This window comes from Vipera berus (genome assembly GCF_964194415.1).
Source record: "Vipera berus genome assembly, chromosome: 3".
Taxonomy (NCBI): domain Eukaryota; kingdom Metazoa; phylum Chordata; class Lepidosauria; order Squamata; family Viperidae; genus Vipera; species Vipera berus.
The window spans coordinates 51828869-51973047 of record NC_138204.1 but is presented as its reverse complement, the minus strand read 5'-3'; the positions used below and the strand labels follow the sequence as shown (position 1 = coordinate 51973047).

The following is a 144179-nucleotide window of genomic DNA, read 5'->3' as shown; positions in this document are numbered from 1 at the left end:
CTTGGGGGTGTGTGTGAAAGCCCTAATAAGCAGGCATATACATAGAATGAAGGCTACTGCTAAGCTTGTAAGCCGCCCTGAGTCTTCGGAGAAGGGCGGGATATAAATGGAATTAAAATAAAAAAAATAAAATAAAAAAAAAATCCATAGCCATATATGATCTTCGGGTCTCACTCTCGTTTTTTAAATATACAAGGCCCCAATATATAGATTCATTAGTTTGACTTTAAGGGTGCCTATCCTCTGGCAGGCAAACTGTGACCAGGGAAGGGAGAGAGTTTGTTCCATTATAATATCCTGGACTCAACCTGGGCAATTCCAAGTACAGCTCTCTGTGCAGGCCTTGGAGGGAAAACAGGTGGAAAGCTCATTTCCGCAAGACAGAATCATGACAGGTGCTGAGTGAAACAGCTCTGAACTCACCTTCCTTGGGCAGATGGCAGTAAAAGAGCCAGAAGAAGAGGAGACAGCCAAGTATAGCAGTTATCCTAGTAGACAGTTCTCTCCAACCGGCCAGCATTCTTATAGCCGTTTTCCCAGATGGGCCACCAGCAGGGGCCAAAGAAGGATGCGCCCCACTACTAAGTTCAGGCTTTTTCTAAATCCAGCTATGAAGGGACGTCTGTCTGGCACAGAGCAGATTCTGCTGTGACTGGAGCACAGCTGCATTCCCTTGCTGGCAGAGCAAAGCCGTAGGTAGCAGCATGAGGCTTTTCAGGAGAGAATGTGCAGGTCCAACTGCAACTTCCTAGACACCCCGGCTGGGTTATTTAGGATCGGGTGCTTTCTCGATCTAGAGTCCAGGGGTACCCGAAGTCTTAATTCTTCACAAGATCCCCGTAGGAAGAGGATCCCTCCCTTTTACATCTTATCCTGAACGTCAAGCTCCGCCCTCGCTGTAGCCGAGAAGGATCTTTTCCGAAATCCCGATTTGCACCAGTTACTTGCTTGAAAAGTAACCGTGGGGGTTGCAGCTTGGCGGAACCCCGCCCCTTTCCCCGGGACCAGCGAAAGTCCCACGGCCGTGCGCAATTCGGTTCTTGACTTAGAGCTTCTCAACAACCGCAGATGCTGTTTCTGCTGCTGCTGCTGCTGCTTTTTCCCTCCGCCGTTTGACGCGGTTTGCCAGGCGCAATCTTCGAGCCCGCGATCTCCCCCACAAGAGCCCACCCGACAGCTCGACTCCCCGCCTGCTGCACTGCCGCCTGCTCGTCCGGCCTTCCTCGGGCGCAGGGGAAAGGTTTCATCCTCGGCTGCGGGGGAAGCCTGGGCAGGAGGGGGAGGGCAGAGGAGCGGAGCCTGCCAGCAACAAGCTCCGACCCGCACCCTTTGGGCCACACCTCGCGCCTCCGACTTCGGCTACCTGTGGCAGGCTCTTCTCCTCTTGGACCCGATCGGCTCCCAGCAACGAAGAACGATCTGGCAGGGTGGCGAGAGGATCTCTTCGATCGACCCCCGTTTATCAGGGAGGAAGGCGACGAAGTATCGGGGGGTGCGCGCGTGCTTAAATAGAGAGGCCGAGAAGTGTCAGAAGCTCAAGACTGGGGGCTCACGGCCCCAATTTCCCAAGAAGCAGAGTCTCGCCCCTCCCTCCGACACTTTCGGGCTCTCCGCAGCGGGAGAAGCTTGGCCGTGCTCTGCGACTGATGAAGCCCCGGTTCCCTCCCCGACCGAAGCCGCTGTTGTGACGGCCGCTCCGTCCGCGATTCCGAACTGTAGGAAAGAGACGGAAGCAGGGAGGAATTCCAGCCGAAGCGTGGCCGGCTTCCTTAGTTTAAGGCTCCCCCTCGGAGACGTCTGGCCGGCTTGGCGCCTCTGCAAGGGGGGCCCGCGGAATCCCTGCTCGAAGCGGCCCCCGCGCTATCGCTGCAGCTTTTCCCCCCGCCCGGCGGGTGCAGGGTTAGCTCCCCTCCGGATCGCGCCGAGGAAAGATCCGGGGAAAGTTTCTCGCTCGCTCGCTCGCTCTCTCTTTGCCCGCGAGCGGCTCTTGCTCCCCAATCGGCGCTCCGAAGCAGCAGCGCCGGCCTCTCTCCCGCTCGCTGCCGGCCGCCTCCCCAGACTGAGACCCCCCAGCTCTGAATTCTCCTTGGCGGAATGTCTCCCTCCGCTTAACCCTTTCCGCGCTGCAGCCTGCCTGCCGGCCGCTCGATCCGCTCCGAGCTGCTGGTCTGCTGCTGCCGCATTCCCTGCCCGCCGTTTTTCTTTTCGCTGGAAGAGTCCTGCTAGGAGTGGGCTTCGCCTCCTCCTCCTCCCCTAGCAAAGGTGAAAGCCGCAGGGCATGGGTGGGCCGAGTAATGCAGCATTCCGGGCTTGTTCGTTCAGCCTGGCAGCAGAAAACCCGGAAGGAGCAGCAGCAAAAGCAGCAGCAGCACGCCTCTTGCCTGGGAGCTTGGCTGGGAGGATTCAGTTTTTCACGCCGGACCTACTTGGTGGCTGAAGGACGGCGTCAACTGCGGGGCGAAAGCGCGGGGGTGTAGGGGGGGGGGTCTCGGCTGGATACGGCGCAAGCCTCCCCTTCCTTTGTTGGGGTGGGGGGTGGGGTGGGTGGGTAGGGTTGTAGAAGCCAAGGCCACTTGCGAGGCGCCCACACCGGGAACGCCGGGGCTTTGCGAAAGCTGGGGGGCGGGCAGGGCAGGGGGTTCCGGACGGAAGGGGTCTGTTCCGGGAGCGCGGACCGTGTTCTTCTTCTGGAGTCTGGGGGGACGAGGTTTTCTGCTGGAGCCGGGGTGCGAACGATAGCTTGTCGCCCAGATTTAGGGACCTCCCCCGAAGGAGGGTGCTTCCCTACGCAAAGGGTTCTCCACATCAATTTCTCAGAATGCCTGTGACGCCCTTTCCGTCTTCCCCAACCTGGTGCCCTCCAGACGCGACCCCTATCGGCCGAGCCAGCCAAGCAGGGACTCTGCGCCGGGACTGGGGGACGATGGGAGCTGCAGTTCAACGCCCCGCTGCTTGTTATCTGAGATCTAAGGATATCTTTCGGCCAACCGTTATTACAGTACAGGTTATACTCTAGCTGTCTGCTTTGCCAAAGAAGGTCCTATTTCCATAGATTGAACAATGGGAACAAGGACGTTTTTAGAGGATTTGCCCTGGGGGGGGTGGGGCGAGGAGCTGGGAAACAATATATTCTAAGAGAAGAAGAAAAGTGATATATTTTTTTACTTAGGACCTCGAAGGAATTCTTGGGTTACAGGTAAACCTCAGATCTGGATTATGCCAGTCCATTCAGTGGATTGAGTGGATCCTTTTTTAAGTATAAGAAATTGGAATCTGCTCCCCATTGAATTGTGCTTCCCCTGAAGTTTCACAGCTGAACTCTACACCTCAGTTTGTCAGTAGGAGATAAGGTGGCGTTAATAACATGGATAACTTTTACCTGCTTTGGATGTCTCATCTGTTCCGCCTTGGATCAGACATTTGGCCATGATGATATGAATCTGTTGCAGTTGGCCTTGACTGCCCCAGTATTTCTATGTGGACTTGTTCCAGTTCCTTTGGAAAGTAAAATCTTCAATGAACAGAATAAACTCATACAACCATTTTCATCATAGCACCCTGTTGCTGGCTGGTAGTAAAGGGCAAACATATTTTGAATTCAAGATGTTTCAGGTTGTAATTTTTGATTTGCATTTGAAACTACCACTGAAATGAGTTTCAAAATGTTTGAACTCAACACAGCTCTGCTTAGAGCTTAAAACACTTTGTTTTGTGTTGGAAATGCTTTCAGAATTTTTAAAACACCCTGTTTTGTATGCAAAGGAAATATTTGGAACTCAAAACAGGGCATTTTGAATTTAAAACAGAGTAGATGGGAAATTAGCATTCCAGTGCTGGTGGATAATTCTTGAAGTTGTCCCAACTTATCTGGAGGGTGTAAAATATTATAAATTTGACTGGATGAGGAGCAGTTTATATATTCCTGAATAAAGAGATAATATGTTATTCAACTGCATACGTAATATACATATAAATACATGTGTGTCCTATAAATTACACAATTAGCATACAACTAGGGTATATGTGTATGATCTAGTTTCATTTGCATCTTTTTCATACCAAGAGAACAACACAAAATATTTTCTCATCCTTTGAAATGCTCCTTAGATCCTGGTGTCTTTTGGAAAACCTGCCTAACTATCCGTAATCTGTCAAATGCTGCATTATTTTCAAACTTACATACAGACTTGTAACAGTTACATTTATATCCCACTTTTCTTCTAAAGGAGAAGAAAGGGATGACGTAGCGGCTCAGTGGTTAAGATGCTTGACTTTTTGGCTGGAAAGCCAACAGGCCACGTTCGAGACCTGAGCGCCATGTGATGGGGTGAGCTCCAGCTCCTGCCTACTTAGCAGTTCGAAAGCATGCAAATGTGAGTAGATAAATAGGTACCACTTCGGTGGGAAGGTAACAGCGTTCCATGATGTCATGCTGGCCCCATGACCGTGGAAATGTCTTTGGACAGTGCTATCTCAATGGCCTTGAAACAAAGATGAGCACCGCTCCCTATAGTCGGCAGTGACTAGCGATGTAAAATCCACAGGGACTCCTTTACCTGAAGACCTGGCTCTTCGAGCTCTCTGGCCCAGGCTGAGGATTAATCTTATTTTAACTGGGGTTTTATTTATGCAGGGACAAATATAATTTTTTTTAAAATTTGTTTTTAACTTTTGTATCTTGGTTTTTTAATCACCCTGTAAACCGCCCTGAGTCCTTCGGGAAAGGGCGGTATATAAATGTAATAAAATAAATAAATAAATAAATTTACCTTCTTACTTTTCTTCTAGGCAGATCTTGATAGTGGCAGAGAATTTTCCCAGTCTCTGTTTGAACTGAATACTAGGATGCATTATGTTGAAGCACAAATTTATTGAAAGCCCTGGAGGAAAAGACATGCTTTTTTATAGATTTATGCAAATTAGAGTATACATGTAATTGAATACCGTAGCAAGGTGTGTGGCTGTAAGTATTTGATTGGTACAGTACATCATGGGCCTATGTAACTATGAGGCAATGAGGCAGGACTACAAAGACAAGAAGGCTTTGAACAAAGAGGCAGAATTCCATTAGCATAGTTTCTTTCAAAGGATTCACTTTTGCTTGGTTTTCCAAAGTTTTGTTTGTTTCCCAGCTTATCAGCATTCCTTGGCCTCCTATATCTTTTATGGCTGAGCTGACAGTTTTAGTTTCTCTGGGAAAGTGTATTGGGTAGGGGTTTTAGCTTGAGCCTCTACTCCAAAATTCTCTTTCAATAATTTATATAAAGCCCCATGCCATATTATCTTTCCAACAGTTCTCTGAAGTAGGTTAGGCTGAGAGGTGGTGTCTAGCTACTCAACTGTATTTGAGTCTAAATTTCTAGAGTCCGAATGAGACATTCCTACTCCTAATTATATTGAGGATGCTGATGAATCCTGAGCTGTTTGTAAATACTGGTATCTGGTGAATTGGTTCAGCAACGTTCACTTATGTGCAGTTCCGTGGCAGAGTTAGAAGGTGCAAAATGGGATATATTACTTCGCCTGCATGGTGATGATAGTCTTTTGGGACCCTGGTCTCTCCTTCTTAGCCTATCTTGCTCCAATATTAAGCTGTCTGCTTTGGGGTTCATGCTCTCTTTGGTTTTGCATCCTTCCTAGTGGAAAGACATTCTTCCAGAGTCTTTTGCAGCAGATTGACTTTCCTTCATTCAAATACAGCAAAAAGAGCCTCTCCTTGTCCATACTTGGCTTCTCCTATAATGACAAGCCCATACCTTCAGCTGACCCTCTTCTTTGATTTGGGGGAAATCAATACCTGTGTACCACTACAGGAGTGCCTGTGACTGGTTTGTTAACTCTGAGAGACCCTGAATGAATAGCACTCAGGTGGGTAATTTACCATCAGATCTGTGGGGATAAAGGGAAACCAATATAAATAGTCAGTAATAAAATTGTTTACTGACACTAGGCGTTCTTTAAAGAAGATTTGTATGCAGAGAAGTCTACCTCTGATAAGCTCTCCGGCTTACAATTATTGACTCTCTTGTCCAGTGGTGCTCTGGCTATTATTAGCATCAGAAAGCTGGGAGTCTCTGTCTTCATAAAGCACCTGATAATACTGTATTAATAAGGCAGGCAACCATATCAGAGTTGAAAAGCAGCCGGAGCAGAAGTCAGCATTATTAGTCCTGCTTAAAGAGTAATTGCTGAATGCTGTCAGGGCCAGCATTTTTTTTCCAAGGGGCAATGCACCAAGATCCATTAGATTTCTATTGATTTTTTCATCAAGTGAGAAGAATGCCAGAACTTCACAGGACTGGCTTAAAATGCAGACGCGGGGGTGTTGCAGTCATTCATGAAACTGGGCAATTGTCTCAGAGTTTCCTCACATAATATCTGATATTACATCATCTGAATAAATTGCATGAGCTTATCACAGATTAATACATTGAAAAAATATTGATTCCCCCACCCCCATTATATTATTTAGCAACATGCTTGCTTTGTTCACAAGTTGGTAGAATATTGTGGTGTATTTTTATGGTAAGGGCCACATTTATTTATACATTAAACTGCTCTGCCTTGGGAACCTTTTCATGTTTGAATGGCTGGTTGCCACTTAACTAGACCAGAGGGAAAACAAGTCTGTAGCAGTCTTTATTTCACTTGGCATATTTTACACCAAATTTAAGAGATTAAGTCTCTTGGAAGTGATACTAGCTAGGCTTGTACAAGACGTAAGATGTGATTGACAAGAACAGATTTAATCTTGCAGCAATAAAATAATACAAAGATCTCTTAAATTCCAAAGATGTTGGCAGTGGTTACTTGGAATTGTTTCTGTTATAATGCATTTTCCAGGGAAATGCAGCTTTTGAGAAAGCAAAATTTTTCAGTATCCTTTACTTCCCCTTCCTTTGTCCCTTTCTGAGGTGTCTGTTGAAAGATACAGAATCTGGGCCTTCCAAAATGGAAAAGTCAATATGCTGGACTCTAAAATATGCTGGACTCTAAAACCACCAAGGGCTGTGGTTTTAAGCTACTTTTATCAGCACTGTCGTAACTTTAGTCACTAAATGAATGGTCATTAAGCAAGGACTACCTGTAGTGAAAAATAGAAGTATTTTTTCCTACATTTTCCTTTATATCTGACCTACATGTATCTAGTATCCTGTTTTAATAAGAAAGTGAATACTCAAGGAATAGGGAACATATATAAATAAAACATCTAAATCAGTTGGCCCAGGTAACTCAGTGCTAGCTGTCCCAGTTGCCCATAAACTACATTTTTCCATTTCTTTTCACCATGTCCCATTAGAATCCTGACTATATTGCCAATAGTCAGAAGTGATAGGAATTATTCCAAACATTTGGAGGTATATCCAAATTTGGAAAGAATGGTCTACATTAACTAGCAGTTTTCCAGAATTTTGGGCAGGAATTTTTCCCAATCTTACATAGAGGTGACAGCTGAGGCTCCATTGGACCATAGCCGATTTCTAGCAAGAGTATGATGTGGGGATGTAGAGAATTCCCATTTTTGTTTGCAGCCTTAATAACAATAAAAAGGAAGACAATACAAAATAGTAAGGAAATAAGATTAAGAACAGATCTCAAAAGATGGAAAAGATAATAAAAAGTAGCCTGCTGATGCATAAATCTAATTTACAACAGTTTTTACAGGTCATCTATTTTAATAAACATTTTTCTAGTTTTTTAAAAATTACAAAATCTTATGGGTTATAATAGAAGTCCATTTATATTGATCTAACTAAGATGAGTAAGATAAGTATTTTGATGTTATCTTTGGTACACTAAATTACACATTCTTGCACTGTTATTTGAAATAGATTATGATTATGTCATATTGACCCATAATGCTGGCTTAATAGTCAGTGTGTTGCCATTGAGTGGTCACATGAGCCATTTGTGGCTTGGTTAGCCAAACTCAGCATGTGAGCTGGAATTGACTTTACCATGGCATCACCCTCTAACCTTTCCCAGGACAACAGCCAGACTCTCACATCTACATGTGAAGCATGTGACTGATGGTGCTCACATCTGCTGCAGTTTGTGGTACATCCAGTAATAAACCAGCTTTATGGCTTAACATAGCATGTACATTGCTTTTCCATTCTTTTATTTTTGCAATTTCCTTGGATTTTCAATTAAGCCACATAATTCCTTTGGAAATTAATGATGTGTGTTGAATCCAAGATACGGTTGTTGAGGTTTTTTTTAAATATATATTCTCCTTTCCAAACTTGTGCAAAGTCACATATAAAGTAAGTACGGTAACCCCAAGTAAGTTTCAATGAAGTATAGGAGACATTTAAATAGCACACGTTTGTCAGATATCTCCTAGTAATTTAGAGTCAAATAACAGTATATTAATAATACAATAAAATGATTAAATAGCACAATACAATGATTAAAAACTAAAAACTACATAATTATTAAACTAATGGGCAATTAGATGGTTAAGAAGGAAAGTCTGGATGAATAGATACTTATTTAATTGATGGTAGAAATAATCCATGTTCAGAGAGATTTTGTCACACAGCAAGGACCAAAATGGAAGACTTCTTTGTATATCCCCATTAACCCAGCATCAGCAGGCTAAGACATAATCAAGATATCTTCTGCAAGAATACAAAGCACAAAGAATCCATAAGCATCTCCTGGGAACTTGATCCCTCTGTAAGGCCTTAGAAATCAGCCTAAAATATTGAATGGGGCTTGATAATTGATAAATGGGTGTAGATTAGCTTTGATCCCATTCAGATTGTTGATTTAGTTCAAATGATTAAATCAAAGGGTTGATTTGGGTCAATCTAATTAGGGAACCAAATCTGTTTCCTAGATAGAATTATCTTGTGAATCTTGTCTCCAAATTTGCTTCACATAGCAATTAAGTTTTCAGCACCATATTAGCAAGAATCTTCTGGCCAAATCTCTGTGTTAGTCAGTACGGTCCTCAAGCGCCTTTCCAGCTCATCCATAATGTAAAATTTAGTTTACTTCATGTCTTGGTATCTCTACACATTTCCTTACTTTCCTTATATTATTTTTTTGCAATTGGCACAGATGATGAAGTGATTATCATAACGAATTTCAAACAATACTGAAAACCTAGCTAAGAAAATGCAAAGAGTAATCCAGATGGTAAGTGGGAATCAAGAGTTGACTTGAAGTCACCAAAAAAAGAAAGTACTATATAAGAACACCGAACTTTGATTTGGGGCTGTTGTATTCAACAAATTGAATCCAAAGTCCATGTAAGTATAATTCACTTTCAGATTCCTTCCTTTCCCCCCTAAACTTAAGGCATCCTGGCAAACATTTGTATATAAATTATACCTGTTTCCTTTAATTATAAACATGTATTGGACCATTAGAGGGACGCGGTGGCTCAGCGGGTTAGGACGCTGAGCTTGTCGATCAGAAGGTCGGCAGTTTGGCGGGTCGAATCCCGAGTGCCGCGTAACAGAGTGAGCGCCTGTTACTCGTCCCAGCTTCTGCCAACCTAGCAGTTCGAAAGCACGTAAAAATGCAAGTAGAAAAATAGGGACCACTACGGTGGGAAGGTAACAGCGTTCCGTGCGCCTTTGGCGTCTAGTCATGCCGGCCACATGACCACGGAGACATCCTCGGACAAGCGCTGGCTCTTCGGCTTTGAAACGGAGATGAGCACCAGCCCCTAGAGTCGGAAACGCCTAGCACACATGTGCGGGGGAACCTTTACCTTTATTTTATTGGACCATATTTAGAAAAGGCTGATTGCCAGCCTTCCACAGTTGAATATATTGAGACCTATAACTCTTAGAAACCTTAGAACTGGCTCAGTCAGAATTCTGGGGATACCAGGTGGAGATTTTTCTCATAAAAGAAGGCAGTTAAGCCGTACTAAGACAAAAAAGGAGATTTAGATACAATTTTGAATAAGAATTTGTAGTTAAACAATATTAAGAAAAGGAAATATATTATGCACATTTGAACTGCGAGCAAATACAAAATAGAAATATTAGCATCTAGTTAATAGAACAAGTGAGCTAAATTTATTAGACTGTATTCAGTGTTTAATATTTTAATACATTTGAGCTTGTATTTGGTACATGTCTGTGTGTATGACATTCAATTGTAGATATCCAATCCCTCTTAAAAGAGAAACTTCAGTTGATAAGATGTAAAATAGCCTTGTGCTGACATCTGAAGAAGTAAAAAATAGAAGAGATAAATTATACAAAGTATCAAGATCCACCTGGGGATGGTTTTGCTGTCCAGCTGACAATAAACATGCTAAAATGACACGAATAACAATTTTGGGGCTATGAAATGGCTTATTAAAGAGCACCTGTGGAGTTTTTTTAACTAGGATTTTATTGCACAGAATAGTAACTGAGCAATCAAATCTCCATCAAACATAGAAGCATGATCTCTGAACACTTGTAGTTATATAATTTTAGACCCCGGGCCTAATTTTATTTTGGTGAAGGAGAACTTGTTAGATGGATATATCTATTATGCTTTTGCTGAACAGGGCCTGAGACTTCTGCTCCTGTCCTAAATGTATTCCTGCCTCTGAAAACTATTGTCCCTAGGAGAATGCTGTTTCAGACTACTATTTATTTAAGTCACAATTGCAAGCTGTCTCCCTCTCCATCAGTATGTATTAAAACCTGAACTGCAATATCCTTTGAGTGATATACTATAGTAGTTAGGAATATGAGCCTTGATTCCATCAATATCTGAGCTCTAAATTCCCTGGCTATTCATTTGTTCTTCATTCAATCATTTGTTCATTCAAAAACATATATCCTGTTTTCCCTCTAAAAAAATAACCGAAAGCCGTTTATTGAGATAAAATATGTATTCCATAAAACTTAACCTGCAGCATGGAAAAACAAAAAGAAAACAACAAACTTCAGAAAGTAAATAAAAAAACCTGAAGATTGCGGTAAACAACAATTCATAGCCCTACTCTAATATATGCAAATGCACAGATCAAGGAAAACGGCTGTAATACACATATACGGTATATTAAGGAGACAAATGTGAATCAGTGGAAGGCATTCTTCACAAGCAGACCTTGGTCATAAGTCTAAACATGAAACTTGATAAGAGTATAGGGCAGGGTATAGTGGGGGGAAGGGCAGTCATAGGTCTAAATTAGATGCAGAAAGTGGGTTCAAGTCCACCATCAACCACGGAATCTCGCTCGGTGTCTTTGGATCAGTTATGCTGTCTCTTAACCTACTACATGAGATTTAGGAATAGGCAAAAATAATACTAGATGTACACTGTTTTGAGATCCCGGAGGAAAAGTAAAAACTAATCTAACAATTTGGCAAACAACTCTTTCCTCAACCTCAGCTGAAATCATAGTTAGGCATGCCTACATGGGTACTAAGGTGGCAGAATGCATAAGATTCTGGGTCATTGCTGCTACTAGTAGACCTCAGATTCACAGCACAGTCCGGTACCCTATAATAGCATCTGCCTACAAGGAATGCTCTGTATATAGAGGCATCTCAGAAAACAAAGATTGTTGTTGTTGCTGCTGTTATGGAAGAGACTAAACGAAGCAGTATATTGTTTTATGTGGCACAGAGAGCAATTTGGAAAAGTAACATTAGAAAGGAGGTAGAGTAAATGTAGCTATATGTCTCAACATGTAGAAACAGCTGGCTGATCTTTGTGGCTGAGCAGAATTGAGCCTGGCTGGTCTTAGCTGAGAGAGTCCCACAAAATGGCTGTAAAATGCATTTCTGTATTGTTGCCAAGAAAAGTTGTAAACATGGCCCTGAGATTATGAAATGCTAAGCTCAACCTGAAAGAGACTTTGCTTTAAATCAGTGTTTTTCAAATTTAACAACTTTAAGATGAGTGGACTTCAACTCCTAGAATTCTCCAACCACACGTCTAAAAGTTGCCAACTTTGAAAAACTCATTTAAATATAATTGGAGCTTCTCTTTGTCTCTCCTAAACCCTGAAAACTACTGCCCATTTATATAAGATTTATTAGAAATTTTGAACTTGGGTGAACAATATTCAAATCCTTGATGTGGTCTCATTTGAAACTTGCCATAGCTCTTTAACTGCAAAATGGCAATATTAAGGAGATGCCTCATAAAATTGTTGTAAAAACCGCCAATGATACATTTTGAATTAAAAATGAATAGCAACTGCAATTCAAAACATGTATATCACTGCCCTCTGCTGCAAAAAAACCAGAACTGCTTTGTTGATCACAGGAAGAGGTCCTTGTCTTTTCAAGCATTTAGGTTTGTCATAATGTGAAGGCAAAAACTGGTAAACTAGGTGGGCAGTAGCAAAACAAAGACCACCAATCTCCCACTTATTCTGTTTGCCTAGAGTGGCAGCTGTTAGCAAGTGCCTAGTTCCCCTGCCAACCTAGCAGTTCGAAAGCATGCAAATGTGAGTAGATAAATAAGTACCACTATGGTGGGAAGGCAACAGAGTTCCGTGGGCCTTAGCCTATAGTCATGCTGGCCACATGACATGGAAGCATCTTCTGACAACGCTAGCTCCCTTGGCTAAGAAACTGAGATGAGCACCATCCCCTAGAGCTGGACATGACTGGAGAGGGGAAACCTTTACCTTTATCTTTAGTTCCCCTACAGAAGGACCCGTGCATGGCAAGTAGAATGGAGAAGAGAACATTTGATGTCAGTTCTATGAAATTTCACTTCCTTGCTGATATGTGGGGTCCAGGTCTTAAGATTTATTAACATAAATCTTAAGCAAGGAACAACTTTGAACACTAGGTTAGCAGAGAAAGAAAGTGACTTGAACCTTTATGACAATCCTGTCTGCAAGGGTTTGACATGTCTTTTTCTGAACCTTTTGGAAGTGTCTAGCTAGCTGTTTCCAGAGGCAAAGTTTATTTTATTTATGAAAGGTTTCCTTCAAGAATGAATAAAAAATTATTGCAAGTGAAAAAGTTACTGGTCTTACTGCACACATGTAAGAGAGGAGTGGAAGGCTTTCCATGCCTATCTTTCAAGCCTTGTTACAGAAATTCCTTTAGGTTTATAAGAGAGAAATAACGTGACACCAGTTCAGGATCTGAGAAGTTGTCTTCTCAGCTGGTGTTCTACTGAGGATGCCTTGCTATCCTCATAGTGGATAGTACAGATAGTCCTCGCTTTTAACAGTTCATTTAGTGACCATTTGAAGTTACAATGACACTGAAAAAAGTGACTTATGACCATTTTTCACTCGACCATTACAGCATCCCCATGGTCATGTGATCAAAATTCAGATCCTTCGCAACTGGTTCATATTTGTGACGGTTGCAATATCCTGTGGTCATGTGATCACCTTTTTTGACCTTCTGACAAGCAAAATCAATGGGGAAGTCAGATTCACTTAACAACTTTGTTACTAATTTAGCAACTGTGGTGAATCACTTAACAACTGTGACAAGAAAGGTCATAAAACGGGGCAAAACTCACTTAACAAATGTCTTGCTTAACAACAGAAATGTTGGGCTCAAGTTGAGGACTGCCTGTTATTTGTATTTGTGTTTTATGAATTTGATTAACTTATTGAATTATTTTTGTATTTCTGACAGTTTTCACTCTAAGGCACTCTGAGATTTTAAACGAAATGCAAAGCAAAGCATACATTTAAAAATAAGTACTTTTTCCCAGAGAAAATGAAAATTCAGAAAACTGGTGTTACAACTTTGCACCACATATCAGGGAAATTATGCTTTAGCACTCAACATTGATTCCACATGAGATGTTGAATTAATTTTTACAGGCTCTGAAAAACATAGCCTGACAGAAAATAAGGGGCATCATCATTATCTCAGTAGAAGAAAGATTATTTTTCCCCATCATCTCACTAAAAGCTACCTTGCTTGGGATCTCTTGTCTGCAACCAGGGAATGGAAAGAGGCTGAGAAAATCAACTTGGAAGTGTTTGATAATAGCTTCCTTACAGCAGAAACAAAATGGTAACCTAAAGGCTACATTTGGGTTTTTTTGTGGCATATAATTTTGTAAACTAGACTAGAGTAAATTCACGGAGTCATGCATGTCCAAAATACAATGGGGTAATTTTTTGACAAACACAAACAAGTAAGAGAGGAAAGACCATGAAATGGTAGCAGTAGCAATCAGAGAGCTTTATTTCCATGCTGAGCCTGAAGGAATAAGTCTGTTGCATTGAAAGCTGTTTTGTAATAGCTTTAACTTACCATTATAATTTCCCCAATTTAATGGACCTGAGTTTAGGAAGCTTTGGATCCAGGGAAATATTTGCATACAGTATGTTTTTGAGCCTGAATGAAACTCCACTTACCATGTTACCTGTGCAAAAAACAAACATAAAATAGCATGCATAAAATTGCATTCCTATCTTTTGTATGCATAAATGCATAAAATGTGCATTATGTGCTGGCATAGAAATATGCAAAATATGGACTTAATGGACATTTTTCTGTAACCGATAGCCCTTGCTTCTGTTTATCTGTTAAATGGATAGTTTACCTTGCCACTGTGAGCTCTGATAGGTATGATTTAAGAACTCTTGTAGCACTTTATTTTTGGCTAGGTAATCTAAAGTGTTAAATGTAGGCTTGGAAGGCCAAATATTTTGGTCGGTGCAGTTCAGTATACATCTCCCGAAGGCAGATGTACTGACAAAGGTAGATGTCCCAAAGCTATATTCATTCTTTCAAATCTGGTGAATACATTAATTGCTTCTTAGGGCTGGCATTCTCCCAGTACAATTAAGATCCTAATAGATCAACAATTACAGCCATGCACTGTGGGGAAGGATTAAATTGATCCCAGTTAACCTCAAGGCTCTGAACTGCATCAAGTTCTAATATCTTAGCTGTTTTGCTATTAACAGCTTGAAAAAGGCTTTGACTGAGGAGGCCTTTTTCTGGCCTTTACTGTGTCAATTGTTCTTATCCATCCTGCAGAGGTCTGAATACACTTATAATGCCAAGCATCATCACTCTTTCTTGCAACCTTCCCCAACCTGTATCCCACCTTCCAGATGTTCGTGGACAGCAGCTTGTAGACTTTCAAGTCATCACAGGTAAAGTGCACGCTGGTTAAGAAGTCTGAAAATTGCCACCAGGAAAGCAGTAAGAGTGAAGTAAGTTGTCTTTTGATCTAGACAGATCTTTCACTTGCTATTGTATTAACCAGTAGCCTTTGGCCAGAATTTGGCAAGGATTGGATTTATTCCTCATAGCATTTGACCCTTGATCATGTTTTCAAAACAAAAAACTGTGCACTCACTCTTGTGCCCCTCAGAAAGGGCAGAAGTTGAGTTTCCCTAATATAGTGGGTGGGTGTATTTTACTCTGCTAGACATAGACATAAAACAACTAGAAAGCTGTAATTGTATCACTTAGCCTTTCCAACTGCTCTCACTGCTGAGTAGGATAAAAGTAGAAGCTTTATTTCAGTTAATGACCAATAAATAACAATATAAAATATAGTAGGGTTCAAAAAAGCTATATTTATGCAACTGTTAAGTACAGTGTTATAACAGAATTATAAGAATTAATATATAAAATCAATATGATTTAATAGCAAAACCTAAAAGGAATATATTAACTTTCCATGTTAAAACTAGTGTTTATAGTAAAATACATGAATACTTTGTTATAGCTCAAGCTAAAATATATAAGGCTCCCCATGATATATAAAAACATGAGCATCCAAAGTTGATTTCTCATTTCACATTTTGTGGGATGACTTCTATACACTTTGTGGCTTCCTGTGGTGGAAAATATCACCCCCATATACTTAAATAATTTGTTCAGTTGCAGGACATGCCCATTTAGTGTCCATCTTTGGATTTTAGGGCACTTTGCAAAAAATATTTTCTTGATTTCCAAAGCACCTGAAAGCAGGACAAGAAGCAATGGATGGAAACTAATCAAGGAGAGAAGCAACCTAGAACTAAGGAGAAACTTCCTGACAATTAGAACAATTAACCAGTGGAACAACCTGCGTCCAGAAGCTGTGAATGCTTCAACACTGGAAGTTTTAAGAAGAGACTGGACAGCCATTTGTTTGAAATGGTATAGGGTTTCCTGCCTGAGCAGAGGGTTGGACTAGATGACCTCCAAGATACCGTCTAACTTTTATTTTATGATAATGATGATGATGATATAATTGATATCAGTAATTACCTCTAAAAAGAAGTCCACAAGGAATCACAGTGCCTACCAGAATACTACACCACCTCTGATACCTATGTGGCATCCCTAGGTAAAGTATGTCCACTTCAACTCATTGAACAGTTAAACATATTGATATCAAGAGTTTAACATAAAGTAGAGCCTGTTCTATTGCTGCATTACCTGTAAATTACTGATGTACCAAATATTCCAAAATCATTAGCTATATTTAAATAATGCATAATTGACAAGCAAAGAAGCATAATATAGCCTTATCAGATGGCTGGTAGGACAATGCTTATTTTCCATCAGCACATTGAACAACAAGCTACTCACACCCACTTTAGCCAAGTGCAGTGTATTTTATAAACCTAGCCTGTGTCAAACAATCATTCTGACCTATATCACTCTTTTGTTCAAAAGCCAATAATGATCCAATATTGTTTCGAGGAAAAGTGAGAAAGATTGACTCATTGATGGCAATCCTATACTGGTATGGTTTGTGTTCCTTGACCAAACTGGTCTTTTTGCTCTCAGTATATATGTGTTTCATATTGTTTAATGAATACATTTTCTCTCTCCTTGTTGGTAAGACTCAGAGGAATGACAAGTGACAATCTGAGGCGGTGTGTTTGCATGTAATTGAGCTATAGCTGCCCACGATACCATGTTTGACTAAAGAACAAGAACATCTCTTTATCATATGGGGTATTTAAGGAAGTAAAATACAAGCTTCAGAAGAAATTAAGGGGAGGTTTATTTTTTTTTTCATCCAATAGCAAATACCCAGAAGAAAAAACAGATCATAGTGGGATCCCAAACTGGCTACCACAGTTCTGTTGTTTTCTGAAATGTAATTAACACTGAGCTGGAAGATGCTGGGATGACTTTCACGTCTGCTTTTCCATAATTGTTCGTTCCCTAAAGAGGACAAGCAACAGTTTGAGGCACCTGATAGTCTGCCGAATCTCATTTACTTCCTCTCCCTGCTGCCTTCCAAATGTGCTTTACTATAATTTCCACCATCCCTCTCAGAATGGTGGGTATATTGACCCTGGAAGTTGGGAACTGTAGATCAATGCATCTGAAGAGCAGGAGATTAGGAAGTCTGTCTGAACTCAATAGGAAGCATAGAAAATACATAAGGGTGAGAAGCAGAAGCTTCAAGTGGTAATATAGTTTTGGTTGGCAGCTGTTGCTTCCAATATTAGTGGAAGCTGTTACAAAGTGAAATGGAGTGTGTGTGTGTGGGGGGGTAATTTTAAAGGGCAGCAGAGGACCCTTTTTGTGTTGCTCTTATTGAGAGCCTAATTCCTTTTATATTGTCCAAGGTCTATTATACAAATCATACTACTTACAGGGCCTTTTTGTCATCAGTGTTTTTAAAAACAAGGAATAAGATAACCATAGTTTATTGAACAAGGTAGGATTAGATGTAAATGAAGTCCTACTTAAAGAAGCCCTACTTAAATCATTGGTACTTTAGAAACCTTTAAGTTAAAGTGATTGATTATGGTAAGTCTGACTCCATCAGAATTCAATCCATTTACATTTGAAATGGTGTTTCTTAAAAATGGGACTGTTTTATGCCAAGTAGGTAATGCATGCATATTCTATAGTGTTTGATCCAAACAGCTGTGCTTTAAATGGCCTCCAAGGACATTTTTATCAAAGAGAAATATGAGACCTGGACTTTTCTCCTTGAGGCGCTGTCTCTCCTCAACTGGCAAGACTAAAGTCATAATTTCTCAGAAGGCAGAATGCCAACGTTTGAACTTCTATAGTATGGATGTGTGTGATGTCATAGCACATATTTTCAATATGTTTTTGCTTCTGAAAATGAGCTTAATGTCTAAAGCCAGACTGCATTTGATCATTTTAGTTGTATTATTACAACTAAATTTTTTCAATATCTTTTGGTGAGAAGCTGCACAATTTGCTTTCTCTATAAATCAGCCAAAACATCTATAATGATATCTTTATGTCTAAACGTACAAGTGTAGCAAAAATGGAGGCAGAGGTACTCCAACTTTTACTGATAATCCAATCTAAAAGATACATTCTCTCTAGACATCAGTCCATATTTATTTTAAAGCACTTCCAGCTTTCTCATTCTTTTCTGCCTCTTTAGAATAACAAAATGCTGTTATTCAGATAACCATGTATATATATTTCAGCAGATGTCAAAGCTCTTCTATATACAGTACATGTTATACCACTGGAATGCCAAGATTGCTGTTATCAGAAAATTATTTCCTAGCCTATTTTGAACTATCAACCAAATATTCTGGATTATTTTTTTTATCTATTCCAAAAAGGAATGGCCTTGTAAAAACATATTTGCTTGATAATATCATGGTTGAATGGCTATAGGCTCAAAAGAACTTAAAGAATTAGCCTCTGTGCACTAACAAATGTTCAAAGATTTTTTTTCCTGGCAGAACAAAACTAACAGCGATGAGCACAGTTTGGCTAAAAATATATTTGATACAGGCTGTAGAAATTTTCCTCTGTGCTCTACTGCTGTAAATAAAAACAGAGGAAATTAAAGATCTGTGCAGGGCACAACAGCTAAGTAGGTACTTCATCACACACACAAAAAAACCTAGATTGCTTTGGGCATCTATTTTTTATCAAACGCTTTTGGTGATGTCTTCTAAAGGTACAGCACCAAAATATAAGCAATTCCAAACCTAATCACATGAGAGCAGTATTTTGGAAAGATTTTTATTACTTAGTCACAAATGTGACAAACACCCACATTTAACATCAGCAAAAAGCATACAGTGCATTTGCAAAGACTTTTCTTTCAAGGAACACTGTTCATAGTATTCCATGGTGCTTTTTAATCAAAGCTGTTTGCAAAAAAAACCACCTTGATTTAAGCTATGTAAGCTAATTTCTGTGAGAACAGTATTCCCTTGTGCCTTAAAAAATTAAATGTATTCTCAGCAATTGCATTAGTTTTGAAAATGTAATGTCAGTTCACATATATTAACACAACTCTGAAAAGAAGATATGGGGAAATGAATAGAAGTTGTGTCCAAGACATGACTGAGTCACCAAAACTTTGTGTTTAATATTCCCCCACAACACACACACTTAAAGGGAAGTAAAAACTAGGACTATTTATATTGGTCATTTCAGAATGTTCAAACTATCAGCTCATTTTTATCAAGTGGGACCTGGCCTTTCATATTATCCCAATAGCATCAATAGCTAAATATTGTGATGTAAATAGAAATATGAACAATTTTGAGTAAAGTTTGTTGACCATCAAAATACAAGTGTGTGTGTATGTGTGTGTGTATGTTTGATGGTAATTATCCTCAAAGATGACAAATACTGAAGACAATGGAAAGAGAATGTATATAAGCTGAGATACATTTATGAGTGATGGGTTGTGCTGGACAGAAGATAATCATTGGTCCTGTATACCAACAAAAATGCTGTACTACTGGTAGTCCTTGTTTAGCAATCACAACTGGGACCCTACTCAATTGTTAAGTGAAGCAATTGGTAAGTGAAACCATAGTTATACTTGTGACTTTAGCTTTCCTTTGCTTTACAGACCTGCAAAAGTTGTAAATCCAAGGATTGGTCATAAAGTAACTTTTTCTTCACTGTTGCAATTGTGAATGGAACTAAATGAGGAAGTCACTAAACAAGGACCATCTGTATGTAATTAGCATTATCAGGTTTCCTGTGTCAGGTTCATACATACAGTATATAATAGTAAGATAATGCTGCACCAAGCTTTAAGAAAACATTTTTAAAAGTGAAACAAATCTTCAAGTGATGTTATTTAATGATCTAAGAAATTCTTGAAATTAGAAATGTAACAATTTCCTCATAGCTGAAACAAAATTAGTAACCCCAAATAAGAAATACTAAATAAGCCATATCCCATTAGGTCATCATTTAAGATACATTTCTTTACCTAAATGGAGAAACAGATTGACCTCTGGTGGAGCAGGAGTGACTTTCAACTTTGTGCTGGCTTTACATTGATTGTGGAAGCTGGCAGGGAAATTGCTCCTCTTCTTCTTGACTCACCTGTAGAGTTGCCTGCCACTTTGCTGAGGGGAGGGGGAGCAAAGAGACCCTGGTTTTTGAGGAAAGCTGCATCCCTGCTTCCCGTCTGCCTGTCACCAAAAGTACCTTCCCTCCAGGGAACAAGAAGGCTCATCTATTGACTGCCGTGTGCCCCAACCAGTCCTACCTCACAAGCTGGCATTCAAGTTGCTCTTTCATCCTTCCCTTGCTGGCCATCACTGTTAAGAGATTTCAAATTTCACTCTCATTTTTAAAAATGCCAATCAATGCTCACCTGTTGCCCCTTGCTGATTGAATGCAGAGATCAGAGGGAAGTGGGAAAGAGGGTGAGGATATGGCCCTCTCATCTTTCCTTGTGCCATGCAACATTTGGGGTTGTGGAAAGGGTAGTTTGAAGGGATAACACTAACACATACAGATGTGTTCTTAATTTGTAGTTATGCAGGAACGTATTTGCAAAGTACATATTGTATATTTGGGGAAATATTTTATCCTGCCATTGATCAATCAGCTGAAATTTTGAATATTCTAATAACTGGAAAACTAGATTTGTTTAAAAGACAGAATGTATGTCATCAGTCATTTTTACAGTATAATCCTGCATATCTCTGAAATCATAAGGAAGTAAGCGTATTTCTTAGTAGAACATATGATTTGCATTAGAATTTTAATATTTTAAGACTCTATGTTTGTGTTTATCTCAGCCATTTTAATATTTGTGAACTTCAACTCCCATGCTGGCTGGGTGATGCTGGGAGTTGAAGTCCATACATCTTAAAATAGCTGAGATGGAGAAACACTTCTCTACATTAACCCCTTCCAACAAAACCTGAGACTCATATCTTGTCTCCTCATCTTGGCACAGCCACTGGATTTTTGCAGCTATCAGCGACCTGTTCATTTCCTACAGATTGTTGCCTTTCTTCATCTTGGGCCTTTGCACAATTTGTCAAAACAAGCTGACAAGGTATTCCCTGTTTTGAGGCTTCTTTTTGTGCACATACACACAAGCACATACCTAGGGCCCACTCCTCCAAGTTCTTCTTTGAGGGCATGGGAATGTAGGAAGAAGAGCTTTTTCTGTCAGTATAAGAAAAGCTGGGACAAGAGCAGAGATGCTGCAAATAATGTATATCTCTCAACTGAAAGAAGTTTGGTTACTGTTAGGAATAAATCACCATAGCTAAGACCTGTTCGGTTTTCATAGATTTTCCTAGTATGATTTGCCCATTGCTATTGCCTAAGAGTCTGTGTTCATGTGGGTGTCTGCGTGTCTGTGTATAAATCACTGCATTACTTCACTCAAACCATGTGACAGGTATTCAGTTTAAATTGATTAAGGCTGATTCAACTTTTTCAGTTATGCTGAGCCACTGTCAGCAAATAGTTGACCATTTAAAACCAGAACAAAGGTAGGAAACCTCTAAATTAATTTTAGCTCACCAACAACATAGCTGCTGGGCTGATATGGAATGTAGAATAGCATGTTGTACAGTTAAAAATTTGGCAAAGAGAGCAAAAGATGGTTGTGCCTCATGGGTAGGGAACTCATTAGGGAGAAAAGGGAATATAAACTTCTTCTAAAGCACAAGAAGACATTTCATTAAATGAGACTGGCACTTTTCTGCAATAGATTCTGAACAACCAACATTATTCTAGAAATTGGTAAATGATAATTTGAGTGAAGAAAATAAGTCTTACAGGCTTGAGTGTCTAAAGAGGAATGGGAGAACCATTACACTAGATTGTTTGCTTGTCATCCCACTCCAGATAATACTCCAATTAATCTAAAACTTTGTGATGCTACACCCTGATCCCCTGACTCATTAAAAGAAATTGAACATTTGATACTGGCACTGCCATCAGGCAAAGCTCCTGGAGAAGACTATATCTTGTTAATTTATTAAAGGTTGATATATTGAGAATTTAAAATTTCATTTTCCTAATTTTTCAGCTTCAGTTAATGCTTTGGGGGAAAAGCAATTCACACCATGGACAGTTAAGATGGGAAACATAACATGATATAGCAAAATATTATAAGGAGTATGCAGATTTTGCAATAGGCAATCTCCTGGTTAGTGCCCGCATTAGCATACAAAATTGGTTATCATGAAGGAGCTGAGAAGTAGGCAGTAAAAACATTGTTTTATGAGATGCACCTTAATCCATTACTGCCAGCAAAAATGAAGTCATATCAATGAACCTCTCAAAAAAATCAATTATAACATTAGGAAAACATTCAATCAGGACAGCAACAATTTTGATACGTAGTTAGGTTTATGTACATGATGCACAGATTTCAGGTATCTCTTTAAGGTCACCTTTGGGGGGGGAATTGTACACCTTAGTAGTTATCTGATCCTGATAAGCACTTTTAAAACATGTTTCTCCCTTATGTTTGTTTTTATTAACACAACAATCTGTGCCTCTAGGTTTGTTGGGGAAATAAATGCCCAGAGGTAACAACCACTGGCTACTGATAGCCAACACAGGACCAAGAAATTACTGAAAAGAAATTACTGCTTAACCATTTTCGTACAGGCTAATATTCTATAGGCACTAATGGGATCAGAATTTTGCACATCCCCTTGATTCTTGTTGGACTTCTCAGCGTTCTGTAAGTTATTTTTTACTATCCTCTTTGAATCTGAGCATTCTTCTCTATTTAAGTAGAGACCATTTATTGAAAGGTAAAATAAGGAGTGGACACCAGCAAACTTTTCTTGTTTAACAAAAAATCCTGCTATTAGAAATCTGTGTCTTGTTTTGATATATCATATATAACTTTGCTTTTGCATGCTGTACAAATTAGTTAAATCATCCTTTAAAATTAAATTTACAGAGATTATAGTGTGCACAAGCTGGACTTTAACCTCCAGCTCCTTATCCCATATGGAAAATGTCTCTCTTATCCCTATTCATTTTGTCTATAATCTCCTAGAACCTGTTGTGACTTCTCAATGTCCTCTCAGATTTTAAATCCACCTTGCCATGCGTGTAACTCAATAGATTATCTTCTCCTGGGCACGTAAACAAAATTAAGTATTTATCCTAGTGCAACTTGATTAATTGCAGAAACCAAGAAAGTCAGTTTGGTTGGTATTTGGATGCATCCTGGCCAGAAATTCCAGGGTGGTTGGCTAGATTGAGGAGTTGAAAAAAAATCTCAGGAAGAAGGCAGTGATGAAGCACTTCCATAATACTGCCAATAATGCCAATTATGCTTGCACATAATCAATGAGAATTGTATTTGGCAGACATCATCTTTTTACAAATATACACAATATTGTTAGGTGCATTCAAATGTTCCAATCAATGAGAATCCCATCATCGCAAGCATATTGACAATTTGATTTTATTTGGAGGATGTCATTGGATGTTGATGGCATTTTCTAATATTTATGTTTAGTTAGAAACATACAGGTTGAGGTAGTTGGAATCTAATTTAATTCCAACTCAACAACAGCCTCAGATTTTGAGGGGACCACTGTGCCATAGAATTCTCATGAAAAACTTCTCTGCTCTTGAGTTCTGTTCTAGTGTGCACAGGCTTGCATGTACATTTGATTTATTTATTCTCTTCATCTAGCAGGGCTGTTGGAGAAGAGGCTCTAAGACAGGGGTGTCAAACTGCCAGCCCGCAGGCCAGTTACATCATACAGAGACCGCACCCACTCCAGCTCTGGCTATGTAAAAAACGTTATGATACGTCATGACACGTCACATGACATGGCAAGTTTGACATCTATGCTCTAAGAGAAAAGGACATTTCAGCCTATTACTTTATGTCATTTGAAAGTGTCTTAGTTTCAGTGAGACTTATCATCTGAATGTCATGAGTGATCAACAATATTTTTTTCAGGACATAATTACTATATTATTAATTTAATTATTATAATAATTGAAATTATAGAATATGAAGGAATTATTTAGACTATCAAGTCCAACTTCCTGCTTACTGGAGGAATCCAAATTAAAGTATCTTCAATAGATGATTCTGACTGAAGGGGGGTGTGTGTCATTATTTCTCTAGTTAAAATTTCAAATTGTTCTATATGTTGGAAAGTTTTCTCTAACATTTAATAAGAATCCATCTTCCTCTGACTTAAATACATTATTTTGTGTCCTGCATTCTAGAATGATGGAGAATAGATTTGGATTTTTTTTCTAAAAGACATTCTTTGAGTTATTTGAAGAGCGCTATTAATCTTTTCTTAGAACACAATAGTCCCAGTTTCTTCAATCTCTTTTCAAAGTGTTGAAAGAAAAATCTTCATCAGGGTCCAGTCCAAGCCAGGAATAAACCAAATGGAGACTGCTTTAGAAAGAAGGTTGTAGTTTATTGAAGAGCAGAACCACAACATGTGGCTCTAGAGCAGCTGACCACATGTACTGTAGCTGGGAGTGGTAGGTTTTTATACCCTTTTGGGCTTTTGTGTTTGGAGTTGTTTTTCCTGTTCCTGTGGCATGAACTTTGACCTGAGCTTTTGAGTATGTTGTTTTTGGTATTCAGATGGTGGTGGGTTAATCCTATTATATCCTAAAGGTCATATCCTGCTTCCCTGGAGCTGTGGCTGATGGCTATGTCCTGTGTTGGATTTTTCTGGGTGAGAGGTTGTTGGTTCTAGGTATCTTTGTCTTTCTAATCCCATCAGCTTTAAGCTTCCTGGCTCCAATCTTTTTGAAAGGATTATCAAATCTGCATTTCTACAGAACTGGTTTCTGATGAGTTTCTGGCTGGGGGGAGGGAGAAGTTTCTGCCTTTTTAAAGATCTCCATTATTCCTTTGGGGAAATATAATATTCTGCCTTTTAAATATCCCCCTCAAAATATTTCCTTCTCTAGGAGGGTGGGTTGGTGCTGACTTCCAACAAAAGGATTTACTTTCTGGTTCCCTGATCATTCTCCTTGCCCTTCTCCAATATTTTCCCATTTGTCTGAATCTTTCCTGAAGTATGGTGTCTAGAAATGAGCGTAATACTTGAGACGAGGTACAACAATAACAGTTTTGCAGACAGAACTTTTTAAAAAACAAACACATGGCTGAAACAACTTCCAAATGAAGCCCATTCAACTTACATCCATTCACTTTAAGGTATTGGCAGATAGGGTTCAGCTGCTCCCAGCCTATCTTTATCTTTAAAAGCTCAACAGATTCGGGCCTGGATTAGCTCAGCAGATTTGGGCCTGGGTTTGGATGGGAGGCTGTGAGAAAATCTCAGGGCCATAAAAGATGGGAAGATCTGAAAAACATGGTCAAAGAAGACAATAGCCAACCATGTTCATATTTCTATCAAGAAAACTGCATGGAGTTTAAACTTCGTTTAAAGGACGGTTTACCTATTGTGAGAAGTTTTATATCCAAATATAGTTTATTTTTATACTGTTCCATCTTCTCTTAAAACACAATGGCCTGAGAATCAACATTTCCACTACATAATTGACTGTCAAACTGAAACTAAATTAATCAAGTAAAAATAGCAAATCAGGAAAATCCTTTACCCAAACTTCCTCAAACTTCCAAATAAGTTACCCAGACCTAATCCACATATCAAAGGATAACGTCTACAAACATAAATAGAGTTAATTAAATTATGTCTCCCAGCGGAACTGCATGTTCACAAGAATACATACCTGCCCACATACACCCCCTCAAGTGTCATCCTAGAATCAGCACATAGCTACTTCCACATATACCCAGGATAAGCTCCCTTATTTAATTGTGTCGCTTTACCCCATTTCTCTGCAGCTGCCCCTAAAGGCAAATTGTTTGCTTTTAGGAATAAATATTTATTCTTTCCTCACAGCTGTCTAGATCACATTTTTATTTATTCTTGTGCGGCCCCTGCTCAAGTTGGAACCCCAAATAATTCTTCTGGCAATATCCAACAAACTGTTTTTGTTTGCTTCTTTAATTTTCCATTTCGTATACATTGGGGTACGCTTAATACAAACCTTATTTTTATTCATAGTTATTAACTCATTTAATCCCTGGATTAACTCTGTAATCCTACCATAAAGGCTGATGTCATATTTTATATATGGTAAATTAAATCTATAATTTTATCTCTGTTAAATCGTTATTGCTACTGTTATTTTAAGGAGTTTGGTTGCCATGATCCTTGAGATGTTTAGGAGTAACAAAATAGTAAATGTTCCTTAATGACTATGAATGGTCCACGGATGAGCAATTCATTTCCATAGTGGTGCTGAGACTAGAGCTTTGCAGAGAAATGGAAAAAAATCTGCAAGCTTGGATTTTGAAAGGGCAGACAGAACACAATGTTTTCAGATGGATTAAGGATGCTAGGCCTGTTTGCCTCCATGGTACCTTGTTTGAACAGTAAATGAATAAATAAACAAGCATTGAAAAGACACTGGAACCCTCCTGTATTCATGTATCCATTACCACCTACTGTGTTGCCAGTTGAGAAGACAGAAAATTTTAATGGAAAAAACAATTTATGCTGGAACACATCTTATTAAAGCAACCAGGAAAAGAATGAGCCAGGAGGTACAAAGTGAGATTAAAAAAACATAAATGTGATTTATCTTGACTTATCAGGAGTCCCTCAAGAATTAAAATTATTAGAATGACGGATGGTCTAAATGCCCTAAAATAGCTTTCACAATTTGACACCTCAGGGTATGTCATAATAAAACTCTTATCATCATTATGGCCTATCATATATTGGGTGGGAATGAGGTATAAACCTCCAGGGTATCATCACCTGTTACAGAAAAGTATGAAAAGGGCAAGGAGAAATCTAGGCCTAACATTCTGTTCAATCGCCTTTCTTTAGAAATCACTTGAAAATTAGACACCATGCTGTCTCCTATTAAATTTTTGCTGCTTTTCTGTACAGTAAATCAAAGCATTTATGTAACTCAAATCCAACACAATAACCATGCCTTTAAACATTTCAACGGAGTGTCTAACAGAGCTTTCAAATCACATTCTGAGAAGTTCTGATCTATGCATTTGTGTCTTGATATGAAGATGGACTTGCTTTCAAGATTAAAGTCCCTTTTTGTGGGGAGGAAATTGTTATGTACTGGGTGATACACCACGTGGGTTGCTGGAGCAGCTAACGGCTCTCCAGCAACCCAGACTAACTGTCTCCTGTCCTGTAATTGGCTAGCCCCAGGCGGCAATGGTTGGTTCAAACCTATTGGCTGCCGCCTAGTGGCTAGACTATATATTGTGGCTGGTTGCAGCCCATGCTTCAGTACAGTTCTAGCAAGAAATAAAGTATGAGTTATTCTGTACTCAGCCTCGTGTCGTCATTCCTGCACCAAAGAGCCCACTATTTAACAGAAATCACTGTCCTCTACCAAAAACTGCCAAATGTTTCCTCCCAAAGGCAGCAAGTGACTCTTAGGATTGTCAGAGTTAGTTATGCTTTCTTCATAGTGTAGGAAAACAAACAAGCCAGTTTCCATGACAACTCCAGCAAAGATTGCTTTAAATGACAACAAAACAAGATAAAATTTCTACTGGAGGAGAGGGGAATATCTGCAAAAGCATGAGGGGGAGATTAAAAACAAACAGATCTGGGTTTACCATTGACTTGTGTAAGTGAAGGGATTAGGATTCTGTAAAGTGTTTGGTAATTGTTGTAATAGCAATTAGTTTCTGTGGCAATTGTGAATCCTCAATTTGCAAAGGGTCTTGAAATCATTATTTTTCTTCTACTGTAATGTGAGCCAGAGATTCTCCTTCCTCCTCCCATTCAGGAAACATTTCCTTTGAGAAACCTATTTGAGGTAGATTAGGACCTAAATGAGATAGAAGATCTTTTGCAGATAGAGCTCACTGTCTATGTATAATTCTCACTGATAAATGGCGGGTTCTTTGGCGCAGGAATGAAAACGAGGAACTGAGTACAGGGTAACTCATAGTTTATTTTGTGCAGAAACTGTACTGGGGAAATGGCTTCAACTAGCCGCAATATATAGTCTAGCCCCTAGGTGGCAGCCAATAGGTTTGAATCAAACATTGCCACCTGGAGATAGCCAATTGCAGCACAGGAGACTTGTAGTCTGGGTTGCTGGAGAGCCGTTAGCTACTCCAGCAACCCACATGATATTCCTCAAGAGCCCAGTACATAACACCCCTCCCCTCTTAGAACAGACCATAATAACACCAATTAGTCTCAACAATTGTTAAGACTCATTATCCAAACACACTAAAGTAAAAGTGATAATAAAAATAAAAAACAATGTAGGTTACAATGTTATTAATGTCTGAATGAATAGGCTTCAAAAATGGCACTTAATACAGTTACATCATAGCACTAGTTTCTGTAGTCTAGTGGCAACAGGATTTACAACAATATGTAGCTCTTTATTTTACAACGTAATCTGCAAGATATGAAGGAGACTTGTGTGCCCTAGAGGAACGTCTCGGAGTTCCCATCACTTTGTGGTCTACCAGCTTACCTAGTGGGCTGGGCAGACTTGTGTCCCTTTGTGCTCCTGAGTCAAGGGGATTTGATGCAGTCTGGCTGGCCTCTCCAGGTTGGCCCACCCCAGAGTCAGACTGTTTGGCAGAGTAGGCACAGTGGTTGCTGAAGTTCGGTTGGCTTGCTTCTTCAGGGGATCCATGTTGCATTCCAGCCCCCCCCCAGTTCTCCCTCCGGTTCCACCTCAGTTAAGAAGGAAAAGTCCTGATAGTCCATGAGAGGACTGGCTTGGCTGCAAGTTTGAGGACCTTGGGAGGGACTTATGATGCAGTCCTCAGTGGCCATTCTGGAAACCGTTTCCTGAGCGGATCAATGTGTCGTCTGACAAATTGCCCTTCCTACAACCCCACTTCATAAGATAGGGGTCCGGATGCCTTGGTAATTTGACCAGGAACCCACAGATTCCCATGACCATAGTTCCTGGCCCAAACCCAATCGCCCATGTGCAGCCCCCTCTGGGGTTTTGGTCGAGAGGCTTCTGCTGCCACTCTATCTGGATGCAACCTGTCCAGTTTAGTGATCAAACGCCTCCCCCAACATAGTTCTGCAGGACTTTTGCCTGTAGCAGTGCAGGGCATAGAATGCTGGCAGAGTAGAATATCTGCAAATCTGTGATGCCAGTCACCTGTCTCAATGTGCTTGAGTGATTCGTTCATTGTCCTCACCATGTGTTCAGCTTGACCATTAGAAGATGGATGAAAAGGCGCAGACGTTGCATGTCTGATGACATTAGCTTGAAGGAAGGCCTGAAATTCAGCAGCAGTGAATTGGGCCCCATTGTCTGAAACTAATACATCTGGCAACCCATGTGTGGCAAAGAGTTTTCTCAGCACCTGGATGGTCCTAGCAGTAGTCATGTTAGGAACTGGAATTACTTCCAGCCATTTGGAGTGGCTATTCACTGCTATATGGAAGAGCTGTCCCTGAAAGGGTCCAGCGTAGTCTATGTGAATCCTAGACCAGGGAGTGTGCGTTTCCTCCCACTTGTGAACTGGAGCCTGTGGCATTTCAGGCCTAGATTGCTGGCATGTATAACAACCATGGACTTGAGCCTCAATATCCTTATCAAGCCCAGGCAACCAGAGGTAACTTCTAGCTAAAGCTTTCATTCTGACAATGCCTGGATGGCCTTCATGTAATGATTGTAAAACCCTGTCTCTTAGGGAAGTGGGAATTATGACTGTTTCCCCATAAAATGCACCCTTGATGGGCAGATAACTCATGCCTCCTGACAAAATAGCTCTGAAATTCTGAGCCTGGACTTTTATCCAACCAGCTCGTGTATACCCATGACAACACTCTACTAAGTATTTTATCTGTGGCAGTTTCAGCAGCAATGTCCCCTGCATGGAGTGGAAATTCAGGTATTTCCTGTATAGACAATATTCTAGCAGCTGGAGCCGGATCTGGATCCATTAGTGGCAGTGTTAGTCTGCTGAGGCCATCAGTGTGGCCCATTTCCTTGCCCGGTTTGTGAATTAATTTAAAATTGTATTCAGATAGGAAAATAGACCATCTCAGCATTCTTGGAGATAGAATGTGTGGGGTTTGTTTGTCTGTTGTGAAAAGTCCCATTGTCCTTAATCCATTGTCTTTTGTACTGGGTCTTTCCAATGTCAGAATTCAGGTCAGAAAGGTCTAACAGTGAAGGTGAATCAGACAGTATTCTGGATCTGCTGAATTGAAAATCCATCAACTCTGCTCCTTAAACTGGAATCTGGCGGTTTGCCTTTGAATATGTGATAATTTAAGCTCACATCACTTTTCTACCAGCAATCTTTAAATTTTCTGCATTCAGTTCCCCAGGTTTAGTAAGCAATCTGTCTAAGTATATACATTCATCTACTTGCTCTAGTTTTTTGCATCATCGGTACCAATATCTACTGCCTACATTTGGGCTTTCAGCTAATAGCACATACCTGAAACAAGTTAAAGGAAATATCTGTATATCATTACTGCCCGAACCAGGACTTCATATTGAGACAGCATTGATCGTGCTTGTAGACAACCAGTAGCAGAGGCAGGATAAGGATGGTGTACACATCTTAGTGTTCCTTAATTTCTCAATAGCCTTCAGTACTGTCAACATGGTATCTTATTGGGCCATCTTCAGCATTTGGGACTGGCAGGCATTATTCTGCAGTGTTTCTCCTTTCTCTGTGGCTGGTTTCAATTGTTCTTGACAGGGGATGATGCAGGGCTTCACTCTCTATCCTTTTGTTTAACATTACACAAAACTGTTGGGTGAGGTCATCCATCAGTTTGGGGTCAGCTATCATTAATGTGCTGATGACAGCCAATTACTGTATATATCTTGGTCCTGGACTGACCAAATGATGCTGATGAAGTTCTGACATACTGCTGGGAGGCTATGTAGACCTGGAGAAGGAAGAATAGGCCCAGGCTCATTCCTGACAAGACTGTTTGGTTTTGTTTGTATGTCCTCTCCCCCTTGGTTCTAGGGATAGTCCATGTTTAGTCTTTAATCGGGTTGGATGTCCCCATTTGGGATTAGTTTGCAATCCATTGGTCCTGCTAGACCAGGGGTAGGCAACCTCAGCTCTTTTATGACTCATGGACTTCAACTCCCAGAATTCCTGGCTCAGGAATTCTGGGAGTTGAAGTCCATGAGTCATAAAAGAGCTGAGGTTGCCTACCCCTGGTCTAGCAGGACCAATGGATTGCAAACTAATCCCAAAGTCATAAAAGAGCCGAGGTTGCCTACCCCTGTGCTAGACTCATAGCCCGTGCTTAAAAAATAGGTGGCTTCTTCGCAGGAGCTTTGCACAGGCCTTTGCACAGTTCTGATTGCGTCTGTTCCTAAACTGGAAGGCCCTTCAGATCTTGGTCACTTCTCAATTGTACTACTGTGATGCAGTAGACATCCCACTGTACACCGAACTGTCGTTGAAGGCCACTTGGAAGTTACAACTGGTCCAGAATACAGCAGTGCAGACAGCCATCAGTGTGTCACGGTATGCCCAGGATTCCCTGCTGCTTCACAAGCTGCACTGGTTGCCATTTGGCTTCCAAGAAGAATTCAGGGTGCTGGTTATGACTTACAAAGTCTTTCATGGTATAGAACCTGGTTAGTTGAGAGGCCACCTGTCTCCATATAAGTTTCTGCCTGTCTGGTGAGGTCAGCTATAGTGGACATATTCCAGATCCCATAGAATAAGCACTATGACCTTGTGGAACCTAGCAAGTGGGCTTTCTCAGTGATGGCTCCTGCCCTGTGGAAAAATACTGCCCTGGAAATCTGTACTGCTCCTACCCTTTTTGTCTTTTTGCAGTTTGTTAAAGATATGGTTTTGTTGTGACTCAGGGCCAGCCTGTGGGTCCGGCAGCCGGCTCAGATGTCTCGGATGACTCAGATGAGGGGGAGGAGGAGTGTGTGGAAGACGAACCGGCTGATGATGGTTTGGAGGCTTCGCAGAGCCCCCAGCCGGGGCCCTCTTCTCAGCTGCGTGAGCCCGATAGTGCGGAGGATGATGACCCACAGCTGGCCCTGTTCAAGGACGCCCGACGCAGGAGGCAGTCGAGCAGGACCAAACAGAGAAAGGCTGTGGGACTCCTCGGGAGGAGGCACAGGGAGGCCACGCCCTGATCTCTAAATAAAAGGAGTGTTTGGGGAAGGGCTGGTTGCTGAAAGCAACCCTTCCGTTTGAGGATTCAAGTTCCAGTGTTTTTGTTTCTTGTTCTGTTATTTGAGTAATAAATCTTGGCAGACGCTTTCCAGCCTTAGACACTCTCCAGTCTCTACTGTTTGAACAGGGGTTTGCCTTATTGCAAGGCCGGTAGCAGGCTGGTTCAGAACAGGTTTTTCTTTCAGGTCTTGGGCTAGCCGCTAGGATGATGGTTCAGCCCCTTCGTGTTTTTGTCTTTTGTCTTTCAGTCAGCTATATTCTTTTCCTCTGCTATATGCTATTCGCTGCCCAGAGCTGCAGTGGAATTGGGTGGCCTCACATTTTAAATAATAAATAAAATAACATAATAAAAACAAATAATAAAATAAAATGAGTCTTTAGAAACCAGCTAGAAGGTGCAAAAGACATGTGACACGTTAATACAGTAGTAGACTTCAGGAGGAATAACAGAGCAAGAAGTGACTAATAACATCCTAGAAAACATTAACAGAGGGAAACAATCTATCCCCTTTTTCATTAACAAGAAGTAGCTTCCAGGTTGGGAGCCCTTTGCAGCAATTTTTGCTGACCAGCCACTTCATTCTCAGTGTTGCTGTGAGCTTAACACAGCCTGACTCTGATGCAGTGACTGTAAAACACATGTTGGCACAGCTCCCAGGTTCCCTTGCTGTCCTTTGCTTGACAGGGTTGGACTCTAGGCAGAAGGATGGGCTGAGGGATTAATAGGTGTGAACAGTTATTTTCTCAGCTTGTCTCTTTCAGGAATAATTGTCTTGACTTGGCTCTTCACAAAAACCCTCCCCGCTTCATGGCACCTTCGGCAACACTTAACACAGTTGGGCAAGTTGTAATGAAGCAACCTGACCTTCCTACCCCCCCAAAAAACAAACCTGAAGATGCTGCAAAATGAAAAGACAGAGACCTCTTCTGTTCCCATGGTTACATCACAGGCCGTGCAAATTGTAACCCCTCTACTCTCATTTACTTTTTTTTTTGAACCTTCTAAAATGATTAAACAGTGATGGTTTTAATTTTTAAAAAGCCGATCAGCATTAGATACAGCCGTTAATTTGCAAATCATTTAATCGTTACCTTTTCTAGCTTAATTAGAAGCCTGCAAAGTAGACCAGCACTATTGGTCTCATTGTACAAGTTACCAGATGATGTTAAGAGAGTACAAGTAGTTTAAGATAATTCAGTGAGAAAAGAGCAGAAAAGGGGTAAATTTGGAATGAGGGCTCTCACTGATGAGAAATTATTCCTGGAAATTGGAGGTGTGTGGAGGATACAAACAAAAAAGGCAGGATAACTATTGAAGTACAGATTATAAAGACTAATTATCAGGCTTAAGCTACAACTGTGGTCTCAAGAAGACCAAGCACTCATAAATCATGAGATGCCAGTCATATTCTGTGCCACGTTGTTGCAAGTGATTAGTCGATTTCAATCAGTAATATATTTGATAGATTTCTTCTACTAACTCTTTTTTCTTTCTTGATTAATTTATAGATTAGTTTGTCCAATAAAGATATCACTTGAGTCAAAATTTTAATCTCTCTGGTGTTAAGGACAGACAAAGATTGTTTTTGGTAATACCAATTCTTCAACTCACCCACTGACTTCCCCATTAAATATAGGGGAGCTTGCTATTGATTTCATAGATAAGTTTATACCATTACAGTAAGTGCTTAATTTTCCCAGGACACTCAAGAGGACAGCAAGTGCTGTTACCTGGCCCTGTTGTCTTGAATGGGCAATATGCTCTTAGGAAGTCCAGGGCTGGATCTGAAATGTGGTAGATGCTATTACTGGTTTCATTAGCTAAATATTTTTTCCAATAATAATTTTGAGCTGAAGGCCACAAGCTTATTGAAGATAAAATTTTAGGAAAGGAGAGGGGACAGAACTCCAGAATAAAATTAAGGCAATGGTAGGTCCAGCAGAGAACTTCTGTGAAACAAATTAGGCTATGGGCTAGAAATGCTACTGTTGTTACAGTATATAGGTAAGACACATGTGGAATACTTTTACATTGTGGCTTCAAAGGGTTTGAAGATAAGCAACTATGAGCTAGGATTGGCAGTTGTGAGCACCTCATTTCCCAAAGGATTTTTCAAAGCAAGATTATGTGTTTGCAAACTAACCCATTAGTATCCCAGTGAACCTGTGAATGTCCAGGGCGTTATGTCCCATGATGAAAACATCAGCTGGGTGCCAGCAGTCTGAGAAGGTACAGAAGTGAAAGGCTGGTATTTAGAAATCCACCTATACAGACAGATCTGACCTTTAATTGAGAGCCATGCTGACTTTTTGTTTATCATGTCAAAAAAGATAATGCTTACCTGACTAAGTGCAGGCAGGGAAAGCACACACCAAAATAGCAAAACATAATGATGATGAAGATGATGCTATAGGCAAAGTGAATGAAATGTCAGGTCCTTGTGACCTCCAGAATGGAGCTCTCCTTGCAAAGTAGAAGAGAAGCGCTGACTTTCACTGCATCATGTGCAATGCTAATGTGATTTCTGGAGTCATGAAACCATCTCCACTTCTGGCAGTGCTCCAATTTTGCATAAGCTTGGAGAGGATAATTTTGCTTGCTTTTATATTAGCTTTTGGATCATGGATTATTTTGTGTTTATCTAACTGCCGATTCAATCTGAATAATCTTCTCTCAAATGTCCAATTCTGTCCTAACATGCCTGTTTCTCATGTGCAACCATCTGAGTAGATGTCAATACCAGATCAGGATGATAGCAGTTCCCTGTGAGGTCCTTCCGTTTTGCATAATTTGGAATTTCTACATGCAAAACATTGCTACATAGAAAACCACATGAAACTTGCATGTAGATTATGAAGTAGCACAATGTTATTCACATATTATTTTTTAAAAAAATTCAGTTACTTCTATTTCAGAAAATGAAGCTATTTTATTCTGGTTTAGTAGGACAAAAGCAAACTATAGCAGCAGAAAGTTAAATACAGGTATTCCTCGATTTTCAAACATTTGTTTAGTGAGTGTTTGAAGTTACAGCAGATTGAAAAAGGTGATCTATGACCGGTCCTTGTGCTTGCAACCATTGCAACATCCTCATAGACACCCCAAAATTCGGGTGTCTGGAAACCAGCATGTTTTTACAACAGTTGCAGCATCCTGGGAATATGTGATTACCTGCGATGACCCCCTCCCCCTGATGCTTCCCCAGATACCTCTCTAGATGTCACCTTGGAGGACAATGAACCAGTTCCAGGCAGGTCTGAAAGGGAGTTTGTCAATGACTCCAAGTAGCTGTCTGAGAAGGATTTGGCTGAAGCACAGCCACACCAGGACAGCCCTGAGGCTTCAGGTAGGAAAAGCACGCAGTTGCAGCTAGTCAGTGATCAGGAAGAACAGCCTTCTGCACCTGATCCAAGAACAAGTATAGCAGAGAAAAGGCAAGAGCAGATAAGGTCAGCCAGATTACTCACGAGGAGAAAGCTTTATATTTTCTGTATACCAGAACAAAGATGAATTTATTGGAAATACACTACAAGGATAGGTAGAGCCTGGCTGCACCCCACCAGGAGGAGAATTGAAGAGCATTTCCTCTGTATATGTGTGCCTGAGGAAAAAAGGCAGAAGGAAGTGACTTCAGATTAGCAACCTTTTAAGAGAATAAACAGGAACTGGGAAGAGGGCTCAGAAATGGCTGTATGGGCAGAATATATGGCTGTCATTGTGGTGAACGTTAATTTACCACAGTGGTTGTAGTGTATGCTGCTAAGCATACACAGGACATACCAGCACAGCAGGGGGCTGGACAGCTCCAGGCTATAACTGCTTAGGCGGGAAAGCCTGAATAGAGTGAGTCATTGACAGCCCCAGGCATGGTCAGCTCTGGCGGGAAGCCAGGGTTTAAAACCTATTGGCCACCTGCACTGGCGGGAAGCCCAGGTTCAAATCCATTGGTCACCATTCACCTGGGCAGGTATAAGAAACGCCAGGTAAACCCCTTTTGTCCAGCTTCATTCCGGATCCAAATAAAGAAGTACTACCCAGCTCAAGTGTCTGTCTCTCTGTGCGACCACGCGACATTGCAGTGGTGGTGGCGCAGTGGTTAGAATGCAGTATTGTAGGCTAACTCACTCCTCACTGCCAGGAGTTCGATTCTGACTGGCTCAAGGTTGACTCAGCCTTCCATCCTTCCGAGATCAGTAAAATGAGGACCCAGATTGTTGGGGGCGATATGCTGATTCTGTAAACTGCTTAGAGAGGGCTGTAAAGCACTATGAAGCGGTATATCAGTCTAAGCACGACTGCTATTGCTATTGCTAAAAGTAGAGGAAGGGGTTGAAATCTGTAAATCTGTCTCATAAACTGGCTTGATTTTCAGCTGATTTACTTAAGGAAAACAAAGAATTTAAAGGCTATTTTATAGACCCACAGCCTACTATCCTCATGTGACCTGTAACTCAGATGAGGATAATAAATCAGTGCCACCAAATCTTTAAATTCAGTGTAGTGATGATATCTTAGTGCTAGGATGGCAGATAACCTCACTCACTGGCCTCATGTATTTGTTGGGGTGGGGGGAAAAATGAAGCCCTCAGATATTTCAGAAAGCAAGGACTGAGGGCTGGACCTGCTCTATTCCTAACTGCATTAGCTAGTCTATTTTAGGTAGTCTAGCTGATACAACAAGGAGTATGGATCTCAAAATTAATACACTAAAGACTAAAGTGATTAGGTTTGCCAAGAAAACTGAACAGTTCCAAAGTACAGATAAATGGTGAAAAGTTAAAGCAAGCAGATAAATTTGTTATCTCCCTGGTAGAAAGTTCATTGCAAAGGGAAAATGAAGAAATCCGATGTGATCATCTGATTAATGAATATTTTGCTGAAATAAGTGAAAATGGCTGTAGGTAAAAGTGAGTGCTGCCCATTTTGCTACATGGCAGTTTGGTTAGATAATTCCCAAGGTACTTTTTAAATTTTGTATTCAATTTTTCTGATTCCCTTTCTTTTCTCTTATAGCATACTTTCAATTTAATTTGCATATTATTTCATATACCTTGTCTGGATTGTATAGCATTGCTTACCCAGAAAGAAAATAGTGTCGTGGGTAAGTAGGCATATATGCAAACAACAGCTTTTCTCTAATTTTATTACAGATAGCATGGATGTGATTGGCATGATTTCCTTTCTCAAGGAATATTCCTTACAGCTTTGGTAAGGCCACACCTGGAATACTGCATCCAGTTTTGGTCACCACGATGTAAAAAAGATGTCAAGACTCTAGAAAGGGTACAGAGAAGAGCAACAAAGATGATTAGGGGGCTGGAGGCTAAAACATATAGGGAACGGTTGCTGGAATTGGGTATGTGTAGTTTAACGAAGAGAAGAGTGAGGGGTGACATGATAGCAGTGTTCCAATATCTAAGGGGCTGCCACAAAGAAGAGGGAGTCAAGCTATTCTCCAAAGCACCTGAAAGCAGGACAAGAAGCAACGGATGGAAACTAGTCAAGTAGAGAAGCAACCTAGAACTAAGGAAAAACTTCCTGACAGTTAGAACAATTAACCAGTGGAACAACCTGCCTCCAGAGGTGGTCAATGCTCCAACACTGGAGGTTTTTAAGAAGAGACTGGACAGCCATTTGCCTGAAATGGTATAAGGTTTCCTGCCTGAGCAGGGGGTTGGACTAGATGACCTCCAAGGTCCCTTCCCACTTCTTCTTCTTCTTCTTCTTCTTCTTCTTCTTCTTCTTCTTCTTCTTCTTCTTCTTCTTCTTCTTCTTCTTCTTCTTCTTCTTCTTATTATTATTATTATTATTATTATTATTATTATTATTATTACTACTACTATTACTATTACTATTATTATTATCTTTATTACTTCTAACCATAGTTCATGACCTGAAAAGCAGACTTTCAAAATTAAGAGGGTATTTTTAAAAAGGTGTTTCTAGATAGACCCTTTGTGTGGCATTCTATTATTTTCCAAAAGAGCACATTTATCTATAGCAAAATAAAGTCCACAAAAAGCACCAACTTATGCTATAAATTAACTGGTTTAAGACCAATCAAAAAGTAACAGATGTATTAATAGCTGCTGCACCTTGTAACCATGTGAATCATTAACATCTGATGACCAGTTATCTGAAGACCTGCAAAAATAAATGACCCATCATGAATTAGTCCCCAGAAACTAAACATTAGTATCCTTGTTCAAAAGCAAGGGCATCAGTTCATATATTTAAGCAACACATCGAGTAGTGAAGTGTGAAATCAGGTTAGATACGTATATTTGTGAACAAGACATAAAGCCTGAAGCAGCATAGCTGTGGATTTGCTTTCAGGAACAAGAAAGTTGCATTACAGAAACAGAGCATAATACAGCTTTTCTAAGTGGGTGGCTTACAGAAGATGGTACCTGGAGGGCATCCAGCTGGTCTACTGACATTAATATGGCAAGGCAACCAAGACTAAGAATGTAGATTACTCCAAGAAGGCACTCAGGTTAAAACAAGAGAATACAGCTGAGGCACCCAGATGAAGACAACTGCAATCATTACCACAGGACACTTGCATGTTCAAATAGAATCTGGCTTTTCCCCCCCTCCTGGTAGAGGTATTAATTAGATAATTCCAGAGTGAAGCAGACCATTAGCAATCAATTACAACAAAGCACTGGCAATAAATGCAGATAATTAGGCTCCCCAAAAAGTAATTACGTTTGTTCCACTCCAATGAACTTTTTATTTTAATAGTAATTAACTTAGGCTGGGGGAGAGAAAGTTTGAGTGACCCACTGTGCCCAGTCCTGACTGCATGAAATATAGAATTATACCCCATCATAGTTATGAGCCCTTCTCTATCTATTGTATGTCTATATGTACAGCGGGTCAAATCCCGAGTGCCGCGTAGCAGAGTGAGCGCCTGTTACTCGTCCCAGCTTCTGCCAACCTAGCAGTTCGAAAGCACGTAAAAATGCAAGTAGAAAAATAGGGACCACTCCGGTGGGAAGGTAACAGCATTCCGTGCGCCTTTGGCGTCTAGTCATGCCGGCCACATGACCACGGAGACGTCCTCGGACAAGCGCTGGCTCTTCGGCTTTGAAACGGAGATGAGCACCGGCCCCTAGAGTCGGAAACGACTAGCACGTATGTGCGGGGGAACCTTTACCTTTACCTTTACAGCATGTAAAAGCTACTCTGGCTAATGGGCAGTGGGAAATGGGGGGAGGCAATACAATAAGATTTAACATAGTAATTCCTATATTTGTTATGTGGAGTCAAAACAATGTAGAATGCAGACTCTTCCTATCATCTTTGACCATCTGTAGCTCAGACCAGCAAGCCTGAGCAACAAAATCCACAATCTAATGAACCATTGCAAGTGTAAAGGCTCTGTTAGTGGACAACCTGAGACAGGAGTGATCCTTCAGTCTAAGGTTCTTTTGAGATCTATTCAAAGATGCTGTAGCAGTGTGCCAGCCATGTAAAACTGCTTTCAGTGAAAATATTTAGCATCACTTTCTCAAGCCCAGTTTATGCTGTTGCATATTACACAAGCTCAGAGTCAGGCAGGATTTTTCATAAGACTTGTAGACTGACAGAAGCCGCTGTCTTTGAAACCTAAAGTTTTCTTCCACTAGTAATCCCATTGGAGGAAAAAGGAGGAGGCTAAACTTCAGGCAAGAGATATTTCCTTGCTTACATTAAGATCTTCACAGAATTCAGACATTCACCAATTTAAAGCCAAATGTAAAAAAAGTGCCAGGATCAGTGCTTCTTTGGGGCTGTCAGGGCTCAGTGGAAGCTCCAGGATCAGTGCCAGGCTCCAGCTGGAGCTAGGCGCTGATCCTGCCGCTTCTGCTGAGCCCAGAAGAAGCACCAATCAGCTGGAATGTTGCAGCATCTCCAGGCTCTTGTGATTTACATTCAGATGCTTGGCAATTGATTCATATTTATGACGGTCACAGTGTCCCAGGATCATGTGAAGTGACCAAAACCTGCTGCAACCACCCAACAGATGGGGGGAATAAAAACCAAACATGCCCCCCCCCGCTGCCAATCCTCAACAGAAATGCTCACAACAATGAAAACCTCGGACAGGAGGAAGAGCGCCGCCGGGCGGTCAGGCAGGTGCCTTGCTCGGCTGTGGCTTGGAAGGCACTTTTTTCAGTGCCATTGTAACTTTGAACAGTCACTAAGCGAACTGTTGTTAAGTCGAGGACTACCTGTAGTTCATCACTTTTTTCCTTTTTGGCCATCAAGTTTTTGACACCTTGCTAGGCGACTGGTGGTACTCGGAAGTTGCCATATCCTAAGTGGTACAATGGGTAAAAAAGTTGAAAAGCCCTGAACTATAGAATGCACAATTAATTACCCTCATAAACTATTGATGGGATCTACTCATTCCCGATCTTTGCTAAATTATGAAATTGACAGGCGGAGAAAACAGAGTTTCTCAGATTCCTAAAAATGGTGTCACTGTGCAAATAATTCTGGCAAGGTACTGAAAAGACAAGGCACTTGGCATTTTCACTCCTCTGCCTCTTTTATCTAGTCATCAGACAAGGAACGTTTATATGAAACTAGCAAAATGATTTAGGGAAAGGATTGAAGAGACTTTTCCTGATAGAAATTGGCCCAATGTAAATTTTAAATGTTGCAGATGTCAAGGAATACCGAGGACAAATATTTTGGTTTCTGCTTGGTTGGATGCTCTAAAGGTCTTTGTAGCTTCATATGCAGTCCGTGTGTTGTGCATCTAATGTGCAATATTCTGCAGTGTATACTGAGGAATTTTCATCACAAACAAGAGGAAGCTTAGAGTGAAGATTTTCAAACAAAAATTTCACTGAAAATAAGCCACTCAGTATGGATAGAGAGGAAGAATCTCCACATTCTGATAGCTTCATTAATAACCTCCTGAAATCCTAAGAAAAGACTGGCAACACAAGCTGGATTTTTTTTTAATCAGTCATATTAAACTAATGACCACCAGGTTGTTGTCAGAATGGAAACAACAAATTCACACATACGCACTTACAAAGGAAAATCCAGTCAATACATGAAAAAAACAATTCCCGGTTAGGAAAGCAACTTGAGAAACACTGGTGTCTGAATTATGGCAAGGGTCTTGTGTTCTTCTGCCTCAAATATCCCCCAACACCCTCACTGGAAAAAAAATCCCAGAAGACTGCTTTCCCTTTTTCAACTCCAAGAAAGAAAACAAAATGAGATGGATGCAGTTGGAAGTCTGATGAGACAAGCAGAAGTCAGCCCGGCACAATGTGAAGAATTTGGTGGATGGAAACAAATGTGATCTGAGAGGTCAAAGCTTGGCACTAATGAGATTGCACTGCTGCCTGCATAAACCAGTCTATATATATATATATATATATATATATATATATATATATATATATATATATATATATATATATATATATATATATATATATATATATATATATATATATATATATATATATATATATATATATATATATATATATATAAAAATTTCATTCATTCCTTTTTTTTCCACTGGAAATCACACTGCAATAATAGTGGAGAGGAGAAGAAGTGGGGTTGGTATTAAAGCTCCTGTCTCCCCAGAAGAGGTTGGAGCCTTGAAAGAAGAAGTCTCTGCCTGGAGAAAGGGGTGGGTATAGCTAAGCATAAACATCCAGAAGACACAGGACAGGACACAAACCTTGCAGAAGACAGGGCCATAGCAATGTGCTTTGCCACAGCTGGAGGAGATCTGCTTTCCACAAGGGCAAGCTCAAGTGCGGTTTGGGAAGTGCAAGCATCCCACAACAACAACAAAAATAAAATAAAAAATTCATGAAATTCATGGTTCAGCAGCAAGTTTTTTTAAAATCTTCAGACCCTCAAATTTCTTGGCACTGGAGGTCATGCAATGTCATTCTGCTTTGGAGTCAATTTTTTTTCCTAATAAAAATGAAATGTGCATTCTGAGGAAGAATAAATGTGCTAGTGCAGATGCGCTGACAGCTTCAAAACCTGATGGACAGAGGAAGCAGGAGGCCCATCGTTATTTGTAACCTAGGCAGCGTTTGCACGCCGGAGAGGCAGACTATAAATATAAAATCATATCTGCTACAAACAGAAGACTTATATTGTACAACCTTTACCCATATACACAAGAACACAATTTACATATAATGCCTTACAGGAGTGTCATTGTCACAGAAAGGAATTTTTTTTCTAAAAAAGAAGGGGGGGGGAAAAGCACAGCTCCCCCCCTCACCTACGTTCAGTGCACATACCAGGTTAGGCAGTCCAAGAATTACAGGTGGAGTTGTTTTTATTCACTTGTATTTTCTGAATTGTGCATGAACTAGACAGCCTTTTTCAATGTATGGGCATCATCCCACACAGAGATGCTGCACAAGAGGAATGTGGCAGCATGCACATGAAGTAAATATGTCTTTTGTTAATGCCTGAAATGCTTCACTTCTTCAGACATGCAGAGTGAAGCTAAGGCCTGAGAGTGTCTTGTGTTCAGCAGCACTGCCTTCTCTTGGGCAGGACTCTTTGTAAGGCATCTTCATTGGGGAGTTTAAACAACTGCCGAAGAAGAAACGGGGAAACAAAAAAAGGAAACAGGCCAAACAGGAAGTGCATGAGTTTGTCTGTGCTTAGCAGGTTAACAAGAGGCTGCAAAGACTTAAGACTATCTAGGCTGAAACTTGGAAGGCATTCAGAAGTTCTGTTTATTCATTTCACTTCCATCCATGCTCAGGCCATCATCACAGCAGGACACTAATGGTTTCTGGAGTGGCACGTCCACACACGGAGTGGCAGGCAGGCACACACAAAAGTGAAGACAGAAGTCTGATGGGAGCTTTTTTACAGCAAAGATTGGGCTCCTGGTCAGTGTGTCCGAGGGCTTAGGTGATCGAATGCCACAGTGATTGAAACTGTGCCAGCACAATGAGAAGCAAAGGCAGAACCCTACTACCTATCGACGATAGTGATTGGGAGCATCTGCAAACATGTACTTTAGTCTGTAGGCTTCAGCAAGGAGGAGTCCAATCTCTTCATTGCCCCAGTGTATGGTGGGTAGATTCTGTAATAACATTAAAAGGCCCTGAAATGAGGAAAAGAGACAGCTCAGAGATGTGACCTTGACTTTAAATGGGCAAAACTCTTTGATGTTCTTGTGGCATTACCTTTCTGTTTCATTATTTTATTTATTCAAATTTATTATTTTGGCCCAACTCAGGGAGACATGCCAAATCAAAACATCCATAAAAACAGATAAAACACAAAACCATGCTGACAGTCTGGACCAAAACCTATATTCTTGCAGTCTATTTAATTCAATATGAACTAGAGTCACTGGGGATCTGATTCAGGCAGTATTGATCCTGATAACCAGTTTGGGGGGAAAACACTATCTCAGGTTGGGGTCAAAGCCTAAAACACGAAATCTTTGCCTCCTGCTTTACTTATAGACAATGTAGCAGAGTCCGATATTACAGCTGTGAAAATTATGTTACTAAAGCCCTCAGAGAAAATGTCTGCATCTCTGGGTAAAGTGATTTCATGCCCGTAGTCACAGACTAGGAAAAACTGCTGTACATACTTAAGCACTCTCTTCTCTTCCCTGAAATAAATACATTCTCAAGCAGGATAATTACACAGCATCCTTTTATGAATGTGGTTGCCTGCTGATGATTTACCTGGAAGTCTTCTTCATCCAAAATCTCTTTCCGCCACTTAATCAAGAATGCAGCACAGACGTATAAGTGGAAATGAGAGAATCCCTCAGGCTCAGACTGAAAAGAACACATTACTTGGGGTTAGAACTACTGTTATCAGCATGCTTTATTTCTCACTGCTTTTCTACATTTTTAGAGTTGTGGATACATACACACACACACACATACGTTTTAAATGTTTGTTAAGTATTTAGAATACACTTGCTTACGTCCCAAACACGGGACAAATCTTGTTTCCTGTTTTAGCCTAGCCCAAGGCCATCTACAGGCAGTAGCCACAGCTACACAGGTAGTCCTTGACTTACAACAGTTCATTTAGTGATTGTTCGAAGTTACAGCATCACTGAAAAAAGTGACTTAAGACCATTTTTCACACTTAACAACCACTGCAGCATCCCCATGATCATGTGATCAAAATTCAGACACTTGGCAACTGACTCATATTTATGACCATTGCGGTGTCCCGAGGTCATGTGATCCCCTTTTGCAATCTTCTAACAAGCAAAGTCATTGGGGAAACCAGATTCACTTAATAACTGTGTTACTAAATTAACAGCTGCAGTAATTCATTTAACCCAGGGGGTCTTCAAACTTGGCCCTTTTATGACTTGTGGACTTCAACTCCCAGAATTCCTCAGCCAGAGGTCGTAAAATATGGCAAAATTCACCTAACAACTGTCTCACTTAGCAACATAAATTTTAAGTTCAATTGTGGTCATAAGTCAAGGACTACCTGTAAAGACCTGCCCTCTAGAGTCCTGGGGGAAGGCTGGCGTTCCAGAAGGCCCTGAAAGGTTGGTTTTGCCATTCAGAAATACGGAGCCCACAAAATGGCTGCACTCTGTTTAAGACTCTGAATGCACTCTCTTGTGGGGTTTTGTTTGTTTGTTTGTAATACTTTGTTTTAATCATTTTTGATTAAACAATCATTTTGTTGTAATTGTTTTGATAGTTTTTTGCTCTTGCTAATTTAACCGTCTGAGCTGTCCAGAGTCACAAAAGTGAGCTGGGTGGCTAAATAAGTAAGTGATCTGAGTATACTACTGTCTGCTTCCATGTAAGAGTATTGCTGGGAAAAGGTGTCTGAGTAAAGTCACATGGCACCATTTTTATCAAGACAGGCTTCCAACAAAGAAGTCTAGGTACTCATACCTGATAAGTGTCCCAAAGGCGAATGGTGCAGCGAAGAGGAAGCTCCCTCATCAGGAGATTGTTCATCCAGCGAAAGGCAAACTGCAAGTACTCCACTTCATACTTCCTAAAGTGACTGTGTACCTGCTCTGAAACAGGACATTTTATTTGCAAATGGCAAATATTTGATATATTTGCTGTCATTAGCAGAAATCACATCTCCATGAAACAGGCTTTGACCTATCATGTCCAACAGGGCTGCCTACTCCTGTCTGGTTCCTGCATCTCAGATAGAATGCTCAGCCTGCCTCTGAGATTTGGAGAATGTGAAAAAAATTCTGTTTTTCTGTCCTGTTTCTATCAAGAAACTAGCAAAGAGAAAACCATATTCCCACCAACATTGGAAGGGCAAGCTACTGTAGGTAAATAGGGAAAAACCCACTTGCACTGATGATGTTACCTAGTTGGGTAATAAAATGTCTACAAACATCCAAGCTCAGAGAGAATCAAGAACTCCACAGATCAACCCTGAGTTACATATATTCTATTGTACTATATCTGAATACGAGAAACTCTTGTTTTTTGTCACCGGCACTCACCCTATGAAATAGCTTCCCATTAGAATGTTGGAAAGTTCAAATGCTTGAGATCTTAAGAGTCTTCATAAACAGCAATTGGCAATTATTTAAAACCTATCATCAATGTGGTCATTTTGGGGGGCTGCCCATACAAAATGCCTTTTACTTACATTTTATAAATTTTAGCCCTTTTTCTGCTATTTTTTTTTCTCTTCCATGCATATCAGTCTATGACTTCCCATTCACCCTTTCTTCCCAAGAGTATTCTATTTCTAACATGCCTTAAGGACATCAATATCCCAGTCTGATTGTCACCTATGACAACTGAGAAAAAAAGCCTATGACTTTGGTCTCATTCAATTGTTTGTGTTCTACACCCTATGTTTTTCTCTCAAGTGAGAATCCACGAGTGTTACAATTTCAGTTGCAGGTGTCAAATTCAAATTCACCTACCATCAATGCGACTGACAAGTTCCTCCAGTGCTTTGACTTTTTTTTGAATCCCTGGTTGTGCAAATGTGTAGTTGTCCTGAAGCAAAAATATATTGTGTGTTTAAGAGGATTGAAAATGCTTTTCCAGGGTTTTCCAAAGATGTCAGAAATAAAATATGAAACTGTATATATACAACAGACCTTACCATAAATTTCTGATGTTTGGGACATATCTGATGGATACTCTCCTTATGGAATGTTCATATGCAATAGAAAATGGTGGCGAGAATTGGGTATTAACAATTTCTTGCCCTTTTGAACAGCCTGTAGCAAACAGTCAAGGCTATGGTCTTCCCAGTTGCAATGTATGGCAGTGAAAGCTGGACCATAAAAAAGGCTGAGCGCCAAAGAATTGAGGCCTTTGAACTATGGTGCTGGAGAAGACTTCTGCGAGTCCCTTGGACTGCAAGGCAATCAAACCGGTCTGTCCTAGAGGAGATCAACCCTGACTGCTCTTTAGAAGGCCAGATCTTAAGCTAAAACTCAAATATTTTGGCCACCTAATGAGAAGGAAGGACTCACTGGAGAAGAGCCTAATGCTGGGAAAGATTGAGGGCAATAGAACAATGGGACGACAGAGAATGAGGTGGCTGAATGGAATCACTGAAGCAGTAGGCCTGAGCTTAAATGGACTCCAGAAGATGGTAGAGGACAGGAAAGCCTGGAGGAACATTGTCCATAGGGTTGCGATGGATCGGACACGACTTCGCAGCCAACAACAAAGCAATCAGTTTATTTATTCAACACATCATGAACAAATATGAGAAACTGCTGATCTCATGAGGTTATAAGACATTCTGGAAACCCTGGTTCTCCGTGAATTATAGAAATTATGTATATGATATCTTCAAAATTAAGGATATATTACAAAAAAGATCCCCTACAAGACTTTCAAAAATTCTGTTTTTGAGGTGAGACGCCTTCAAATAATAACAAAATTTATATTAAATAATGTAAACTTAAATTGTTACTATGACTGGTGTGTTTCTGTCAAAAGCTGTAAAATTCCCTCAGTATCCAACTTGCAGTTACACAAAAATGTATGTGGATAAATACTTCCTATTTGCACATCAAACGTTTTATGGTCTATATGATAGTGTCTCTGATCAAACTGAGCTACATTGTATAGATTTGAATATAGCTTTTGCATAGCATGGTCAAAACCTGCATGTTAAACTAGGAACTCAATTAAGTTTCCTGAGAATTTCATATTAGTTTTACATTATGTCTCTAGCCCTTAGAGCTGTGAAGACATGCCCAACTGTACATTTGTAATAACCCAGGAATTTAAGCAGAGGAAAGCATTATTAAGATTTTCAGCGACTAGAAAGTGCTGTTTCAGTATCCACGTGATTCCTTCTCTTTCTCTAGAACTAACAAACCCAGAATAAATTATACAAATATAGAATGAATTATAAAACAAATGATTGAATAGTAATGAACTGCCATGATTCAAATTGAATATTTGGGAGACATAACATTTAAATAACTGAATATATCTTTTCAAATTCTTTTTTTAAGTACGGAGTGCACTTGCTTTTGTACATTGCATTCAGTGTAGAAGCCAAAGCAGGTAAAATTATGAAAGTCTAGACTCCACATTATCCTCGGGTGACCATGAAGCAGCAAAAGTGGCTGGGAATAGCAGAGGTTGAATTATCCAAGGAAGAGATGCCCTGGAGTCCTGAGAGTCAGTACAGATAAATGTCCTACCTGGATCCCATCCAGCAGTTTGCTCATACACCAAAAGCTGTCAGCTTCGATGCTTTGCAGCACAACTTCAGATAAGTTTGTTACATCAAAGTTCTCCACATCTTCTTCTAAAAAAAGGAAGTGTACCATTTTAGAATGTTTAGGGATATACATTATTGTATTGTATATAGTAGAGATACATTGTTTATCTCTATTATTTATTTTGTGTCTTTCTAAAAATAGAAGTGCATATATAAATCCTGTAAGGTCTTCTTTTTGTTGGCGGAGTTCTGTTTCCTTCTGTCGGCAGAGTTGTAACTTCTACAATGTGAAAGTCCATACAAACATGAAGGGAGAACGCATGGACAGTTAGATCACTCAACGGCTAATCACATACTGGATTTTGTTTATTTATAACTACATTTATGACCACTGTGATGGCAGGAGAATTTCAAATCTCAGGAGCTGGAGAAGACTATGAGTACTCTGAATTGCTATTGTTCAGAATTTGACACCATGCATGACTTAAATCCCATGACTACCAGCAGCCAAAAAGGTTCTGCAAAAAATGTATATGTATATGCACAAACAAAAGACATGCAAAATTTAAAAAAAGATAAGACTTTATCTGTTTTTAGTAAAGTTGTGTGTGTGTGTGTGTGTGTGTGTGTGTGTGTGTGTGTGTATGTATGTATATGTGTGTGTGTGTATGTATGTATGTATGTAGGAGAAAATTACCAATGTAAGGCAAATATGATATAGTTGATAAGGTACCATTCCTGAAAAAAAAATATGTGTCCTGAATATATAGTAAGTTACAGGTATGTAATTATGCCAGTTTTTGGAAAATTATTTGCTAAAAGAACTTCTGATTTTCTTGTATGATCTTCTAGATGTACGTCATCTGATAATGAGGTCTGAATACAAACAAATTCCTTGCAGGAAGACGTTTATTAAGAGAGGCAGAGTTTGTTGAAGGGAGAGGTAGAAAAGGTTGTGGTAGGATGGAACTGAGGAGATTCTTCAAGAGAAGTTTAAAAAATAAAAGGTCACGTATGATTCAGTGTGTTAACATGACAGAAGCAAGGACAGAGAGGCATGGGGAGGAATAATGAATAGTGCTGGAATAAACTACTTCTGTGTTTCTTTTTCTTTCATCTTGTGTTTTTTAATTTATTTGGTTCAGACTTTCATACCTGTCCTTTGCTTATCCTGACAGGAAGTAGTATGATGAGTAAATACAATGTCTATGCATGCAATATACAAATGAGTCCACAATCACTCTTTTTCAAATATATTATCTTCAGATAATATTAAGCTCAGGCAATTGTCATTACTGATGAGGGGAAATGGCAAGACAGGATTGGCATGTTTAAGAAGCATGCCTTAATTTCTCTTAGGCCAAACTGCTACTCACAAAACCACTCAAGGCATAAAAATACATAGATCTCACTATTCTTTGCTTCTCTTAATAGCAGATGCCTTGATCACATATATCTGAGTGTTTTACTAAGAGACACTTTGGTTGGCAGCACTGAAAAAGAGCTATAAAGCAATGCAGAAGTCATTCCAACCACCCATAATAGTAAGAACTCTCTATCCAGTACAAGAGATTGACAGCTCTGAATTAAGAAGAATACTTGTTTTTAAGAGGCAGGCGCCTTCATGAAGTGGCACCAGGATAGGACTAGCCAAAGTTGTTTTGGGCTCTAGTTCCTTCCTTGGAGATGGCTGTTCTTCAAATCCTATTAACCAGAAAGATCTTTACCACCCATCTCGAAACGAAAAACTTGGCAGCAAGACTATCATTGGTTCTTTCATAAAGTGAGATTCATTTTCCCCCCCAATATTCTTGGTTACTTTCTAATCTTAAAATTGCTCCAAGTTAATCTGGAAAGTATTTTTTTTTCTTTTTAAAATTAATTTCAGTAACTCTTACAGAGTTGGACATGACACCAGCTTTGAGTAAAGGCAATAGAAACTATAGATTTCAGGAACGAGAGGTAAACAATACACAATATGAAGGATCAGCGATAAGTCTCCCAGCATTTTTTCACTTAGAAATAATTATGCAGGGTCTTGAAATCAGCAAGATTTTGGATCACAAAAATTATTTGCAAATTTATTTGTGTGGGTTTTCCCCCTTTTCTGAGCTGCTTCTTCTTCTAAACCAGGGGTCTTCAAACTTGGCCCTTTTATGACTTGTGGACTTCAACTCCCAGAATTCCTCAGGCAGGCATGCTAGCTGAAAAATTCTGGGAGTTGAAGTCCACAAGTCATAAAAGGGCCAAGTTTGAAGACCCCTGTACCAATCTCACAAACAGCTACACTCAGCCTTGTAAGAGAAAAAAGGCTGTGACAAATATTCATATTGGCTCAGTATTGCCCTCTCTGATATGCAGGTCATCTTTATAGTGTTTGAGAATAGCCTCAGTAGACAAACCTTTCTTCTTTATCTGAATTTTTTTTCCATAATAACCTGGCTTGTGAAATGTAAATGTGGAGTTCTTAAGGTAAGCTCAGTAGCTAGAGCTTTTGGATTTCTTATCCAGGCAGCTGAGATACTGGACAAAATAAATCAACTCAAGCGTCAGCATTCACTTCTACCCTAGTCTCATAAATGTGGAACTCAATTCTGCTTGTTTCCTGGGGACTTCCACCATGAGCCAAAGATGTTAACTCCAAAACCAATCTTAGTAACCCACACAGATATAAAATTAAAATTATATTTAAATAGTCAAGAAGCGCCTTCAGGCACATGCTTGGTATTGTAGGATGCATATCTTGAAGTGCTCTTTCACCGAATGATTCATTTTCTTATGTTCTGAAGTTCCAAACTTGCTATGTCATAACTTAACTACATAAATGCATGCAATATCTTTCATAATAGCAATAACAAAACATTTAGGCTTATACATTGCTTCATAGTCCTTTACAGCAATCTTTGGGTGGGATACAATGTCAGCATATCGCCCCCAACAATCTGGGTCCTCATTTTACCGACCTTGGAAGGATGGAAGGCTGAGTCAACCTTGAGCCCATCAGGATCAAACTCCAAACTGTGGGCAGTTAGCCTGCAATACTGCATTCTAACCACTGTGCCACCATGTCTCTAGAATTTCTAGAGCTAATATGTTGCTAATGCTACATATGTATCCCCCTAAGTTAAATCTATCTGACTGAATTACTTGATTTTGTTCACCAAAATACTTTTTAAACAAATTCCAATAACTTAATTGGAATGGTGAATGAAACTGGACTTCATTTGATATGCCCTTCATTCCATTTAATTGAACCTAACACTCAGCTGGCTAAAAAATAACAACCTCTCTCTCTTTTTTTTTAGTGTCTCTCAAGACTAACCATCAAGTTTAGAAGAAAACATATTACTGAACAGCAAGAAGGCACCAACTCTGTGGCAGCCCAGTAGTGAACAGTGTATAAGTAGCATTAGTGTAATGGAAAAGGCTGTAGCATATATTGTCATCAATGCTTATTGCTAAATTATGAAAAGACTTCACAGACTCAAGAAGCTTAACAGCTTTCAAACAATTTTTTTAATCCATCAGAGGTCTGAAAATGACATCTAAGTAATTTGCATCTGCAGCAATTATGAACTGTTTCCCCTTTCACCAAACTTGTAAGGAGAACACCATTCAATGAGACCAGCCTAAGGCATCAGTAGAATCAAACGAAACAACCTCTTTAAACGAAACAACCTCTTTAAGGGAGAAACCACAGTTTTTACCCAGTTCTTCCAATGCCAGTTAATTCAGTTTCTAAAAGGAAAGAAAGGTTCTCACAGAATCAGAGGGATTTTCAGACACTCAAAAAAGCAAGGGCAATGGGCCTACGTTTGAGTCAAGTGACCAAGGCTAAAATCATACCTGCCCATCAATCTGATCAACTAGCTTTCTTTTAATAGTACCATTTCAACAAAGCTGTCTTTTGGGGAAACATTCAAATTACAACATTAAACACATTTAATGCTGTTTTTAATTAATTGCCAGAGGACTAGAACAATTTAAAATGTTTGCTCTTTGCTTTCAGTTCTATGGAATAAAATCTTACAAACTAAATATTATAACCTTAAGATTACGGTATATATAGTTCCTAGTGGAGGAGAAAATATAACAATACCTAAATTTTGAAATTCCTTAACTCTTAAAAGTAATAGAAGCTAACATGTTGTTATCAGATACTTCTCTGAAAGGCAACAATGGCATAATGGGGGTGGGAAGGATGGATGTGATTCTGAGATTTTCTCTATATTTTTTTAAAATAGGATTATTTTATACATAGATAATTCTATTACGAATGAGATTGATTACAAGTCAGAAACCTGTTGGAAAGCCTTTACCCTGGTACCAACCAAGCCTGCAGGATTAGTCAGGATATGAGTGAATCAATAAGAACATTCTTAATGCCCTCTTATTAGGCGTGAGAGAATTTGAGATTTATACTGCATTATCGTTTATATTGTGAGTCATTATTTCATTCTAAAACGCAAACTGCCATACAATCATAGAATAAAATTGCACAGGCAACTCTGAATAATATTTATATTCTTGCAAACTTCAATTTTTAAAGATTTTCAAAAGAAGCAGAATATAGGATTTTATGTACTTTGATTCCAGATACTCTACAAGCAGGTCTGGATCATCAGATTTGTTTTGCCACTTGATTGTAGTTTTTGGCTGAAAAGGCAACTGGATGCTGGATCCAGACTGCCGAAAATTCTCTCCAGATCAAAGAGACATCTTCATATCCTGACTGTTTTGCAATAGTAATTTCTGCGGCCTCCATCTATCTTCCAGGATGTCCTCCATCTGACATCTAGCCTGTAATTCCAGTGTCACAAATAAATAGGGATCTCACAACCTATGCAGCTTTTTTAGTGATTTAGAGGTTAAAAGGCAAAAAGCAGAAGATTATCAATACTGCAGCCTCCTGGCTATACAGTCTAAGGCAGCTTCTTAATTTTTTTCTCCAATGACCGCTTCCCACTTTTAAACATTAAGGGGGAATCCAAAAGTGCTTTTATTTATATGGGTTACATTTATCAATATTTGCAGTTATTAAAAATTAAAATAGATGCATTCATTAACACTGTAACTTCTCATGATTGTTTGATAGGACTTTAATTAATTAATTTTTTCAACATGGATTGGCAAATAGTTTTGAATTCAAGGATCCCCTGAAAGGGTCTTGAGAGATTCCCAGATGTTCTAAGACCACACTTTAAGAAACGCTGGTCTAGAAGAATATGATTAGATGTTTCAGCCCTGTTGCCTCTTCTTGGGAGACAGACCAATCTCATCAGAGATAAAAATCAAAATTTATTGAAAAGGATAAAAAGACAAATACTAAGTATTTACATTGCACAATACTTTTTCAAAAAATAAAAGGATACGCTCCAGAGTTGTTCAGATACAATAAAAAAAATTGTTTATCAGAATTAGTGGTCCGAGATCTATATGCCCTTTGTAGATCACAGATAATTTGTCTTAATATTGATTCTGATATCTATACTTTCTTTCCTTCCTTGAATGCTGTTAATTTTTGTTTCACCTTTCCCCATATTTTTTTAAAATAGAATCCTTAGTTTTTCACTTAAATTCTTAGCAAATCTTAAAATATGAATAGTTGCCTAAGGCTAATATTCTGAAGAAGGAAAAAAAACACATCTTTGCAATTGATGCTTATTTCATATGCAGGCTTGACAACATTCTTGTTACAATACTTAACCTGAATGCACCTAGTCTTTATAATATTTTTAAAGAACTGTAATATTTTTAATAGTATTAAGACTTCCAGTGTTCTCAGTTTAAGACAGAGTTTTTCCTGCTTTTTCTCAGGTTTGAATAAAATTTACCCATTTTTAAATCTCATTTTCCTTCCCACCAAAGTTTCCCAACCTAGCTGCAAAAGAAATGGACAGAAAATGATTGTTTCTAAATTAACTCCTTTCTAGCCCAAATAGTCACCTCAGTTTCATCACTATCCTTGTTTAAGTGATTGCAACTGTATGCTTTGTTACTGTCTTAACAGCAGCAACAAAAAAAGTTTCTTGGCAATAGGCATGCATAATCTGTGGGGAATTGCAAACTATCTTATCTCACAAATAATTTGGCTATTCTGATGGTTAACTAAGCAATTATTAAGGGATTATAGAGAAGGGAATTGGCATCCTGGTTAAATCTTTTCCCCAACCCAATAATCCTTCCCATCTGGTAAATCAGTAGGGAGCATCATCTATAGATTCAGCCTCAGTAAGCCACTCTAAATTATCCATTACATTTAACAGATGTCAATTTCCTCTAGTCTCCTGATGGTATAAACCCAGGGCAGTTAGATGCTCAGTTGATTTGGTTGACTTAGTATGTGAAACAGAAAACTCTGTAACAATTACTTTTTATATCCAGATCACAGAAAAATGAAAGGGGAGGAAAAAGCACTTGATCCGAAAACGTGCTGCTATTTATATACAGGTCTTCCTATATTATGCTACACTATTATTTGTTTAATCATGATTTATTAAATAAATAACAAGTACACTGGTTTGCACAACGTGTTAAAAAGCAGCTTAATAACTCGCAATAGTTGGATTCATATAACTTGCCACATTGCTGATTGGACTGAAGTGTGAACTCAGCCACAAACTGCACCACATATAAATCAAACCAAAGTAATCTCCGTTACATCAGATGAAAGATTGCTGCATTTTTCAAATGCTAGCTGGTCTTATATTCACTACCTCTACCATTTCCAAAATGAAGGCAATGGCTTTATCCATAAATTTAGACACAGTTGTTGCTTAGTTTGGACATTTCTAACTTGATTTATTGAACCATGATATGTACAAGCCTTTTTGTTACCCATTTTTCTATCTTGAGGTGCAATTAATGTTAAGAAGCCACAAAGTTTTTCATTTTACCCAAGCAAAAAAACCCATGTTATTTGCCTGAAAATAAGCAATGTTACATGATGATTGGAAATTTAAGATCTTGGCTTGATCCAAAATGAGTATCCATAGTTTCTGGTTCAGACAAAACAGGATGTTATGCACTGAAATTTTGGGCTTGGCTGCTATGTATCACACACATAAGAAAAGGCACAAAGAGGACTGTTGACAAAAGATAAATGTGTGTTTCCACTTAGAAAGCCAAAAAAAATATAATACTTCTTGAAAGAAGATGCTTGCTGCATTTAGACCAGACATGTCAAACTCGCGACTCACATGACGTTGCGCGATGTATCGGGACAGTTTTGCCATTGCCGGCAATGGGGTGGGCATGGTTTCCATGTGATGCGTCTGGCCCGTGGGCCGGCAGTTTGACACCCCTGATTTACACAATCAAAATCTGTGAAAGGATCCATCGAAAAAAACATATTCAAACCCAGAATCACATTTTTAAAAAAACTCCTCAATCATTAGCTTTATATTAGCTTTGTGCACATTCCTGTACAAATGTGTTTCTTCCTTAATGATTTAGGCACAATGATAATTATAATTACAGTTATCATCAAAATATGGTTTGATATGTGGGGATCTCTTTGCAAATCAGTTTCCAAGTGAAGCATGTTTGGACTTCTTCTGCTAGATTAAAACTGTGAGACCATGTGTGTGTGAACTTAAAGGCAGAGAAGATTATCCAGAACAGATGTCACTTTTAAAAATATATATTTTTAAATATACAGTTTTAAGAATGAATGCTAGAATGTGTTTGCTTTCCAATTCCCTCCCATTTCTTTTTCTGTCTTATCAAATCCTTTGTATTATATATATTTATTGTAAATGCTTTCTGTTTTAATATCCATATACTGTATATTTATTTATTTATTTATTTATTTTATTTTTATTACATTTATATCCCACCCTTCTCCGAAGACTCAGGGCGGCTTACAAGCTTAGCAGTAGCCTTCATTCTATGTATATGCCTGCTTGTTAGGGCTTTCACACACACCCCAAGCGGCATTATTACAAAGTCAGCTTATTGTCCCCAACAATCTGGGTCCTCATTTTACCTACCTCGGAAGGATGGAAGGCTGAGTCAACCTTGAAGAATTTAGGTATTTTACACATGACGGTTAGATGACAAACATGGTTTGGGAAAACATATGAATACTGGCATAATGGTTGTGTATGAAAGAGACAAATGCAACAATATAGTTCACTCCCAATCAGCTACTTCTCCTTCTCCCCAAAGAGAAGCTATGACTACAAAAGCATAAGCAACCCTGAAAACTTGAGGTAGGGGTTCTGGCAAAAGAAGAGAGCTTTGGAAAATCCTCTTGCGTATATTGCTCAACAGAAACATCTGTTCTGCAAGAGCCCTAGACAGAACCCGCATAAAAAACCTGGATATCTAACATATGGCTCTGACAAGAACTGAAAGGCAGCCAACGGTTTTGCAAGCAGCCACTTGAAGCTGGCATGAAGAAGAGTCTACTGTGGCTATGATTGACACCAGAGCTCAAGGCACCACAGAGCTAGGTTAGGAGATTAGTACGCACAACACTGGCTCGCTATGCGTGTGGCTGCTGGGAACAGCAAAGATCTCTAGACGGCATTCAACCAAGAAGCTTGGAGATTGCTAACCAGCAAATGGAGTTAATTTACAGCAGGACTAGAGGCCAGCTCATCTTTCCGCCTGCAGACACTGTCTAAAATATGTAGGATCCTGTCAAAAAAAGAGATGTACTTTTTCCCACCTTACTGGGAAACCATCCATTCAGACAATGACAGCATGGGAAAAAAAAGCTGCTGCTTTGAAGGAATGGGTTTTTGGGAGCTTCCTTATCTTTTACTTCAGCACAGAAGTGATGAAATAAAACCGAAAGAATCATATTGAAACTGAGACAATCACAGAGGAAGACAAATTACCTTCTAAGTAGGAATATTTACTATCCCAGCAGCAGAGAGGGTCGTCTGGACAATGTGATTCCTACAAGCTGCCCGCAGTGAAGATACCAAGGTCCCCTACCTTTACTATTTGTTTAAAATTTAGATCTGGACGCTGCATGCACTGAAAAATGAAATGTTGGCTCTTATCCCATTAGCTTTACTTCTAAATGTGGGCTCAAAGCATCCACCTTGTGTCCCAAGCTGATCACCCATGAAATTGTTTAAAGAGGAGTGGGTTCTCCGTAGCCATTGTAATCCATCATCTTAGGTGATGAAGGGATGTAACAATGGGTCAGGGGAAACTAACCGGGGATCTAGGCTGAAATGAAGATAGAAGAAATATGTATTTGATGCACTCATCCCATGTGTGTATGAAGTAGGGAGATGAGAGATTTATGTATGAGAAAAATGTGGCTCAGTTCAAATAACCTATTTAACTGGGTCAGTGTCAAAGCAATATGTTTTATGAACTTGCTAATCCAGTCCAAGTCCCATCCAGTAACTCCTCCTGGAAAAGATTGTAGATTATAGAGGAGTTTGAAAAAAAACCCCTAACCACACTAAATGTGAGATTGACTGTTTGTCCAAGCAACAAGGAAACAGCTATTGACCATAATGATATTGCATTCTCCTGGCAAAAATGGTCGTGGAATACCAGCCAGGACTGAAGAAAATGAAAACAGCTACTCCCCCAAAGAGCAGACTTTAAGCTGGGGTGGGTGACTGCTGTCAGATTAAAAAAATAAAGAATGGCTTGATTAGCAGTTGACTGTATTCAGAGTATTGTCTGGACATCATATACAGATCGGGGTTGAAGGAATGAACAATTTCAAATAATAATTTGTGTGGGTATGTGTATGCACATGCGAACAGATGTTTGTGATTTCAAAGGAATCTTTTTTAAAAAATGAAACTCAAGATTCCAGCTGGCCTCACAGATTATAATGTGACTTGATTTTTAACAGGTCAAGTTTTTCTACTGTAAAATGGGATGCCTTAAGACTGGTTGTTGCTCACTAAGACAGCAATTCTGTGAAATAACACCATTCTCCCCTTGTCATGATTTAGTATGGCACCTATGACACCAGCATAAAACCCCAAATATGGCCATTAGTTCTAAAAGGAGAACTCTCCACAGGGTTGTAGAGAGATCCTGGCGCTTGACCTTGCAACCATAAGTCAGTTTAATCTTCTGAAAGGAACAAAGACAGAAATATTGAACAACAGGCGATTTCCAAATCTTCATGTTCCACAGCAACTGAATCAATGTATGATTTAGAAACTATATTTACTGTCTCCCGTCTCTTCATTCAGTAAAACAGTACAATGAATGGAGAGGAACCAGAATCAGGTTGCTCTAGTCCACCGTGAAGCTCTATTGCAGACATGCCAAACACAAGGCCCGGGGGCTGGATCCGGCCCACGAAGTGGTTTCATGTGGCCCGCGAAGCCATCCTGGAAACAGTGAGGGAACAGCCCCCACTGCCTTGGCCCTGGCCCAGACACCCTCCTCCTGCCAGAGACCCTCAGATCTGTCCCACTCCTGCCCAGGCCCCCATAGGCACCCTTGATGCAAACGATGTAGAGCTGGCCATGCCCACCCAGTAGGCCATAGCACTCTAGCCACGCCCACCCAGTAGGTCACGCCCCCCCAGGCCACACCCACCCGGCCCCTTGAGGGCAACTGCAATGCTGATGCGGCCCTCAATGAAATTGAGTTTGACACCCCTGTCTATTGCAAGGTTGATACATATTCTTGGAGGGACTACTACATAAATACTTGCAAAATATTTTCAAGAAGTTGTGAAATATTAAGAGTGTTTTAGGGGGCATGGTGGCCTAGCGATTAAGATGCTGAGCTTGTTGACTGAAGGTCAACAGTTTGAGACCCAAGTATGGGGTGAGCTCCCATTCTTGCCCCAGCTCCTGCCAACCTAGCAGTTTGAAAGACCTAGAGTTGTTCATGACTGGACAGGAGAAACATTTACCTTTAAAAAAAAACCTAAGTTTTTATGGAATGATCAGACTCTTTGATTTTCCTTATCAAAATTATGACATTTAATTCTCTTCATTTTCAAGTATCTTGTGTATGTATTTTGACCTTATTGCTTCCTGTAATGGAAGGATTTAAAAACAAAAACATTATGAACACAGTTGTAAAGCTATTATCTTACCCTTTTAATCTCCTGGAAGTCCTAACTTTGTTTTTAGTTACAATTCAGTTGGTATCCTGGACAGCAGGTACAGCAACAGGCAAACAGTGCCTGCAGGCCTCTGTTCTCTCTTATCTCATGAAAGTGGGCATCAGTGAGCAGATTCTCAATGAATTACTGAAAATATACAGCAAATAAAATAAGATGCTTTGAATTTTATTTTTATTCACAACTAAAGGGACTCCAGAAGATGGTAGAGGACAGGAAGGCCTGGAGGAACGTTGTCCATAGGGTCGCGATGGGTCGGACATGACTTCGCAGCTAACAACAACACAACTAAAGAGTTGTATGAAGATTTGGCTAACTTGTGGATAATTTGGAATAAGTTGGAATATCCTCAATTAATAAGTCATTGTGGTTGGATTTTAAAAAATACTATTCATCCAAGTATAATATAGGCTGGGTTTCCAATTTTTTATGTTGGAAGTACAATATATAACTAACTATCCTTTTGACATCCCAGGCACTCTGCTGCCCACCTGGATCCCAATCTGAGTCTCTCAGTCTAGGGCTGGTGCTTGAAGTTCCTCCACTTGATGGTGTTCAGGAGAGTTCAATCTTATGGCCTGGAAGCTGGGTCAGGGAAAGCCACAGGGTATATATACCATGGGTTTGGTCCAATAATCTCAAAAGACATTAGTGGACATATGTCAGACTTTCTTTTTCCTTCAGGGCAGTTTTGTTGTAATCTGAATACAGTGAGCATTGTATCTAGCTGGCTCTTGTGGTTAGATCACCTTCTAGTTCAGACATGTCAAACACAAGGCCCGGGGGCCGGATCCGGCCCGCGAAGTGGTTTCATGTGGCCCCCAAAGCCATCCTGGAAACAGTGAGGGAACGGCCCCCACTGCCTTGGCCCTGGCCCAGAGACCCTCCTTCTGCCAGAGACCCTCAGATCTGTCCCACTCCTGCCCAGGCCCCCATAGGCACCCTTGATGTGAACGATGTAGAGCTGGCCACGCCCACCCAGTAGGCCATACGCACTCTGGCCACACCCACCCAGTAGGCCACGCCCACCCTGGCCATACCCACCTGGCCCCTCGAGGGCAACCGCAATGCTGATGCGGCCCTCAATGAAATTGAGTTTGACACCCCTGTTCTAGTTCAATTAAAATTGATGTTCAAAAGGGAACCTAACTAGCATGAGGGCAAACAAAAAAAAGGGGGGGGGAAACCTTTACTTTTTTACTTTCCCAACTTTATTTCTCTGATGGAATGTCAGCCAGCAGCATATGAATGTAGTCGTTATTGTTAATAGCATTACTTTTTTCCCCTCTGGATTTTTTTGTTTACTGCGGTTATATCTGCTTAGCTAGTTGTTATTTGGTTACTGTTTTCTTTTATATATATTACACCTTCACTTTTTAACTTTTTAAAAGGCATAATGTGGTTGTTTTGGTTTTGGCTTAATACAACACAGCTGCTATAGATATATATCATCCAGCCAACAAATCACATGAAGTTTCACATGAAGGTAATATGGTAACTATCAACTAGATTTCCAGCAAATTATTAATGCAACTTAAAAGGATCTTTACTGAATGATATCAAATTCTGTCTTGTTTTTGCCTTGAAAAGTTTGGTTGAAGTTGAATAAAGTTGGTTATTGAATGTATTAGGAATGGTAACACATGTGGGAGAATAAATGGAATGCTTACCAAATGCTTATTTTGTCAACCATAAAATCTCTCCACATGAGCATTCAACAATTCTGCCGCTCTGATAAGCACCTTTGGGACACTAAAATTTTACTATAGTTGCAGCTGTTATAACCCCCATCGGCCATTCTGCCAAATAGCACTGACTGAAACAAGCAATGCTCAGCAGCAGCACCCCATATATGGATCTGTCACTGGCACAGATCCCGAAATGCTCACGGGCTCTGCAACTTCATGAAGACAGCTGCCTTTGTGCAGCAAGCCAACAGTGAACAATTTGGGGGAAAAAAGGCAACAACATGCAAGAAGAGGTGAAAGAGTTTGGTCCTGTTCAATCTGACTGGTGATTCAGCAAAAGCAATTTTGGCCCGAAGAGAGTAGCCATGCTCACTTATTAGTTTTCAAAACAAAGAGAGAAATGATTATGGTATGGTATGTATGGTAATGTTCAGGGCCAATGGATGATTTCAGAAATAACTTCCTTTGTAAACTCCTTGGCTGTTGTCTGTAATTTAATTTACTGAATGACCATGAACAAATATAGACCGCTCTCAAAACCCAAACAAATGATCTGGACATATATATCAAAGAGCTAATCTTTGGTAGACTCCTCAAATTGATCTAAAAATGAGGGTGTCAGCAACCTTATCTCTACTAAAGGAGGATTAATGAGCAGCAGTGACCTCATGTGCCAAGGGTATTCATCACTACACTAAGGATAAGGCAAGAATTCAGCAAATACAATGTTAAAAAGTACAGGTGTCAGGACCAGTTTATTTTTATTGGAGATAACCAATTAAGAATGCTTATCTCCAGATAAAGCAGTGATTTTCCTATACAAATGTCATGAGAATGTTTGCTGGTTTGCTGATTCAGCCACTGGAGTATAAGCTAGATAAGGGGCAGATATACCAGAAACAGCTCAAAGCACAGTTGATGGGCATCTACTTAAGGACATTTACCAAAGAAAGGAATAGCGGAAAGATTGCTGTGAGTTCCAGATTCTGAAGCTTCACATCACAGGAGAAGCTACATTATTATATGCAAGGAATAGTTAAATGATCTGCCCAGGAAAGTGGCCAGGGAATCCCCTTTTTAATAAAGCACTATTCTTGGGCTACCCTCCTCATAGTGAGGCTTACTTAGTGCCTACTTTCACCATCAGTCAGAAGTGTTTTATAATAATATGCCAGTTAATCATTCTATTTTTTCCCTATGGAGGGCCATTGATAAATTGATTGGGAAAGAAGTTGGCAGTAATTGATATAGATAAATTTATTGTTTAATCATTACAAGCCACACAGAATATTTTGAATGCTTCTTAAACTGAATTAATAATTTCATGAAATGAAATTCAAATGGAGCATTATCTTACCAGTTCTACTGATAAGACTTTTAAGAACAGTAACTGACATAAAGTCTTCCTTAGGCCCATACTTTTTCCACCCTGCACTGTGAATGTTTCCATCTTATCTTCAATTAAAACATGACAACAGCTGTTTGTGTAGTATTATTTTAAGCAGACTGTGTTTTTCTATTGTTGTGACTTACATGACGTTTAGAGCGCATTTTATGGCCAATTCATGCAAAAAACCACATAATCCCAAAGGGTTCACATACTTTTTCTTGCAACTGTACATGTTTTATTCCATTCTCCAAGAAATTGCAAAAAATGGATTACTAATCTTTGATGCATAGTAAAAAATAATTTATTAAGATTATCACTAGAGACCCATTGCCAATAAAGCGAATAGTATTTGAATTATCTGTATAAATAAGCTTGATCAACAGTAGGAGGAGTTGGAGAACTTGATTTTATTGTTTCATTATTTTTTAACTAAATAAATCTTATAGATCATGTAAATGTTTGCAATAGTACCAGTTTGGCACTGACATCTTCTTTTTACCCTTCTCTCTCTAGCCTACAACTTTGGTATTCCTAGTAGATTTCTCAGGTACTAGATACCCCTGATCCTGCTTTGATTCTGAGCTAACACAAAATTCCTTTAAAGCAGCTTTTAAACTAGTACTTCTCTGACTACATAACTTGACCTATATAAAGATTATGATTAGTTCTTCATTTTCTGGTGCTTTTTCTGATGCTTTTTGTTCTAAGTCAAAAACATATTGCTATTATTATGTGCTATGCAGTTTCTCTGAAAACCTCTTTCCTTTCCTAAATGTTTTTCCTAAATTCTATTCTCAAAGGCATTTTTTTCTGCAGGTCAATATTATTAAAACTGATAAGACATGTTCAGTATTAACTGCTGATGAGTATTTTTGTTTCCACTGTATGGGGTAAAAGAGGTGGACTTTAATTAGAAGCACTGCTTTAACATAAAAGAAAAAAAAGAATCTGTTCCATGACTAGATCTTAATTCATTAACCATGTCAGATTATTCTAAAAAGGTGAAATTATCTCGTGTATCTTACAAGATACAAAATTGTAATAAGGGGTAGTGCCATTCTACATCTTTCTAAACAATTCAGAAGAGCCATCCTAGTATGTGATAAAATATGACATTTGCATAATGCACCTTGATTGCAAAATGCTGCTATCTTTGGCAGACAATGTAAGCATGACACTACCATAGTCATTACTCTTTGTGAAGTTTTTCTCACTAATGGCTTGTTTTACCCTACCGACAATCACAGCTAGCCAATACCCTGCCCCGTCCCACAAAAAACCCCACAACTTTTTCTGTCAGATTTAAGACATGACTGACAAAACCTAATCCAGGAGATAGATGATAACAAATCAACTTGTAGTTCTACCTTTATATATTATAATGGCAAAGCATTTCAGGGATGATAAAGCTGATCCAGTGATGACAATCTAAGTATTCAACAGCAAGAGCTAATCATATACTTCAGCCATCAAGCATCGCTTACCAACATATTCAGAGAGGAACACAACAAAGAATGGAGTGACCAGGTCATTAATCCCTTGCACGTAGCCGCTGGCAGGGTGTCGGATGGCCCAGATAAACAGGATTCGTTCAAAGATCTAGAGAGGAAGAAGGAAAGCCAGGTGCTTGAGTTAGCCATGCCCAAGGAAAGAGAAAGAAGGAGAAAGCCTGAACAAGTGCAGGGGAGGAAAAGGGTGTTGTAAGAGTTAAAAATGCATAGTGACTAAAGAAATAGCTAGGCTTGAGGATCTTAGCAGCAAGAGAAGTCTCAGCACTCAGTGTACCTGGCTCCTAGGATGCCACGTGCAGAAGCCAGCAGAAATTCAGAATTATCATCCTCATGGATGAATATTCTGCTCTGAAAAGAATTTATCTATCCTTTTCCATTGTCTACATGATTAAGCACCTAGAGGATTACAAAATGAAAGACAAAGGAGATGCTGTTTGGGGATTACCTGGCTTCACTTCCTCCAAGGAAACATGGATGGAAACCCCAAGGTTGTTTCAACCCAGATCTGCAGCCATTGGAAGAAAGACACAAGTTCTGGGGAAGATCAGATACCTCCTCAACTTTTTTATCCTTGGCTTACAAAATCAAAATTGCTTCTTTTTAAGAGGAGGAAAAAACCCATACTGTCCAATTAAGCCGTATGCCTGCTTCTTTGTTCAAATATTTCAGTCAAAGAAGACAAAGGGCACCAAGTGAGCTGAACTGGCATTAATATGAACCATCATTAAGCAAATGGTTGTAAATTGAAGACCATCTTTAATTGATATCTTTCAAACAGATGTTTCGGGGTCAACAGTTTCAGAACAAGTTTCATGAATGTCATGCCTAGTTCAAATAGCAGGTAACCAATGATGAGGGAAAAAAGCACTACTGGATATCCCAGAGAATACATAATGTTGGGCTAAATTCACAAGTATTCAGATGTGGATTAAGGCAGTTTCCTGTTGTTCTAGTCCAACATACCGGTATCTCCTACCTCTGTTATGTAGTCTTTCCAAAGTCACTATCGTATGTTTTGCAGATGTTCTTATATCTACTGTTAAAAAGTTCCTAATTTTCTGCAATGAGGTTTCTTGCTTATGGATTAATATAGGCAACAAAAGACCTTCTCACAACTATCTGGCATGGCCGAAATTCATGAACCTTAGGATGAGGCTACTGCTAATATGTACACAATAGCCCCAAAACACATTGTCAAGTTCAATGAATCACTTCTGCAGAATCAGCAGGGCCTGACAGACCATACATCGCAGTTCTTTGACAGAAGTGCTCTAGATTTTCTTGTTTCCTTCAAATATAAGAAAAGGACTCAGGCTTGAGGGCCCTGATGGGTTTTCTAGTTACACACCAGATTCAGAAACATTAACCCCAGCATGCTTTATGTCCTCGTGGTGATTTCTGTAATTGAGAGAACTGACATTCTCCAGAATATATGTTGTTCACATTTCATGAAACATGGTATGCAAACAATAATGATAAATGAATAGCTTCTCTGTTACATTTGCATCTACAGTGACTGAATTTAGTAGACAAGCATCTGAAGTCTGTTGTTTCAAGAATACCAAATCTGGATGGAGGTATTTATTGCTGGTTGTAGGAAACTTGTTATAGCAGAACAAAATAAGCAATATCTCAGTACCCTTGGTATAAATTCCCTGACCAGTTTTCCTTTCAAGAGTCTGCACAGGTTATTTTATAACTTTCAGGATAGTCAACAATGGCATTCAACATAATTATGTCAGATAGCTCTCATTAATCATACTTTGAACATGGCCATTTGTTTTGCAGCACTACCACTTACATAAATGGTTAAGTATTCTAGCTCTTAAGCTGATCAAAGCTTTTAAACAGTATGCGCAGGCCATTGTCTGCTACAAGGAGAAAAGGGACATACACCAGGAAACAAGCCATGACAATGTGCCTATTCATTTCAAGGCCAACAGCACAGGACCTTGTTAGGTATTTATTTATGCTCCATAAACCTGAAGAACTGAATCAATCTATTATGGTTTTAGACAGACCTTGCATTAGTAATCATAAATTCCCAAACCCAATCAATGCTGACTCCTAAACATAGAAAACCCCATCTCTGCTTTAGACAAATGCAAGGAATGTATTAAGATCATTTAAGCTTGACTGAAACAGCATGATTTGCAGGCATCAGTAAATAATCAGTAGAATCAGATTGGTGAAAGCTATAATGATTTATACTTTATAACATGTTTAGTTATTAATATTTGGAATTCCATTAATCTAGCCATAGGTTACCATTTAAAACTCTACTAAGATAGTTTATGTTCTTAGGCAAGTTACCACATTGTTACAATATGGACTTCCCATCCTTCTTTCAGTGATAAGTACCCAGAATAAGTCTTCTGAGGATGCTACTAATATCTAGGAAGTTACTTTGAGTAAAAGTCAGGAGTCTGTGTGGGCTTTCTAGATGCTTTCTAGTGATATGCCTGCTGATACACATTTTGCTGCTGATACACAATGAAGGGACACTTTAAAAGTCAGAGATTATTCCTTCATGAAGTCACTACTTTCTGTTAAAGAGTTTCTAAAACACTAACTTAACTTCTACAGAGGCATATCACTAGAGAGCATCTAGAAAGCCCACACAGACTCCTGTCTTTTACTCAAAGTAACTTCCTAGATATTAGTAGCATCCTCAGAAGACTTATTCTGAGTACTTATCACTGAAAGAAGGATGGAAAATGCCTGGAGAAATAAATTCCTCAGTTTTCATGCCTTGATTTTAAATTCTCCTTCAAAGATATTCAAAACGACATACTGTATGGTCAATTTTTCTACATCAGAAAAAAAAATCTTTCCAACTGCACTGGTCTTATTGTTCTACTAACCTTATTTTGATTTTAGAACATTGTCTATTCTACTAATATTTTCATATTTTTATTTTGTTCTATTGATTTATAAGCCATTCTGGGAGATCTTAAGACAGCAGGATATTGGGACCTATAAACAGAACATTGTACCCTTGCAACTAACTAAATACTGTATAACTGTGCATAGGAAAAACATTTTATCCTATCTAGTACACTCTAAAAGGTTAAAAAATATGGAGAAGTTGAACCTTTTTTGTTGAAAGCTTATAATTTTATGCAATAATTGAATATATGGATTCTTATGAAAAGTCCAAGGACAGACAGCATTGAAGCTACCTGGCTGCAAATTGAAATGTTAATATATCTAGTATATATAGTAATATATATGATGCAATGCCATTGTGTTACAAATTTCTTTATTCCCACAACAATGGCTGGTAAAATAAAAGGAAACAGAATGCAACATTATCCTATCATACGTTTATATTAATACATATCCCTAAGAACAAACAGACAGGGAAATATTTATCCAGTGGCAGTGTGCATTCTTTTATAACTTCATAATGATTTTTGCATTTCCCAAATGGTACACTTAAGTAGAATATTGATAAAATATTCCTGCAAAAATAAGTGTATCTGCATGATTCATTTATATTGCATTTTGGAGATGCAGCATGTAATAGTACATAGCCACTTAATTTTTAGAGTGGAAAGAAAATACTTAAAAGAGTGATTAAAAAAATCTATCAGAACAGCCCTTGAATAATACAAGGCAGTTAACCCTAGAACATTGTTCCTTGACCTCAGCAAGTTTATGAAGTTGAACTTCAATTCCCAGAATTCCTCAGCCAACTGAAAGTTGACGTTCGCACATCTTAAATTGGTTGCCGTTGGGTATCAGTACTCAGAAAATCAGTAATGCATTTGACCAAACAAAAATTTCAGTAAGCATTGTTGATCACCAACATCAAGAGTTAAATGACTTGTCGGGGGGGGGGGGAGCAGGAGAAAAAAATTCTCACCTCTTGAACTGATGGTTGCTGGAACAGAGGGATGAGAGGATTTGTGCGTGGAATGTCTATATGGATCTGAAAATGGTTTTTAAGAAAATAAAAAGATATTAAGGACTGCAAATAAATCTTGCAATCTGCAAATATAGGGCAACATTTCTATGGCCTAATCTAAACAGAAGATAGAATGATGTCACTGATTCACAGAGTACCAACATTATAGCATGTTCTTGCTCATCCAACTAAACAATGATTCAAGGACATGTTAATGATCCAGCACAAATATGCATGCTCGGCAGGAATAATCCCTTCAAAAGGCTATCCTGAAAGACCTAGGTAATTTTTCCAAAGTTGCTTCCCTCTGGGTCAAGAGTGCCTGCCACTCCTGGAAGACTCCCAGGCACTAGCCTGGTAGTTGTGAACTTCCAGGGATCAGTTTTATAGGGAGCATATGGGAAGCTTTCCTTAAAGCAAAAGTGCAACCGGCCCACACGGTCAATGGCAGGAAGAACACAGTGATATAGAGCTGCTTCAACAGGAAGGAGTAGGGAAGTCTTGCGTAGCTTTTGCTTTTTCTTTCCAGGAAAGCAATTCCAGTGGCTCTCTCTGGAAAGAGGTGGGAAAAAAAATCCTAGAGCAAGGCGTGTTGGAGATTAGACCTCCGCTCCCCACAAACACGCTTAAAATCATGGACTTCCCACAAACCACCAAGCTACTGGTCTGCAAGCAACTTCCTGGAGAATGAACAGTTTTTTTGTACATGCATACATTTATGTGTCTGCTGGGTATATATATGTATATCTGGAATATATGGCCTTCAATATCTGACATAGTTCTGAAAGGCAAAAGGCTTTCTATTCCGGTTCTAGGGCAGAGGTCCCCAACCTTTTGGGCACCAGGGACCGGTGCCGTGGAGAGAGGTTTTTCGGCGGACCAGAGGGGCCATGGTTTTGTGTGCTGCCTGCATCCTGCAGATGGGGCTTTGCTTGTTTGTGTGGACCAGTTGCTGGCCTGCCGCATCCAGCTACCGGTCCATGGACTGGGGGTTAGAGACCCTTGTTCTAGGGTCATTAGTCAGATCAGTTTCAGGTCTGCTGACCTTTGACAATGAATAACACCTAGGAAGTCTAGTATAGTATTACCAATGTTAATTTGCAAATCTGGAATGGGAAGACCCACTCAACTACAGAACTCACTGAGTGACTTGTCCAGACACTGTCTCAACCAATCTATCTCACATGACTATTGTTATGTGGGTAAAATTAAGGAATTTCCTCACTTTCCAAATGCATGTTTTGGAGCTCAGAAAAGGTGGGAACATGAATGCAAAGAATTGTAACTAAACAAATAATCGTCAGAACTGCATGCAAATTGGTAAGGGATCAAACTCAATCTAGAGCAGGGGTGTCAAACTCACATTTCATTGAGGGCCGCATCAGCATTGCGGTTGCCCTCAAGGGGCCGGGTGGGTATGGCCAGGGTGGGCGTGGCTAGAGTTCGTATGGCCTACTGGGTGGGCATGGCCAGCTCTACATCATTCGCATCAAGGGTGCCTATGGGGGCCTGGGCAGGAGTGGGACAGATCTGAGGGTCTCTGGCAGAAGGAGGGTCTCTGGGCCAGGGCCAAGGCAGTGGGGGCCGTTCCCTCACTGTTTCCAGGATGGCTTCGCGAGCCACATGAAACCACTTTGTGGGCCGGATCTGGCCACCGGGCCTTGTGTTTGACATGTCTGATCTAGAGTTTTGAAGTCTAAGTACCTGCCGATAGGTATCTTGATGGTGCTCCTCATTTCTGGAATCATAATACTGTTGAATGAACCCAAAATACTCTTCTCGTTTTCGTTGTAAAGTCAGCTTCCTTCGTTCCATATTGGCAGGGAGATAACCCTATAGAAGACAAAACCTGTCAAGTCAAAATCCCTCCACTGTGTTCCACATTCCTATCCAATTTTCACTCTGACCTGCCCAATGCTAGCCCACAAGAAAATATTTTAGAAAAGGATATAGGATTTAATAAGAGTCCAACAAAAATTTATAGAACCAAAAGTTCAAAAAATGCAGCTTCTTCTAATCAAGTTCTCCATTGGGGAAAGAAACGGCAACTATCAACATTTTTCTTTGCATTGAATGCTTAACGTATTGTAGACGGTCTTACTTTGGAGCCTACAATTCCAGCATCAGACAAAGATTTCTTGTGAGGTAAGGCTTTTTTGGAAGTCGGAAATACTGTTGCCATGTAATTTCTCTCATTTTCTACAGACTTTGGAATTCATTGACATTCTTGCTTTTTCATGGCATAACTAACATAACATATGGGCTATTTTTATTTCTAAATCAGTTTTTACAAACCTAAGCATAAAATGTACTGTTCTCCCATGCTACAGTGTCATATTCCTCTCAAGAGATCTCAGGCAGCTTGGTTAAGAAAGACTTGGGCTAAAAAGCCAACCAGGAGCTGGGTTTGCCTGGAGCCCAGTTATGCATCTTGGATACATTTTCATTATGTAGATGACACAAGTTGTCCTAGGTCAGAGGATGCAGCACTCACTGATAAAAGTCGCCAAGTCACAGGACGAACCTCTCTGGGGACACCAGGCCAGCTGCATTTCCTCAATTCATCTGCAAAGGAGCAACAGTGAGTTGATTCATATTAAGCTTTTGGCATTTTTAAAGAAGGCACAAAGAATATACTTCCCCCCCCCCCCCCGTGTAAGTAACTTGTTGTGTAGATATGTAGGGCAATAGTGACTACTGTGTTATCCTGAAAATAAGACCCAACTGGAAAATAAGCCCTAGCATGACTTTTCAGGATGCTCATAAGCCCCACCCCCAAAATAAGCCCCAGCTAAGATCAGCCAGACAGACGCATTTAGTACTGTATTTCCCTGAATATAAGCCCTAACCGGGAAATAAGCCCTAATGCGTCTTTTGGAGCAAAAATTAATATAAGACCCAGTCTTATTTTCGGGGAAACATGGTATGTCTCTTTGTATTTTAATTCTTTTAAATTTAAAATTGGATTTAAAATATGTATCGAAATAAATCAAATATAATCACTGGGACTGTATAGATCTACAACTCTACAGCTTTAATCCTCATACAATCCTTGCTTGATGAGATCCCTTCCAATACTAGTACAGTAGCATTTTTGGCTAGTCTGTCTAGGGATGATCTCACACTGTAATCTCATGCTACACAAAGACATTTGTGATAACCTAAACAAGCTTGCACCACCATGGGAGGGATGTGGCTTGCTTGTTTATTTATTATTTCTAGAAACCATAAAAGTTCTTGGGGTACTTTTATCATCCCAACACCTGGACTCACCTAGATCTGTGTTTTGGCTGGACAGAAGCTGCCGGAATTTTTCCAAGCGAGTTTTCTCACGCACCGTCATGGGAGGAGCGCCAGAAGCATTTTGGTCAGAGATGCGAGCGACAAGTGGAATGATGGGTCGGAGTGGGAGGGATTGCTGTTTGTGGAGGGGGTTGCGCATACAGGCATCCTCTAAAAGAGTTTAAAGAGGTCCATCAGGAGTATACCGGGCAGCAGCAAACACTGGAGCTTCCAGAATCCATTGTTTTCTTCATGCCTCCAGAATCTCCAATTCCAGGAAGGCTTCCGCACCTTTAAACACACACATGGCAAGGAAAGTCTCCATACCCGTGAATTTTCTCTCCCATCACTCAATGATGGCAGAAGCTTCACATGTCGAACTGTTTCCTGCCATGCTGTTATTAAAAAGGTACGCAAAGAACTTGAGAATTAGTCAAAATAAACCACGGACCAATCCACTCCTGCTGAGCAAGTTATCAAACCCCTGCACAGGAATACCCTGACATTTTATCATTTTCACTATGTTTGACATAACTTTTAAGGAAAGTGCAGAGATCCAGTGATTGTAATGGTAAAAGTAGAATGTTGTATTGTTGGCAATTTAGATGGATGGCTCTTAAACCACTTTCACTGATGCCAAGATTACCTGGCCTGTCCATCAACATTATATAAAGCCAATGCTCTCTCAGCTCTTCTTCCATCGTCTCCTCCTGTTCAATCCCTTCCATCTGTTTCCAGATTTCAGGCTCTTTCATTCCTTCTTCCTTCAGCATGCTAAACAACAAAATCAATAGCACAGAAGAGGAAGCACGACACCTCAAAGGCAATCTACAATCCCCAATTCCTCTATACTACAATGCTAAAAAGCCAACCAATTTCCAGAAAAGAAATGTAACGTGACATGGGCTTTCATGCCATCTGGTGGTAGCTTTGCAATCAGATGGCTCATTTTTCAAAGCCAGACAGCAGAATATACTTTGCTCATTGGAGTATGCAAGATAGGGCATGCATTATCTTAACTGTTTGATTAATATTAGGAGTGTACAATTTTTGGCTTGAGGATTCCACTCGGCTTTGTGGCAGAAGCCATTTCAAGGGAAATTTCAGAGAGTATGCCGGGTGAAATGGGCATCTTTACAGTATTTGTAAAGATTAAGGTACTGATTTTACGTTTTAATCTTCCTTAAAATCCAAAGAAGTTGTCATAACATTTTGGCCATTTTGGGAGAGGAACGCAAAAAGAATTCTGGCAGGCTGCACGACGACTCCAGGCAGTATATTTTACACTCATATCTTACATGCAATATCAAGATTCTGTGGTCACAACTCTATGTTCTTCCCAAAAGTTTCAAAATAAATAAATAAATAAATGTGAGTACCAGTTTGCTAACCAAAAGGTCTTTATCTACAGAAAGAGCAGATACATCTTCCCCCCACCCTCCAATAAACATGCAGTAACTATGCTTGATATCAGTTATTAAAAATGACTAATCACTGCTCATGAGAGCATATCAGATCTATGCATGCTCTGCAAAGCAATGCACTTTCAAAAATTACTATTATAATTTAAATGTCAAGAAAAGCCAAGGTCTACCAACTACAATACTAAATCAGATCCCAGGATTCACATTGTCTAGCACCCAGATATATTGTAACCAATGTCCATAAACAAATATGAAGCTCAAGGAAAATTGTATATATCTGCATCAATGCATTCTGTTCCCATGAAACACAGGACAAACTAAAAAGTTTTAAAAAGCATGATGAAAGCCTCGTTTCCTGGGATATTGTACTTAGCCAGTCAGGATTTCATCAGGAATTAGCCACACACATAAAAGCCTATTTCTTCATCCATAAGAGGAAAAAAAATGCATTTCTTGGCTAAAATACATTGAAGGTTTTGAGAAGATTCCATTCTGCCTTTGCCTACAAATGCTGCATTTATACAGAACTGCAGAATTCGCCCTCACAGTTTTGATGGGATATACCGTAGTAATACAGTGCAAAAAAAAAAAAAAGCCAAGACCCACAAGCAACGTACCAGGTCCTCTGGATAGCTGGGCCTCGCTGTTGGATTTGATGACTTTACAATTGATTGGTGCGTCGCTGAGAGCTGCCTGGGGCCACTCGGGTTTCATACGCAGCCTGCTGTGATTTTCCAGGACTTGTACTGCTGTGGCCTTGGCCACTTTAGAGTTCAATGTTTGGAAAGATGAGAAATCTTCATCTTCATCATCCCCAATATCCCAAGCATCACTAGTGTCCCGAGCAAACTCATGAAAACTGCTGGCCTTCTTATTTTTCATAGATAGCGTATTGATCTTGGAGCGTTCCTTGATGAAGCTAAAAAAGTAAAGTGACACACACTGTATTGAGAATTGCACTCAGCTTTGATATACAAATTTTCCTTGTCTATGATCATCTTTCATCATCATTTTCATTTAATGGATCAGTTGCTCGCCCTCCATCCCACTGTTCCCTCTCTTCCCTTTTAATGAGCCAAAGAACAGAAAATAATTTTAGGCAATCTCCACCAAATACAAACGTCAAAATCTAAACCAGAGATTTATAGACTTAGCAGGCAAGAAGCCAAAACATTTCTGCTGTTGTGATTCAGGGTCAGCCTGTGGGTTCGGCAGTTGGGTCAGAGGAGGAGGGGGGTGTTGAAGACCTTGCTGAGGGGGTTGAAGATCTTGATGATGATAGCCCTCAGCCAGGCTCCTCCCACTTGGTCACCGCGGAGACCCAGCTGTGTGAGCCTGACAGTGTGGATGAACAGTGACCCACAGCTGGCCCTGTTCAAGGATGCCCGACGCAGGAGGCAGTCAATTAGGAGTAAACAGAGGAAGGCAATGGGGCTTCTCGGAAGGAGGCAGAGAGAAGCCACGCCCTGAACTCTATATAAGGGGAATGTCTGGGAGGGCTGGTTTGCTGAAGGCAACCGCTCGGATGGTTCATGTTTCTTAAAGCTCCTGTTTCTTGGTTCTGTCTTGTTTGTTTTTGTAGCTATAAATTTGGCAGGCGTAATTCCAGCCTCTTGCCGTTTGTAAAGGGGTTGACCCTGCCTTTTCTGCAGGGCCGGTAGCAGGCTGGTACAGAACATCTGCCTAAGTCCATTATATAAAGGGCAGTCCATGAAACCTCCTATGCAAGCAAAGCAAAACTTTGGTTTTATGTTATGTAAGTAGAATACTAAAGAAGCATAAACAACGTATATATGACATGTGAAAATAGAAATGTTAATATACTTTTTGCCCAATTAACATGCCTATTGAATAAAGACACAATCCCATTGTTTGAGCAACACTGTTAACTTGCACTTGCTTTATTTTCAGTTATATGAATCATGATCCTAGCATCAAAGAACCTAGGATAAAGTCTTTGTCTCTTCAGACCAAGAAACCTAAATGAATTCCCAAGAAAGCAAGGCAGATCAAAATTGAATTTAAAATGCAAAAAAGAAATTTCTGAAGAATACATCAAAAACCCCTACCCATAATCCAAAGCTAATGATGGTACTGAGCCCCCATTAGTTCCAGTGGTCTTTGCTCACATGTACTTTTCAATCATAAATTTTAATACAAAATGATGTTAACTAAATTGACAAATGGAAGTACATTCTAAATAGTTGCATGATAATCCAGAAGTTTATTGTCTTCATTGAAAATTCCAAAACAAAAGTGGTTAAATCCTTTTTTAAAATATAAATTTTAGTAAGAATTTTATCACAGAATAAAAGACAAATCCAAAGAAAAAGAAAAAGAGAAGTTACAAGAAACAAAAGAAAGACAGAAAGAGAACCAAAGGTGAAGAAATAAATGACTTCTGATCCTTGCAACAGTTATTTACAAATTTATTATCCCTCCTCCCATCTGGATGGTACACTAATTGCATAGATAGAGATCTATATTTTCATCATTTATACAGTAATCAATAATGCATAGACTAAATTCAGTGACTCTACTACAACCACTTCAAAGTTCAGCAGTTAATATTCTTGTAATAATCATCCTTATTCAGAATGATACTAAAACTGGCCTATGTATGTCTTTGGCCTTCTTATATCCCACATGTCCCTCTCCCTTTACAAAGATTCAATCAGTAACCAAAGCAGTGATAAGGATTTATTATAGATGATTTAATGTTGTATAGCCCATAATATAAATGCAACAGGTTAAGTGATATCAATGTGAATGAATATAGCTTAAGGATAGCCAAAAATAAAAAATAAAAATTACAAAGGTAAATCAGTATAGAATTTATTATATATTTATGAAATGAATATTTCAAATTTCTTCATAAAATCATATTCGCTATTTAAATGATACCTCTTTAACAACCTAATTAATGTTTAATTCATTTAAGCATAAATAATAATTCAAGTCTGAAATTTTATATGTTTTTCCCTTTTCACTGTTATGTTTGTAAAAACTCAGCATCTTCCTGCCAAATAAAACCAAAGGATAAGAAAACCTCTCTCTGAGGAAAATGCTACTCTTACATAAAATCCCCATGTGCCTATTTATCTAGAAATTGCCAAACTTCATCCCCTTAAAAGGAACTACTAGATCTGAAAATTTTATGCTAAAAAGCAATCAAGTAATAACTGTGTTGATTTCAAATGATAATAATTAATGGAGACATAATGCCCTATATGTCCAAAATTATATGTCCAGGGCTCATGTGATCACAATTTGTAACCTACCAATCTGACTTCTGGCAAGCAAAGGCAATGGGGGAAGCCAAACTCACTTAACAACTGCAGTGACTTGCTTAAAAAACGGTGGCAAAGAAGGTTGTAAAATGGGACAAAAGTAAGCACTGAAAAGCACTTACTTTTTAGTGAGCCGTGGGTCCAGTGGAGGATGCTGAGCTCCATAAACAGGTTGAATACTGTAAAAGAAACAAGAGACACAACTAATATTAGATGTATATTTATTTATTTATTTATTTATTAGTTTTTATAAACCGCCCTTCTCCCGAGGGACTCGGGGCGGTGTACAGAGGAAGGAAGGTATACAGACCGAACAATAAAATAATAAGAAACACTAATGAACACAAACTGGGACCCCAATTAACGTTATCATGCCAGGCCAGCCTGCTGGAACAGGAAAGTTTTTAAGTCGCGACGGAAGGTACGGAGGTCAAAAGAGTTCAAGGCAACCTCAGTTTTCCTCTATAACAATGTTTCTATGAAACAGAACGGGCTGAGAGATTGGGTCTGGCCGAAAATAATCTAGTGAGCTTTGATGGGTGAAGATGAATCAGAATTTGGGTCTTCCTCACTCTAGTGCAGACATGTCAAACACAAGGCCTGGGGGCCGGATCCGGCCCGCGAAGTGGTTTCATGTGGCCCCCAAAGCCATCCTGGAAACAGTGAGGGAGCGGCCCCCACTGCCTTGGCCCTGTCCTAGAGACCCTTCTTCTGCCATAGACCCCCAGACCTGTCCCACTCCTGCCCAGGCCCCCATAGGCACCCTTGATGCGAACGATGTAGAGCTGGCCATGCCCACCCAGTAGGCCATACACACTCTAGCCACGCCCACCCAGTAGGCCACGCCCACCCTGGCCATACCCACCGGGCCCCCCAAGGGCAACCGCAATGCTGATGCGGACCTCAATGAAATTGAGTTTGACACCCCTGCTCTAGTGCAACAAACAGCACTGGCTTTGGAAATAACCACAGAAACAACTTCAGCATCCTCAAAGTTTCATAATAATCCAGAGCTGAAGGGTAGTTCTTTTAAGAGGAGGACAGATATTTCTTTTGAGGTGCTATGGCAGGCATGTCAAACTGCTGGCCTGCGGGCCGGATGCGTCATACCAAAACTGCGCCCACCCCATTGCCCGCAATGGGGAAAAAGTCCTGATACGTCACACATCACGTGACATCCAAAGTTTGACATGCCTGTGCTATGGTAACATGAAATTAAGAGTGGGGTTGTGAAAAGTTCAGAATTAAATGCAGAGTAAGTCTTCAACCTCAGTCATAATATTAGAGTGGCTGAGTTTGGTGTTTTATATTAAAAATAATACGGTTGTTCTGAGCAACAAATGTGTGGTTCTTGCCTTTCGCCATTAGAAGTATTTTTTAAAAAAAACACCACTTTGGCCTTGATTACATGAGAACCACACCATTATGGCTTATTCAATAAACCACAGGTTTAACAAAACCTGACTTGATATGATGTGTGAAATTAGTGTGGAAATTTTGTAATCTGTATATAAGGTTTCTTATTCTTTTTAAAAAAGAATTATTTTATGCAGTTCTGCTTTTGCTCCAGTAAGATACTACTACTTAAGAAATACAAATACTCATTTCATAAAGAAAACTTATTTCTTTATTTGCATTTATTTATTTATTTATTGGACATATAGGGTTGCAAAATTCAAACAATGTAAGTTTGGGCAATATAAAAACAAACAAAAAAAAATCCCACCCCAACCCCAACATCACATAAAAAAACTAGCATATAAAAGAAAAATGATGACCTAATTTGATAATTAACAATCAGAAAAGGATTCTACTTAACTGGACCCCAAAAGCTTCCCCAAGGGGGTGGGGCAGATCTTAACTGCTTTTTTACATCAAAAGAATTGGGGTCTGTTGTATATTGGGAGAGGGGATTGTTCCAGAGAATATACGCAGCCATAAAAAAAAGGCATGCAAACCCTGTGAGATGGGAAAGTTTAAAAGCGGGAGCTTAGAGCATGCTCTCCCTATGGAGGTATGTGGAATGGATAGATGTTCTTGGAAGAAGACAATCCCGCAAGTAACTCAGTATCTTGAATCAAAACCAGGAGCCACCCCAAACCACGTCTTAGGAAGACAAAACTCTTGGAGCCAAATCTAGTCCAAAAGGAATCTTTACTATGACATGCTTGGTTGTAGGAATACAAGACAGGACTTAATATTGTTCTACAAACTAAAACCTTATAAAGAGGTTCAACCCCCCCTTAACCTCATTTGGTCAGTCCCCCATCATTTACCTCCTATCATCCCTCTCGTGGGAAAAAGGAACTTAGGACCTTTTATGTTTATTGCTCTCTTCCTTGACACAAGCCAGATGCTACCTAACCTAACCCTCCCTTTTGTTCCCCCAGTTCAAAAGGCTTCTCTTTTCCTTTGAAATGCCTAATACAGGCTCAATACACATTCATTTCCTTCTCCTCGGGAGATGGCAGAATCCAGGAACAACGTTTTAAACATACATTTATGAATATGATATAAATGGATTCTGACAAGTTTATGGAGTAGTGGTGTTATATGGGCAAAATGAAGTGCATCTATAACTCCCTGTGCTACTGCAATTGAACTTCCAGATGGTCTTCAAGAGCAGTCCCATGTGGTGTAGTAGTCTAATTGGGAGGTGTCTAAGGTGTGAATGAGCATGAACAAGGGCTCCTAGTCCTGGAATGATCCAACTGGTACACCAGACATAGTTCTGCAAAGGCTCTCTGGGCTACTGCTACTACCTGCTCTTAGGACAAGAGTTTGAGTCCAGAAAGGCCTCCAGGTTGCACATCAAGTCTGAATGGGGCAATGTCAACCTAGTCTAGAATGAAAGATGGAAACACCCAGATCCAGAATCCATAACCACTCCACCATGGCAGGATTCAGGCACAAACTACAGTATGTTTGAAATAATAGAAAGCAACAACATATTTTTCCCTATCCAGATCCTCAGCAGTTTCCAGAGACTTTTGACAGTTTCATTTGGATAGATAGAGCTAGAGATATACAATTGAGTATCATAACGGTAAGCCCCCCACAGGTTTAGTTTATTTTATCTAGAGTTTAACACACTGAAACAGAGGAGTACAATGACAAAACTATGCAGACATTTTAAGGACCAATTCAGTAAGCATTCTTAATAAAGCTATCCAGCTACAAGGAAAAGCAATAACAAAATTGACAATCTATTGGTGCCAAGAAGTCATGTGGAAGTGATTTCCCATTTTAATAAGCAACTCTTTGCTAGTTTCCACGACATTCTGGCCCAAATCAAAATATCTCTCTTATCCCTTTTAGCAGATTTAAGAAGCCAGCTGACAGAGCTCTATGTATGCCAAGTGATTTTTTTTCCTGCTTAGTCTGAAACTAGCTGCCTGGTGGGGGAACAGATCATATGCTCATTTTTTCCTATACAAAATTGCAAACTGTGTGTATTTATAAACAATTTATGCACATTCACATTATACAACTCTGGGAGGAATAAGATAGCCATGTTTGGAAATCCTGTATAAACCATTATCTGATAAAAATTATCAAGGTTCAGAGCTTCATAAAATGATAAAGGGGAAACCTTGCACTCTCTTCTGCTGGTGTAAGATATCACAGCATTGAAGATGTTGCAAAGAACTCACACCAAAAATGGAAGAAGTTTATATTTACTGGTTGGCTCAGGTTCAAGTTGGCTCATTTGCTTTTCCCAAACCAGTTTAGCTGGTTGAGTCAACTTTACTGTTTAAAACAACTACAGATGAAAGCTGTTTCATAGAAAGGCAGAATTATATGCAAGCAGGATGTGGCATTATAATAAGACATGCAAAACAAAGAGGTGCTACTACACTTGCAAAAATATTCTCTCTTTCTTTTCAAACACACATATTATACAACATTTGTTTGCAATGTTCCTAGACTTCTGAACTATCCAAGTATTCTCATAGCCAGAGAAGCTAAGAGTAGTAAAGATAGAAACAAGAATTACCTATTTGGATAGAATTTAAAGCTAGCAAAGCATTCCAGACACCTTACAATGATAGTTACATGGTCAAGATGAGGTTAGAGGACCAGTCTCTGAACTATACAGCTTTTGCCCCAAATTGCTATCCATGAAGACTGCTACTTAGTTTCCCTACACTTTTGTCAGTGGCATATTTATTTCTGATTGTGTCAACTCATTTTTTTTAATTCCTTTAAGATTGCAAAAACAAAAGTGCAGTTTTCTCACACTTAATTGGTAAAAGGGAGCAATCTAATCAAAGCTCACAATCTAAATCAGGGCTTTTCAACCTTTTCACCCATTGTACCACTTTTAGGATACGACAACATCTGAGTACAACCAGTCGCCTAGCAAGGTGTCAAAAACTTGGATGACCAAAAAAAAAAAGAAAAAAGTGAAGTACAGATAGTCCTCGACTTACAACAGTTCACTTAGTGACTGTTCGAAGTTACAATGGCACTGAAAAAAGTGCCCCCAAGCCACAGCCGAGCGAGACGCCTGCCTGCCAGGCGGCGCTCTTCCTCCTATCCGAGGTTTTAATTGTTGTGAGCATTTCCGTTGAGGATTGGCAGTGGGGGTGGGGTGGGTTTGGTTTTTATGCCCCCCTCTGCTGGGTGGTTGCAGCAGGTTTTGGTCACTTCACATGACCCTGGGACACTGTGACCATCATAAATATGAATCAGTTGCCAAGCATCTGAATGTAAATCACAAGACCCTGGAGATGCTGCAACATTCCAGCTGATCAGCGCTTCTTCTGGGCTCAGAAGCGCCAGGAACAGCACTGAGCTCCAGCTGGAGCCTGGCGCTTCCGCTGAGCCCTGACAGTCCCGAAGAAGCACTGATCCTGGCGCTTCCGCTGAGCCCTGACAGCTCTGCAGCTCCAGCTGTCTCTCACTCAGTCTTGTGCTGTGCTGCCACTGGTTCAGCTCATTCCCCTACCACTTTTCTAGGATGGTCGTGTACCACCTGCCAGGTGCCAATGTACCACAGGTGGTACCCGTGCCACTGGTTGAAAAGCCCTGATCTAAATGATATAATTAAGGAGAAAATATTGGAATATTCCAAAATTATGGAATATTGGAAAATATTCCACTGCTGATACTCAGGTTTCTCTACACCCAAAGTAGTAAGGGAGGAAGTTAAGAAAAAGATGGTCAAGAATATGATATTATATGGGGAAAGAGCTGAAAGTTTATGCATGCATAAATTTTAAAGAGTTCAAATTTTGCCAGTCTGACATTGGTTTGAAGAAGATAACAGAAACCTACAATATGTTTGTTCAGCAATCCTTACACAAAGAGCTTATGGGAGGAGAAAGAAAAGTTAGGGGGACAAAAATCCCTCTAACTCCTTATGATTCAAATATTAGAGCTTCCCCTTTAAGTTTTATGGGTGAGGGATTACAATAGAAGCCCCTTACATCTTTAAAAATGGAATAACTTTCTAAGAAAATTGAAAATTCCAGTCTTCTGCTCCAGCCTTGTTATTATGGAAGTTCTCCGGAGGACTTTCTGGGCCCAGGATAGGGAAAAGTTTACAATCATTGCTCTACAGCCGTCCTAAAACATTCGTTCGGTTTAAGCATGGCTTGGGTTTTTTATTTCAACTTTAACCGGAACTCTCCGCAAAAAGCATTGGAGATGCAGACCGATCAGCCTACACCAGGGGTAGGCAACCTCGGCTCTTTTATGACTCGTGGACTTCAACTCCCAGAATTCCTGAGCCAGCCAAGCTGGCTCAGGAATTCTGGGAGTTGAAGTCCACGAGTCATAAAAGAGCCGAGGTTGCCTACCCCTGGCCTACACCAATGAAGGCGCGGGCGGCTTCACTTTCTTGGAGAAAGCGGCACGCTATGCACCTGTCCAAAGCGCTACCTCGGTCGATTGACTCCTAACCATCAGCGCGGCCCGCAAGGCAGAGGTGACCCAGAGCATCGTATTCCCGGAGGCGGGCTTGGAACCTGAGAGCCCAGCAATTAGTTGCTCCACCACTCTGATTAAAAGACTGGGCGTCACATCTCCGAGTGTCCAAAGGAGACAGGACCGCGGGATGCTGCCGATGAAGAGAGACGGCCCCACAGCTGGAAAGATCCAACTCTTTGCCCTCGATGCCAGGCAAGGGGAGATCCCGCTTCAAACCACCTCCAGGGTTCTCCCACTTCCCTCTTTCTCCTCCTCCTCCTCCACCTCCACCGACAGAAGTGACTGACTGAAGCAACTATTCGCTTGAAGAGCAGAGAGGCTCGACCCTTCACCGCACTTCCGAGAAATGAAGGGCGACAAAAACTAGGAGCCGAGCCGGCTTCGCTAAGTCAACCTTTGCTCCCCGGGGAACAAACGATCGGTCGGCATCGATGCCCGGACGGAGCCTCCTTGACTCACCTGCCCGGTAGCTTCGCGCTCCGCTTCCAGAACTGCTTGCTGCTTTCCGCAGCCATACCTCGGACAGAGGCCGAGACCCTCGCTGGCCCGGTAGGGAGAGGGGACAAACCGGAGCGATGGGGCCCGAATCCTCCGGCCGAGACCGTTTCACCTCCTCCTTCCCGGGGTCCCTTTGCCAGTCCCCAGAGCCGCCATCTTGGATTCGGGCGGGCACAATACACCCATTGGCTGTTTGACGGACAAACCCCAAAGATTGACCAATCCCGAGTCCCATCTGTAGAGCCACGTGAAGCACGAAGGGAAGAAGAAAAACCTAAACCGAAGGAATCAGAAACCTGCCAGAGAATGAGAGGCGGGACAAGAGATCACAAGCGATAACGGCGCGGGGCGGGGGGAGAGAGAGCATGGAGGGGGACGGGGGGGGGGCAAGTCACATGCGCTCCAAGGAAGGGGAAGCGGGAAAGGCGGTTTAACTGTCAAAACCAGGCGCGGGAAGGGAAGAGTTGTGAATAAAATAGGTCTACAGAAAGTCGCTCCAAGAAGGTATCGATCTGAGTAATTCAGGAAGTGCTTGACTTTTTAAAAAAGAAAAAACAAAAAAGCGCCGGTTATTTGGCCATATAGTCGCATCTGAATGTACATAAATTTGAAATTGACACCTACCCCGCGCGCGCTTTGAAACTTAAGAGATAAACAGTTCAGCAAATTAAATAAAAATATAAAAAATTAGGTGCAAACTTTACTGTAATTCGTGTTTTGATACGTGTGTAGATAGACGGACATTCAATCATTCAATTTCTGGAGATGCCCTGCAGTTTTTTGGCAAGTTTTTTCCCCCCAGAAGTGGTTTGTCATTGTCTCCTTCCTAGGGCTGAGAAAAAATGACTGGCTCAAGATCACCTAGCTTGTTTTGTGCATAAAGCAGGTTTAGAATTAAGGTGTTCCATTGTGTAATTGAGCCTGCAATTTTGCTCATAAATTCTGACTGCTATGGGGCATTTTTTTCCCCAGAAACCAGAAGTAAATGCCAGTTTCCAGCTAAAATATCATAAATCGCAATCATGTGAGTGAGGTGTTGCAAAGGGCCATGAATGCAAGCTAATTGTGTTTGATGGGATTGGTGGCTGTTGGAACTTTGAATCTTTGTTGTAAATAATTATTTCATAATTTTGAATGGTTGCTAAGCAACTGGTCTAAAGTTGAGGATTACCTCTACATCAAACTAGCACTGGTTCATTACATAGCTCCCTTGTAAGGAAACTCTCTTGTTCTTGTAAATACTTGTAATAATTCTCAACTTACGACCGCATTGAGCTCAAAATTTCCATTGCTAAGCAAAGCAGTTAAGTGAGTGCTCCATATAAATATTAACAAGGCCTGAATCTGCTTAACTTTTTCAAGATCAGTTATTCAAAATGGGAACCAGCTTTTATCAGAGTATCCATATTTGCATTGAGAGTTAGCCAGAGTCTGCTTGATGTCTTAGCCCTACTTCCCTTGACCAGCAGTTTGCAAGAATGGATAAGTGGTTGAAAACTTTCACTGAAATGGTAACACAAATAATGTAGCAGTACCCTGCTGATGATTGCAACAACTTTATAAAGATTGAAATTATTTCCAATTAGTTTCTTACGTCAGTTATTACCCTCTTAAAAACCATATGTAAAGTGTCTTGTGTTTGCCGTGTTGTATGACATATGATATTTAATTTAGATATCGACATACAACCACAGTTGAGCCCAAAAGACAATTGTTAAGTGAGTTTTGCCCCCTTTTATGGCCTTTCTTGCTACAATTGTTAAATGAATCACTGCAGTTGTTACATGAATCATTTGGTCATCTAGCAAATCTGACTTCCCTGAATAACTTTGTCTATGGAGATTCTCAATCTTCCAGGTCATGGTTGTCCCAAAGGTGCTTTTCCAAAAGGCAAATGGACTTTCTTGGTTTTTTCTTTGGAACTGTTTCGCTTTCTGAAGTACTGAAGAAGCTTCTTGGATGAGAAGCGAAATGTTGTCAAAAATCCCCCCCCAAGAAAGTCCAGTTGCCTTTTGGAAAAGTACTTTTGGAACACCTATTGACTTTGCTTGTTGGAAATCGTCTGGAAAGGTTACAAACAGTGCAACTATCATAAATACATGCTAATTGCCAAGTGTCTGAATTTTGATCACCTAACAATGGAGATGCTGCAAGTGGGGACAACTAATCATAGGTCACTTTTTTCAGTTCCATTGTAACTTTGAATGGTCACTGAATGATTATATGTCAAGGACTATCTGAATAGGGGAAGAATTTTTGCTTAAATGTAATCAGACTTCTGAATGTATACTCTTAAATTTGCCATAGTTGCATATTTCCCAAGTTTGTTTGTTTGTTTATTTATTTATTTATTTATTTATTTATTTATTTATTTATTTATTCGGTTTATATACTGCCCTACTCCCAAAGGACTCAGGGCGGTTTACAAGGCAAAATTTAAAAACAATACAATATAAAATTAAAATAAAATTAAATTAAGTCTAGCCGCAAAAAATTAAAATCACAATTTAAAAACATTAAACCCATTCTTGGAGATTACTTGATCCAAGTCCCTTAGGATATAAAGATTTCTTCTCAAGAATATATTCTTGACCAGGAGACTAATGCTAAAATTTGCGATAATGGTACAAAGTATATAAAATAATTCAAGCGATAAATAAATAATCCTAGTTTATCCCTTTAAGTTATGACTACCATTAGGTATTCAATACACTGAGTGACTGAGGGTATAAATTTGTCTTTCCGATGTTGCAGAGCTAGATCTTATCAGTATAAAGGACATGGAGAATATATTTTCATTATCCACTATTCCCTTCCATCTAATAAGTACATAGTTCAAAAGAATGTAAAAGACAAAAATATTAAATATCACAAAAATGTTTTCAACAAAGTATTCCCATTTTATAAAAAAACGCAGTGATGTACTCATTCCTTTTCTATACAAATTCAAAAGGTAATAAATTTTAAATATTACTTTTTGTTCAATAGTCTAAGATCTATTAATATTTTATATACCGTAGTTGTAATACATTTTACCTTTGTTTACTGAAAATTTCTTGTTTACTAATTCCTTGTTCAACCCAGTCTTTAAAATTTGTATATCAATTTGATTTATTGATCACAGATATTTATAAAAACTAGAGACGGAGAGAAAGATGCATCAAGAGAAAGATGAGAGACAGCATCAAGATCTAGGCAAGATGGGCAGCATATAAATTTAATAAATACATTTTTCAGAAATAATATTTTAAATTATATAAATTATATATTTATATATATTATATATAAATTATATAATGGTTGATAGGAGATGCATTTAATCTTTTATATTTTCAACCCTAAACAGAGCCCAGGAAGGAGAATATATGATAAGTGAAGCCATCTGAAATTTGGAATAAGTCAAAGGTTATGCATGGTAGTATTGTATACAGGTAGTCCTCAACTTATGACTGCTTGTTCAGTGACCATTAAAAGTCACAATGGTGCTGAACAACGGGGATTTACAATCAGTCTGCATAGTTGTGGCCGTTGCAGCATCCCCTGGATCATGTGTTGGTAATCTGAGTGCTTGGGTGCTCACAATTATGACAGCTCTGTGAGCAATGGTCACATGATTACATTTGTGATCCTGTCAGTTTCCCAAAAGCAAAGTCGCCACCACCATCTCTCCCAAGAAGGTCGCTGAGGGCCATGAGATTCCAGAGATCTTGTACTCTTTAACACCCCCCCCCCCACAGCCTTGCCAGCCTGCTTGTGCATATGAAAAAAACAAGTGAGTTTTATCTTCAATCCAAGGGGCCATATCCCAAATCGAGTCATTTTATAAACCCTTTGGAAAATCAGAATTTATCTAGCATACATATTGTGTCTGAATTTTATCAAAAGGTTTTTTTATATCAAATGATAAAACTACAGTTTTGTATTATCTGTCTTTATTCAAATCAATCAGATCCTCTACAAGCTGCATATTAGCCATGCTGTCTTCTTTCAACAACTTCTGGCTTTTGGTTGTTTGGTTTGAAGTTTTGACTGGAGAGAGCACTGAGGTTACTCAAATAATTTAGAACCTTACTATTAGAGGGTATATAATCTGCTCAGAGTCTTTTGGGGTTTGGAGCAGTGTATGAACCCAAATAAGTAAATAAAATATTTCTTAATTTGTTGTGCAAATAAGTAAGTATATAGATAGTCCTCACTTACCAACCACTTGTCCAGTGACTGTTCAAAGTTATAACGGTGCTGAACAAGGAGACTTAAAATAAATTCTTGAAGTTATGATCATCATAATGTCCCTGCAGTCAAATGATTGTAATTTGGGCACTTGGCAACTGGCATGCAATTATGAAGTTGCAGCAACTTGTGCGTCACATGATTGCTATTTGTGACCTTCATTGCTGGCTTCAGATAAGCTGGTGCAGAGTGTGGCAGCGCAGGCAGTTCTTAGGGACCCTATTGTGGCTCATGTCACACCCACTGCTCTGCCAGCTGCACTGGTTGCCGGTTTGCTTTGGATGCAAATCAAAGTATTGATAATCAGTTATGAAGCCCTTCATGGCATGGGTCCAGGTTACTTGAGAAACTGTCTCATCCCGGTGGGACTGGCCTGCTCCAACTGCTGGCAGAGGGGGATACTGCAGATCCTGTCAGTCAAGGAATTTCAACTGGTGGGGTCCAGAAAAAGAGCCTTCTTAGTCGTGGCTACTACCCTTTGGAACACCTCACCCCGAGGTGAGATTTTCCATAAGACCCTTAAAACCTGGTTCTGCCAAATGGCTTGGGGTCCCATTGGGGGAGTTTCATGCTGGAGGTGGTTGACTAGTTAAAAACTAATCCCACCTTCCCCCCCCATGTATCCAGCTCCATGTATCCTCCATGTATCCTCTATTTTGTGTTAATGATTTTACTTCGTCTGTCATTTTATATCCAATGATTTTAATGTGTTTTAATGTTTATTATGCTGTAATCCACCCAGAGTATTATATTATTATTGTTATTGTTTATTATTATTATTATTATTATTATTATTATTATTATTATTATTATTATTATTATTATTATTATTATTATTATTATTATTATTATTATATGGGGTAGCTGGCAAGAAGTTGTAAGCTGTGCCAGAACTGATCACATGATTTTTCACTTTCTAACTTTTCTCTTGCTTTACAGAAAGGATCTAAGGATGGTGTTCTGGTTCTATAATCCAGCAGTTAAGTAATCCAAAAAAGGAAATACCTAGGATCTGATAAATAATGATTTTCTGATAACAGAATCAGACTTGTCATGGTGAGAATTTTTTTTTTAATTTTGCAAGAAATTAATGAAAGCAGATACACATAAATCAGTAAAAATTCTGGAATGCATAGAGATGAATGGACATCTGAATAAGAATAATCTTAGAATGAGAGCCACAGTAAGGGATATTAGTGATTTTGATTCCATTCACATTTTTAAAAGCCAGATTGTTAGATTGTTAGATTCAGAGTTGTAATTAACCAAGTGTAGACTGAAAATATAAATATTCCATAGTTCATTTTAAAAATATGAGTTGTATTGATATCATCCTTATTAAAAATCAGAAGAACAAGTGAGAGTCACAGTGAAGCTTTTATAAGATTTTGATGCAGTTTGCAATTCAGAGTACCTACCCACTGGATATAAAGATAAATATAACTGTAGATTGAAATTTTATTTTTTTGTGGGGCCATACATCCATTTTAAAAATTGTTATATGTCCCTCAAGGCAGATTTCTATAAAGTTCTGGGGGGAGATCACTTAGGACAGGGCATCAGATATTTTGGAGTTACATCTCCTATAATTAGTGACTGTCAAACATGGGGATTTTAGATTTTTATAAACTGGAGATTTTCAGATGACCTACATTTGACTCAAGATAAAGTGTCTCAGAGGTTAGCTTGTTATCCTATAAACTATCATGTCTAGATAGTATGGATTATGCCCTTGGTTTTTTCCCCTGTAGTTTCTGAATTTGAGGAAATGTGTTTTTATTTCAGGTGATGAAATTTGATGAAGCAGCTCTGCTCAAATACAATGTCCAAGATATATTTTTATTTGTTCTGTAAGGTTACAAGAATTCTGTTTAGTATTATGTGTATTGAACAATGCTTAACACTGATTTAGTTAGGATAGCTCTCAGTCTGTATGATCTATTTGTTTACTTCATGAGTCATCAACAAGAGCTTGATATAAACGACTTATACCGGTAGATAGCATAATTCTGGCTAACAGCTAAGTATCAGGAATGTGTAGAAGTATAATCCTTCCATACATTCATTCTGAGTTGCCAAAAATGTTGAGGGAAGTACCCTTGGAACAGAAAAGAGAAAGTGTCATTATATGTATTTTGCATGACAAAACATATCAGAAATAGTATGCTTCGTGTAATTGGGTTTTTTTGTCCTCATGCACTTATGAAATTTGCTGCTTGTATGTGCTATGCTTTAAATGTATGTGCTATGCTTTTAGGTTTGTATTTAATAATGCCCTGTTTTTTAGAAGGTTCTATCCACACAATCCCACAAGACATTGCTTCAGGCATCTCAACTGGACTTATCCAGACAAATCCGCTCAAACTCTGAGTGGGTCTGAGGGATTCCCAGCAGCCCTGCAGATATTAATAATAATAATAATAATAATAATAATAATAATAATAATAATAATAATAATAATAATAATAATAATAAAAGTTGGAAGGGATCTTGGAGGTCATCTAGTCCAATCCCCTGCTCAGGCAGGAAACCCTATACCATATCAGACAAATGGCTTTCCAGTCTTCTTAAAAACTTCCAGTGTTGGAGCATTCACTATTTCTGGAGGCAGGTTGTTCCACTGGTTAATTGTTCTAACTGTCAGGAAGTTTCTCCTTAGTTCTAGGTTGCTTCTCTCCTTGATTAGTTTCCATCCCGTTGCTTCTTGTCCTGCCTTCAGGCACTTAGGAAAATAGCTTGACTCCCTCTTCTTTGTGGCAGCCCCTGAGATATTGGAACACTACTATCATGTCCCCCCTCATCCTTCTCTTCATTAAACTAGACATACCCAATTCCAGCAACCGTTCCTTATATGTTTTAGCCTCCAGTCCCCTAATCATCTTTGTTGCTCTTCTCTGTACTCTTTCTAGAGTCTCAACATCTGAAGTCCATACCTCCCCAGCAGGGACCAGGTCTTAAACAGGGCTGTTGGGATAGCTATCAGCAGGTGTAAAACATGGAGAAATAGCAATTGTTCACTGCCCTTATTGCCACAATGTAATCCATAATGTGGGTTTTTACTTTTGCTTGGGCAGATTCATCTTCCTAGAGTGGCTCTCCAGACATCTCTCCTTTTGTTTCATCTCTCAAAACTCTTCAAATAAAGTTCACATTGGGATCAACACGGGGAGAGACCACACAAGGGCAGTCAGGTTGAAACCTGTTCCATTTGCCCATTCCAGGTTGCAGCTAAAGCTTCAGCTCAATTGCCCACCAGATTATTGGGGAAAATCCCAGCCTCCCTCTAGAATCCAGTTGGATTCATCAGTTGGAATGGGCTAATCCAGGGGTCTTCAAACTCGGCCCTTTTATGACTCATGGACTTCAACTCCCAGAATTCCTCAGCCAGCATGCCTGGCTGAGAAATTCTGGGAGTTGAAGTCCATGAGTCATAAAAGGGCCGAGTTTGAAGACCTGTGGGCTAATCTAACAGGCCTACCAACAACTACATCATTCAGGAAAGCAGGACCAAAAGGAGGGTAGGATCAGAAAATTTCCAGGGACAACTAGTGGAGATTTCTTCCTACTTCGTATCTAGTATGGGCACAATCAGGTAACGTAGCCCTCTTCTGACACAACATAATGGCAATGATAGTATCAGCCCTTCTGCTACACAAGCCTTCTCCAACATGATGCATTCCTAGTTTTATTGAAAATGTAATTTCAGTATTCCCAAATGTTTGTGGCTGGAAATTCTGGACATTAAAGTCTCAAATCTAAAGGCATATGATTGAGAAAACATGTTTAAATTGTGAAAAAATAATGACACATTCTGCTATAGAGAAGTTCCAAGCAAAAGTCCGAAAGCTTGGAAGATGAAACCTCTTGTCCCGGTGACCAACCCAGATTGGATCCTACATTATCCTAGGATATGTATATTCGCCTTCATTTGTGTGAAAAAATGATACAAGTAAAGATTACAATTTTTAAACCTATAGAAAAATAGTACACTCTTATATTCTGCTGAGCCATAACATGATTTGTTTGGTTTTGATAAAAGATTGTGCAACCCCAGGTGTTTTTAAATCATAATTGTTAGGTTTAATGTATGGCAACCAATCAATTGTAGCTTATTGATGATAATTAAAATCTACCTCAATGTGATGAGACAATTCATCAAATACTTCCCTAGTAGCAGTCTCCAAATAGATTGGATAATATTGGCTACCATACATGGTACAAATTGTACTGTTGAAAGGCATCCATTTTGGAAAACATTGAACAGTAGAATGCATATAAAACAAATATGCAACTCACATTTTATCTTTTATTCTAACATATATTTAATTTTTCTCCCTAGATTTCTTTATGTAGCTCTGGTAATTTCCATATTATGTGGAAGTGATCATATTTTCTTTGTTTTTCAGGCAATTATTAGTCCACACACAATCATTCCCTTATTTGCTGATGGCATCTGTGGCATAACACCGGAAGCAGGATCAGTTGTTGCTGGTGTGTACATGATCTTAATGACCAATATGTATCTTATCTTTGAGTTTCGACACCTAAGCCTTGCATTAACTGAATTGGCAAGGACGAAAATGAAAGGCTTAACCTGGATTATTCCATATTGCTATTACGTAGCAATAGTTTTGGCTTTTATAACTTATCCTATATGTTTCTATTATTTATATTGTATCTATAGGAGAAAAACTGTAGGTCTTTATGTATACCTTGCTTGGATAATCTTTTATGATACAGCCAACATATTCCTTGTAGTCTTGACTAGCCAGGTTGCAGAGCTATCTGCATTTTCAATCAGTCCTTTAGAATGGTTTGGATTGGCCAGTAGGATTCCTGTGGACTGTTTTTGGCTTTGTTTTGTTATAACATACATTATGTTGCTTGTTGAAAAAAGACCTGTAGGAAGGATGTCATTGAGGCAAAGGCGGACATCGAGAATTATTACTGAACCTCCTAAGTTTAGACTGGGTGTAGGTGCTAAGAGAGTTCAGTGGTAGCTCTCAAAATACTGTTCTATGCAGTTATAAACACCTGGCATATCAAAAAATGGGCTATTGATATATTTCTGTCTTAGCTATCCAACATCTTTCCTTTTCAAAACAACAAAATTAGGGTGATTGTCAGAAACATGGCAGGCCATAATATGTACTAAGTTCAGAACCAACATATGTATGTACTAAGTAATGTTTCACGTTGTTTTACTTCAGTATCTTATTGGGTTAATCTAAATGTCTTTAATAAAAATAAATTTCATAGTTACTGTACTTGGGTCTCTGGGCTTGTTTGCATCATTGAGGGAAAGGAATAATAATAATAATAATAATAATAATAATAATAATAATAATAATAATAATAATAATAATAATAATAATAATAATTTGGAAGGGACCTTGGAGGTCATCTAATGCAATCCCTATACCATTTCAGACAAATGGCTGTCCAGTCTCTTCTTAAAAACATCTAGTGTTGAAGCATTCACAACTTCTGGAGGCAGGTTGTTCCACTAATTGTTCTAAATGTCAGAAAATTTCTCCTTAGTTCTAAGTTGCTTCTCTCTTTGATTAGTTTCCATCCATTGCTTCTTGTCCTGCCTTCAGGTGCTTTGGAGAATAGCTTGACTCCTTCTTCTTTGTTGCAACCCATGAGATATTGGAACACTGCTATCATGTCACCACTAGTCCTTCTCTTCATTAAACTAGACCACAGGTCTGCAACCTGTGGCTCCAGAGCCGCATGCAGCTCTTTCAGCCATCTCCTGCGGCTCCCAGTCCTCTGCCATGTGCTGTCCAAAAAAAAAAAGTGGGACTAAAAAAGTTCAACCAATCAATTCAAATATGCAGGGTAGGTGCATATCTTGCCTTGGCTCCACTCTTCAGTCAAACCCTGTTCTGCGCATGCACGCATGTATGCGCATGTGCACACATTTTTTTTGCGGCTCCCAGTTTTTCCTTTTGTGAGGGAACCGGTTCCGAGTGGCTCTTTCACTGTTTCAGGTTGCTGACCCCTGAACTAGACATACCCAATTCCAGTAACTGTTTCCTATATGTTTTAGACTCCAGTCCCCTAATCATCTTTGTTGCTATTCTCTGTACTCTTTCTAGAGTCTCAACATCTTTTTTACATTGTGGTGACCAAAACTGGATGCAGTATTCCAAGTGTGGTCTTATCAAGGCATTGTAAAGTGGTATTAACGTTTCACGTGGTCTTGATTCTCTCTCTCTGTTAATGCAGCCTAGCACTGTGTTGGCTTTTTGGGCAGCTGCAGCACACTGCTGGCTCATATTTAAGTGATTGTCCATTAGGTCTCCGAGATTCTTCTCATAGTTACTACTGTTGAGCCAGGTACCATCCTATACTATACCTGTGCATTTGGTTTTTCTTGCCTAAATGTAGAACCTTACTTTTTTCACCATTGAATTTTATTTTGTTAGATAGCGCCCAATGTTCAAGTCTGTCAAGATCCTTCTATATCTTAAGCCTATCTTCTGGAGTGTTGGCTATTCCTGCCAGCTTGGTGTCATCTGTAAATTTGATGGGTTCCCCATCTATCCCCTCATCCAAATCATTGATGATGTTGAAGAGCACTGGGCCCAGAATAGAGCCCTGGGGTACCCCACTACACACTTCTGTCCATGTAGATGCAGTTCACATGCTGAGTATGGCTGGTCAGCTAGCTACAAATCCATCTGGTGGTGATGTTGTCTAACCCACATTTTTCTATCTTATCAAGTAGTAGGTTGTGGTCTACTTTATCAAATGCCTTACTGAAGTCCAAGTAAATTATATCCACAGCATTCCTCTGGTCCACTAATTTTGTCATCTAGTCAAAGAATGCAATAAGATTTGTCTGGCATGATCTGTTTTTGACTAACCCATGTTGGCTTTTGGTAATGACTTTGTTTGCCTCTAGGTGTTCGCTGATTCGTTGCTTGATTATCTTTTCCAGAATCTTCCCAGGTATTGAGATCGGGCTGATAGGTCTGTAGTTTACTGGATCCATTTTTTTCCCTTTTTGAAAATGGGAACTACATCAGCTCTTTTCCATTCCTCTGGTAGTTCCCCAGTGCTCCAGGATCTTTGAAAGATGTAGTTCAGTGGTTTTGAGATCACATCTGCCAGTTCCTTCAGAACCTTGGGGTGTAATCCTCCTGGTCCCGGTGATTTGAACTCGTCTAGGGTAGACAGGTACTCACCATTTTTTTGCCTATCTTGTGTTTCTAATCTGTTTTTTATGGGACTGTTTTTGATAGGTTGGACTGTTTTTGCCCTTTGCATAAAGATGGATGTAAAAAAAACGAGTTAAATAGTTCTGCTTTCTCCCTGCTACTTGTCACCTTCTTGTCACTTTCTCCAATTAATGGACCAATCATTTCCTTAACTTTTTTTTTGTTTCTTACATGTTGAAAGAAGCTTTTTCAACATGTAAGAAATAAGAAAAAGGTTAATGAAATGATTGGTCCATTAGTTAATTAGGGCAGGATCACCATTCTGTTTCCAGTCTATAATCATACTAGAGGTATCTCTGAAAAATCAGGAGCAGAGATTTTGGTGGAGGAAAAAACCTTTTATAACATGTGAAGCATTTTGATGTACACATATACAGGTAGTCCTTAATTTACAACAGTTTATTTAGTGACCATTCAAAGTTACAGCAGCACTGTAAAAAGTGACATGACCATTTTTCACAATTGTGATCATAAGTCAAGGACTACCTACATTGAACACACAATTTTATTTTTCTAGATCAAACCCACATAGTCTTATGTTTTTATAATAAATACAATACATGGGTTATTTACAGAAGAAATGTAAATAGTAGAATTAGGTAAGTAATCCTTTGCAATTGTTTCCTAACAATTGTTTTTTCCCTTTGTCAGGATGTACTGTAAAAAAAAAGTTATGTGGTAAATACAATTTACAGTACTGTTGGGCAACCCTTGGTTTCCTACATTTTTTGAACTTCAATTCTCAATATGGACAGAGTACAGGAAGGAAGGGCAAAACATATTTCCCTCAAAATGATTAGTTTTTCTATAAAATACTTTTCTATAAAAATACTTTTCCTGTTTCTGAATTAATGATTTTCAGCGGACAAAGAAATGGGAATCCATGCAGAATTTTGAAAGTGCAATGTGGCTTTATGCTAGGTAGATAATACAATATATGGAACAGGTTTTGCACGTCAGTTGATCCTTGAGAAAAGTATGAATGTGACAAAAATAATGGTTATTGCACATTTATTAATTTAGAAAAGCATATAGTTTTTAATTATAAAATGATTTGTGTTAGTATCAAATTGGAGTTAGATTGCCAAATGTATGAACATATGTGAGGAGAAATGGAATACGTAGCAAGTAAGATAAGAACTGTCTTGGACTAATAAGTGAGTCTTCCTTCTCCCTAGAGTGACTTATCTAGTGCCCTCCACTTCAAAAAGAAGCTGGTCCCCTTAAAAAGTTCCACTAAAATGTCCTGTGGTTAATAATAATAATGAGAGAAGTTTATGCTTCCTATAAGTGGGCAGTAGGTGGTGCAATTTTCCTGTAAGCAAGAACTGGTAGAGAAAGTCATAGAAAATAAAGAAGCTAAATTGTTCTGGGACTTTAGAATTTAAACAGACAGGCACCTGCCGCATAACAACTCAGACTTAACAATTAAGTTAAGAAAGGCAAAAAAGTCTAGAATAGATAGTGGACATGGCAGTACCTGGAGACAGCAAAATAGAAGAGAAAGAACTGGAGAAGATAACGACCTGAAAATAGAAATAAAATGACTATGGCAAAAAAAATGCACAGGTAGTACCAATACTAATAGGTGCCTCGGGTGCAATCTGAAAACAATGGAAGCACCACTTGAACAACCTCTGCATTGACAAATTCACCATCAGTTAACTGCAAATGGCAGTTTTACTCAGAACAGCTTACATTTGTGACATCTGAAACATCATCAAATGTCAACATTTGCCTATTCCATATCCTTGGGAAGAACTCAATAGGTGGATAAAAGTGCCAACATCCAATCTATACATCTGGCTGTGCAGTGAACCATAATCTATTGTCTTTATAGTTGGCAAACAGATGGCTAGAAACAAAGCAGTAGTTTTTATTTTTTTTTCTGTGGAGGAGAGTTGACTGTGCAGGTCTACATTTTGTTCTCACATACTTCCCAAGCTTTCTTCAAAGACTTCTTTTACAAAGGACTAGCTGTGCTAGTATACATTCTCACATTGCTCAAGTAGCAGGGGTGTGGCTAGATTTGAACCAATCATTCAAGCTCTGTTGGTATCTACCCAAGTAAAAAGTGAAGCACAGCCCAGGATGGTAATTCTTATAGAGATTACCTCCACTTTGTTTACTTTTTAAACATTACTAAAAGGTCTGGATCTTGGAAATCTTATGCAGAAAGGACTTAGATTTAATTGTCCTTAATGCCCTACTATATTTACGTAATATGCAATACTAAAGGTACTTCATTGAATGCGCTATATTTTACTGAGAGAAACTGGGAATAGGTTTGGGAATTATGCCTTCTTTGCCTTTCTGCAGAGAGAAAATCCCAGGTGAATTAGGACAGCAGTCCCCAACTTTTGCAGCTTGGTGGCTTGGCAGTGGAGGAGAGGAACTGGGCAGCACAAGCGGCTGGCTGGCATGCACATGTATAAATTGAGCTGCACACGCGTGCGCACACCAGCCTGCTGCTCACGCAGTACAGTTGCAAATAGGCCACAGCCCGGTACTGGGTTGCAGCCCAGGGTTTGGGGACCCCCGAACTAGGAGATCCATCATTTATTTTGATCACATATTCCTTTGCTGTATCCTTGCCAAAAGAATACACATAAAGATAGAACTTGCAAAATACATTGGAAATCTTGTCAAGACTATTAACATCAGTTTCAGTGTAACAAACAACAAATATCTAATCATAGTTTACCGGTAATCATAATACATATATTTCTTGTATTTGCATGCAAACATAAACTATAATTCGTATTTTTAAAAAATTGCTGTTTCTTGCCAGCGTGATTAGAATTGGAAAGGACTATTTTTCTTGGATTTCACTGTAGATCCCATTAGGACAACAATAGAAATACTAAGTAGAATTTTAGCATCACATATTCCTATTGCTTGAAATGAGTCAGAAAGTCGGCAATTTGAGTCCTGCCACACCATAATAAATCATTAGAATGAATGCAGATAAATAGTGGGGTCAAGGAGAATACACAGATATAACTGGTTCCAATGAATGTCTGTATATTTCTGTATGATACGGACATAAGTGTGTATCAGAACTTAAGAAGCTTCTTGGATGAGAAGCGAAACTTTTCAAAGAAAAAAAAACCAATTGTATGTGGGAAGGGTACACATTGGGCTTGGTATTCACTTCAGAGCAGCTACTTTGTGATCTAAAAATGGAGAACCTTAACAACCCCTTGTTATGGCTAGATAATTATCTTGGCAGATTAGACTAATGCCCATTGCTGACCTCTGTAAGGGAGACAAACGTAAGTTGGTCCACCCCAGATAATTTGGTTATAGTGAGTGCTTGGTAATTTCTCCATAATAAAGCAGGCAATCCTATAGCTAGTCTGGGTGAATTCTGGAACACAGAGATGATGCCTAAGTAAGTTGATAAGAGTCCTCTGGAGTCAGCTCAATCACCAGTAAATTAGACCCTTGCCTTTTTTAATACTGGCAGCCAGAGAGGGTATGATAGCGTAGGGTGTGCACAGGAGGATCAAATACACTACATGACACCTATTAAAGATTCTACCTATCTAGTTTCCTGTCATATTATCAAGAATTTCTTATATTTTGCTGTCAGCCTATTTGAAGTAGCAGAGGATAAAAATGGTATCCGAAGAAAATCCAAGAATGGTGAAAGAGGTGAAGTTGAAATTAATAGTTATATAGAAATATATAGAAATATAACAAATATAAAAGATGTTTTAAAGTTTTACTCAAAATCAAAAGATAATAAAATAGGTACCTAGCAAACTATTCTTTGAAGAGCATTTCAGGCAATACAGCATGACAGCCATGTACAATATATTGTACACTTTCTGTAACCAGCCCTATCACACACTCATGGGAATTAGTATTATTCTGTTCAGCTGATGTAAATTTATGCACATTTTACATAACATATAGCTCAAATACTGTAGCTGGCATTACCAAAATGAATTGGAAGTCCGAAGGACACATGTTGTTTATTCATACAAAAACTCCACAGATGGTCATAATCTTAATAATAAAAAGAAATCAGACAGAAGGAAATTGCCATAGATTAATCTGCTTTTGTACATCTTGATTTCCTGGTTTTGCTTTGTTTGCACTGTAGGAAGATTTCTTTAACAAGCATTTATTGAAACAAAAGAATGTTTATAAGCTTAAATGTGTATAAATTCTAGATGTCATCCATATTGTGTAGGAAAGAACATTACTCTTCATTGCTGAAGCAATTAAGCTGCTACATAGTGTATATAAGTTTATTTCGTTTAGTTTTTTATTTTAAGGGGATAGATCCAAAGTTCAAGATATACAGTACCCACGGGCTATAATTGTAACTAAAATAATCCTGCCTGGATGCAATTTAAGAGAAGGAAAATGGCAGGGAAAATTGCATTCTTCTGTCATTTCATTCAGTGCTCTTACTAAGTAGTCAACCCCAGTAAGGATTTATTCTTAACTTCAGATAGCACATATTAAGAACATTTCTAAATAAAACCAATGTGCAGTTCTTAGAACTAGAAGTCATTTAAAGTAATACTAAGTTGTACATTAAAGCACCCAAATACAACTGGGAAAACAAGAAATTGAAAAAGTTGTGTTTTGATTACTATTTAGAAAATAAATAACTGCTTCCTGTAAAGTTTTAATGTAATGTAACTGGCCAATGAGTTAACCCAGCAAAGAAAAAGCATATTTTTCCAAGCTATTCTAGTCCTGTCCATTTTTAGAAATTTATACTCTTTAAAGTAGTTGGAATGTAAATGCTGCCAATGATTTTTGTGAATTTGCATGAATAAAGATGGGGAACAAAATGATAGCATGAAGAACAACCACAACCAACATCCATAATCAAGAAAATTCCTGATGTTTTAGAACAAATAGCAAGAGAGCAGTTTCAAATAATGAAGATGAAAAATTCCCAGTTTTTTTTAAAAAAATAACATATCCCAAAGACTTTGTTAAATATATTACTACTTAGTAATTTAGGCAAGTTTCACAACAAACTTTAACCCCATTGTTTAATGAGACCCAGTGCTAATAACACAGGACTTTTATTCGAATGCCCATTTGTAAGATAATTCATTTATTATAAAACAATCCATTTATCATAAACAAGAATGTATAATAAATTGTCATTAGGCTTTGGGTACATTTTCCCTGTTGATTTGACTACTGGAAAACATTATCTTTTCAGAACTGAGCAGCAGATAAATTGAAGAAATTAACTTCTATCTAAATTACTGTCTGGTAGTATTCTATTGGGCTGTCCAAGGCCTTTCTTACATGCTATTATTCCTGCTGCCACTTGGGATGTTGACCATTCAGGGTCAAAATTCTATACAAAGAGAAGAAAAATCCATAAGCTCTATAATGTCAATCTTAAACTCAAAAAACTACTGCAGAACTTTAAATTAGATATCAGGTTTGATTTCATGTATAGGGTGAGATATTGCAGTAGAAACTAAATATTGTACCAAGGCAATTTATATCTGCATTATCATCATAAGCAATTATTTTTGCTGAGTTTATAGACAGAGGAATGAGTGATTTACTGTACTGTACAGTTAAGTGTTTTTAAACAACTGAATGTGAGACATATGACCATTAAATATCCAGTAGACTGATTAAATCAAGTGATTCAATTTTTATTTAAAACAGCATGTATTAAAAAAATAGCATTTCTGAATTCCCTGTACAATATTAGCTATTTTTTTTAAAAAACAGCAGACTACACACCAAAAATACTTAAAACAAGTTTGACAGTGTTGAAGTCCAGGGCATCTTGCTCCCTTTTAAAGTACAGCACTATATACACATGCTATCTATACATATCCTCCCATCAACACTAGTAAAAACAAGTCTCAAATATGTGGAGAGGCTGAACAGCAACAGTTGGAAATATTTACAGGTGATGGGAAAGGCAGTCAGCTGTTCCATACAAAAGCAAGATACCAAAGAAAAAAGCAGAAGATAACCAAATAGGATTTCTGAGAATATGAAAAAGTAGGAGCAACATAGCAGAACAGGTCAACAGCTATAGCAGTGAGGTGTGTGCCAAGAATTTGCATGATTTATAAATAAAATAAATAAAATCCTGCCAGTTAGGATATTCAGTTTTTAAAACCCTAGAAATAAATTAAAAACACTGAAGTAAAAATATTATAACTACAATCTTCTGTACACCAATTTTTGTTCTTGTATTCTGTACAAATTTACAGTTTACAGTTGCATTGTTTGTGCACTAGAGGATGCCTTCATGTTCAAAAGGCAGCAAAAGCAAACACAGAGTTTATACTGGACAGCAATTAGGGTTGCTAATATTATCTCCCTCATTCTGAAGTAGTTCTTTTGAAACTGAAATAAATTATAAGACAGGTAAATCTGTGAGAAAGCAGCGGTGAAGAAATGTTCAAGTATTTCCCCCCAGCACAGCTCAGTTTGCATTTGAAGGCACTCAGAACATGGTAATAGCAACACAGTGAAGGCAGGTAGCCGGTCCAAATCACTAACTCCCTCCCTTCTCTTGTATGAAACATCTCCTCTAGTTCTTTGCACCACTCATTTCATATTCTAGGATTCAGCTTGTCCAATTCATCTAGTGGTGAGAAGATTTATAAGTCAGACTCCCAAACAGCAAGTCCACTCTCCTCCAAGAGATGGGTTTCTTCAGACTTAGAAAGTCACCAGGCAGCCTGTGTCTGGAAAAAGATGAGTCACATTTCTATAAAAGTCTTCACTCCACTAGATCAAATACGGCAAAATTTTGTTTTGCTCCTCAGAAGGATGAGACAGACTATTTGCTAGATTCTTGAATTAGACTGTGCAAGTGGATCTCAGCTGTTTCCTGAGGCAGGAGAACATCTTGCATCCAAGAATGATTCAGAAGATCTTCAAAGGATGGCCTGTCAGAAGGCCTTAGAGCCAAACACCACTTAATGAGATGCTGACAATCTACAAAAGAAAGTATAAAATTAGCAAAGGTCCACTGATGAAGAACATCTACAAAGTGGAACATTATAAATGCTGCTGCAAAATCTCCATAGGTTATTTAATAAAATGAGATTGCTTTACACAGCTGAAACTGTTGAAGCCAAAACATCAATTCACCTTTGCCAAGGTTATATAAAATCAAAATTTCTTAGATTGGGTTTTCAGGAATGCTAGCTTCTAAGCCTTGGCTAAAAGCAGTCATCAAAAACTCAGATTCTAAAATGTTGCTTTATGTGATAGTGGAACTTGCATATTATTGCTTACTGCTTATCGAATATACTAAACAAGTTATTTGTGATCAGCATTCCAGATAAACCAAATAAACACTTACCTGAAGAAATCCTTTGACGAAAATAGACCTGGCCTTTTATAATCTCTTCATCATGCTCAAAAGGAATATCCCCACACACCATATCATAGAGTAATACCCCAAGTGACCAGACAGCAGCAGATCTGCCATGATATCTATGATATCTGATCCATTCTGGAGGACTATAAACACGAGTGCCTGAAAACAGATGACAGATCAAGAAAATTAAAGAAACTACAGAATTCAGCAACAAGTACTCTTAAATCTTATAGTTAGATGTATAGGTATAAATTTAGACAGTCTCCATGGACACTAATCAAAAGGCACAGAAATTAAAAAAGATATAAGTTCCAACCATGAAAAGATTAGTCTGTATTTCATCTTTAAGATATAGGCAAATGGTATAAAAGTTCCTTTTAAAGAAACTTAGATTGCAGCTTGTAAATGGAATGCCAGAAACCTCTTGTCTAAGATGTCTTTGTTGTAGTGCTTGATCTCTCCCTCCTCCTCCCTCTCCTGGCAGGAAGCAAGGATACTGAGGTCAGAGCTGCTTGCCTGGTTTCCATCCACGTGATTGTTGTTTACAAACTTTAAGTTGTAAAAAGATACCTCATAATCCACAAGGGGGCACTAGAAGCTTGGGAAAGGGCCTGAAAGAAGTCAACAAACCCTTTCCTGGTTGTTAACCGTTAAATTAAAAACAAAACAAAAAATTCAAGGCAGCGTGTGCCATTTGGGAACCAAGACCAAAAAACACAAACAAGCTGCAAGCCAGCAGTGATTTTTGAAGTAAACGGCTCTTGAGTCTTTCATGAGTCTGTTAGCAACGCAGTTTGTTTTGTTTTATGGGAACGGTTTGAATGCACAAGCAGATCGTATTTCTATTCTAATATTAATGCTTAAATCTCCATCACTACAAACTTGCTTTCAAAAGACATTTATTTGCATTTCTAGCCTTAATGTGAGGTTACTTTAAAGTGATCACTTCTACCGTAGATTAAATTTCACAGCATTCAGCTTCCCTATTACAATGATTAATTTAGTGAGTCTGCAAATACAGCTTTTAACAGTAACCTTTTCCCCTAGGCTTCATATTCATACATCACAGGAAAGGACAAAATACAAAAGCTTCTCTTCAGTCTTGCTACACAGAAAAAATTGCATGACGTCTATTCTTTTATTTTGGACTTGTAATTAATGTACCATTAAAATATAAAGACTATTGCAGGAATATTTTACATGCAGCTTAGCATACATCCATTGTATCTAGCAGGTGAATTAGTAATCGTAACTTGAAAACAATCTGCAATAGATTTTTTCCCCCCAAGGCATTTCCTTTCCTATGGTCACATTTTTAAGTAAGATTGTGAGCCCATTGGATTTAATAGAAAAAAAATCTCATTAGCAGTAAAGGTTAACCACAAACGGGCATTAAGTTTTCTGGGCAAGAGCAATTTTATGTAGGGAATGGATTATGAGAATCAAATATACTTCAGAGGAAAAACAAATTGTTAAAATCACAGGAAGAACTTGTTCTATTGCCGTGAAGTTACCTAAAAGACAACATAGGGAACACTATGTTTCAGAAATGAAACTTCCTGGCTCAGTTTTGAATGAAAAGTAGGAACACTCACCATCAAAGTCTGTGTACACTGTGTCCTTGAGCAGTGCTCCAGATCCAAAGTCTATAAGTTTGAGCTCTCCAGTGCTCAAGTCAATCAAGATATTCTCATCTTTGATATCGCGGTGCAGGACACCACAACTGTGGCAATGTCGAACTGCTTCCAACACCTGACGAAAAAAACTACGGGCTAAATCCTCAGGAAGAGCACCTCGTTCTGTGATGAAGTCAAATAAATCTTGAACAGGATCTGGCCTTTCCAAAACCAAAATGAAACTGTCTGGTCTTTCAAACCAATCCAGCAGCCGGATCACCCCTTGAAATCCAGAGCCAACCTTTTTCAGGAGCAAAATCTCCATGGGGACCCTTGTTCCACCAGGCTGCATAAAGAATGGGAAAAGGGGTGAGGAAAGAATGATTCGCCAGCAAGAAAACAAGCTGAACCTCAACATCCAATACTGCCTGAAGATCTTTTCTACAGTAACAAACTCCAAACATTCCTTCCTCCCTTCTCCGGCAACTTACCAGTTCTCCCCATTCAGAAACCCGGTCCCGGGACACATGCTTGATGGCCACCTTCAAATACAGGGGGGAGGGGGGGGAAAAAGAAATAAAAATTAATTGATAGCCAACGCTAAAGAAAAGTAGACTATACGCGTGTGCTGGGGAGGCGGGAAGGGCAAAAACAATAGGGAATGATGGAGGCTGCGAGAGGGCGCACGCTACTAGAAACCCATCACTCACCGGAGCTCCATCAGCCAGCCTGGTGCCTGAGTAGACAGAACCAAAGCCTCCACTGCCGAGCAGGGGGCCCACTTGATACAGCTTCTCCAGGGATTCCTTTTCCTTTCCTACAAAGAGCAGGAAGGAAAGATCATTTAAACCCTGTCAGACCGTTTCCTTGGCCCCTCTCTCAAAACAAAACAAAGCAAAAAAATACACCAGCCAACCCCAATCCAGCCACTGCCTCATTAAACCAAGGTGCTTCCAGGTCATCCATCCATCCATCGACCATTCCCGACTGGTGGTTCTAGCCTCCCACATCCCCCCCCCACCTCTTTCTTTCCGTCCTCTTTCAGCTGACCTGGCAGCGGCTTGACGGGGTGCAGATCCCCGCCGGGCGTCGAGCATAGGTGGGCCAGTGAATTGATCTTAGAGAGCAACATCCCCGCCCCGTCCGCGTGTTCCAGGCAGGCCGGGGCTGGCGGCAGCGGCAATGTCTCGGAGGAGGAAGAGGAGGAGGAGGCAGCGGCGACGGCACAACTGCCGTCTCCCAGGCACGGGCGGGAGCTGCGGGCGGGGTCGTGCCGGGCCAGCCTGCTCCCTCCCGTGTGGCGCGGCGGGCCCGGCTTCAGCCGCCTGTAGTAAAAGTGGGAGGGAGCAGAGCTAGGGTGGAGCCGGGGAGAGCCGGCGGGCAGGTCTCCAGTCTGGGAAGACTCCGCCCACTGGTGCTGCTTCGGCCAATCTCTGCTGCAGCTGGCAGCCCGCGCCGGGCCTCTTCGTCAGAATGGACTGCTGAGGAGGCTCGACGTGGCGGGAAGAAAACGGCGCCAAAGAAGGGGAGAAAGAGGTGGGGGGAGGCGGAGGGACAAGAATGAGAAGCTGGAGACCGGGAGGAGGGGGCTGGGAAGGGCTGAGAGCCTTGGCGGGAAAAGGGAGAAAGCAGCGGGGAGAGGGAGTCCTGGCAGGATTGCCTTTTTTGTTTGTTTGTTATGTAAGGAAAATGCATTCATGGTTGCCCGGTTTTTTTCCCCTCGCCATTGTGTCATTGCCGGAACATGAGGGATAACATTCAGTGGGTGCATATATCGTTCTCTTCCTCGCCGCTGCCTACCGTGCAAGTCGTGTTTAGGCAGGGAGCTCCCCGCCACACGTACGTATGGCGGGGAGCTCCCTGAAACGGCTGCAGATACACCCACGCCGACTCGGCTTGAAGACTCCTAATGACTCATGGCTTCTGATGGGGGGGGAATCCTGTTCAGAACTTCCAACTGCAACATTCTGCTTTCTTCGGAGTAAATGCCATTAGGTGCAAGAAACTTAAAAACCCCCCGATAAAATTGGAATTAAATCGAACGCCAGTCCTTTCCACCATAAGGGATAAAACCGGTCCAACAAGCTAGATTGCTATTAGTTTATCCATCAAACTTAATAGGCATCTTGTCAGCCATTCGCACAAGATTTCGCTGGAGTCGTGCTTTATGCTTTATAGGAAAGTACAGAGATTGATTTAAAGGGAAATAGATGTAATAATGAAAACATAAAACGACCAGAACAAAACCACTATAAAATCCTGGATGCTTATGTGGCCAATTGGTTTCTAGTTGAACCAAGTCAGCAAAAGACTCAGCTTCCGGCACCAATTCTGTGAATTCTACAAAAATAATAGTTGGCTGACTAATCTTGTTTATGAAGGGTCCTTAAGTAACTTCTCAGGTACACAGGATAGTCTCCCAGCTCAGATGGTGTAGTTTTTTTGAAATAAATAGTTCTAAATCATAACATTTTTAAAAATAGAATGAATGTGATCAGCATCCAATTGGGCCATGATTTTTGTTATGTGAATCTACACAATATGCTTTTTTACATTAATTTGCTGCTACCTTTAGGTTCCAATGGAGAGGTATAACTCTTTCCTTAGATAATGAGAATGGACATTGTCAACAGAAGCTCCTCTAATAACTACTTAGTTTTTAATTTTGGAGAACTAGTATAACAACATTCCTAACTATTTACAAAAACTACATTGTGATGACTCTTTATTTGAGCAAGTATAACTAAGCTCATAAATCCCTATATTCCACACTGTACTACATTAATTTTAATTAGAATTTATTTGGATACTATACAATATTTTGCAATTACAGCAATTTAACAAAGCCCCTTTAGTTGACTATTTTCATCTGCAGATACTGTTGCCAGTAAGTGGAGTTTTTTTTGCTATTTTTGTCTTGTTCTTAGATCAATATGGGCATTGTAGTACAAAGATAAAAACCTGCAAATGTTGAAGGCAAGTTGTAAATGTAAGCTTGACATTGAGTTTACTATTCAGAGGAGTTTGCACAGATAATTTAAAAAGCTATTGTGCAAGATTTCATTTTCCAATGAAGTTGAAGAGGAACAGCTGTTTTAAAAACAAACATCACTACTTACTTGGAAGCCAATTATTACAGTAATCTGAAAGTGAAACTCTATAAATACTAGTGAAACTGACAGATTATTTTCATGTAAGAAATAAGGAGCACATCCCTTGTTAAAGAAAAAAGAAAATGGGAGGGAAAGAGATTGATTTTGGGATGAATAAGCCAGATATAAAATGTTCTGAAGATAGGATTCTGCATTTATTAACTCATTTTGCTAAACTATTATGAATGTGGGAGATGATGTGAGATTAGAATACTAATATAGTTTATTTGGCTTCATTTTCATAATCATTCTATTTGTTGTAAAATTTATATCTTGAAAAAATCAAGGATAGCCCAGTATTTATAAAAAGAATGTACCTGACTGAGTGAGTACAAATGACTCTCAGATGAAGATACCATTTTGTTCATGAATAGGAATTTAGATGTTAGACATTTTGCTTATCCCAGTGAGCACTTATGCTCACTGAAATATTTCTGGATGTAAATCCACCATCTAAAGAAGAAATGAAGAAGCTTCTTGGATGAGAAGCAAAATGTTTTCAAGGAAAAAACCAAGAAAATTCAGTTGCCTTTTGAAAAACACCTTTGGGACAATCACAACCTGGAAGATTGAAAATCTCCATAGATTTCTAATCTTTAAATTCTGTGATTCCACTACTATTATGCTAATCTGGCCTTGCACAAAAGAGCTCAATATAGGTCCTTTCATCATATACACCATGTATTAGCCCAGTATGGCAACATGTTTAGATATCTTGAATTCTAATTTCCATTAGCATCATCAAGCCTGGCCATTTGTGACAATGGATCTGGTGCAGAATTCCTGATTAGAAGTGATTGTGTCTAAGGGTGCAAAATGATTGTGCCTTTGGGCAAAAGGAAATGAAAATCACATGATCCTCTGCCATTTCAATTCCAGCCTCTATTCCCAGTCTGTATACAGTGTAGCCGGTATTCTTAGTATTTCTTATGGATTTCAAAGAATATCTAGCATATAATAGCTCTTGTGCTATGTTACCATGTTGGTGAGAGACAGCTACATCTTTACAGTCATCCAGCTCTATATTATTATTTGAAGACAATTAGGAGTTGGCAGGGAATTATATATAAAAATAGTCTTTTTAGAGAAATATTTTAAAATTATAATACGGATATATAGTGGAATGGGAAAGTACCGGTAAGTACAAGCATGAAGCTGAATCTTCCTCCTGTTTTGTAGAAATTCAAATAATGCTGTATTGGATCCAACTCGGTCTTTAATGCAAGGTTATCTGCAAGTATGATGGCATTTTCTGATAATAACAAGTGTCTTTGTCATCAACATTAGGAACATTTGCCATCTTTGGCTGAAGTCAGCCTCATTGGAATTCTTCTGCTAATCTTGTCATGACTTCATCTCTTCCTGAAAATCTGATCATGGAAAAATCTGGCAGATGAGCTTCTCTTAGTTGATTAAGTTTTACTCAGTAAAAGGAGGAATCCCTATGAGAATTCTTGACCACAGTTTTTTTTACAGAAGTTGACTGATGAAATGTTTTCCAGAATTCCAAAGATAAGATAAGCAATTTACCAGCATAGATTTCTAATGAGTCATTCTATTAACATTTATAGAATTTCAGATGCTAACATCCAAATTATTACAGATGAAACCCAGCATCCCTCTGTGTGTATAAGTAGGTGTGCAGTGTTATTTCTTTATAAAAAATACAGGGTGTTTGCACCATTCCACACATATTTTGAAGACTGATTAAATAGATTACGTTTTACTAGAAATTCCAGTAGGTGTTAGGTAGTAGGGATGTGTGTGTTTATAAATAATGGTGGGAACATCTAGAAAGGAAGCAACTGATCCCCTGAATTGATTTCCAAAGTCCCAGGAGTTTTGATTTAGCCCAAAGCAGCCCACATTTTGCATAGGATTCAAATAATTCTATCCAATCAGTCCTATTAGGGAAACATCAAAACCCAGTTAATTGCCACATATTGATCCACTACCTAGTGTTCCAAGAACAAAATAGAAAGAGCAGCTGTAAAAACAACCCTCTTTATTACTGAATTCACTGTCAAGAACACACCTCTCAGACCCTGGCCCCAGCGGTCAAGCCACACCAATTTAGGCATGCCTAGCCAGTAGAGTAGGGCTAATGATGCCTTTGCAATATTTTTCTGGTGAAAGAATTCCAGGAAGTGCTGCGGGCAAGGCTCCAAGCTGTTTCTGAAGAAAGTGGGTGGTGACTTTTGACCCAGTTCATTAATTTAATTGTATTCTCCTGTAACCACTACTAAGGAGATTTGTTTGAGTACTGGCTTACTGGATTAAATGTGTCCAGAAAACAGGCCCATGCACATGTACATAAACATACTGGGCAGAAACAAAAAGCATCTGAACGCTTTTCCAAATCAACATAGAAACTGATAACTGATTTTGGCACTACAACATCAGTTACTATAATTATCCTGTGAGATATTTAAGGAAAAAAATGGAAAATGCTTCATAATGGGTAATATTTTCCTAATCCTCAACAGAATATACAGTATGTACACATATAATATTCACTTACAGGAAACATGCTTAATAAATTTGTATGTAACTGAATGAAAAAGTCTAAGGTCTAATACCTTTGGCTAAGAGATGATAGATAGATAGATAGGCAGGCAGGCAGGCAGGCAGGCATTTAATAGAATAAATAGTGGTTCAGAATATAGTATAATCAGGAATATGTGGTCTTATATTCATTTATTCATTCAGTAAGTTGCAAACATTTCATGTAGCATCTTATCTCTGTAAATAATAAATAATAGCAAGAAAAGGCATTGCATAGCCAATTTGTACAAAAGATTTAGGAGAATGTGGATAAAGATAAAACTTGGCAATACCTTACAACTAGATCATTTTAAAAAAGAACTTGGACCATTAAAATATATTTTGACTGTTTAGGAGCAACCTATTCAAACTAAGCAATCAAGACCAGAATTGAAAAATGATCAAATAATTCAAAATACTGATTCTGCAAAGAAGCAGAAGATCATATATTCATCTCATGCAAGAAGATTGCACAAACTGATTGTAAACAAAAATATAGTCACCAAACTGATTCATTGGAACATCTATAAAAATTATGTACTAGTAAAGTAAAATTGGCGGGAACATAGAGCTGAATAAAGTTGAAAATGAGCAGTTTAAAATTTTGTGGAATTTCCAAATACAGACTGATAATGTCTTGCCTCATAACACATCAGATACAAATGATTGAAAAGAAGAAAATGTGGATAATTGATATGGCAGTACCAGGGGATAGTAGAAGACAAAGAATTGAAGAGGATCACAAACTAACAAGAGCTGAAAATTGAAATAGATTATGGCGTAAACCTGCTGCGGTAGTCCCAGTGGTTATTGGTACACTGCTATGTCAGAAGATCGCAGACGACATTTAGAAAATCTGCACTTTGACAAAATTTCCATCAATCAATTGCAAAAAAGCCACACTGCTTGGATCTACTTATACTGTACAGCATACTAATACATTACAACATCCCAGGTTCTTAGGAAAAACCTGATGTGTAGAAAGGCCAACATTACTAAAGAACTGGCAACTCTTGTGAACAGATAGTATCAAAATTGTAGGAGTTGTAGAAGAGAAAAGTGATTTAGTTAATATCTTTTAATTCACAACTATTTACTGAATTTAAATTTACCGATATTTTTCTTATTTCTCCTACATGAAAACTATGCAACAGCAAGAGTCTACCTTTATACTTTTTCCCAGAATGCATCTCTTATTTTTTTTTTAAAGTTAAAAAAACGAACTTTCCATATTCTCAGCATTTGGTATTATAAAAACAGGTTACAGTTGTGTTTAGGTACACTGCCTGATTTTCTTCAATTTCTATTATATTTTGCAGAAGAATTGTCTCCATCTTCTATATGCAATATTTGTTTAATAGGCAATATTAATTCAAATGAAATAATTCTTTTATGCAATTTGAGATGCAAGGAGGCTATTTCCTTCAGTTTAATAACATTCTAGTATAATCTTTCCAAACCTGAGGCTCTTCGTATGTGTTGGTCTATAAAACCCATAAATCAACATTATCTATGGCTATTTTTCAAGATTGTGGAAATGTTGACCCCCAAACATCCAGAGGGCACTAGACTGGGAATGTTGTACTAAAGAAGCATAATTCTTCTACATTATCAATAATTTAAAAAACTTAAACCTTTAGGTATATCTGAAGAGCAGATTACATGGTTCTATGTAAACATGCAGTTAATACTTAAACTGTAGAATTGCTGTGAGGATATCAAGTATGCAAAGCAGACAAAGCAAAGGATATTAAAAATGCAGGATAAAAAAAGATTTATTGATAGAAACCCTGAGCAAGGAGGCTGAAATGAAAAAAGTGAAAAATTCTAGTAATTTATACATTGAAGAGTTGCCCTGTATTTTATCATCTTCCTTAGTTCGTGCTTGGGGAAAACTGGCACTGTTTATAAGGCATAAACTGCACTATAACAATTCGCTGGCAGCCTTGGGCATGTCAAAATTCTCCCTAACTTGTAAGGGAGAATTTTTCAATAATAATGTAAAAAGCGGTTAAAATAAATCAGTTGCCCAACAAATGATTAATTTGCAATTGTTTAATGGGAGAAAGGTACAAAACATGATTCAAATAGTACCAAATTCATGATAAGCATCTGTCCCTAGTGAAAAAAATAGCAGGAAGTCAGATTCAATCCATGGAAAACAAATTAAGCAAGGGTCACATTTTAAGCTATGACCCTATGCTGCTTGTAACTGAAGTAGCAATAGAATCTGGCAAGGGATGATAATTGGTGGATTAATGCTACTTCCACCTGGATATTTTAATTTAGAATGGCAAAATATTACCTTTGCTCCTTGGAACCTCTTCCTTTGACTTCATTCTTTTTCTCTTGCCATTTTCTATAAGTTTAATAGTCTCTGTAAATAAATACATTTCCTGAGATAAGAACCTCTCCACTGTAAGACTGGGATCAATAGCAATTGTGGATTTTTATACTGCGTTTAGAAAGCAGGTCTGTTTAATTCATACCATTCATTCAGTCCTTTAAATTTTTTATTCTACTTGCATATAATCCCCATAATAATTCATACCATGTGAAATAGACCGTGTGTAGTACATGGTGAATATACAGAAGATTGTATTCTCATGTCAGGTTTCTTTTAAATCACTAAGGGTCACATTTGAGCCAGTATCTGTTGCCTGAGTGCAGACACTTAGCAAGTCCACTAAAATTATGCAAATTAAAAAGTAAAGTCATTGGAGAAGCATAGGGAGATACAGATTATTATCTGTGCCCCATTTCTTAGACCAAATAGTTTAGTTTAGAATCTTAGCATTTTATATTCTTTTAGTAGTAGGAGAGTATGGCATACTAAAACTAAGAAGAACTGTTGGTAGGCCAAAGGGAATAGGGCCCAGGATTGGTCTAAGTCTAAGATAATTTAGCAGCTAATTAGACTAGTAAAATGGTATACCATTTCCACTGAAAATACACGAACTGACTGGGTTGGTAGTTGAGTGTTTTTCACTACTAAAGACCACCAATGTTTTCCATGGTACCTGAAGCTGCAGGATAGCCAAGGAAGACAGCTACTTGCACTAATGTATATATGTCAAGAGATAAGAAGGTTTCTTTTGCAATACAGATGAATAAGTACTGCTTTCAAGAATATGTTGCAGGAAGTATAGTAGTTGCTTTTGCCTAGAGGTAATTCTGGCATTTGCAGCCCCACAAACAGGCTCTTTTGGTCTTTGATCACCCATTTGAAATATCCAGCTAGTAACTTGAATGTTAAAGCCATTCAGCAAGAAGGACCCCACACACACACACTTTGCAAACAGACACAAAATTCAGGGTGAAAAGGAATAATTAAAAGTCAAAAGTCGGAATGGAAAGACTTTCCTTGAGTGTGCATTGATGAACACTTATATCTTTAATTGAGCTGTCCTGCTGGCTTCTTTCTGTTAGTAGCTGATTATCAGCACATTTGCCTGATTAGATGGTTGACTTGTGTTTTTTTTCCTGCTCAGAGTCCAGACTTCTGCTGGGAAAGGGGTCATGAGGGGATTTCACTGTTGGCCATGTCATAGCTATGGATGTCCCATGTTTTGGTTTGTTTTTTTTTTGGATAGCTGGAACTCACATGACCTGCTTACCTTAAGTAAACTTCAGACTACTCTTTGAAAGTGTCCAATCTTCTTACTCTAAGCCAGGGGTTCCCAAACGGGGGGGCAAAAACTTGGGTTTTCAAAATTGTAGTGTATATGCATAATTTGTTGCTGATATTTCAAACTTTTTCAAGTATATCAGAAGCGTTCTAGGGGTGAGGGTTATAGAAAAGGTTGGGAGCCACTGCTCTAATCTGCCATGTGAATCAACACTAAATAGCCTGTTCCTTGTTCTGAACTGAATTCTTTAAAAGGATGGCAACCTGGCAGTCCTTGAGCTAATCTTCTGTTTACAAACACTAGACAAATCTGTCCTAATAATGCATCAACTGACTTGCACAGATATATAATCAACAGAAAATTCTCCAACTGTTTCCTGTGATCTATATGTCAGCATTGATTTGTGTCAACATGCCAAAGAGAGTCCAGTAAATAAATAATTAAGATAAATGTTTCGTGAGTATCACTGGATTTGCCTTAGTGAAGGAGAGTTGCATTGATTTTGCAACAGGAAGAGATTCTATTACTCCAAGGCATTATCGTCTCTTGGGTATTATCCTAACGACAGCCATTAGTTCCAGATGAGCATGTACAGGAGTCTTTTGTAAGCAAGCAATGCTTGTAGCTGCCCAACAGCACAACTTCACTGAAAACTGATGGGAAGTTAGTCTGCGTCCTGGCAAATCGCCTGCCCCCAAATCAGAGCAAATTTGAAATGTGGCATTTCATAGAAGCAGATGTCAATGGCAGTTTCAGTTTCCATCTTTCACTGAGGTTCCTTCTGTCAAGTTTACATATCCTAGGGCTTATTTACATGTATACTTACCATATCTTCTATTCACAAAAGTTTCTCATGGAATTGATAAGAGAATAAAAGGTAAAGGTTCCCCCGCACATGCGTGCTAGTCGTTTCTGACTCTAGGGGCCGGTGCTCATCTCCGTTTCAAAGCCGAAGAGCCAGCGCTTGTCTGAGGACGTCTCCGTGGTCATGTGGCCGGCATGACTAGACGCCAAAGGCGCACGGAACGCTGTTACCTTCCCACCGGAGTGGTCCCTATTTTTCTACTTGCATTTTTACGTGCTTTCGAACTGCTAGGTTGGCAGAAGCTGGGACGAGTAACAGGCGCTCACTCTGTTACGCAGCACTCGGGATTCGGCCCGCCAAACTGCCGACCTTCTGATCGACAAGCTCAGCGTCCTAACCCACTGAGCCACCACGTCCCTTATGATAAGAGAATACAAGTAGGAAAAAGCATTTGAGTATCTATGGTCTTTTGATTACCATCATAGTTTAGGTGACTATTTAGTAAGTGGCCCCTTAATAGGAAACAAGTCTAAATGTTACACTGATAATGTATTTTACAGCAATCCTAGTCCCCAGATGTTTTAACTGACAGGAGATAGGAGAGGGAGGGCAAACTCCAAAAGAGGAGAGATCATATCTACCCCAGAGATGTCAGAACTCTTTGGGCAGAATTTGACCATTGGCATTTCTTCCACATACTGGGGCAGACTCCTTGTCTACATCAGCATCAGGCTGTTCGGGGACTTTTGAAAGGACTGGAGAAGAAGAAAAAGAAATGCATGGTCTCAACAGACACTGTTAACCAAGTTTGGTACTAAGCAAGCATGGCTTCCAAAAGGGCAAAGGATCTCCTTCCTCAAACAAATATTGTTGCTCTGTTTCTCTGAAAGTGCATATTTTAAGATTCATGCTTCGGGGTCCCTGTCTACAAATACAGACTACTGATTTACAGCCAAGTTTAGGCTGGAAAATAAATCTTTCTTTGCCTCCCATAATCTGCAAGAAACTGATCTTCCTATGACTTTTTCTGTGTCTGGACTATCTTAAGAAACTTCATTTCTCCATTGCAGCCTTCTTTCCACTCTCATTCAGTTCAGTGTATTCTAATTTCTTCACTCTCTTATTCTCATACATGCACACCAGCAGACTTGCTTACCTCTATGCCTTTATCCCAGCTTTTTCTAGCAAACATATGTGTTGGAATCCAAGCCATCTTCCCCAGTTAGAAAACACAACTTTACAGCTTCTGGATTGCTCTCCCTGCATAAATCTAATTACTTTGAAGTCTAATTACTTTGCCGCCCTTATCGCGTCCGCAGATAATCGCCCGGCCGCCCTGTTTAGGGTGACTCGCTCCCTCCTTAACCAGGAGGTGAGGGAGGATCCCTTGCAGGGACGAGCCGAGGAGTTTAGTCATCATCTGACGGACAAAATCGCTCGGATCCGGACCGGCTTGGACTCTGACTGGGCAGAGTCTGATGTGGAGGAATCAGGCGGTCTTGAGCACGCTATCTGGACTGAGTTCGACCCTGTTTCCCCTGATGATGTGGACAGGATCATGGGGAGACTGAGCTCCACCACCTGTTTGTTGGATCCGTGCCCCTCCTGGCTAGCTTATGCGGCTCGGGAGGGAACACGAGGCTGGTTCCATGCAGTGATAACTGCTTCTTTGAAGGAGGGTGTCTTCCCTGCCGCCTTGAAGGAGGCGGTGGTGAGACCCCTCCTCAAGAAGCCTGCTTTGGACCCGGCTGTTTTAAACAACTATCGTCCAGTCTCCAACCTTCGCTTTCTGGCGAAGGTTGTTGAGAGTGTGGTGGCGCATCAGCTCCCTCTGTTCCTGGAGGAAACTGATTATCTGGACCCGTACCAATCGGGCTTCAGGCCCGGACACAGCACGGAGACGGCATTGGTCGCGCTGGTGAATGATCTCTGGAGGGCTAGGGACAGGGGTTGCTCCTCTGTCCTGGTCCTATTAGATCTCTCAGCGGCTTTCGATACCATCGACCATGGTATCCTGCTGCGGCGTCTCAGGGGGTTGGGAGTGGGAGGCACCGTCCTACGGTGGTTCTCCTCCTACCTCCAGGGCCGCTCGCAGTCGGTGTTGACAGGAGGGCAGAGATCCGCCCCGAGGTCTCTCATTTGTGGAGTCCCTCAGGGGTCGGTTCTCTCGCCCCTCCTGTTCAACATCTACATGAAGCCGCTGGGTGAGATCATTCGTGGTTTTGGGGTGGGGTATCACCAGTACGCTGATGATACCCAACTTTTTCTTTCCACCCCGAACCAACCCAGTGATGCCCTCTCCGTGATGTCCCGGTGCCTGGAGGCGGTCCAGGTCTGGATGGGGAGAAACAGGCTTCGTCTCAATCCCGCCAAGACTGAGTGGCTGTGCATATCGGCGTCTCGGGTTAGCCAAGTTATTCCACCTCTAATGATGGGGGGTGAGGTGTTACCCCCCGTTGATAGGGCTCGCAATTTGGGCGTCCTCCTGGATTCACGGCTCAATTTTGAAGATCACATAGGAGCCGTGACCAGGGGGGCTTTTGCACAGGTTTGCCTGGTGCGCCAGTTGCGTCCCTATCTGGACCGAGACGCCCTACGCACAGTCACTCATGCGCTTGTGACCTCCCGTTTGGACTACTGTAACGCTCTCTACATGGGGCTGCCCTTGAAGACCACTCGGAGGCTTCAACTGGTGCAGAATGCGGCCGCGCGAGTTGTAATGGGGGTTTCCCGATACTCCCATGTAACACCTCTACTCCGCGAGCTGCATTGGCTTCCGGTTGCCCTCCGGGTGAAATTCAAGGTGCTGGTTATCACCTATAAAGCCCTACATGGCCTGGGTCCGGGTTATTTGAGGGAACACCTGCTGCCGGCATCAAACGCCCTTCGCCCAGTGCGCTCCCACAGGGAGGGTCTGCTCAGGGTTCCGCCGGTGAGAGATTGCCGGCGGGTGACACCCAGGGATAGGGCCTTCTCAGTGGGAGCGCCTGCCCTCTGGAACCAGCTGCCAGTAGAGCTGAGGACTGCTCCCGACCTTCGATCATTCCGCCGGGGCCTGAAGACCTGGCTCTTTGAGCTCTCGGGCCCAGGCTGAGGGGAAAATTTTAACTGGGGTTTTAATGTACAGGGTGAATTTAATGCTTTTTAAATTGGTTTTAACTTTTGTATGCTTTGATTTTTAATTCCCTGTAAACCGCCCTGAGTCCTCAGGGAAAGGGCGGTATACAAATGCAAATATTAAATTAAATTAAATTAAATTAAATCTTATCCTGATAAATGACTTGCCAAAAACATATCTGGTCCAAGTATGGTACAAGTTTCCTAATTTCGTAGGCATAAAATCATTAGTTTCTCCAAACTAGGATTCTTCAGATTTACTACCCTCAACATACTCAACAGCTGAGAATTATGGAAGTTAGGGGAAAGTTAGAATAAAAAATTCTAAATTAGTGAGCTGTGAAATATCATTTAGTGTACCGCTTATTGGATTGCAAGAGGAGAGTTTCCATAATGGCAGATTTTAAAGATTCAAAAAGTCCACTTTTTCCACAATTATACCCTTAACGGTTGGCCATACTGTAATGTATCTTTTCCCATGGCTTCAGAGGCATTGGAGTCACCATTTCTATCTACTCACATCTGGAAGGCACCAGACTGAAGAAGGTTGTGCTATTATGATACAGGATGGAAAACTGCTTAATTCCCCTAAGAGGTTTGGAGTCTCTTAAAATCCATTAAGAGAATAGCATCCATACAGCTTATTGCTGTTGTCCCTAATATAACAGTGACCAGGAGGAAAAATCATTTTTGTTTCCTGCATGGAGCTAAGTGTACATAAAAGTCTCCTTCCATGTAAATTTAGGTGTTCATAAATAACAGTTCATTTGCTTCCTTTCTCCAAACTATTGGAGTTTTCCCGTGCGCAAAAGAAATTCCAGCTTGATACCTTTTTTTGTGCTACTTTGGAGTAACCTATTTTTCTAAGTGATATATCTTCACAAACTCCTCCTCCATTGCCACCTCAAATTACAATAGAAGCTGTCAAGGATGGTTATAAGCTATTACACTTCCTTTAGCACTTTCTGTAAAGTGCTTTTACACAGATATATTTTCAGCTCTTAAATGCATTCATTCATTGCCCTGCAGATCTGGAAATCGTGTATGACCTCCCCTGACACCTTAGTTGTCTTCAAAACATATAGGAAGGCTCTCAGACATGGGATGGACAACACAGTCCAGGCATGTGGGAAAGTGAAAGGACATTGCAGTCTACCTTATGACATTCCCATCCCCAATTCTAATTGCTCATTAAAGTATGAACTGGGAAAACAAGGACGCAGTATGCTAGTTTATTGCCGCTTCATTGAGTATTGCTCAATGGTACCTAAGAGTGTCTTTCTGTACTGGAGTGTGTAAACATTTTTTGCTCTTGGGATTCCTCTTATTTACTTATGTCTCCCTGCAGTGGTGCTATGAGGACAGGACTTGAAGCCAGAGCCGAGATATAAAATGTAGGCTTTCTAAGGCAGGGTTGTCAAACTCATAACATCACGTGACGTGTCGTGACGTATTGTGACTTTTTTGCCATTGCCGGCAATGGGGTGGGTGTGGTTTCGCTATGATGCATCTGGCCCGCGGACTGGCAATTTGACACCCCTGTTCTAAGGGCCCAAATGCAGAAAATGTGCATTTGCAAGTGCAACAACCAACTAAATAAGAAAGGACATTCATTCAGAATGTCTAAATTATCTATCTGGGTTTGTCTTTAAGTTCTTCCTTTCTCAAACTGACCCATGTCTGAAATAATTATCTGTAACTTTGCAATAGAGGCTGACTTTGCTGGGCTGATTTGTTTAGTTGTTTTTTTTGAAACTGACAAACTGAATTTTGAAAAGACTGCAAGATGAGACAAAATTAGGGTCTTGGGCATGTGAAAACCTTTCCTCTAATCCAGCTGTCATGGTCATCTCTCTGTTCTGCTAGTAAGGTGTTAAGTTAAATACATGATATTTGCAACCAAGTTTTATGTTTCTGAATGTTCTCCTGGCTGAGAAGCAGCTTCCATACAGACATCAAAGAGTCAGTTCCTAATACTGGAAACAATCCATCCAGTTCTTCATTCTCTTGAGCTGCATTTCACTCTAACCAGAGTTGCCTTGCATGATAATCAGGCCTAATTACTGCTTTATCCCTTGATTGTTCTGCTGGGCCTTTGGAAGTATAATGTCTCTTTCTCAGCTTACATGTACATTTCTTCCTGTCCCCTCACCACAAGCCTCTTTCTTTAAAACTACTTAGATTATTTTGGCTCCTTGAGAATTCACCATTACAGTTAAACAATTGTTTAATAATTTTTTAAAGGTGGGAAGAAAAATATTCTCTGGTTTCAATTCACAACACATATTACTGAATGTCTTTCCTTGATTGTTAGAGTGTTCTACTGTCCATCCAGTCCTGAGGCACTGCTCAGTTTATTCCTAAAATCTATTTTGAGATAATTCAAGCAGACAGATATGGCTATTATGAAATATCAGCATTCTGTTGGCATTTTAAGTTAATCCTCTAATGCAGGAAAAGTAAATAAAATTTTAGATGTTCATACACAAGCAACTAGAACATTGCTTTACAGTATATAACACCTTTTTTGATTCTAAGTTTATTTACATAGTAGATAAGTGTATTTAGTACATAGATATGGTTCATGGACAATGCTAAGTCAGAATTTTTAAACCACTGCTTGTTGAATAAGCCATAGTCACAAGGCTTACAGAGAAATACCATACTGGTTAGCATCTCATATAATACTAAACCAGAACCAGGCAATGCACACTACAGACCACAGTTATGATTTAAATGTTTTGGGCAATATACTTTCTGCTGCATCTGATTCTCAGATACAGTCATATCATATACCCAGCAACATCATGAATGAAGAGGAGTACATACATATAAATGATGGCATTGTCTTTTGCTGCAACTTCAACTCTAATTTATTCCATCTGTGAACACGACCTGATTAAAACTTGCAGCCTACATGATTGGAGAGAATGATAAAGTCATAAGACATTCAGAAAAGTGAAAAAAGAAACAAGAATCAACTCTTGTGTAATTAAAAAAAACAGGCATCTAAAACTACATTGGCCACACTAATTCTGAATTGCTGTGGCTTGAATTCCTTTGCTTATCCCTTTCTTTCTAATCATCTACTCTTCAATGAACTTTTAAGATTTCTGAGATATTTTAATATCACCGTTATCTAAATGTTAGATATACAAAACCCATCTTCAGATTTATTGCTTTAGTTCAACAGATGCTTGAGACCCAGATTCTTCTAGTAATAAAAAGGAGAGGGAAGCCAGTTTTGTAATGGTTTTTTCCCCTCCCCCCCCCCCCACTATTGGAGAAAAAGGACTAAAGGGGAGTTGAATCCTCTGGATAGCTAATATTTCTTAGGAGCCTCTCTCTCTTTTTTTTCTTCTTTTCCTTTTGTTGGGGAGGGGGTGGACTGTGAGGAGAAAGAGACTCAATGGAGGCCCTTTTGCCATTGCTAATCTGCTTTGTGAATGGAGCCACATGGGGGATTGGGGGAGGGAGAGGAAGCCACATGCCTGGCATTCCTTTCTCTGGGTGGGCTTCTTCTCGCCAGACTCTCAGGATGTGGGAAATGGAAGATGAAAGAACTGCATTTCCAGCCTATCAGGTTACAATGCCTGAACCAGAAAAGAATGAAGGAGGGGAGGGGTGGATTTGCACTTTATTAGAAAGTGTCACAGGGAGAAAAAGAGGGTTTGGGGAAGAGAGAGTTTGACTGAGACCCAGGATGGCAGCTCATGTTTTGTTTCACATCACATCAGAGCTGAGGAATTTCCTCTGTTCTGGAGGTGCCTTACAGAAAAGGGGCAGAGTTTAAGGCTAGGCTGGGATGAATAATGGTCCAACAGCAACCGATTAAGTGTGTTACTAAGTGATGGCTGTTTACAAGCAAAACCTCCTGCTGTGCTGAGGAAAGAGAGCCTGGTGAGGTGTGGGAGAGGCATATTTGTGCGATTTATTCCCAAAATCCATTGGAGATTTTAAAAAATATGAGCCATGGGGTTTATAATCCCTTCCCTTTTTTCTGAATTCGTGTTGTATAGTTATAATTTGGAGGGCTAATTAGAATTACACCATAATCAATTATCTACAGAAAGAAATGTGGGATCATTTGATTGATATTTTTTTTTACTCTTTCTTGCTGCTTAACAAGAGAACAAAGAAGGAAGCCAGCACATTTTTTTATTGTCAATACTTTGTCAATAGATGAAATCATAGAATTGGCCATCAAACCCAACTGCAGTGGTCAGTTAACATGCCATATCTTAATCACGGAAAAGTTTTCACAGTACTAATCTAATGTTTAAAAATAAAAATGGATATACAGTAGCTATATATTGGGTTCTATGTAGCTTTTTGCTTGATTTGCTCACTGAAGCCTTCAAAATTCCAAAAGCATATTGCAGTCAAACTATTGCATTATTTCAGTTTTTTCTTACTATCATCCCAACAGATTTTTTCTGCCTTTCTATTGTTGGAAGAAAAGTCTTCATTATGGTTCATCCAAGCTGGGAATAAACATGGCAACTGCTTTGGGAAGAAGGTTGTTGTTTATTGAAGAGGAGAACCAGAAAAGGAAGATGGCTGGCAGAAAAGAAGGACTGACCACATGTAGGGAGTAGGTTTTTATACCCTCTGGATCCTTTTGTTTGGAGTTGCTTCCTGTTCCTGTTTGAGGCTATTTCCTGTGTCATGAACTTTTGACCTGAGTCTTCCTTTCTGGTATTCTGATGAGTGAATTCTATTGTGTCCTGTCTTAGACTTTGAGTGGGGTATGTAGATTTCAGGTCTTTGTCTTAATGTTCTAGCTCCGTGGTAGCGAACCTATGGCACGCATGCCACAGGTGGCATGCAGAGCCCTCTCTGTGGGCACATGCGCCGTCACCCCAGTCCCAGTCCTTCAGCTGGGTTTTATAAAACCTTTTTGCTTTAAGCCTTCACCGCTGTGTGCAAAAAAAAAAGAAAAAAGGTTCAATCAATCAATCAATTTCAACTTCTTGCGGGGGAAAAAAAAAGATCTCGTAAAGTGGGAATTGACTGATTGAACTTTTTAGTCCCACCCAGTCGGCCATTACCACTGCAGCCATGCCAACCCAATGGGCCATGCCCACACAATGGGGCACACCCACACAGTGGGCCATGCCCACCCGGCACCCAACGATACATAAGTGGGTTTTGGGTTGCAGTTTGGGCACTCAGTCTCTAAAAGATTCGCCATCACTGTTCTAGCTCCAACCTTCCTGATGGTTTACATTTGCATGTCTGTAGAACTGGTTTTCTGCTTGGGGGGAAGAAGACCTGGGACTATTAAGAAAACTTGGCATGCTTTCCTGGTTCTTTAATATCTTTTTAGGAAATATATTTTTCTGCCCTTTTTAATATTTCCTTCTCTGGGGAGCTGAGTTCCCACACTATATAGTCAAAACTAAGGATTTTTTTTTAAATCAAGTTTTCAGGGTGAAATGACAAAGAAAAATTGGGAAAATTTATATCTCACAAGCCATCAGTTCTGGGACAGTTGGCACTAAATATCCCAACATGTTAGTGCATGCTGCTCAATTGCTTCCACTTGGCTCCAGACCAAGGACGTTACTTTGATACCTTATTTATTGTACCATATGAACTACTAATACCTCTTGCTTGACTCTCCCAAACAAACCAGAAATCAAAAGCCCAAAGCAAACAGTGACTTCCAAGTCAGACTTCTTAGGATGGTGATAAACCAAGGAGCCACATTTGGCTATTGCATCTGAACATTTAATGTTAAGTTAGGGTTTTGCATTTTTAATCCATGTATAAAGTATAGTTAAGCTGCTTAGAATGTTACTTGATAGGAAGTAACATCATCTAGGCTGCCAAATATGACATCAATGGAGCCTTATTTTCCTGCATTGCTTGTCCAGCATTTTCTGTTACATTACTTGCTCTGCACCCTGGAGCTCTTACCTAGAGATCAAAATAAATTCCACAGAACAACTGTTCAGGAGAGGGAATACATATGTATATTAAAGCTTCTGATCAAGTCTTCCTATGATTCTTTAAATGGTGAAATTTGTGCTAATAACCTATTTTCTTAATTTTTACAGCTGAAATTTCTTTTTGGTTCTAAAATAGAACTATCTAAAATGCTTTGCTTGAGATTGCTCTAGCAGTTGCAGTAATGTGTCTCCCATATTAAACTTCCCTCTGCGATGCGCAATGCAAACCAGAATTTGTTTTGCGTTTTTGGAAGGTGTTTTTCCACAGAAAACTGCTACTAGCCTTGTCACTGTGATGCACAGCAACCTCAAAATTCTACTGAAAGGTGATATGTTTCTTAAATAGCAATAAAAATGGTGCTATATGAAACAGCAGAGATAAACCTGGATTATATTGTTTGAACAGAAATAATGCCTGGGCCTCTAATGTGAAAAGACTGGTTATCATAACATATAGTTTTGGAAAGATATTTTTTCAAGGGTATTGGTGAAAACAATTTCAAACAATTTTAACTCACAAAGTAGATCATAATGATTGGGTAGAAGAATGGGGGTGGATGGAGTAGGGTTATATTCTGAAACAATTTTAAAAATTATGTTGGTTCCAGAGTAAGCTTAACTGTAGGAAAGAACAAAAATGGGACTGAAATTTAACATGTTGGTTTCTCTTGAAGGGTATTGTTGAATGATCTTACAGGATCATTTTTCTAGCTTAGCTTAGGTCAGGGGTAGGCAACCTTGGCTCTTTTATGATTCATGCATTTCAACTCCCAGAATTCCTGAGCCACCTGGCTCAGGAATTCTGGGAGTTGAAGTCCATGAGTCATAAAAGAGCCAAGGTTGCCTTCCTGTTGGTGGTTGACGTGGTTTGGGCTTGGAAGGAAATTAGGATCAGGCCTAATTGAATGGGAAGATTATTAGGATATTCCATGTCTAAGGAGTAGTAGGGATTTTGAAAAAATATTTTGAAATACAGGTAGTCCTCGACTTACAACATTTAGTAACCATTCATTTAGTAACCATTCAAAGTCACAGCGGCACTGAAAAAGTGACTTATGGCCATTTTTCACACTTATGATCATTGCAGAGTCCCCATGGTCGCATGATTTACATTCGGATGCTTGACAACTGGTTCATATTTATGACGATTGCAGTGTCCTGGGGGGTGGGGTGTCACATGATGATCACTTTTTGTGATCTTCGGACAAGCAAAGTCAATGGGGAAGCCAGATTTACTGAACAACTGTGTGACTAACAACTGCAGTGATTCACTTAAAAAAAATGTGGCATGGAATGTTGTAAAATGGGGATGGGGCAAAGCTCACTTATCAGATGTCTCACTTAGCAACATAAATTCTGGGCCCAATTGTGGTTGTAAGTTGAGGACTACCTGTAAGGACATGTAAAATCATTTCCAGATTGTAGTTAAGAAATCAAGCTTGGCTCAGGGAACAATTCTACCTTTCTAAGCTCCCATATTTAGGCTCACACTTTGTGCCAATGCAGTTTGAGTTGGATTTACCCCTGTAGGTGGTTGTGAAATCTTTTTAATCTGCAAACCGCTGACTAATGCTCAGTGTTTTGTTCCCACAATCCCCTCTTGAAACTGTTCAAATGTTACTGTTATTTTGCAGGCAACGGCTGACAATTGTGTCACTTTCTTCCCTAAAATTTTGCTTTAAAATTGTTTTATTCCTAATAGGGGTGTTGGTGGACAGGGAGAGGTGACTTATAATCTCAAAAGATTTTCCTGGGAGAAAAATAACTGAAGATGTTTAGATCCCAAACCCACTGCCTCTAGTTTTGCTCCCCAATTCCTCAGAAAGAGTTTTAAGTTAATTTGCAATTATCCTCTCTGCCTCACACAGAGAACATGACCTAAGCAATAAGGTGACAATAGAAGACCACAAACTCAACATCCAACTAAATCAGGGGTGTCAAACTGCTGGCCCACAGGCTGGTTGCATCATACGGAGGCCGGAGGCCGTGCCCACTCCAGCTCTGGCAATGCAAAAAAAGTTGCAATATGTCGCGACATGTCACGTGACCTGGCAAGTTTGACACCCGTGAACTAAAGCACCTCTCTATCTATGGTTTGTTTTATTTAGTGTTTAAAACATCTGAGTATTGGCAGTCAGGGGCCTGCAGAGCCTCCAAGGAGTAATTCCTTTGGGCAGTTATTAAAACAGCAGAGAAATTATAATGTGGAGTGCCTTAATCCCTGAGGGTGCAGGAGAGTCTGAAAGCTGAGGTGAGGCAAGAACTCCCACTAATGGGAAACTATCTGTCCCTAAGCTCAGAGTACTCCAGCCCTTTCACTGAAGGCCAGATCCAATGTGTTCAGTTTCCTGTTGAGGCACAGCTGATCGGGAAATACGGTATATCAGTTCAGCTGTCAGAAGCAATATCCTAGGATTACACAGCAATGAAACTACTCTGAGAGCAGTGCAAACAACCATGTGTAGATAGATGCCCTTAGTTCACTCCTCTCTTTTCTTAGGTCGATATTTAAATGCAGTCCACTCCTCTGCATGCAGACTGAATGAAATAGTGATAATGAAGGTTTTGCCCCAGTTCTGCTACTTTATCTTTGCCTTCACAGGAACCTCCAGATCAGACTTTAGGCAACACAGAAAAAAGAGGTACTCTGCTGGTGTTTGGTTTTTCTCAATGGACAGGCACAATTAGACAGTTACTTTCTTTTTCTCCTACTGTTTTGGTTTTTTTTCCCCTCCTATGTTTTTTCTCCATCATCCCAACAGCAGAAATTTATTTTTAACTTTTTAAAATATTGTGAATTGCCATGTATTCTAGAGGAGTACCTGTGTTATCTTGTGGTAACAAAAATAGCCGAGTCCTATGACACCTCAAGGCAGCCTTCCCCAGATACCTAAGTAGGCTGAATTTATAGTTGTCATAATCCTTTGCTGATATGACCTATGTAACGTAAAAGTCTAACTGATCTGGAAGACTCAGGTTTGGGCAAAGTTTTTAATTAAGGGTTAATTAATTTTAGCATGGGCTTTCATAGGTTACATCTCATTTCTTGGATGAATATTTTTCCAACGGAGAATGGGAATTACATGGGAATTTTCAGATAGAAGTGGGTGGGAATACACTTTAGAGAAGGACCCTTGGAGGCCCAGCCATGCAAGAGATAGGGCTATTCCATTATAATGCACAATCAGCTCTAGTGTAAAGAGTAAAAGATTTAGTTGACATGGGTATTAAGTATTTCCAACTGACCATGAATCAATTAAGTAAAATTAATAGTGTGAATAAGCACCTAATGGGTTCTATTTAGAAATCTAGAGTGGTGCCACAGTATAATCTTGTGATGTGGATTAATTATGCTGGGAGGGGGAGGGTAGAGATAGGAAATCCTGACTTGCCTTCAGTGTAACACTCCAATATTTATAGTAAACCAATATAATAGTGACAGCATTTGGAAATTTATCAATTGGCCGATGATGTACTTCATTTTCTACAAAGATATTAGGAATTCTTTCATTTCACCTATTTGTGACAGTATACAGAAAGAACAGACCCTTACCATATAAAGCTATGTTCTGATTACAATACCAGTATTGTGCTAAATTCAGTGCTGTTGCACTGTCAAAGGCTGTATCTCTCAGGATGATGATGATGATGATTTCAGATATTTGTGGATTATTTTTAATCTATTATATTTATTGCAATTAATTTTATTATCGTATTTATTGTAATTTATTATTTTATAACATTACTACTACTACTACTACTACTACTACTACAATAAAAGACTTTGTAACATTTAAGGCCAGCTTCCTTTAGACTTGGGACAGGGACTCCTGTAAGCTGAGGAGCATCATATAAGTACCATATTGCTGCATAGAGAGCTTGATCCAGTTTAGGTTGTGGTTATTTAAAATGGCACTCCTGGAAGGGTGCTTCAACAAACTTTATTTCAATGAGCTCTGATGGTTCTTGACTGAATAATACTGTACATCTTGCAACAGCTCAAGGCCATTGCAGAAGAAAAAATCCACAAAATGATCCTGTAATTATTAATAGCCTCTGATACACTATCTGCCCCCACTAAGTTCTGCTGTGCTGTCTTATTGTGGCAGGGGTGATGTTCCTAGGAGAGATGAACAAAGAATGCCAGGAATGTGTGCCAAGAGTATATATTCCTTTGGGGTGACCCAATACATGAAGGTCATCCCAGTTGCCAGTTAAAGCAAGCAGTGCTTATATTGGGCAGCAGTGATATAGAGAGATGCCAGAGATGGATGGCAAACCATCAATTCATATCAGGTGGAAAGAGGCAGTAGTCAAACACTCCTATACTTTTATCAAGGATACCAATGGACATTTAGTAACTATTCCAAGATAATCAAGCAAAGATGGAAGGAATATATTATACTGAAATACTGCTGCAAATAAGACAAGTCAACAGCCAGGTTACCTCAAAAGATATTCTCTACTTACCAGAACCTTTAGTACTAGAAAATGAAGTTTGATCAGGACTCCAGTCATGGCCTACTCAGAAGGCTACAGAAATGGATGGAATACCCATGGAAACATGCTAAACAACAGAAGAAGAATTAGTAAAGGCTCTAAACAAGTTATGGCAGCAAATCTGGAGAAAAACACAGTGGCCAGTACATTGGAAGAGATCAATCTAAGTTCCTATACCCTGAAAAAGTGTGCAAACTATCATCCAATGTCTGAGCGTAATAATGTTTAGGATCATCAAATGCAGATTAGAGCCCTACATGGTAGTGGAATTGCCAGAAGTCAAAGCTGGCTTTAAAAAATGCCAAGGATCACAAGATTGCTGATGCACACGGAGTAATTTAAAAAAAGCCAAAGAATACCAAAAAAGAAGTCAGTGTTGTGCTTCATTGGTTATAGAAAGACCTTCAATTGTGTCAGTCATGTCAGGCTGTGAAATGTGCTTAAAAAATGGGAATCTTAGAACTTCTCTGTATCCTCATGTGAAAACTATATACAAATCAAGATGCCACAATGTGGATAGAACATAATGAAACAGGCAAATATAGAAAGTAAGAAAGATGGTCTTGATGACCTTGAAGCTTGCATAGCTCTGTTGAGGTCATCTTCATTACTCTCTATCGCACACATTCATTACTCTACAGCTAAGCCTAGAGAAAAGCTGTATATTCTCCCCTTATTTATTCAACTTATCTGCTGTATATATACATAATAAGGGGAACTGGATTGGAAGAAGATGAATATGGTTTTAAAACTGAAGGAAGAAACATCAGTAATCTGTACTTTTTAGATGACATTACTTTGATAGTCAAAGGTGCAAAGGATTTGCAAACACTACTGATAAAAGTCAAGGAACATAGTGAAAAAATGGACTGCGATTAAATATAAAGATGACCAAGCTAATGACAGCAACAACCAGCCTTAGAAATAACAGTGAAGTTACTGAATTGGTGGATAGCTTCTGCTTTTTAGTATCAACCATCAGCAGAAAAAGAATAAGCAGTCAAAAAATTGCTGCAGACTTGCACTTGGTAGAGTAGCTATGAAGGTCTTGGAAAAGATATTCAAATACTGTGGTGTGTCTATACCTACAAAGACCAGAATAGTGTTGACAATGGTATTCTCTGTGACACTTTATGGAAGCAAAAGTTTGATTTTGAAGAACCAGGATAAAAAGACAATTGGCACCTTTAAACTTTGGTATAGAAGACTCCTGAGAATATCACAGACATTTATGGAAACAAATGGATCCATGAACAAATCAATCTAGAATGCTATCTTGAGGTACAAGTGATCAAGCTCAAATTACCCTACTTTTGATTCATTATGCAAAGATCTCCCTCTAGGTTGCTGGAGAATGCTGAGCAAGATGGAAGGAAAAAGAAGAGGAAGACCAGAAGCAAGATGGCTGGACTCAGTTATAGTGCTGAAAGGTGCCCCACTGGAAGACCTGAAGGATCAGATTCGGGGCAGGTTGCTGTAGAGAAAATCTATGTGTTCATTAAGAATCAACACTAATTGATGGCACAAAATACAGCACCATTGGTCTGTGGTCAGTGATGTTCCAAACCTATGTGAACATTTTTAGGGGCCCTAAAACACTGAGGTCTAATTTTCACTAAGTAGCTTCAACATTCTTCAAAAAAACAATGTCTCCCTAGGCATTAAAAAAAACATTTTTGAATTTGTTTCTGTCTGACATCAATAGTTTTGTCCAAAGATACTACATTAGTCAACTGAATATTTCAGCCTCACTCCCATTCTACCACAATCTGTAAACACCAAAGCAATCCAAGCCGTGCTTTATTAGTGCATTGGGAGAATTCCCAACAGAAGCAGCCACTTTGTTTTGTCTCATGCATTTAGTCATAGTAACTGCCTATCACTGACAATCAAGCCTTTAGCTAGGATTTCATTCAATATCCTTTGGCTTAGTTCCAGATTTTACTCCCTTCAGTTTTGTAAGGTTGACCATGTTTCCTAGATGCCTCTCTATGTCTTTCCTTTGTCCACTCATTTTTTTAAAAAAAATAGAAATACATAATGAGCCTGCTGGGTCTCTGGGCTTGGCCCTTTCAATTGGTAAGCAGAGCACTATAATTGTCAGAAGGAGGGTTCATTCAGAAAGAACTAGCTTTCATGTGCAGTTGTTGCCAAGGTCTGCCTTAATGAGCTAGATTCTGGCCATTCAGAAAACTCAGGCATGTGTGTGAAGTTCACTGCTAGGATATATACACACCACCTTACCAGTGGTGAGTGCAAGCCCTGGGTAGAAGTTTCAGTTGTATCCAACTTAAGTTTAAGAGAAGCACACAGACACTCTTGTAGCCAGAGTGTCAGCAACTCCCTATTTTCATTATAAGGTAAAGGTTCCCCCGCACATGTGTGCTAGTCGTTTCCGACTCTAGGGGCCGGTGCTCATCTCCGTTTCATAGCCGAAGAGCCAGCGCTTGTCCGAGGACGTCTCCGTGGTCATGTGGCCGGCATGACTAGACGCCAAAGGCGCACGGAACGCTGTTACCTTCCCACCGTAGGGGTCCCTATTTTTCTACTTGCATTTTTACGTGCTTTCGAACTGCTACGTTGGCAGAAGCTGGGACGAGTAACAGGCGCTCACTCTGTTACGCGGCACTCGGGATTCAACCCGCCAAACTGCCGACCTTCTGATCGACAAGCTCAGCGTCCTAACCCACTGAGCCACCGCATCCCTATCTTCATTATAAAGTACCCTATATATTCTTAGGGCTGAGAAAGAGTGACTAGCCCAAGGCCATCCAGGTTCCAAGGGAAGGGGAGGGAAGCAAGAGAGAACCAGTCCTTTGCTGCCAGTGGGGTCCTTTACTTGTCTGCTTAGTCAATTAATATAGGTGCCCTGTCAACATAGGGCAACACACAGTTAGAATAAATAATATTATAAAAAATATTATCATACATAATAATGTATAATAAAATAATTTATAACAAGTCAATAAAGCCAATTGCACCAGACACCATTCAAAAACCCAATCAATCAACCTGACTGTATAAATAAAGAGGGAAATTAGAGATCAAGAGGGGCTGATTTGCACAGGGGTGACCAGAGGCCATGTTTGCGTGACAAGAGGCAAGCATCTCTCAGTCCACCAACTCCTCTTTGCATGCAAGAAGCTCTAGCATTGGGTTACTTGAAATCAGTCATCAAATGGCCAAGGCCCCCTTCAAAGGAGGCTGGCAGGTTGCTGCTTCCCTACTCTCTGGCTTTATTCCTCCCCTTCACACACACACACTTCTCAGAGATGGAAGGAATGTGTGATTTGGGTCATACCAACAAAAGGAACAGAGTGGGGAGAAAATAACCTATTTCTGCTCCTTCCTTCCCTTGTACAGTTATGGGTGGCTTAAAAAAATGATAACTGTAACAAAATGTTCAGAGGGCCTCTCTAGAACTCTTCTTGATTTTCTTGAGGCATCAAAAAATCACATTTAACTCTAAGCTATTAGATTTCACGACCTGGGGAAATTTAGCTGATCATTAGATTAGGTCTGTTTGAAGCTGCATTTAACTTCCTTTTCTTTTTGTAGTTTTAGAGTTTTATCCTGATATGCTTATGCTTTCTTATAAGGATATGATCTGTTGACAACTCTGAACCCACCTATTATGACTGTGAACTGAGCTATTCAGATTTAACACATTGTGATAAAAAAAAGATGTCTTGAAGTGTAAAACTGGTCAATAGCTTGTCAATCAAGTACAAGACTGTGATTGTTTCCCGAGTTATGAGCTAATATTTTGGGAATAGTACCAGATGTTTCAATCCTAGTTGTTCTTTTTCCACTCCCCTTTTGGGAGTCAGAGCTTTGTAGGAAATATGTCGCAAATGGATACATAGCAAAACAGATATTTGCTTCTTGCACTAACTTAACCAGATTTCCATTGAACTCATAGTGAACAGAGCAATTATCTCCTTACTCGAGGATTTAATACAACATGAAATGAGAACACTGAAGCAAATAATCTTTTCTCCATTCTGACAGTTTGTGCACACTAATCTTGGCATTGCTTTGGGCTAGAATAGCATAAGCTAGTTATATCAGGTTCAACAATACAAGCTCCTTAATAGCTGTTGGGTCTCAAGGACTGGTAATGTTCACTGTTTTACATTAATCCGTGTCCTGTCACTCTGTGTCGTATGGCCATCATTTCATTTCCCTATGTCTTAGAATAATGTTACAATGAAGGCATGGTAAAAAAATTCCAATACTACGTTTTGGAACTTACTTCCTGTCACTAAATATAGAGCTATTGCTATAGTATTTCTGCTACCGCAAGGTGCATATTGAAATCAGAGGACATTTTTGTTTAGTGTTTCCCAAAACCTGGAGTTGGTCCTGAATACTAACATAAAAGCTATTAATAGATTTTTTTTCTGGATGTATTCACATACCCTTAAACAAGAGCTAAACATTTCACAACTACATTCTGTATCACTGCATTTTCATAGAGAGAAAAATTCCTGGTTGCTTTCTTGCTAATGGCTACCTTAATAAAAATCAGTGGAATTCATCATATTTTGACAAGCATCTCATTCAGTCTTTTCCAACCAGGTGCCTTACAAAGGTGCTGGAATAGACTCATTATAGACTCCTAACTGCTATCAAGGTGGGAGGAAGGTGATAATCATCACAGTTGATGCCAGAGCTACCAACACATGCAAAAATAAAGTGCTATGGAACATTACCACCTTTAGAAAACTGTGTTTCTTTGCTGGCAGTCATCTTTCTGCATAAACAGATTGTCCACATTAAGAAGGGGAAAATTGATAAAAGGATGTTAAAACATGGTGTTGTGTACTGGGTTCATTGTGCAGGAATGAAGACAAGGCGAGTGAATTCAGCAAAGATCATGGTTTATTGCTTGCAGGATCTGAACTAGAGAACAGGGCTGCATATGCAGCAATTTATACCCTGGCCCCTAGGCAGCGGCCAATAGGTTTGAAGCAACCTATTGCCGCCCTAGGGGCAACCAATAGCAGTGCTGGAGACGGGTTGTCTGAAGAGCTGGGAGCCGTTAGCTAGCTTCCCTGCTCAAACAGCCTTCCAGCAGTTACCACGTGGTGTTCCCTTAACAAAGCAAGCCCAATACATTACACATGGCATGAGAATTAAAAAGTTAACATGGCATCCAGATGTTCCATAAAATTGCAATAATACATTGTGTATATTGCAAGCTAAAAGGTGTGACTGCAAGCCTGCTGAGTTTTTACATATATATAGTAGCTGTACTGAATGGACCATTTTTGGGAAAAAAGGACAATTTGCTGAGTATGTATTATTTACACAGAAAATATCCCTGTAAATAAGGAGCCTGGAATTAGAGGAAGGGATAATATGTCCTTTTGCGAGAAAAGTAGCTGCAAAAGGGGTTGGCAATTTAAAAGTGGCTAGCATCAGATGAACACAGGATTTGCTAGTTTACTTTCCTGCTGAATACATGAGGCCTAGATGTCTTTTTAGAGCCACTGGACTGGGTGCTCAGCACGATTGTCTTCCACAGAAGTATGCAGGCCATGTCCTCCCCTCTCAGATGGAGCTGAGTCACTTTTCACTTCATGCCCTTGAACCTGTTTCTGATATAAATAAGGAGGAAAATGGCTCTTCAGCTGTTCCTGACTGAAAGCCAACTGCTTTAACATTTGTGAAAAATGAGGTCATGTGGATGAACCCCAGGCATGGGGTTAGGGTTGGGATGAAAAGGAAGAATACACAGAGGGAGTATGCAGTAGCAATGCCCACTCTCTGAAGTTTAACTCTCATGTAGGAATAGACAGCAAGTATGAGATCAGAGAAACTTTACCTCCCGTCTGAGATCAGCACTTCTGTTTCAGAAGAGAGACACAGCCCAGACCCAGTTTATCACACTAATTTCCATTCACTGACAGGGTTAGGTAGTTGCCTCTTGTCTTGGCTTTGATTCCCTCCTCCTAAAATCCAGCAAAATGTTGCAGGAGAAAAAATTGCAGCCTTCCCACAAAATGGCCTTTTAAGGGACTGCTTCAGCATTAGAGTTTCTCCTTTGTTTATTTTTAGAGTGGGAACAGAGATAATGAGCCACACTGTTTAAACAAGGCCTTAAGGTGAAAAAACTCACTGCATGGTTTGAACATGGATGGACTAAGTGGATGCCACCAAATGGGCTGTATTAGAGAGGGGAAAGCAAATGGCTAGCAACCCAAACTCTGGCTTAGATAAGCAATGATGGGAGAGTTAGGCCATAGTCAAGGAAGAAGACAAAGTGAGGATGCAATAGGGATCTACATTGGATCACTTTATATATATACAGACAATATCAAAAGAATAAAGTGTTGCTGCAAAAACCCCAGGAAAGCTCAGTTGTCTCCCAAGTCTGGGAAAAAGTGAATGGATGCATATTTTACAAATGAAAAGGCTATGATTGATGCTCCTCCAGGACTGATCCTGTTCTGTAATGGCTTGATATGAGTTCTTCCTCATGGTCAAATTGAAGCTGACTCGATTAGCCTTGAACAGCAGAAAAATACAGCATATATTGTGTTGTCCCCATTGTCAGTCCCTCTTCCAGGCCAAATTAAAGGACCAGGTTGATGAATTTCCCCTCTGACCAACTTCACCTGTTTACAGGAAACAATCGCCAATCACTCTTTCTAATCAGGATGGGATGAGTTTAGACCAGGGGTGTCAAACTGCTGGCCCATGGGCCGCATGCATCATAGTGAAATTGCGCCCACCCCATTGCCGGCAATGGCAAAAAAGTCGCTATATGTCACGACACATCACATGACGTTGCGAGTTTGACATCCCTGGTTTAGACTGATGCCTAGAATGGTGGATTTAGCCACCTGTTGTCCTACTAACAGGTGACAAGTGGAGAGAGCTGGGTGATGTAGTAAGGAACAATGTTGATGCTCTTATCAACTCTTCACATCTGTACTATAACTCATCAACCAGATTATTTCTGAACACATGTACATTGCTTTTCAGTTTTTTTAAACAAAATAAAACAATATGGCTATCTGAAACTCCTTATCAGTATTGTAGAAACTTTTCAAAAACAATAATGCATATTGCTAATAGAATGTAGTACGGTAGTCTTTCCTAGCACTGGATTATGCTCTTACAGAAGATAAAACCACGTTTAAGACCTGTTAATTGTTATTGAAAATGCTGATTTGGAATTATGTAGACAAATGCTTCTTCAGAAGCCAGATACCATGTGTCTCTTGCAGCCCAAGCCAAAATGGCTCTGGAGAACAGTACCCAGCATGCTTATATTAAAGTGGCCAATAAAATCTGGGCAGGATCCAATCTGCAACTATCACTGATCACTTAACTGATGAATCATGCTGGATCACATCTATGGCAAAAATTTAACCTTAATACTGGAACAGGTAAAGACAGCTTTAAACTCTCTCAGATATGGGTTGGACTGAGATGAAGGCAATGTCATGACGATATGGAAGAGAAAAAAAAAGTTCCCAGGGCATATGGTGAAGAAGACCCAATGGCTAGTATGAACAAATGCAAAAGGAAACAGAAAACAAACAATTACTGGAATTGCTTAAAATGTCTTCTTGCTGGCATAGGAGCCCTATCTTTCTTTTCATTAGGCCAGCCCAGTACTAGCCAATCACAGAGTCCACTAAGCTTTTTCAGTGTATTGAGCATGCAAATGCCGAAACAGAGAAATAAATATTATAACCTACTTTGTTTCAAAGAGAAGAAACATAATTTCTTAGCAAAGCTCTGATTTGGCAAAAATGTTTGGAATAGCGATGTATAGACTGCAGACAATCTACCCTCAGTGAGGCATTTTACCTTGCAATACACCTTGATCTACCACAATTTATCAGGTTCCTAAAGGAACTTGAAACTTTGCCTTGACAATCTGAAACAGGGAGCAGCTTTGGGAAGTTGCTTCAAAGGGGCATATTACTTGCATCTCCAAGAAAGTGAAGCATCCCTTTGAAGATCTTTACTACTCCACTTTGGAATCTTAGCAAGTTCAGTTCAGTTGCGTTCCATGAACAGTATAATCATAATCCAGAGAGTTATCAATTTATAAGGATCTTGGAGGTCTTTCTGTGATTATTAGAAGTTAGCATGGATTGACCACAAGAGGTCAAATGTCTTCAGGGTTAGAGGGACTTTTGCCTCACCTAACCATTTTAAGGCCAATTTGGATATTGTGGTAAGGCAGAGGGGAAAGCAAATTAGATTTTAAATACTAATTAACTAGGAGGTTCAAAAGAAAAATGTCATATCCTGAGAATGCATCCAAGACTTGAATAAACATGGACTTGTAAAGCTATGTTGATACAATACAGGCAGCAGCCTGATATATGAAACCTGATGTTAATATGCAAAGAAAGCTTTGGTCTAAAGATTTTTTTAAAACCAATCAATGGCTTTGGGGCTGATTTCATGTTGTTTTGAAACTGTATTTGCAGATCATCTGTGTCATCTAAGAACTGTGTGGTTTCATTCTCTCCTGCGTCATCTAGCTTGTTCTTCTGAAAGCCACATTATTGAAAACTTCCTACAATTCCTCTTTGTCCCCAGAATTTCTCACTGAAATATTATTGTCTCTAATGTTTTAGATGTTAGAGATTTAGTTTCTTTTTGGGATTTTATAAGGATACCCAGGACAGAGTGTTATAATAATGACACTTTTCTTACAACATTCAATTCTGTGACACATCGCCCATTATAGTTCTGTTACAGAAATCGCAAACACCCATATCCCTCAGTATAGTTTTCCTATGCAAGAGTTGTTCCATTGTATATAACCATTTCCACTTTTCCTCATTTAGGAAAAAGACAGAACTACACAAGGAACTGTTATGCCCCATCTGACTGCAGGCATTTTTACTTATCCTGTAAAAACGCCTTTGATTTCGAAGATTTCAGCTGGGCTGTTTTCCCACTTTGGAGCCTATGTTTCGCAACCACAACATGTATAACACTTATTTAAAATGAAATAGAGGAAATCCAGGATTCCCCAGAAATTACATTCTATAGCCAATAAGCTGTATGACATTTTGCAACTGTTTAACTATGATATACACCCATGTTTCTGGGAAGGATCATTCTCAGGGTTGGGTAAAGCAGGAAAAAAGAAAGGGGAAAAAACACAGAATCACAACACGGGAACTAGCTTTGTCCATTTCACAGGAGAAAACAGCGGACAGTCAATTGCTTCGATGATTCTACTTTAGCAAACTGAAGAAAGAAAAATGGTAAGTTTGCTTGTTCTGCCTTTCCACATACGGTACCATTCTTCCTATGTTTGGTTTTACAGCTCTGCCAGCTTTGAAAATAAATTTTACCTTGATAATGCTTGGAGTAAAGGGCCTCTTCCAAGGTTTCTCAAAGAAAACAAGTTTTCCTGTTGCAAAATATGGAGCCAAGCCTTTGAGCTTCCAGTGAGATCCTGGGAAAGTAGAGAAAATTCTGGGTCCTGGAATGTCCCAAAGTATTTCAAAAAGATGAAAAGCATACATTGCACTGTACCTCATTGAGGAGACATCCAACTGACCCGTGTATTATTCTTTGAAGACTACATGCAACCACTTTTCCAGGTACACACAGGCCACATCAAGTGATGAATAGGTCCCTTATTGTAGTACTTGATATTGTGGCACCAAAGTTCATGAATTTTGCTCCCATGGAACTCTTGGAAAATAAAAAGAAAAAAAATATTTTAAGCCTCTGAGAAATTTAATGCCATTTACAGCATTTTCTTTAAAACGAGTCTCTCAAAACAGATGCCCTTCCAGTCATATGGTGATGGCATTACCAACATCTATTCAACCTTTGGTTGCTGAAAAGAGTACACAATTTAAATGTGCAGTAGAAAGGCCTCCCCCTCAAAATGTCTTTAAAGGAAAGGCTATTATTTATTTATTTATTTATTTATTTATTTATTTATTTATTTATTTATTTATTTATTTATTTATTTATTTATGGGATTTATATCCCGCCCTATCTCCCGAAGGACTCAGGGCGGCTAACAACAAAACATATAATAAGTACAGAAATTAAGATAAAAAATAAAATTAAAATCATCTGTGCAATAAATTAAAATTAAAAATTAAAAATAAATTAAAAATTGTAAATATAATTAAAATGCCTGTCAGTCCAGGTCAGCCAGGTGGAAAAGGAGTGTTTTGAGGCCGCGGCGAAATGGACTGGAGATTTTGGGCCATCCGAAGCTCAGGGGGGAGCTGATTCCATAGGACTGGCACTCCCACAGAGAAGGCCCTCCCCCCGGGGGTCGCCAGCCGACATTGCCTAGCTGATGGTACCCTGAGGAGGCCTTCTCTGTGTGAGCGTACTGGGCGATGGGAATTGTCCTGCAAGTATCCTGGGCCTAAGCCATGTAGGGCTTTAAAGGTAAGTACCAGCACCTTAAATCTCACCCAGAGGGCAACCGGTAGCCAATGCAGCTCACGCAGGAGGGGTGTAATATGGGAGTATCGGGGTGCTCCCATCACTACCCGTGCAGCTGCACTCTGCACCAGCTGAAGCCTCCGGGTGGTCTTCAAGGGCAGCCCCATGTAGAGGGCATTACAGTAGTCTATACGGGAGGTAACGAGTGCGTGGGTGACTGTACGTAGGGCATCTCGGTCCAGAAAGGGGCGCAATTGGTATATTAGGCGAATCTGGGCAAATGCCCCCCTGGCCACGACTCCAATATGATCTTCAAAACTGAGTCGTGAATCTAGGAGGACGCCCAGATTGCGTGCTCTATCAATGGGAGGTAACATCTCTCCTCCTATAGTCAAAGATGGAACCTATTACTTCTATAGTGGCTGGTTACTTAGAAATACATGCAACAATGGGCAAAAAAGTGTAATTTTTATGAAAAATGACATCATTGGACTATCCTTTGGTAAAACAGTACCAAAGGGCAGATGGTGCAACTCCGGATAGATCAGACAAGGCTAGGAAGTGGTGTCATGTCCCTTCTGGAGCATCTGCTTCTATGAACTGAATCTCCTAGTAGTTCCTTTTCCTAGTCAAGCTTTTCCAAAAGCAATTTACAAAAAGTAGATCTTTGCAGGTCAGGCAGATGGGGATTCTGCTTCTTTACCAACTGAAGTTAAGCTTGCCCCAGGCAGCATTCTGCATCTCTTAATACCGCCTCCTGGAATGAAAAGAATTGCTCATTTCTCAGGTGCATTCTCCAGATTCCTGGCTTTGTGAGCACAAACAGGAATGCTGACCTTCTTGATCATGGGAAAGCCTGTTCCTCTGCCTTAGGCCAACAGGTCCTGGAGATCATGGGCTGGGGGGAGGAAGGTAGGGCACAGTCTTTTTTCCAGCTTTTTTTGTTCCGACCATACTTCAATCTAGCCAAGGTCCTTGAGAGATCACATGGAGAAAGCAAGGCACGTGAGAACATGTTTTCTTCTGCTTGACCATTCTAAAAAAGGATCAGATCATTAGCAGCAGACTGGGGGAGGAGGACACTGAGCAAAAGTTTTCCTTTGGGAATGAACGTATAATTCTCCCAGTTTAATCACTAATACTACTCAATGAGAGTGAGCACAACACAATTCTCCCGTGGGAAATGTGATCAAAAGTGTGATACTTCCTCTTTCTTGCTGCTACTGCATACTTTTTAACCTCTCCACTGATTCATAACTTAAAGTGGAAAGGCTGGGGTGCTAGGAGGGAATTTTTGAAACCACACAATATTTTTGTATTTGTGTACTTTACTTGCGTTCTGCAAGTTGAAATAACTTCATCTTTACACGGACAGATGCTAAAACATTATTTAGAAGAGAGGATGACATGTCCTTTTACATGTATTTGTCATTTCAGTTTTAAGGGGGTTTGGCACACACAGAAAACAATACAGTATTCTAAAAATGAAAGGCAAAACAAAACAAACACAGAAAAATCACAGAGGCAGCACAGAGATATTTTAGCCCCTGTATCTGTACTTGCTTTTTGCATCCAGCATTGATTTCTTTATCTCATAATACTGAATGTCCACACTGGGCTTCCAGGCCTCTGTAAAATAGTGTGAAGTGTGGAAGTGTGAAGGGAAGGTAAGCCTGAGTATTAATTAGCAGGAGCTAGCAGCAAAAGGCATTTGTACTTGATTTATTGCTCAATGTCAGCCTGGAAGAGGAAGCAGCCTGGTCCCATGGTTTGAAATTGGAGAATAATGATTGACATTATATAGTCACATTGCAAGGTAGCACATTGTGATCTGGTACAAATTTTATGGCATTGGGATTTCAGGCACGGCCCCTTGAATTATCCCATCCTGATGCTATTGAATAAGGACAGCCTTTGCTATCCTGGAAGCAAAAATGGAGTCCCAGGGCTTTTGGCCAAGCAACCTGCCCTTCTCTGTCCCCTACCAGCGTCACAGTGGCTGCTTTCCTGAACAGGAGCCAGCTGCCTCTCAACACTTAACAGATTCTCTGTCCTAATAGGGAAATAAACTTCGTCTGCTTGATTATCATAGAGCATTTCCTTGACATGCAGATCCAGCTTCAACTGTTGGCCTGTCCAGTTACTTTTTGGGGAATTGCTGCCAGTCAGGGACAACCATGCAGGATGAAATAGATTGAAGTTCTCTATATCTCCAAAGTATGTCTGTGACCTCCCTGAAACTTGCTTCTGAAATGTCAGCACAGAATCCAACAAGCAGAGCATGATGCCTAGCCTCTCATGAATCACAATCCAATGATCCCCTCCAACTGGACCCTCAGCATGTTATGACAATGCTATACAACATCCAGCTGAGAGTGACTCCTGTTCAGCTTCAGGACCAAAACAAGAGAATTCCCTGGGCTGGTTTCCTAGATACAGGATGCTGTTATAACAGTTGCTTCATTTATTTCCCCCTCATTTCTTCCTTTCCTCCTTGTACCTGATTAACTACAGAAGGAACCCAAACCCCAAGTGTGCATTGTGAGGGGGTAGAAACTGAAGCAACAGTTTTGCCTGGCAAAACAAACCAAAGGCTGATTCAATAGCAATTTAGCTGGAGGTAAGGCAATCACTCTGAAATTCTGCTTTCCTTGGAGAGATAGGGATGGTCAGAATTCCTATTAAGGTGGAGATACTGGGGCAATCTTTGCTTCCACAGCTACTTTTGAAGGCCCTTGGGTATGTGTTGTCATCTGAATTGGTTTTTCCAACCTGTTGCATCAGGAAGTGGGACCTTTTGTTCTTCTGATGAAATCATCGCACTGGATATTAGAAGAAGCTGTGGCAAAAAGGAGTGTCTTGAATAGTTTAATATGTAATATACATCTGGATATAATGAACAGTGAGAATAGACTTGAGGAACAGGAAGAAGAGCCACAAGGAAGACAGTGATTAGATAAGAGAAATCTGAATTCAAAGCAGGAATGTAATTTGAGAAAGTGCTACTGACCTGACCCTCCCTAGTTCTCTTGAAGGAAAGGGTAGGGAGGAGAGCGGTGCATTCAGACTTACAATATTCTTTTACTGTATGTAACTTTAGAATCAGGGCAGTATTGACAATCACATCCTTGGTTTCCTGCTCATATGATTCCACATTCCACTTGAGTCAGTTTTCACTGAAACAAGTATCTTCCTTCTTTCTTTTAGACTAAGATGAGAAGGAATAGGTTAGGGAGATAAAACTATATTTCTTGCCTGCCTCCTTAGCACATCATGTCTTTTATCACCTCTTAGTTTCCTGATATCAGTGAATGCATTCTACTTTCCCCTCACACATGAGTTCAAATGAAACCATCCTAGCCTGTTCTGTACCAGCCTGCTACCGGCCCTGCAGAAAAGGCAGGGACAACCCCTTTTACAAGAAGGCAAGAGGCTGGAACTAAGCCTGCCAAATTTATTAACATAAAAACATAAACAGAGCAAAGAGAGCAAACAGGAACCATGAAACAGGAGCTATTCAAACGGTTGCCTTCAGCAAACCAGCCCTCCCACGCATTCCCCTTTTAAACAGTTCAGGGCGTGGCTTCTCTCTGCCTCCTTCCGAGGTGCCCCATTGCCTTCCTCTGTTTACTCCTGATTGACTGCCTCCTGCGTCGGGCGTCCTTGAACAGGGCCAGCTGTGGGTCATCTTCATCCACGCTGTCAGGCTCACACAGCTGGGTCTGCGTCGTAACCAGGTGGGAGGGGCCTGGCTGAGGGCTCTCATCAGCAAGGTCTCCAACACCCTCAGCAACCTCTCCAACACCCCCCCTCCTCTGAATCGTCCGACCCAACTGCCGACCCCACAGGCTGACCCTGAATCACAACATAGCCAAAGTTTCATCCTTCCTTTCAGATATCCAAGGAAATGATGCAGATCAAAGGGATCCAAGATTTTCAGACTACTTGTAGAGGCCAGGTAGGTATCAGAGTATGGTAAAAAAAATGTCAAGGTGGCAGCCACAATTATATACTGATTATATACTGCTTTACAGCCCTCTCTAAGCAGTTTACAGAGTCAGCATATTGCCCCTAACAATCTGGGTCCTCATTTTACTGACCTCGGAAGGATGGAAGGCTGAGTCAACCTTGAGCTGGAGACACTTGAATTGCAGAACTGCTGGCAGTTGGCAGAATTAGCCTGTAATACTGCATTCTAACCACTGCACCACCATGGCTCATCACATGCCATTGGTTTGATCACGCTGCCGCAGCCATCGTCTTATTTTTTTTTACCACATACTGCAGATCCACATGCTAAAGCCAAACACGTAGTTAGAAAAAAGTAGGCAGGGCTAGGACAGGCACAGGTGGGCAACAATAAATTCAATGTGGCTTAATCACATTTATTTATTAAAAACAATGAACATGATAATTATTATTTTTAAATTGCCTTAAAAATTGTACTGTATTTTGGTGAAAATTTGCACAGATGTTCTAGCAGTAATACCTATGACTTTAAGTCATAATCTGAATTTCAAGTTATATTGTTGACACGCAGATTGAATTAATATTTGGGCATAACTCCCCTTTTTTCTATAAAATAGCCATCTTCTTAAAGCCAAAATCATACTCATACTGTTTTAAATAAAGCTACTTTACTAGTACATTTTCTTAATTGGTGCTTGAATTCAATCAGAAGGGAAAACATTTTGCTTATCCACTTAAGTTATTTATCCACTTGTTTAGTAGTTGATAGAAAAAATACCTTTTCTTTGGACAGAAAATCACATTCTTTCTAAGGATCATTTGAAAGGCCACCTTTTCTATGTCCCATACCTCTGAATCCAGTTAAAATGCACTTGAGAATGAATTGGATTTTTTAACTATTTTCAGCTATATTTGGGCAACAGCACATTATGGTTATGGATATGTTTCTATGTTTGCACTACAGGTCATATATAGAGAACCACCCAATCAAGTCTTGTGTCAAAGCCGTCCGTGTTGAAAGAATCAGACGATGAAACGTGGTACGGTTGACAACGAGGATTTCTTTACTCACAAAACTCCAGGTATCTACAAAGTCAGTGTTGGGAGCTAACTGCCCCAACGTGCCTTTAATAAAGTGTGGGTAATCAACCCCACCCTTTCCCATGCAAACCAGCATCCGGCTGGTTCTGGATAAACCCCACCCTGTTCCCGTCTCCCCGCGCGGCCCGGCACCTGAGCTCCCACATTGACTCCTTGCTGAGCATCAGGTAAGCGTGTATTCCCAACCCTCCTGTCATGCCCCCCCAGCCCTCCTAACGTGCTCCCCGCCACCACCCAACACGTCACCGCCACAGCCCCTTTGGGCCCACCCGGTCCGGAAACCCCCTCCTGCAGGTCCCACCATAGCCTGTTGTTCGGAATCAGTCCCAGTCCGTCCGGCGTCTCTGCTGAAGAATAGGCAGCTGCCAGTGGCGTAGCGTGGGTTGTCAGCACCCGGGGCAAGGCAAGTAATTTGCGCCCCCTAACCCGCTGGGCGGCCACTGCACTGACCCTCCCCCAGATAGTCCCTCGCTCTCTCTCCACACCGCACCGCATGCCTGGCACCCCCCCTCCACAGTGAGCGGCGACCCGGCGGCTCGGATCGGATTCGCACAGCCAGCACTGCAGTGAGAGAGAGTGAGTGAGCCAGGCAGGGGCAGAGAGCTGCGAGTGCGAGCGCGCCCCCCCCAGATGTTGCGCCCGGTGCGGCCGGCCCCCCCTGCACCCCCCACGCTACGCCACTGGCAGCTGCGGAGACGCAAAAGGTCCGGTGGCTACCTTCCTGAATGCCTGCAGGACCTTTTGTTAATCCCATCGACGCAGGCGCACCTGAAGGCCCCGGAGCAGCTGCTCGACGGGGAAATGGCTGCGGATCCTGCACGGCTGCCCGCGGCGTCTGGCACTCGACCGGCTGCCGGGTATGCCGCTCCCAGGTAAGTTCAGCAACGGGGCTGTGTGGGCGGGCAGTTCGTGTGGCCTTCCCCAAACACCCCTCGTGTTTGTCCCTTCCTGCCAAGGACCAAATGTAGAATATTGCCAACCAATTGACCAAAAAACCATCTTCCCCTGCCCCCTGAAATCAATTTTGAACACACATCCCTTCCCCCTCTTTGCCTCCATTACCCCCTATGCCTTTGTACTCCATTACCTAATTGGATCATTATAATGGGGTCCTTGAAGGTATGAGTTGGGGGTGAGACAAGAATTTCTTCTAGTACCATGACTGCTTATTCACAAGAGGTAGTCACTGTCTTGAAGCAGTCTTTATGGATATGTGCAGGGCTACTGAAGTCTCTCACAGTTATAATGTCATGGAATTAACAGGAAGGAGGGGGCATTTTGCACAAGCGCTGATCATGCACTGATCATTGAAGACAACCTCATTTGAACTCACTGTAAAATTCCACAAATGGTTCTCCCAAATCTTTTGCAATCATTATCCACCTTCCAGAAAAGAGAATTTCCTGCTCACTAGGAAACTATTTTATTGTTTTACCTTTCTGGAACATTAGGTAATGGTTGATGAAAGATCTGCTTTTTCCGTTCTTGTAATCAATCTACAATTCACTAGGATAAGAGCTGGTGTGTGAGCCTTTGGGGAAATTTCAACATATAGAATGAAAATGCAAAGTGGATGGGACTATATCATGCATATAGGATCTGTCTAAGGCCTCTTTCTCATTAGGAAGTAACTTAGGAAGGTCTGACTCCGTCAGGTATTGTTTAATCCTCTCCTCAGGAACCTTTTCTTCCTGATATAATTCTGTAAAAAACTCAATCGCTATCTTTTCTTTCCCTTCTTTATCCCCTATCAGTATCCCCCTCTTATCCTCTAACTGCTCAATTCTTCTACTTTCCTTCTCTTTCCTTATTCTATAGCTAAGCCATCTCCCTGGCTTATTGGCATATTCAAAATAGTTCTGCCTCGCCACCCTAATTTGACGTGCTATTTTCTCTTGATCCACAAGGTTAAGTTTATGCCTCCAAAAATCCACCTGCTCCTTCCCATACACTTTCTGTGGGTTTACCTGGAGAGCCTTCTCTGCCTTAGTAAGTTGCTCAGCAATTTCCCTCCTACTTTCCTCCTCCTTCCTACGTTTAACTGCCATCTGTTTTGTTATCAAGCCTCTCAGATAAGCTTTAGCCGTATCCCAAACTATTCGTAGGGGCATCCCTTCCATCCTATTTTCTGGGGAAAAAAACAGGCTCATCTCTTGTTTAATTTTTTGTACAAAAACTGTATCCTTTAGAATCTCCAGACTCATCATCCATCTAAACCCAAAATTTTGCAGTAGAATGAAAGAGACTTCTAGGAACTACAAAACACATGGGTTGAGGATAGGCTCACCCAAGATATATAATAATGTTGATAATTTGATGATTATTGTAATTTCAGGAGCATCCTCTCTTCAACAAGCAGAGAACCTTTCTGATATTTAAGGAAAGAAATCAGAGAGAACGAATTAATGATTAAGATTGTATTGGAAAGCCATAAGAACAAACTGAAAGAAAAACTTTAATAACTGGGTCAGAATTCACATCATCAGTGTTACTGAGCAACTAAGGACATAAAAGGACAACATCTGTCTGCAGAAATTACAGCTTGCTTAGTCTTGGCTTGGTTGAATACGCTTCAAAAGAGTGAATTCTGAAGA

General features: G+C 39.8%; 3 protein-coding genes across 4 annotated transcripts; 1 reads left to right on the top strand and 2 right to left on the bottom strand.

Moving 5' to 3' along the window:
• Positions 1–41987: 41987 nt before the first annotated feature.
• TBC1D22B (TBC1 domain family member 22B) lies at positions 41988–82327 on the bottom strand. The gene is made up of 13 exons (XM_081326066.1): positions 81958–82327; positions 75687–75743; positions 72892–73193; positions 70842–71021; positions 70063–70133; positions 69273–69401; positions 67527–67592; positions 63632–63746; positions 47982–48088; positions 46230–46305; positions 45220–45347; positions 44029–44124; positions 41988–43433 (listed from the first exon to the last, which is right to left on the bottom strand). The coding sequence occupies exons 1-13, from the start codon at positions 82011–82013 to the stop codon at positions 43305–43307; spliced, it is 1512 nt and encodes a 503-aa protein (XP_081182192.1). The 5' UTR covers positions 82014–82327; the 3' UTR covers positions 41988–43304.
• A 126-nt stretch (positions 82328–82453) lies between these two features.
• Positions 82454–91226, top strand: TMEM217 (transmembrane protein 217; the record flags this gene model as incomplete). The annotated part of the gene is made up of 3 exons (XM_081322390.1): positions 82454–82500; positions 87166–87282; positions 90633–91226. Exons 2-3 carry the CDS (start codon positions 87280–87282, stop codon positions 91224–91226), a joined length of 597 nt encoding a protein of 198 aa, XP_081178516.1. The 5' UTR covers positions 82454–82500; positions 87166–87279.
• A 7412-nt stretch (positions 91227–98638) lies between these two features.
• PIM1 (Pim-1 proto-oncogene, serine/threonine kinase) lies at positions 98639–103691 on the bottom strand. 2 transcript variants are annotated; one of them, XM_081323673.1, is made up of 6 exons: positions 103464–103691; positions 103124–103230; positions 102905–102955; positions 102393–102759; positions 100780–100956; positions 98639–98793 (listed from the first exon to the last, which is right to left on the bottom strand). In XM_081323673.1, the coding sequence occupies exons 1-6, from the start codon at positions 103543–103545 to the stop codon at positions 98786–98788; spliced, it is 792 nt and encodes a 263-aa protein (XP_081179799.1). In that variant the 5' UTR covers positions 103546–103691; the 3' UTR covers positions 98639–98785. The 2 variants fall into 2 exon arrangements, with proteins under 2 accessions (XP_081179799.1, XP_081179798.1); XM_081323672.1 differs by lacking the exon at positions 98639–98793 and adding an exon at positions 99089–100409.
• Positions 103692–144179: the final 40488 nt, after the last annotated feature.

Coding starts and splice junctions, on each gene's coding strand:
- TBC1D22B (XM_081326066.1), bottom strand. CDS start 82,013: ATGGCTGCGGAAAGCAGCAAGCAGTTCTGGAAGCGGAGCGCGAAGCTA. Junction 67,593..69,272: donor ATCAAGATACCTATCGGCAG/GTACTTAGACTT, acceptor AACCATTTTCAG/ATCCATATAGACATTCCACG. Junction 46,306..47,981: donor AACTGCTGGATGGGATCCAG/GTAGGACATTTA, acceptor TTTTTGCTTCAG/GACAACTACACATTTGCACA.
- PIM1 (XM_081323672.1), bottom strand. CDS start 103,545: ATGTTGCTCTCTAAGATCAATTCACTGGCCCACCTATGCTCGACGCCC. Junction 102,760..102,904: donor TTTCTGAATGGGGAGAACTG/GTAAGTTGCCGG, acceptor TTCTTTATGCAG/CCTGGTGGAACAAGGGTCCC. Junction 100,957..102,392: donor AGTGTACACAGACTTTGATG/GTGAGTGTTCCT, acceptor ATCTGTTTTCAG/GCACTCGTGTTTATAGTCCT.